Below are 114874 nucleotides of genomic sequence, written 5' to 3'. Positions count from 1 at the left end.
GAGAGTATGATGAAACTAGATGCTATGGCGGCCAGCGATCTTGGAGGATGAGAGAGGGTGGAGAGTATGATGAAACTAGATGCTATGGCGGCCAGCGATCTTGGAGGATGAGAGGGGTGGAGAGTATGATGAAACTAGATGCTATGGCGGCCAGCGATCTTGGAGGATGAGAGGGTGGAGAGTATGAAACTAGATGCTATGGCGGCCAGCGATCTTGGAGGATGAGAGGGGTGGAGAGTATTATGAAACTAGATGCTATGGCGGCCAGCGATCTTGGAGGATGAGAGGGGTGGAGAGTATGATGAAACTAGATGCTATGGCGGCCAGCGATCTTGGAGGATGAGAGGGTGGAGAGTATTATGAAACTAGATGCTATGGCGGCCAGCGATCTTGGAGGATGAGAGGGTGGAGAGTATGATGAAAATGGCTAGATGCTATGGCGGCCAGCGATCTTGGAGGATGAGAGGGGTGGAGAGTATGATGAAACTAGATGCTATGGCGGCCAGCGATCTTGGAGGATGAGAGGGGTGGAGAGTATGATGAAACTAGATGCTATGGCGGCCAGCGATCTTGGAGGATGAGAGGGGTGGAGAGTATTATGAAACTAGATGCTATGGCGGCCAGCGATCTTGGAGGGCTGTAAGAATAAGATGGGAACATTCGCTTTGGACCAGTAGTGTGTCATACTGTCACAATTTGTCAAACATTCATTCATTCACTCGAAGAAGCACACTGCGTCTGATTCTCCCGGTGGCAATTTGAGTGAGACGGTCCTCCTCCACTCCTCCAGCAGCGCCAAGCCAAGTTACCCAACGTGGTTGGTGACTTATGACGGTGACGCACATGTCATCCATCATATCCCAGGCGTCTTCAGTAAAAGTCTACACTTGCTGGTGCACGGTGAGCAAGAGCATCGACAAAACGTCGACCGACACGCAAACAAACTGGACAACAAAGGGTGTCGTTATATTGTCCCGATAGCACTGTCAAGTGCGCTTGAAGCCTGGCATAACACATGGCCGTCGAACATGGACATGGCCTCCGAGTAGTTTCTAATATTCCGACCCGTAATTCATACTCCAGTAGCTTGGTGTTTGCAGCAATTAATTTCGCAGTTTTAGCTCGTTTCGTGGAGCCACGTTTCGGATCTGAAGATCCTGTCATTTTATCGATACCCTGGGACGCCCTGAACGAGATGGATGGTCAATATTATGGGTTAGCTAATAACAGACTGTTAAAACATGAAAGGTACGTCGTCATTTGACGATCCTGGCATCTCACACACAACAAGGAATACAATGAAGTAAACCACAACTTTGTGATAGGCAGAATCAGCATAACTGGCAGGCAGCAATAATGGTCCACATGGTTGAACGACCTTCCTTGGAAGTCTTAAAACCATTAATGAAACCTTACAGACGTGCATGATGTTTCTGTGTGCGGCACCTGCAAACTACAAGATGTCTTTGGGTGTTACGGTTCGCTGACATAAACCGTCGTGGGTATGATGTTTTTCTTTGTTCTAATACGAGCATAAGTCGTATGCTTCTCTCGAGGGTAATACAGCCTGGTGTACGCACATTTTACACCCGTTTTCAATGGTCATTTAATAAACTGTCAGGACAAAGCGACGGCTTGGCTCGTCACTACATGTCAGAAGTTCCCACATTACTCATTAACTGTGAACCAGAAGGAGCTGTTCAAACAAGAAAGGTGTCATTGACAAGGTCTGGTTTGGCCTTTTAGGACAAATTGTCTACAATGTATAAGCAAATATAATACTTGCTGACCGTGACCCAACTAAATATGCAACAACACCCTACGTGACAACGTTTCCTCTATCCAGTTCACCCTGACTCACCTAACTTGGTGAGAGCCATCATGGTCCGGATCTCCGTCATGTTGGTGAAGGTGACCAGGCTGCCTCCATATCGCCTACAGGTTGCCTGGCTGTCCTGTAGACCCTGGCCGTTGTCGTTATCCTTGGTCCAGATGCACCGGGCCCCATACACCACTCCATACGGTGGACACGTGGCTGACATAAACATTGGCTGTGTTATTTAATTATATATGGAAGGTGTGAGATGTTCACGATACACACATACTTGGGACCTATACATTGACTGTGTACTTCTGTAAGGTGTGAGATGTACACGATACACACATACTTGGGACCTATACATTGACTGTGTACTTCTGTAAGGTGTGAGATGTACAAGATACACACATACTTGGGACCTATACATTGACTGTGTACTTCTGTAAGGTGTGAGATGTACACGATACACACATACTTGGGACCTATACATTGACTGTGTACTTCTGTAAGGTGTGAGATGTACACGATACACACATACTTGGGACCTATACATTGACTGTGCTTCTGTAAAGGTGTGAGATGTTCACGATACACACATACTTGGGACCTATACATTGACTGTGTACTTCTGTAAGGTGTGAGATGTACACGATACACACATACTTGGGACCTATACATTGACTGTGTACTTCTGTAAGGTGTGAGATGTACACGATACACACATACTCTTGGGACCTATACATTGACTGTGTACTTCTGTAAAGGTGTGAGATGTACACGATACACACACATACTTGGGACCTATACATTGACTGTGTACTTCTGTAAGGTGTGAGATGTTCACGATACACACATACTTGGGACCTATACATTGACTGTGTACTTCTGTAAGGTGTGAGATGTTCACGATACACACATACTTGGGACCTATACATTGACTGTGTACTTCTGTAAGGTGTGAGATGTTCACGATACACACATACTTGGGACCTATACATTGACTGTGTACTTCTGTAAGGTGTGAGATGTTCACGATACACACATACTTGGGACCTATACATTGACTGTGTACTTCTGTAAGGTGTGAGATGTACAAGATACACACATACTTGGGACCTATACATTGACTGTGTACTTCTGTAAGGTGTGAGATGTACACGATACACACATACTTGGGACCTATACATTGACTGTGTACTTCTGTAAGGTGTGAGATGTACACGATACACACATACTTGGGACCTATACATTGACTGTGTACTTCTGTAAGGTGTGAGATGTACACGATACACACATACTTGGGACCTATACATTGACTGTGTACTTCTGTAAGGTGTGAGATGTTCACGATACACACATACTTGGGACCTATACATTGACTGTGTACTTCTGTAAGGTGTGAGATGTTCACGATACACACATACTTGGGACCTATACATTGACTGTGTACTTCTGTAAGGTGTGAGATGTACACGATACACACATACTTGGGACCTATACATTGACTGTGTACTTCTGTAAGGTGTGAGATGTACACGATACACACATACTTGGGACCTATACATTGACTGTGTACTTCTGTAAGGTGTGAGATGTACACGATACACACATACTTGGGACCTATACATTGACTGTGTACTTCTGTAAGGTGTGAGATGTTCACGATACACACATACTTGGGACCTATACATTGACTGTGTACTTCTGTAAGGTGTGAGATGTTCACGATACACACATACTTGGGACCTATACATTGACTGTGTACTTCTGTAAGGTGTGAGATGTACACGATACACACATACTTGGGACCTATACATTGACTGTGTACTTCTGTAAGGTGTGAGATGTTCACGATACACACATACTTGGGACCTATACATTGACTGTGTACTTCTGTAAGGTGTGAGATGTACACGATACACACATACTTGGGACCTATACATTTGACTGTGTGTACTTCTGTAAGGTGTGAGATGTACACGACACGACACACATACTTGGGACCTATACATTGACTGTGTACTTCTGTAAGGTGTGAGATGTACACGATACACACATACTTGGGACCTATACATTGACTGTGTACTTCTGTAAGGTGTGAGATGTTCACGATACACACATACTTGGGACCTATACATTGACTGTGTACTTCTGTAAGGTGTGAGATGTACACGATACACACATACTTGGGACCTATACATTGACTGTGTACTTCTGTAAGGTGTGAGATGTTCACGATACACACATACTTGGGACCTATACATTGACTGTGTACTTCTGTAAGGTGTGAGATGTTCACGATACACACATACTTGGGACCTATACATTGACTGTGTACTTCTGTAAGGTGTGAGATGTTCACGATACACACATACTTGGGACCTATACATTGACTGTGTACTTCTGTAAGGTGTGAGATGTTCAAGATACACACATACTTGGGACCTATACATTGACTGTGTACTTCTGTAAGGTGTGAGATGTACAAGATACACACATACTTGGGACCTATACATTGACTGTGTACTTCTGTAAGGTGTGAGATGTTCACGATACACACATACTTGGGACCTATACATTGACTGTGTACTTCTGTAAGGTGTGAGATGTTCACGATACACACATACTTGGGACCTATACATTGACTGTGTACTTCTGTAAGGTGTGAGATGTTCACGATACACACATACTTGGGACCTATACATTGACTGTGTACTTCTGTAAGGTGTGAGATGTACACGATACACACATACTTGGGACCTATACATTGACTGTGTACTTCTGTAAGGTGTGAGATGTACACGATACACACATACTTGGGACCCATACATTGACTGACTGTGTACTTCTGTAAGGTGTGAGATGTACAAGATACACACATACTTGGGACCTATACATTGACTGTGTACTTCTGTAAGGTGTGAGATGTACACGATACACACATACTTGGGACCTATACATTGACTGTGTACTTCTGTAAGGTGATGTACAGATGTACTGGGACCCACATTGACTGTGTACTCTGTAAGGTGAGATGTACACGATACACACATACTTGGGACCTATACATTGACTGTGTGCTTCTGTAAGTGTGAGATGTTCACGATACACACATACTTGGGACCCATACATTGACTGTGTACTTCTGTAAGGTGTGAGATGTACACGATACACACATACTTGGGACCTATACATTGACTGTGTACTTCTGTAAGGTGTGAGATGTACACGATACACACATACTTGGGACCCATACATTGACTGTGTACTTCTGTAAGGTGTGAGATGTTCACGATACACACATACTTGGGACCTATACATTGACTGTGTACTTCTGTAAGGTGTGAGATGTTCACGATACACACATACTTGGGACCTATACATTGACTGTGTACTTCTGTAAACATACTTGTGAGATGTTCACGATACACACATACTTGGGACCCATACATTGACTGTGTACTTCTGTAAGGTGTGAGATGTACACGATACACACATACTTGGGACCTATACATTGACTGTGTACTTCTGTAAGGTGTGAGATGTTCACGATACACACATACTTGGGACCTATACATTGACTGTGTACTTCTGTAAGTGTGAGATGTTCACGATACACACATACTTGGGACCCATACATTGACTGTGTGCTTCTGTAAGGTGTGAGATGTTCACGATACACACATACTTGGGACCTATACATTGACTGTGTACTTCTGTAAGGTGTGAGATGTACACGATACACACATACTTGGGACCTATACATTGACTGTGTACTTCTGTAAGGTGTGAGATGTTCACGATACACACATACTTGGGACCCATACATTGACTGTGTACTTCTGTAAGGTGTGAGATGTACACGATACACACATACTTGGGACCTATACATTGACTGTGTACTTCTGTAAGGTGTGAGATGTACACGATACACACATACTTGGGACCTATACATTGACTGTGTACTTCTGTAAGGTGTGAGATGTTCACGATACACACATACTTGGGACCTATACATTGACTGTGTACTTCTGTAAGGTGTGAGATGTACACGATACACACATACTTGGGACCTATACATTGACTGTGTACTTCTGTAAGGTGTGAGATGTTCACGATACACACATACTTGGGACCTATACATTGACTGTGTACTTCTGTAAGGTGTGAGATGTACACGATACACACATACTTGGGACCTATACATTGACTGTGTACTTCTGTAAGGTGTGAGATGTACACGATACACACATACTTGGGACCTATACATTGACTGTGTACTTCTGTAAGGTGAGATGTTCACGATACACACATACTTGGGACCTATACATTGACTGTGTACTTCTGTAAGGTGTGAGATGTACACGATACACACATACTTGGGACCTATACATTGACTGTGTACTTCTGTAAGGTGTGAGATGTTCACGACACACACATACTTGGGACCTATACATTGACTGTGTACTTCTGTAAGGTGTGAGATGTACACGATACACACATACTTGGGACCCATACATTGACTGTGTACTTCTGTAAGGTGTGAGATGTTCACGATACACACATACTTGGGACCTATACATTGACTGTGTACTTCTGTAAGGTGTGAGATGTACACGATACACACATACTTGGGACCTATACATTGACTGTGTACTTCTGTAAAGTGTGAGATGTACACGATATAACACATACTTGGGACCCTATACATTGACTGTGTACTTCTGTAAGGTGTGAGATGTACATGATACACACATACTTGGGACCTATACATTGACTGTGTACTTCTGTAAGGTGTGAGATGTACACGATACACACATACTTGGGACCTATACATTGACTGTGTACTTCTGTAAGGTGTGAGATGTACAAGATACACACATACTTGGGACCCATACATTGACTGTGTACTTCTGTAAGGTGTGAGATGTACACGATAATAACATACTTGGGACCTATACATTGACTGTGTACTTCTGTAAGGTGTGAGATGTACACGATATAACACATACTTGGGACCTATACATTGACTGTGTACTTCTGTAAGGTGTGAGATGTACACGATACACACATACTTGGGACCTATACATTGACTGTGTACTTCTGTAAGGTGTGAGATGTACACGATACACACATACTTGGGACCTATACATTGACTGTGTACTTCTGTAAGGTGTGAGATGTACACGATACACACATACTTGGGACCTATACATTGACTGTGTACTTCTGTAAGGTGTGAGATGTACACGATACACACATACTTGGGACCTATACATTGACTGTGTACTTCTGTAAGGTGTGAGATGTACACGATACACACATACTTGGGACCTATACATTGACTGTGTACTTCTGTAAGGTGTGAGATGTACACGATACACACATACTTGGGACCTATACATTGACTGTGTACTTCTGTAAGGTGTGAGATGTACAAGATAGACCAAACGTGGGCGGCACATACTGGTTGTTGACAACGGACCGACCGAACAGACCACATGCAATCTCTCTTAATGCTAGATACGCTATGTCTTTAGTACCATAATTAACCATAAAGTACCATTCTGTGTGTAGACATAACACTTTCCAGTGTTAGGAAACGCCTATTCACGTAATGGAGTCGGGTGTAGTCACTGAATATATTTTGTTTTAACCAATGTTCCATTCAATGTTCACGGAGGGATAAACGTACATCGTACACATCGTACATCGTACACATCGTACACATCGTACCCATCGTACATCGTACATCGTACACATTGTACTCATCGTACACATCGTAGACATTGTACTCATCGTACACATCGTACACATTGTACTCATCGTACACATTGTACTCATCGTACACATCGTACATCGTACACATCGTACACATTGTACTCATCGTACACATCGTACACATCGTACACATCGTACATCGTACACATTGTACTCATCGTACACATCGTACACATTGTACTCATCGTACACATCGTACACATTGTACTCATCGTACACATCGTACATCGTACATCGTACGCATTGTACTCATCGTACATCGTACACATCGTACACATCGTACACATCGTAGACATCGTACACATCGTACACATTGTACTCATCGTACACATCGTACACATTGTACTCATCGTACACATCGTACACATCGTACATCGTACACATCGTACATCGTACACATTGTACTCATCGTACACATCGTACACATTGTACTCATCGTACACATCGTACACATTGTACTCATCGTACACATCGTACACATTGTACTCATCGTACACATTGTACTCATCGTACACATCGTACACATCGTACATCGTACATCGTACACATCGTACATCGTACACATTGTACTCATCGTACACATCGTACATCGTACACATCGTACACATCGTAGACATCGTACACATCGTACACATTGTACTCATCGTACACATCGTACACATTGTACTCATCGTACCCATCGTACACATCGTACACATTGTACTCATCGTACACATCGTAGACATCGTACACATTGTACTCATCGTACACATCGTAGACATCGTACACATCGTAGACATCGTACACATCGTACCCATCGTACACATCGTAGACATCGTACACATCGTACACATCATAGCCATCGTACACATCGTAGACATCGTACACATTGTACTCATCGTACACATCGTAGACATCGTACACATCGTACCCATGTGGGGAATCGGTGTGACGAGCGAATGCTTAAACGGGGTGTTCTCTTTTTACCTGCACGTATTGTTTAGGGATTCAAATTACTGGACAGTACTAATTATAATCCTTACAACAATGGGGATTAAAGCTATAGTCTGTAGTAGAAATGCAAGTATGCCAGCACAAGTTTATCACATTTTGTTTATTGCATATAGCACCCGCAAATATACGAATATGAGTCATTTGAAAATATTATGACATTTATAATTTTTCTAATATTGCATGTAACATAATATGCATGCACAACATTGCATATAAACAAATGAATTATCTGATAAATATGATGGAATTTCAAATCAGCAAATACACAACATAAGCATTAAATGTCACACCAGGCAAAAAGTATTCAAATTATAAGTCTACGTTTAAGTAAAGTTGTGATGTTTTGTCATCCTTAGCAAAGTGTGAGTAGTATACACAAATACATACAATTGTATAATTTGTTTCACATGACATAATATTATTGTCCTTCGTCGACAGGTTTTTGTAATTTAATTCCATTTATTATCAGTTTGTAACTTTTTAAGTCACGATATTGCTGAAATATTGCCGATGTGACTATAAATCTTAACTCACTCACATGACATAGTAATCACATTGAGAATCCCTCCAGATGAGACCAGTTAAGAGTCTCAAAGTCAATTCTTTCTTCAAGGTGCCGGTAGTGAACTCCACTTGAACAGACTATAATTGTGCAGGCACTGGACTGTTAAACCTAATCCGCTTATAGCCAAGTAAAGTGCAGGCAAAAAGAGAATGCACCGCTTAAACCACGAGGCTACACCACCGCCCCTATAGCACACAATTCTGGATGCCATAAAAGGGCTGTACAGATTGTACTCAGACTGGACAGTGAAATGCATCTCAGCTGTGAACAGATAGCCGATCTCCGTCTGTCGATGTAATCATGAGGTCATGGTATATAAACGCAATTTACATTCTACTGATAATTCCGATAAATAATTTGTTCATTGTTGTCAAATGACAGAAGGATTCATGTGAAAATTACATGAACATGTATTCCTCCCGGAAGTGCAGTATGTTAGACAGTTGTTTGATATTTGCATATTTGTTTCGATTAAATATTTAATAATAACAATATATTACCTCACATTTTTAAACCATATTTTTATACAGTCATGATAAAGTACCACAGAGAGGTTTGGGGCCTCATAGCGACAAACGTTTTGTTTACGAGTTTCACATTCTCGTAAGTATGTCTCATGCCTGAGATTAATGTATATCTTCCAATATTCCGCAGCTCCCGGTCTGCTCTGAACATATATACCTACATATGACAGTGATATCATGTCGATAATTGTCTTAGATATCACCAATACCTGCTGAACACTTACAACAAGAACACTGTTTCTCGGGACGGTAGAGACCCGTGAAGGTCCGGGTTAGAATGAAACCTTCAGTAACCCATGCTTGCCGTAAGAGGCGACTAAAGGGATCGGGTGGTCGGGCTCGCTGACTTGGTGGACACATGTTATCGGTTCCCAACTGAGCAGGCCGATGCTCATGCTGTTGATCACTGGATTGTCTGGTCCAGACTCGAATATTTACTGACCGCCGCCATAAAGCTGGAATATTGCTGTGTGCGGCGTAAAACTAAACTCACTCACTCGGGACGGTAGGAAAAAAACGTCATATAGATTGATCTTAAACTACTGGAAGCAGTTAAAAGGGTCACCAAGTATGTATTTCGGTATCTGTATTTCAGAATGAGTACGCACTTGTATATGATCAGGAAATGTATATACAGTGGTATGATATACATAATAGGAGCTACATTAGTTATTCCAAGTGTACATGAGGAGTGAGTGAGTGAGTATGGTTTTGCGCCGTTTTACCAATATTCCAGCAATATAGCGGCTGGGGACACCAGAAATGGGCTTCACATATTGTGCTCATGTAGGGAATCGAACTCGGGTCTTCGGCGTGACGAGCGAACGCTTTTACCACTACGCTACCCCATCGCCTTGTACATAACGTCATATTCAAAGAATTCGGGGCTGGTTAATTTTATAAACTCACCTGCCTGTCCAAGAGTGCCAAACGTACTCCCCACTACGAGATGTACACACAGGCCCAACAGCTTGTCCATGCCGAGGTCTCGCCACAAACAATTCTTACACGTGTTGCAAAGTCAGAACAAATTACTGCTATCTCTGCAGCAAATACGGAAATCACGACACCTTTCAAACACCGACACCTTAACATCGACCAGATCTCTACAAATCATATTAATAGGACTAGGGTAAGATTAAGGAATCGGAACAACCACTAAATCATCTTGGTGGATGACAGGGTTTAATATGGGGAGCGCACGGAGTGGCTCGGAGTTCATCTCCTGTGAGAGTCGGCCATCTGAGGGCCTGAGGTATTGCAGGAACACTGTCAAACATAGCCATACGTCACGTCGCCGCTCCCGGGCCGTGCAGAAGGGAAGATGACTGGGACAGAATCTGGCAGTAGCAAAATAAGATAATCTTTAACACAGTACCCAACACGGCTTGCAATACCGATTCCATTAGAATTCCGGATCGATCAAGAATTAATCATCAAGCTTTTAGTCTTTTCGGTGTCGTGCTACAGTACCTGTCAATGCTATACATACCAAAAAACTCTGCTTTCTCGGATTCATCCTAAAGTCATCAATATAAACTCGCTGCAATCTTATTTAAATCAGATATTTGTAAATACATTAGGAAACAGGGATTGTGAACGTTATGAATGTTATTCCATTGACAGTTCGATAGCCGCCTTCCCGTGTATACGAGGCTTCACTTTTATACGAGGCGTCCCAAAAGTAGTCGGCATCACCTAGAAAATTATACAAACGCAGCTGTATTTATGTTTTATTTTTCTACATATTATTGGTCAACCTCAAGCAAATTGCTTTTGCCATGTTCCAGCCTCACGATCCTCATTTGTTTGACTCTTTATTTTGGTACCCCCAAAAACGCAAAATCTGCAATAAATGCATCACAAACGTCAGGAAACAAAATATGCAAGAAACATTTAGTGTGTTTGAGATAGGTAGAAGTCATCTAGAATCAAACGTAGATACTATAAAGTGCATAAAAAAGCAATTTGAAACTACAATCGCTTTTTAAGGTGATTCCCCAGCCCCCCCACCTCCAATGACGTTTACTGAAAGAGCTTGTTTTAGTCACACTACCTAACCCCTTTCAGATGACGTTATCATAAGGACATAACTTATTCTAATGTTTTTAAAGGGTTCAGTCTAAATACTGAATGGTCACACAAGCGTCAGCACTCATATATTGTAAACAGTGACAGCTTGAATATATGGACACACTGTTTTTGAAAGATTATAAAGGGTTGTCCTTTAAAAACAGCGCCGTCTAAATATACATGAGTGAGTGAGTGAGTTTAGTTTTACGCCACACTCAGAAATATTCCAGCTGTATGACGGCGGTCTGAAAATAATCGAGTCTGGACCAGACAATCCAGTAATCTAATTACACATCAAGCAATCCAAATCTTTAAATGTTGATTATGACGGGAAGTCATCCGATACTATACCGAACATTATATATGATGTTATCTAAGGACATACCTGGTTATCCATAAGGTACAAAATGACAGATCGTTTTTCACTTTCTGCACATTTTTTACAGAAATATTTTACCCCAATGTGTTGTGATGACTGATATCTCATTAACCACATTACTCACATGTATAAAATTTTGGATATGACTTTGCTAATGACTCCTTCAAAATAAAATGGAAGCTGTTTCTAGAAATTGGACACTGAGAGTATAGTTGAACACTACTTTGGGGACGCCGCTCGTAATTCAGTTGGAGACGACAAATGAGGAAAGATATTGTATCAGTTTATTAAAACCTAAACCCAGAAGGTAAGTGATTGCCTGAGTTCTGTTTTACATGGAGTTGAACAGGGCACCAGTTCTGTGAGGAAAGTCAGGACGGGTGCATGTCTCACACAATGAGGAAAGACAGGTGCATGTCTCAGACAATTAGCACTTTTGTCGACATCCATGGATACATGTATGATACCGACTAGGGGCTGTGCAATGTTATCGGTACAGTATCTCGCGATACGATTATCGCGATATGGTTCAGATTCTGCAATATATTGGGTCATTCAGAGTTAGCTCGATTTGAATTATCTGCCCTTGATTTCTATAGCAACAAATGTGCTCTAAAAGTGTCAAACATACTTTTACTTCTGTTGGTTTCATGTAACATTTTACAAGTGGAAGTGTCATTATAAGTGGCTCCAACATTGGCAAATAGTCTACCAAATACTTTACGTTTTGTGGGTTTGAATGGTTTCATTTGGAGGAATCAAGTGGCCTCAAATGGACCAATTTGTATTTGGACTTATTAGTAGAGCCTCTGGCTGTGAGTGACCATTTCACAGTTCACAGTATTTGGTTATTTTTTGTTTGTTTCATAATGGGGCATATGATATCAATTTACACTACAGGCCTTATTCTTAGAAAAGTGTAGGACTGAATAATGACATTCCAGTCAAGGATCTTAGCTGTTGGAGGTCACATGCGATTTTAATCTCAAGTAGTTCTGTTTAAGCAAACAACACTGACTATGAAAATCATGTTATACTATTACCTTTATCATTATGTTCGCAAAACGTTGGTGCAATATATTCCACATTAAAACTCTATATCATTTTACTTATCTGTAAACCATTGGCATACAGCCATACCCAATGGGGACGGGGAGCCTGAAAGTATGGTGTAACAGCAACTGAGAAGATACAGTCGCACACACAGAGCTATTATGAATTTATGATGTACGCACTTGGGCAGAAACCTTCCAGTCAATATATCACAATATGTATTGCAATATCTCTTAAGTTATTGCAATATATCGCAATATGAAAATAAGGGCAATATCCAGCCCTAATACCGACAAACCTAGAAATATAATTTGGGCGTAAGTGAGGATTCGACACCACGATCATGGTCTTATATTGCACAGCGAATTGAGGCGCCTTACACAGCTAGGCCATCTGAGACCCTTCAAACATAAATGTCAGGGTTGATTTAGCTGTCATTAATCGTTTCACAGTAACAACTTTTACTGAAATACAGAATCTGACATTCATTATCTCAAGTGTAAATGAAGGCGGGTTTAACGTTGAACTGTATTCGAGTTCTGTCACGGGGTATCAACCTTGTGGAAGGAACGTCCGAGTGATGAATGTCTTAGACGTTTAAAACAAACTTGGTGAAACCCTCGATAATGTAACATAGACACCAAATTAGGTCGAACTGGGGTTCGAATCCAGAATCATAGGTTTCTTTTGTGCCCCACTACGCTTCAATTAAAGTTTTCACTGGAATGAGAATCATAAATCACGAACATCAGGAACTAACTAATAAGAGTTTACTTCATATTTAGAGCTTCGCTAACAAATTTGAAGATAAACAAGCTAAGAACCATGAAAGATACAACAGCGATCAACCCCATCTGTGAACTCTGTAATTATAACCTTAATGAAGACGAGAAGCACGTATCTTTTGTTTGTGACAAGTATAATCCAGCCACAACTCTATCTACAGAAGCTACAATCAGTCTAACAGAGGCCCACTAACCATTCAGGTAATTTTCATGTCACAAAACACAGCCTCTAACAGATATCTATCTCAATCAAATATTTATAATAAGATCTATATGAAACTCAAATGTTTATGATCACGTGTAATTTATACTGCATTTGTCAACTGTATCATAGGCCTTATGGCACAAATACTACTAATAAACTTCTGCTCTGTTCTGTGCTCTTCAGGTCTGCCCATGTGCCCAGTGACACAAAGGCTGGGCCTCCCGAACCCCTCGTGATCTAAACTGGGTGTAGTATAGTTTGAGGCCGGTATAGCAATATTCAATAGGTGTGAGGGTTGGGGACACCAGACGGACTTCACGCATTGTAGCCATGTCGTGAATTGAGGGGCGTTGGGATAGCCTTATGGTTAATGCGTCTGATAGCCACGCCGAAGATCCGGGTTCGATTCCCTACATGGGTAGTAGGTACAATGTGTGAAGCCCATTTCCGGCTGTCTCTCGCCGTGATATTGCTGTAATATTACTAAAACCATACTCACTCACTCGTGAACTGAACCTCGGGTCTTCCGCTTGACGAGCAACGCTTTAACTTCAAGGTTCCTTGTGTCCATCATAATCTAAACATCATGATGGCACGTATAGTTGTTCTGAGGCACCGCCGTTTGATCCCCTTTGAACGTTGTAATTCATCTGCTTTGCAGCAGATGCTGGGACAGGAGAAACATTCCTGTGAATAGCGCTCCTACCAACGTTTTCGCGGTTGTGTAATACTTGTACCTGGTTCCCACTTTTATATGGAAGTCCAGCAGGGCCAGGATTCATGCCAGCAAAGAAGGATTGCTGCTTGGCTTACCAACAAAGTTCTTGGCCAAGTATGGTCGCTTTCTCTTGGAGTAACCTCATTTCGGTGTGCATTAACGAACGCCAATCCTTAATTCGTTGCCTCCATTCCTAATTGAGATCATGACAAAAGAGTAGTAAGCCACGGGGCTATGGTCACTGGTTGCTGTAGTCCAAAATGTGCCAGATCTATGAGATGTATCAGGTACAGCAGGGGTAGTTATACGGGTGTATAACGATTTACACCATGTCAAATTAGAGATCTGCTCTTTCATCTTCCCCTTATGTTAATATTCTGGACACTGATGGAATACTTCTAACGGGGACATTAAGCGCCAAGAATCCGCCACTAAATTGGCCACGTATTATCACGTTGCAAACAACACAATAATTTGGGGGTTTTGCCAAAGCATAGAATATCCGACATATTAATGTCATTTGGACAGCCCGTTTTCACCAATAAACGTAAAGTATATTTGCTTTCTGTTGAGCGATGTCACTGGAACAGTGACTATCAGTGGAGTACATTGTCATCAGAGGATGGAGCACAGGGTGAGCAGTCTAGCATGTACACCCATGTTGCTTCTTTCTCAGACCTTCACACCATCAGAGGATGGAGCTCTGTGTGAGCAGTCTAGCATGTACACCCATGTTGCTTCTTTCTCAGACCTTCACACCATCAGAGGATGAAGCTCTATGTGAGCAGTCTAGCATGTACACCCATGTTGCTTCTTTCTCAGACCTTCACACCATCAGAGGATGGAGCTCTGTGTGAGCAGTCTAGCATGTACACCCATGTTGCTTCTTTCTCAGACCTCCACACCATCAGAGGATGGAGCTCTATGTGAGCAGTCTAGCATGTACACCCATGTTGCTTCTTTCTCAGACCTTCACACCATCAGAGGATGGAGCTCTATGTGAGCAGTCTAGCATGTACACCCATGTTGCTTCTTTCTCAGACCTTCACACCATCAGAGGATGGAGCTCTATGTGAGCAGTCTAGCATGTACACCCATGTTGCTTCTTTCTCAGACCTTCACACCATCAGAGGATGGAGCACAGGGTGAGCAGTCTAGCATGTACACCCATGTTGCTTCTTTCTCAGACCTTCACACCATCAGAGGATGGAGCACAGGGTGAGCAGTCTAGCATGTACACCCATGTTGCTTCTTTCTCAGACCTCCACACCATCAGAGGATGGAGCTCTATGTGAGCAGTCTACATGTACACCCATGTTGCTTCTTTCTCAGACCTTCACACCATCAGAGGATGGAGCTCTATGTGAGCAGTCTAGCATGTACACCCATGTTGCTTCTTTCTCAGACCTTCACACCATCAGAGGATGGAGCTCTGTGTGAGCAGTCTAGCATGTACACCCATGTTGCTTCTTTCACAGACCTCCACACCATCAGGGGATGGAGCACAGGGTGAGCAGTCTAGCATGTACACCCATGTTGCTTCTTTCTCAGACCTTCACACCATCAGAGGATGGAGCACAAGGTGAGCAGTCTAGCATATACACCCATGTTGCTTCTTTCTCAGACCTCCACACCATCAGAGGATGGAGCTCTATGTGAGAAGTCTAAGATGTACAGGTGTGTTACTTCTTTCTCAGACCTTCACACCATCAGAGGATGGAGCACAGGGTGAGCAGTCTAGCATATACACCCATGTTGCTTCTTTCTCAGACCTTCACACCATCAGAGGATGGAGCTCTATGTGAGAAGTCTAAGATGTACAGGTATGTTACTTCTTTCTCAGACCTCCACACCATCAGAGGATGGAGCTCTATGTGAGCAGTCTAGCATGTACACCCATGTTGCTTCTTTCTCAGACCTTCACACCATCAGAGGATGGAGCTCTGTGTGAGCAGTCTAGCATGTACACCCATGTTGCTTCTTTCACAGACTTCACCCATCAGAGGATGGAGCCTTCACACCATCAGAGGATGGAGTGAGCAGTCTAGCATGTACACCCATGTTGCTTCTTTCTCAGACCTTCACACCATCAGAGGATGGAGCTCTATGTGAGCAGTCTAGCATGTACACCCATGTTGCTTCTTTCTCAGACCTTCACACCATCAGAGGATGGAGCTCTGTGTGAGCAGTCTAGCATGTACACCCATGTTGCTTCTTTCTCAGACCTTCACACCATCAGAGGATTGAGCTCTGTGTGAGCAGTCTAGCATGTACACCCATGTTGCTTCTTTCACAGACCTTCACACCATCAGCAGGGATGGAGCATCAGGGTGAGTCAGCATCTAGCATGTACACCCATGTTGCTTCTTTCTCAGACCTTCACACCATCAGAGGATGGAGCACAGGGTGAGCAGTCTAGCATGTACACCCATGTTGCTTCTTTCTCAGACCTTCACACCATCAGAGGATGGAGCTCTATGTGAGCAGTCTAGCATGTACACCCATGTTGCTTCTTTCTCAGACCTTCACACCATCAGAGGATGGAGCACAGGGTGAGCAGTCTAGCATGTACACCCATGTTACTTCTTTCTCAGACCTCCACACCATCAGAGGATGGAGTACTATGTGAGCAGTAGATGTACACCCATTTTGCTGTGGTGGAAATGCAGTAGACTAATTTCAAATACTCAGAATTTGCAAGGAATGTCAATCGGGGCCAAAAACGGTCCTATTATTGTTAAGTCAATCCTTCCTTCTGCTCAAGTTGTTTAACACACAATACATAATTATCTCTTTGAAAACATTTATTCACAATTGAAGTCAGTCATACATACATTCATTCGCTATCATTCCAACATTAGCTAACAGTCTGTGGTCGTTGCTCACTGAGTGGAAGTGACACCAGAACTAGTCTGAGATCCACCATCTACTACTATAATTATACAAATCAATATTATTGTCACATCAGTTACATTAAATATAGTATGACCAGAAATTATTGAGAATTTTAGGAATATGTTTAATTGGATTTCTAGTATAAACAACCTTGACCAGCTATCAAGTGCTTGGTTTCATTCAAGAGAGACAACTCCTTTAATCCTTTTTCATTAGCTTGTGAAGAGTTATCCCCCTTTGTTTACTTGCTAGCAGACGACATTTTCAGTGATCCTCAGTATGGATGATTTAGAGAAGAGGAAGTTGATTTAAGAGTATTATAACAAGGACATCAGATCAGCTAAAGTGATTTCAAGTAGAACAGGCATCCCTTTGTCCACTGTTTATCGTGTTTTGAAAAATATTGTAGATGGATATGGCACTGAGCACCAGGGAGGCGCAGGTAGGCCCAGAAAATTGACTGTCGGTGACAGGAGTCGGCTTGGTATTCTTTTTTCTAAAAAAACTTAAGGCTGGATATGATTGATAGAGGAACTGTGGCTGTCTGTAATGAGACAATTAGAACTGAGCTGCATGCAATGGGTGGGCAGAAAAGTCGAGGAATTCCATCACCGATCATGAAACCTGAACAAAAGGAGCGAAGGTTGAACTGGTGCTTACAGCATAGAAGTTTGAACTGGGACAATGTGATTTTCTCAGATGAAAGTTCTGTGTGGCTGTTTTCTAATACACTGAAATTCTGGACCAAACAAACTGAAAAACCTTTGTATCAGCGCCCAAAGTACAGCCAAAATTTAACGTGTGGGGTGGCATATCTGTGTTAGGGGCAACGGCCCTCTGTGTATTTGAAGGGAATATGAACAGTGAGCGGTACACAGATATTCTTGAGGGATATTTACTTCCATCTGCTCACGTGTTCTATGGAAATGTTTGGATTTTCCAGCAGGACAACGACCCAAAACATCGTTCAAAGCATTCACAGGTCGGTTTCAGACCCAAAATATGACATTATTATATAGCCCTGACCTAAATCCAATAGAAAATGTTTGGGCACTTATGAAGGAAAGTGTCAATAAGAAAAATCTGACAAATATTGCTGAAATGAAAGAAGAGGTGGTCCGATATTGGGACAGCATGGACCACGACTTTCTAACTTCTTTCATCAGTAGTATGCCCCGCCACATTGAAGCCTGCATTGCTGCCCATGGTGACTTGACAAAATACTAACTGTTCACCTGTCTTTGAATCCGGAGTTATGTTCTGCTAATATTCACATTTAATACGTGAGTAATGAGTGAAACAAATATACAAAATTACAATCTTTAAATTCTCAATAATTTCTGGTTGTACTGTACCACAGACTATGTCACATAGAACACTGATGTTTTTTCTCAGATATATGCCAATATTTATTTCCTTCATATGTATTCTTCAAGTAGTATTATCGGCCTGGATGAAATTGCTAACCTCTGCTGCAACATGACCCTCATTGGGTCAGCATAACTAGATGCTTGTATCTGGACCAGCATCCCCACCATCCAAAGCTGGATCTCAAACATTCTCATGGATTCAGCTGCCTGAGGTGATGAAGTCACATGTCAACCCATAAAATCAAATGTCAACCCATGTGGTCACATGTCAACCTATGAAGTCACATGTCAACCCATGAAATCGCATGTCATCCCATGTGGTCACATGTTAACCTTTGTAATCACATGTCAACCCATGTGGTCACACGTCAACCCATGAAATCGCATGTCAACCCATGAAGTGACATGTAAATCCATGATGTTGCATGTCACCAGAGGAGCTCACATCAAGGGCATCACATGTAACAATGAACTCACACAAAACATGCCACTGTCGACCTCAAAACTACTTTTCCTATTATGCAAAATTACAAAGTCACCAATTGTCAACAGCGTACACGATGTACTGCTACTGTGTATTGATACACAATGTATCAAGCAGTGATGAAGTACACAAGAATGTCAACTTCAAGATGGCAAGACCCACCTTAGAAATGAAACATTTAAATAGAATACTTCTCTAATCTTGTTTTCTAGTACATACAAATACCTTTCCTATCACACGATTCCCTCATAACACTCCTAGCATGCTGAAACGTACAAAAGTCTAATAATCTTGATACTTGGTCCATCTTCATGATGGACAGTCATATCACTTGTGTAGATCATCCAGGCATCACAACACTGTCAACAGCCTTGTAATGTTTGCTTCATTTCAAACAAGGGTGACACGAGAATTGTGATCAGAGAATGATGGTACAGGTTTTGAATGAATCCATGTGAATCACTGGTGCACTGATGAAAATCCATATACAAAAGATCATGACTATATATGAACTCAGAAACAGTGTTTTGGAAGTCCTGACTACTACACATTGTCACATATGATGTCACAAATTCTGAATAACCAATTAACAGTAGGCGGATTCTTCATGCCATTTTTTCACTCCACATACTCTTCCATGAGTATAACAGTAGATCACACACACAGTAACACATGCATATAGTTACATGTAGTCACACACTCACTCACACACAGTAATACGCAGTCACACATATAGTTGCACGTAGTCACACATATAGTTGCAAGTAGTCAGACACTCACACACTAATATGCACAATCACAGTAACCACAGTCACACGCAGTAACACACACAGTCACAGTAGTCACATGCACGCACGCACGCACTCACTCACTCACTCACTAGGTTCGGACCATGACGAACTAGTCATGTTCATGACACAGCAAATTAATTCTTTTCTGGGCAGGTTCAAGCCTACAGAGTTACTCTGTAAGGCTGACCCACACCTGAGCATGCTACAAGAGTGTTGAAAGTTATTGGTCCAATCAAATTTCTATGATTCACAGTAAACATCCACTCCCTCCAATGGCGTGCAGCAAAACAAGTGAGCGGTGTTGATGATCGGAAGGGCAACTCCCATCCCAGTAAGTACTGTCCACATAATGACATATGGCAGTTTAATAAGACAAAGCTTGGCATCGTTAATCCTGTGTTATGTCTCCTGCAGCAGAACATTGGTTGCCATGGAAATGTCATTGTTGGTAACTTGAAGAGCATGCCGGACCCTGTCCTGGCTAAATCCCATCTCGACAAGTCGCTGGACCTACAAGGAAGAAAACAGATACAACAAGTCAGGAATTGTACAATGTTGCAATTTCTTGCCAGTCACCAGCATTCCAAGTCTATCAATGGTGTCTGTGGGTCAGTCACCAGCATTCCAAGTCTATCGATGGTGTGTGTGGGTCAGTCACCAGCATTCCAAGTCTATCGATGGTGTGTGTGGGTCAGTCACCAGCATTCCAAGTCTATCGATGGTGTGTGTGTCAGTCACCAGCATTCCAAGTCTATCGATGGTGTGTGTGTGTCAGTCACCAGCATTCCAAGTCTATCGATGGTGTGTGTGGGTCAGTCACCAGCATTCCAAGTCTATCGATGGTGTGTGTGGGTCAGTCACCAGCATTCCAAGTCTATCGATGGTGTCAGTCACAAGCATTCCAAGTCCATCGATGTGTGTGTCCAGTCACCAGCATCCCAAGCTCTATCGATGGGTCAGTCACCAGCATTCCAAGTCTATCGATGGTGTGTGTGGGTCAGTCACCAGCATTCCAAGTCTATCGATGTGTGTGTGGGTCAGTCACCAGCATTCCAAGTCTATCGATGGTGTGTGTGGGTCAGTCACCAGCATTCCAAGTCTATCGATGGTGTGTGTGGGTCAGTCACCAGCATTCCAAGTCTATCGATGGTGTCTGTGGGTCAGTCACCAGCATTCCAAGTCTATCGATGGTGTGTGTGTCAGTCACCAGCATTCCAAGTCTATCGATGCGATGTGTGTGGGTCAGTCACCAGCATTCCCAAGTCTATCGATGGTGTGTGTGGGTCAGTCACCAGCATTCCAAGTCTATCGATGGTGTGTGTGGGTCAGTCACCAGCATTCCAAGTCTATCGATGGTGTGTGTGGGTCAGTCACCAGCATTCCAAGTCTATCGATGTGGGTCAGTCACCAGCATTCCAAGTCTATCGATGTGTGTGTGGGTCAGTCACCAGCATTCCAAGTCTATCGATGCTGTGTGTGGGTCAGTCACCAGCATTCCAAGTCTATCGATGGTGTGTCTGGGTCAGTCACAAGCATTCCAAGTCTATCGATGGTGTGTGTGTGGGTCAGTCACAAGCATTCCAAGTCTATCGATGGTGTGTGGGTCAGTCACCAGCATTCCAAGTCTTTTAATGGTGTGTGTGGGTCAGTCACCAGCATTCCAAGTCTATCGATGGTGTGTGTGGGTCAGTCACAAGCATTCCAAGTCTATCGATGGTGTGTGTGGGTCAGTCACAAGCATTCCAAGTCTATCGATGGTGTGTGTGGGTCAGTCACCAGCATTCCAAGTCTATTGTTGGTGTGTGTGGGTCAGTCACCAGCATTCCAAGTCTATCGATGGTGTGTGTGGGTCAGTCACCAGCATTCCAAGTCTATCGATGGTGTGTGTGGGTCAGTCACCAGCATTCCAAGTCTATCGATGGTGTGTGTGGGTCAGTCACCAGCATTCCAAGTCTATCGATGGTGTGTGTGGGTCAGTCACCAGCATTCCAAGTCTATCGATGCTGTGTGTGGGTCAGTCACCAGCATTCCAAGTCTATCGATGCTGTGTGTGGGTCAGTCACCAGCATTCCAAGTCTATCGATGGTGTGTGTGGGTCAGTCACCAGCATTCCAAGTCTATCGATGGTGTGTGGGTCAGTCACCAGCATTCCAAGTCTATCGATGGTGTGTGTGGGTCAGTCACCAGCATTCCAAGTCTATCGATGGTGTGTGTGGGTCAGTCACCAGCATTCCAAGTCTATCGATGGTGTGTGTGGGTCAGTCACCAGCATTCCAAGTCTATCGATGCTGTGTGTGTGGGTCAGTCACCAGCATTCCAAGTCTATCGATGCTGTGTGTGGGTCAGTCACCAGCATTCCAAGTCTATCGATGGTGTGTGTGGGTCAGTCACCAGCATTCCAAGTCTATCGATGGTGTGTGTGGGTCAGTCACCAGCATTCCAAGTCTATCGATGCTGTGTGTGGGTCAGTCACCAGCATTCCAAGTCTATCGATGGCTGTGTGTGGGTCAGGACTAGTGGTTGACAGCATAAGCAACAATACATGACATCATACATTACAATAACTCCATTTCTATTTTACACTCTTTTCTGATCCTTGATCCCCTTACAACTATCTTATTTGAAACTTGGGACTGCCCTAAATTGTCAATAGGTTTTGACATTAGGGCTGTGACAAACATGACTTTCCTTCCAAGTCCCATGAATCTAGAAAACCTAAACACTGGAATGTTTAACTTCTGCTCAATCAAATCATTTGCAAATAAACAAGATCCAATGCCATATAACTCCAAAACAGACAGGTCAATACCCCTAACTACCTAAATACAGAGTTACTTGCACTACCAGTTAAATGACCTCGACTTTGATATCTCAGCCATAGACTGCCAAGATATCAAGCATATTAAACATTAATTAAATATGTTCAAGACATTATGTATACACAAGTTTTGGGGATGTTGTCTTTTGACCTTACCTTGACCCTCAGTAACATCAAGGAGACATATAGGAGAAAAGTTCTTGCTGCAGACTATGGCTGTCTCACCGAGAAGACGCCTCTATACCAAACTAACAATACATCATGAAAAATGTCTTCAAAGTTCAGTTCAAACTCAGTGACCTAATCCTGCATTGTCATCCAGTTACTCATGGGCAGGGCAATAGGAGACAGAGCAGTATCAGAAGCCTCTAGCATCTGTCGTGAGGTTGAGACACCACCTGGAGAGGCAGGGGCAAAGATAACTGGGAGCAAACACTAACAAGCCCTCATGTACACTCAGCTGCTTTGAGATCAGACACACAGACATCACGTGAGAAACACATGTCTGAAAGACAGAAACAGAGAGAAAAAATGATGATCCTGCTGGATGGAAGCCATAACGAGAGCCTTGAGAGACTTGACCACCCCTTCCATGAGAGACATGATTAGAGAAACATGATAACATGCTGGATGAGATATGACAACTTGCTGGATGAGATATGATGACATGCTGGATGAGATATGATGACATGCTGGATGAGATATGATGACATGCTGGATGAGACATGATGACATGCTGGATGAGACATGATGACATGCTGGATGAGATATGATGAAGCTTGATGAGATATGATGACATGCTGGATGAGACATGATGAGACATGATGAAGCTGGATGAGATATGATGACATGTTGAGACATGATGACATGATGACATGCTGGATGAGACATGCTGGATCTGGAGCCATATGATGACATGCTGGATGAGATGATGAGATATGACATATGCTGGATGAGACATGATGAAGATGACTGGATGAGATATGATGACATGTTGAGATGAGACATGATGACATGCTGGATGAGATATGATGACATGTTGGATGAGACATGATGACATGCTGGATGAGACATGATGACATGCTGGATGAGATATGATGACATGCTGGATGAGACATGATGAAGCTGGATGAGATATGATGACATTTGGATGAGACATGATCATGGATGAGATATGATGACATGCTGGATGAGACATTAAACCACCTGAGTTTGATATGGAGATTTATCATGTGTCTGAGTTAAATACCAAATTGCGAATGACGGGACAGGGCACGATGGATCATCGGGATTTTCAGGCATGATTGCGGATGCAAGTTCCTTGTCGTTTTCACGGTGATTTTGGTGAGTTCATCCACACATTTTTTCACACAATTTCTTCCATTAGAATCCTTTGTTATTTCGAATGTATCCTTGTTCATCATGTACATATTTTCAGCACCTCTTCGAAAAAAGTACAGTCTAATGTCAAATTGACCTTTGTTTAGAAGGCTGACTGGTGTGTTTGGGTTCATGTAGGTTGATGAATATAGTTTCTGTAGGTCGATGTCACTGATCGAGGGATGGTGATTAGTTACTTTCCATTTCTCTTCAATTCGGCCACTGCGGACCGAAATGAGTCATTCGCTTTCACAAACTCCTTAACTTTTACAATATCAAACTCCTTATTACAAGGGGGAGATTTCAAATAATGGTTGAGTCCATGCCTAATACTCTCTAGAGAGTTCACTGTGTATTGCGATCCGTCAGTCTGTCTGACATCTAGGTTAAAATTGACAAGAACACCATTCAAAGTGGCTTGATCAAAATCTTCGAAATGTTCATTCTCACCCTTTTCTTTTAGATATTCCTTTAAAAGTCGTGAACTCTGATCATTTGCCTTGACAGTGCTTTGGGAATGTAACTTCTTTCCGTTTTTCATCAATTTCCTCGACACTATGAGATGCTAAACGCTTCATTGTCAAAATCCCTTGATCAAGCGTTACAAACAATGCAAACAAGGGAGATAACTCTTGGCAGTATGTTGTTGCTAGGGATGCGCCTGGTCCAGTTCAACATAGAAAAATATACCTATGGCACGTGACCGGTTTTGACTAAAGGGTAGCCGACATTGCTGTGCAAGTCGAGATAAGATGACATGCTGGATGAGATATGATGACATGCTGGATGAGATATGATGACATGCTGGATGAAATATGATGTCATGCTGAATGAGACAGGATGACATGCTGGATGACATGTGATGACCTTCACATGATAAGTGTACTGACCTGTTCCTCCAGCTGTGGACCTGAGAGGTCAGAGGCCGAGTTGTGGTTGTCCGTGGGGACAGCATCTGCTGAATGACAACAAGACGTTTGAAGTTCCACATTGCTCGAAGGGTGGGTTAACAATACTCTGGTGACTCAATTATTACTTTCTCTGAGTCTATCTTGGTCATCCGAGCACACATTTCTCGGCTAGGATCAAGAGTTCTAGCAAAAGTCCCATGGGCAACAACAGACACATTTTACTTGTGTCTCACCAGCTCTGAAGACTGGGACAACCAATCAAGGTCACGTAGATTGCATATACTGGCATATTATTACTACACTCTACAACCAGATTTCCTTCAGAAGTCAGTCCATTAGAGATCATTGCAATTTGTACACACTACTGCTTTTCAAAGTCTCATCAGAAGACAAATCTTTTCTCACCGCACTATGGTCAGCCATGAAATTAATCATAAACAAATCACCCTCAGTAACATGAGACAAATCTCCACTATCCCCTGGATGCATCTACAGCTTGAGCCGATGATTTTATTACCTCCCTTGGTTGGCATATTTTTATCTACGCTTTGGAAACTAAACTTGGCTGTCAATTCATATATATAGGTGTATCTGAGGAACTGAGAATCTCGCTGCTGCAACTGCCTTTGCAAAGTGGAGCTCCGGTTGTAATATCTGAATCACCTGCGGAGCCAGCAAGGGAGGTAATAAAATCACCTGCTCGAGACGTAGATGCATCCAGGGTATAGAGAAGATTTATCGGAACGTATACCCTGGAGATTATCGAGGATGATTTACCATCAGCATCAAACAAACGCACAATATGTTAGTCCTTGGCATACACTTATGTACCTACCCATATTATTCCGTTGACGCAAGCCAGGTGGTAACAGAAAGTCTGGGTTTCCAAATATACCAGGCCCATTTGCTACGTTCTGTAAGGACAAGAAAGTAGGAGTTACTGGCATGACTATAAAGGAACCTTAACAGGGTAGCTGTATTGCCAACCCACCAGGGGATCCATTCACCAAACACCTGTACTAAGGTTAACCTTAACTCCCATTCTATAACATTACATTAAGGTTACCTTGGTGACTTACGATCACCTTTGTGCCTTGTAAAAGGAGGCCCCAAGCACTAAGGTGAGGATCTTAAGTCACTAAGGTAACCTTAGTGCAATGTTATAGAATGGCAGTTAAGGTTAACCTTAGTAAAAGTACTTCGTGAAAGTAGGCCCCGGCTATAACTATGCTTCTCATCTTCACACTCTGGCTGTAACCCAAGTTTAGGTTGTTGTCAATTGGTTTGCTAGTTAACGCGGCATACAGCAATATTCCAGCTATATGGCGGCGGTCTGTATAAATTGTGTCAATTTATAGTCGGAATATTGCTGATGTTGGCATGACGCACTCACCTTTTGCTTCAGAATGATATAGTTGTTGACAGCATGTAAATACAGGCGGGCATGTGATATAGTTGTTGACAGCATGTAAATACAGGCATGTGATATAGTTGTTGACAGCATGTAAATACAGGCATGTGATATAGTTGTTGACAGCATGTAAATACAGGCATGTGATATAGTTGTTGACAGCATGTAAATACAGGCATGTGATATAGTTGTTGACAGCATGTAAATACGGGCATGTGATATAGTTGTTGACAGCATGTAAATACAGGCATGTGATATAGTTGTTGACAGCATGTAAATACAGGCATGTGATATAGTTGATTGACCAGCATGTAAGTGATATAGTTGTTGACAGCATGTAAATACGGGCATGTGATATAGTTGTTGACAGCATGTAAATACGGGCATGTGATATAGTTGTTGACAGCATGTAAATACGGGCATGTGATATAGTTGTTGACAGCATGTAAATACGGGCATGTGATATAGTTGTTGACAGCATGTAAATACGGGCATGTGATATAGTTGTTGACAGCATGTAAATACGGGCATGTGATATAGTTGTTGACAGCATGTAAATACGGGCATGTGATATAGTTGTTGACAGCATGTAAATACGGGCATGTGATATAGTTGTTGACAGCATGTAAATACGGGCATGTGATGAGGGAAATGATCATGATGATGCTGAGCTGGGATGTTACTACTCGGTGAAGACCAAGAAGCATGAAGCTGACCAACCAAGAAGTGAGTGAGTGAGTTTGTTTAACACCGCTTTTAGCAATATTTAAGCAATATCACAGCAGGACACACCAGAAATGGGTTTTGCACATAGTACCAATGTAGGGAATCGAACCTGGTTCTTCGGCGTGACAAGCAAATGCTTTAACCACTCGGCTACCCATCACCCCGACCAACCAAGAGACATAAATAGGGTGAATCTGGGATTTCAAACCATGTTCATTGTTTTCTTACATGCCCAGGTAGCATTGTAGCAGCTCATATGGCTTGGTAGAACTTGATCTGGTATTAATAGCAAGAAAACGCACCAATGGCTGTGGCCTGGGAATATCGATGTTAGGGCGGTGGGCTGGCTGTGAGTTCTGAAAGGCCATGACCATCTGCTGTTCCAGTCGATCTAACTGCTCTTGTCTCTGCAGCTCCAGGGTGGCACCCATTGGCAGCTCTGGCGTCTTCGGGGGTGGCGACTGTAGTACCCGTCCTAGCGTGGCATCCAGCATGGAGGCCACACACCGCGGGATCACCACTAGGGACTTCACTTTCAGGAAGTTCAGTCTCCACAACAAGCCACCAATCTAGGTCAGATAAAACATGGATTATCCACAAAGAATACTCCTCACAATAAGTTAAGCAACACAAATTTGTAGTCTCATTGCATTTTCATTTGTTGAAATTGCAAATCATGTAATGATGCAATAGAAAGGTGAAACATGTACATACAATTAACAAAATGAAATGAAATGGTAATGAGTAATGATAGACTTACAAATCATCAAAAGCATGTACCTGTGAAACAGTCGTGCAAAATGTGCTGCATTGATGGAGCAAAATGTTAACATTAAGGTTCAAGTCAGTTTTGCACAGTGAAGCAGTGTTCAGTAATGCTTATGACGACCATGATCACAAATGCAAGCTTCTACACATCTTTGCATTGACCAAATGAGCCTTTAAAGTTGCTGTTGTGGACTGTTCTGCCATTCTCTCTGTAACGCCTGCTCAAGGTCATTCAGAGTCTGGAGGTGAACATGGAGACTGTAAACACGACTTCCAATAATGTCCCAAGCATGTTCAATGGGATAAAGATCAAGTGACCTTGCAGGCCAGTCCATATGTGTGATTTTGTTGATCTAAGCAAAATCGTTAACAACTCTTTCTCAGGCATTATCATCCATGTACAGGCATTATCATCCATAACCATGAAGTTAGGACCCGCTTGTTGTACCAGAGGAATGATGACAGGTAGGTTTTAACCAATCAGAGTGCATGTGTGAAGAGTAGAGCACATTCATGCCACACATGTTGCATGTTGTTTCTGAGGGTGGTTGTGTTCGGGTGATGTTGCCAATGTTATCAGATAAATCAATTTGACAGTCACTAAAGGGTATGTATTCTTTGAATATTTACCTTTCAGTAACATGTCGGCATAAATCTCTATCAAAATTGATAAAGATATTACACTGAAAATATTTGTTGCTTATTTTTTTTTGAGTGGAGTATATTTATATTTTGTAACCAATTTTTAATATCATTGTAGGATATATCTACAAAGAAGCCCGTCCTTACCAGAAGCAGGAGGGCCTACAGTAACACTTGACCTGTCTCCTTGGCATGTCTTTCTGTGTATGTCAGCAAATTGAATGTCTCCAAAAACAACAACATATTCCAGGAAACATTGCATGCCCTGTGTTTACACATAAAAACAATGCATACTCTTCAAAGAAAGAAACTTGACATAGGAACAATTTGAATTTTTAGGAAAATATTTGACACAAACCAATCCATACTGAATTCCAACATGGAATGGTTGCCGACAACAAAACATTTAAAAAAAGAATCGCTGAACAAAAAACCTAACGTTAAACTCACATTTGTAGTGAATCGCTAAAATCGCACCCAATATGAAATGCATGTGCCTCATGAAATTGTGTATCACCCCGAACTGAAGTCTCTGACTGTCTACACATGTATTGCTTTAAGACACTACTGGCGACAAAAGAATGCCAAGACTGACAGAAGCTCAACGACACAATGCCAGCGGCTGCTTACAAGGACGGACATCGCAGCATGAGGTGGCAAGGCACTTTGGCGTGTCCAGACAGACCATCTCAAACCTATGGAACCAATACAACAATATTGGGAATGTTAATGACGGACCCAGGTCAGGTCCACCTAGAGTTACCACCGCCGCCCTGGATCGCTACATCCGGTTGAGACATCTTCGTTCATGCACCACGACCGCAACATTCACAACAACCCAGATCCATTGACTGCAATGAATCTCTGACCAGACAGTGAGCAATCAGCTTCGAGAAGCCTGACATTTTTCCAGAAGACCAGTTCGATGTAACGTCTTGACACAAAGTCACAGAGTTGAATGTCTACAGAAGTGCAGACAAGGAGTGAGATGGCTGCTGGCAAGTTGGTAGACAATTTTGTTCTCAGATAAGTCTCAGTTTCTTCTCAGACATGATGATGGACATTCATGTGCATTAAGACGTCGGAACGAATGTTACGCTGATAACTGTGTACAGCAGGTCGACAGATTTGGTTGTGGAACAAGTGGCAGGTGCATTGAATGGGGTTTTGCAATGTCACACTGTTCCCTTTATCAATGTCAACAGTGGATCTTTCCAGTATGACAATGCTCGACTTCATGTGTTTGCCAGGACTTCCTCCAGCAAAACAACGTTCAGGTGTTACCATGGCCTTCTCGGTCACCCGATTTGTCCCCCCATTAAACATCTATGGGATACTCTTGATCGACGCTTGCGCCAGTGTAATTTCCCCAAGACACAGTTCGGCATCTCCATTGTTCTATGGGCTGCAGCTGACAAGCTGTTATCGATGCTCATGGTGGTCACACCAGATACTGACATTTTAACTCTGACCAAGTGGCTTCAATAGCCCTCTGTGGTTTTACCACACACTTTCTGGATAATCACGTTTGTGAACGTAATTGAGCAATGATGTCATGTTTGAATCAGTTATATGCAGTCAGTAAAAACACTCCAAAACAGCATGTCATGTTTCTTGTATCTTGAAGAGTATATATATAACGAATGTCTTAAAATCAAAACAATGTTACTTTCTCGTGAATTGATGTAGCTTACGTTAGACTTACAATTCCACAGACTGCGACAAGTCTTGTCTCAAATGTTGGACTTGCTACCTGATGACAGAATCATTATGTGCTCAGAAATCAAACAAAGCAAGTGGCATTAGGAATAAACAGGTCATGAATCTGCATAATTACTTTACAATTATGTAAGAGCAACACCTTGTCTGCAATTCATCTCAAGCCTTAGTCTTGACTTTATAATTTCTAATTGCCTAAAACCATCTGATAACTCATTATCAGGGATTTACAGGAGGCGAATTCTTGTGTCCTATACGCATAAAAATTGACAATGGACGCAGCAAAATTTAATAGCGCATCCACGGGGACACAGAAAAAGTCCACTTTTTGTAAAATTTCAATGAAGTAACAATAGGTTATCACTGAGTTTGCTACTAGAATTGAATTCCTGTAACAATGTGATGATCCTGATACACAGTAACTGAATTACAACAATATTACAACACAGTATTAATAATGTAATTTTTGGAGTAAAATTGATATTTTATACTTATCCTGACTCATGCTCTTTTGCTTGTCTTCTTCTTCTTGCGAACATAGTGGAACACTTGTATCTCCTTAATTGAAGCTCCCTTCAATGTAAAATCACTAATTGGTACTCACCAAGAGTTGCCTCCCTTTGCCCTTTGCCCTTTGCCCAACACTTGAATTTACAGGGAAATCCAAAGTGTTATGTGGGGAGGATGGGATGGCTTACCTCATGAGTCAGGATAAGTATAAAATATCAATTTTACTCTAAAAATTACATATTTTTCCTTATCCTGACTCATGCTCTTTTGCTTGTAGAATCCTACGGAAACGGAGGTGGGAAGAACAGAATACTTTGGATTTATAATTAGTGATTTATATAGCTATAACTGTAATAACCCCCTTATGGGAACTTCATAAAGGCATTGACTTAAGATATTTCCTCTATATAATAAGCCATAGATTATATATGTCATAACTGGGGTATTACAATACTAATATACTAAGATATTATAAATGGATATAAAAGCGACTCTGATAGAGAAGCTGTACAACTGAACATAATCATCAGTATAAGCTTAAGGCTGAGTAAACCTAAGCTAAGTATATACATAGCCCTAGAACTCCGTAGAGATATAAGCTAGATAATGTATGTATAACTATACATAATAATCTCGTGGGAGTAAAATTTAACGCCTACGAGGGACTGTCAGCTGCTGTGCGAGGACCAAGGGACCGAAATGGTGAATGCGAGAGACGTCCTCGGTGGTGATATCTCTCAGATAGTGATTAGCAAACACCATGTTAGATTTCCAAAAGCATCCTTCCATAATTGTATTCAATGAACAGTTACCGTGTAGGGCAAGAGTGGAAGCCAATGCCCTGATCTCATGGGGATTTGATGCTGTTGGAGGGTCCAAGCCTGCTGCCTTGTAGGCGCTAAGTATGACAGTCCTTATCCATATAGATATGGTGGTACGAGAGACTTCTGTCTGAGTTGTTGCCGATAAGGGGATGAATAATCGTTTGAGAAATCTTCCCCTTGTTTTGGAACGTCGTAAATAGATTTTGAGAGCTCTGACTGGACATAGTGATAAGTCCAGTGTATCTTGAGATCCGAGAATCGAAGATAGTGCAGGGACGTGAAATAACCTGTCTGGTTGACCTGGTAGTTGATTTTTGGCGATGAAATCCCATCTTAATCCCAGGTGTGCTGTGTTTTGATTGTCATCAAACTGTATCCTCTCATAATCTAGAGCGTGAATTTCTGACATTCTGGCTGCCGTGGCTAGAGATAACAGGAACAGTGTTTTCTGTGAGAGAAATTCAAAGGTTGTCGATTCCAACGGTTCATAAGCCTCACTTGTGTGAGGTGTTGTAGCACTACATTCAGATCCCAAGCTGGGGCGTGGAACTTCCGCTTTTGGTCCTCCAATCGGAAAGCACGTAGTAAGGCCAGTAACTCTGGGGTCTTAGTCAATTTGACACCCGTTCTCATAGTAATCACAGAACTAAGCGCGGCAAGATATGTTGACAATGTTGAGCCTTTTAAATGTTTGTTTTGTCGTAGGTAACACAAATAATCTGCCACTTGTGGATGAGTAGCATCTCTCGCTGTAAATCCCTTTATTTGCTGCGTAATTTTCAAACTGTGCCACTTTGTCGCCGTATTGCAAGTTACGGTAGAATAGCGTGAAGGCAAGCGTGACCGCTTTGCCACTCTGGTTGAATACCCTCTCTTGTTTAAACACATTTTAATACAGTCCATGCATTGAAGTTGGAATACTTCTGGGCTTCCGTGCACCTGTTTGGTGTGTGGATGTATTAATAGATTTGAGCTTTGGGTAGCTCTAGTGTTGGTTGACCGATTTCTTGAATTAGAATGGGAATCCACTTTCTGGCCGCCAGTAGCTGTACCAAAGTGAGTTGTAGGCTCTGTGTTTGTCTGATTTTCTGTAACACTTGAGGTATTATTGCTGGCGCGAAACGCCGCACGCATTGAGGCCTTCCCAGGATATGCTTAGAAGTCCGTTGCCCATGCTTGTGGGTCTGGGACTGGTGACACGAATAATGTCGGTAGCTGATTGTTGAATCGCGGTGGCTAATAGATCTACTAGCGGCGCTCCTATTTGCTTGATTATCTGTGCAAAGATTTCTGTATTGAGCATCCATTCTGTTGGTGATGGTTGATGTGGTCGAGAGAGTGCGTCTGCTAGTACATTCCTGGCTCCGGGAATGTGACATGCTCTGACATGTAGATTTAGATCGTGGATTAGATCGAACAGTTGAAAGCTTAAAGTCAAAAGGTTCAGTGATCTCGTTGAGCCTTGTCTGTTCACATAGAACGCCACTGTCGAGTTGTCGGTATGAATCATTAGGTGCGCATTTTGTAGAATGGTGCTCCAATGCAGTATGGCGTTGATTACAGCTTTCATCTCTAACATGTTTATATGGAGCTTGCTTTCTTGCTGATTCCATAACCCTGATGCCGTCCGGTTGGCGAGATGAGCTCCCCAACCTTGGAGCGACGCGTCTACATATAGATGGGTTTTGAATTCCTGCTCTGCTAAACAAATCCCTTCTCAGACATTCGATTTCTTGGTCCACCATAGTAGATGAGGTCTGAGATGTTTCGGTAGACTGAATGGTTGTAGGTCGTCGAGATGTGCATTGATGAAGACCTGTAAGGGACGTAACTGTAATCTGCCTCTGACTGTCATGTCTTGAGCTGATGTGAGGAGACCTAACAGGCTCTGCCACTGTCGAAGTGGTAATGGAGAGAGTAGAGCTGGTGGAATGGTCTGTTGGATCTTGAGCCAACGGTCTTCTGGTACGACGATACGGTTGAGATTCGTGATAAATCGAATGCCTAGGAACTGCAGATCTTGCGATGGTACTAGGTCCGACTTGAGTAAGTTTACTAACCATCCCAGCTGTGTTAGTAGCTTTATGATGTAGTTTAACTGTAGTTCGAGACGCTGTGGATCTTGATCTACTTGTATCCCGTCGTCGAGGTAAAACGCACTGCGTAGCCCTTGACGATGTAGATAGGTGATAATCGGTTTCGTTATCCTCGTGAATAGCCAGGGGGCTGATGATATTCCGAATGGGAGTACTTTCCACTGGTAATGTAGCCCGTCTAGTGTAAACCGTAGGTATTTCCTGAATTCGGGATGTATCGGGATGTGTAGATATGCGTCCTGTAGATCTATACTGCCCATGTAATCCATGGGGCGAATCAACTGCCGTAACTGAGGTAGATGTATCATGCGAAACTTTGGTGGTTTGCGTAGATAATTCCTGTTGAAAAAGCTCATGTTGTAAATGAGTCTGTATTTCTCCTTGGAGTTTTTCTTGGGTACTAGGAAAACTGGGGAGTAGAAACCTGGTTCGATGTTTAGTTGATCTAGTACTTCTATGGCCTGCTTGGTTAGGAGTGATGTAACAGCCTCTCTTAACTTTGGTAGTTGTTGAGCCTGTAAGTCGAACTTGTGAGGGTTGACTGTCAGCGGAGGCTTGGCCTGTAGTGGGATACGAAATCCGTGTTGAAGAATGTTGGAGACATAAGGGTCTTGTAACATTCCCCAGTTTTCCCAGTGTAGTTGGAGGCATCCACCCACTTGTGACGGTTGTACTGGAACGGCTGGGGGTGGAAGACTCCAGTCGTTCCGAACCTGTCTTTCAGCGTTTATAGTTGCGGGAACCTCTGGGTGTCCTGCCTCTTCCTGACCCTCCTCTATAGTTGCCATATGGGCAACGAAAAGAATCTTTTCCCCTGGAGCTGGCTATCTTCCTATCCCGTGCTCTCTGTAGACCAGTGAATTTAGATCTCCCTGAGTATCTTTGTGAAGTCTGTCTGATGACGCTGGCTAGCGTGTCCATCGATTTAATCATAAGGACTTCTCTGGAATCCTTAGTGACTTCCTTGGAGACGTTGTCTATTCCTCCATCAAAGATGGATGGGGAAGACCACGGGGCTGTATAGAGTGGAGCTGTAAAGTTCTCACCCCAGTTGCAGGAAGCGAGGAGGCCTTGACGACGAGCTAGGGTCAGTGCTGCTGAGACAGATGTGAGATGATCCGTTAGGAACTGCTGGTCCTTCTTTTGCATCAGTAGGGCCGAGTATATCATCCTATCATCTTCAGAGGTCGTATTACGAAATCTGGTGATAAGTGTCTCATTGATCGTTCTAGATCTATTTAGACCAAAGAACATGCGTCTCGTCATGGTTTCTATCTGAACCAATTTGCGATCGTCAATCTTGTAGTTCTTATTCTTGACATCGCTGATCAGTTTGTAGTTTTCATTGATGTCTTGAGCCTTGAAGAAGGGGTCCATGTTGTGCGTGGAGAACTTCTTGGCGTGAAAGTTTGGTAGATGTGGTGTCTGAACTTTCGTGGCTTTATGGAATGCTGTGTCAAGATTCTGTGGTACCGCAGCAATCGGGTCGATCGGAGGTAGGGTGATGGCATCTGCATCGTCTTCCTTCATCAGGTATGTCTGCGCCGAATTGCCACTCTTGGAAGGTGATGAGAGATCTAGGTTGTTTACCATCCAATATCGTATTTCTGCATCTGAAAAAATGATTCCTCTATCATCTTCTATTCCAGCATCACTGATGAGAGGTTGGTGCTCTTCTGATGGTGGACTGTGAGATTCTATCTCTATGTCGGGTGATACTTGTGGAGACCTGGCTGTAGACTTGTGTGCAGACCTGTGTGGTGACCTGTAAGGTGATCGACGTGGTGATGTACGCGGAGATCGGCGTGGTGAACGGCGAGGAGATCGTCTTGGTGATCTACGTCTATGGGTTGACCTTCTCGGAGACCTGTGGGGAGAATGTTGATAGCTTCGCGAAGCTCTTGTGTAGTCCCTCGATGTCCTTATGGACGATGACGATCTGGGTTCAGGCGTCCTTCGCGAAGCTTCCTCTGCGTCCGGTCCTGGGGAACGGCGATATGACCTTCGCGAAGGCTTCCGTGAGGTCTGGTGGTCTGAGTCCGCATCTAAGGATGAAGCCGAGGAAGGTGATGATCTATCCCGCCTTCGCGAAGGCCTTCGCAAAGGCTGTACATCTGGGTCCTTCGACGAGGTGGTCTGTGACTTCCTTCGCGAAGGTGGCATCGTTGTGGCTGGTACGTTGACGGGGGGTGCCTCTGGTGTGTCGTCTACCTGGGTTGGCTGCTTCTCCAGTCTGTAGTGGCCCTCCATCATGACCATGATTTGCCGCATTAGTTCATCTGGGATGGTCTGCGACGATGTAGTCGGTGCCTTCTCTGCGATGTTAACGGTCGGGCCCTCAGGGATTTCGTCTGACATCAGTGTAGAGGCATCAGGCTGCATGGTGATCTCTGCTGAAGTCACTGTAGCTGTCACCGGTCGCTTCTTGTGGCGTATGTCGGGGATGATGATCGGCTGATCATCGTGGAGGCCCAGTTCTGCGGCTGGAATGATCTCGGCTGAGAAAGTTCTTGACGACTTCGTAGACTTCCCTTTGGAGGTAGACGCTGCCCTGGGGGTACGAAGTCTGCGTTGAGAAGACGTCGAGGCCCTCTTGGACTTTAGCTGCGATGACGGGATGTCTGGGGAGGCCGGACGCTTCTTAGAGGTGACGGACTGCATCCCACGCCCCTCTTCCGATGGGGTCTCTAGCAGAACACCAGACGGGAGGGGGTCGATCGACAGCAGCTGACTGGATGGGGAATCCGATGTATCGGCCATGTCTAACCCTTGTTTGCGTGACCTATCTGCAGCACGTCTCAAGACGCAAAGATGGTATTTATTAAAAGCAGAATTAGTTAAATTAATGCAGTAACTGCACGTGAATCAGCGCGACAAGGTAGAACAACTAGGGCATAATACATGCGGATCAGCAGCAGAAAACGTAATCTACAAATAATACAGATTTTCATCAACGTAATACTAGCTGAACAATCACGAACTCACTTGAATAAACAGTAGAAATACGATTAATTATCAATACAAATTAATGAAGGATACTAGCTATACCTCTATAGTAACCTATAAGAGGTAATTAACTAAGAAAACCAAAGGATATAGTGTGTAAGGAGACACAGGCGCTCTCACATCCTGCTCACTGGGCGAAGAAGGAGAGAGTGAAGCATGAGGCCAGAGGGTGGCGACACCTGTTCCCGCGCAAAGGGCAAAGGGAGGCAACTCTTGGTGAGTACCAAATAGTGATTTTACATTGAAGGGAGCTTCAATTAAGGAGATACAAGTGTTCCACTATGTTCGCAAGAAGAAGAAGACAAGCAAAAGAGCATGAGTCAGGATAAGGAAAAATATAACTAATTTATGTGTCTGGAACCCCACTGTATAGTGCAGGACCCCTGAAAATTAAGAGTATGAGTCCCAGGGAACCTCAAATACAGGACTCAAGGAAAATTCCTGCTCTTTATGGTGCCTAAGACCATCTGATAACTCTCTATGGTTCCTAAGACCAACTGATAACTCTTTATGGTGCCTAACACCAACTGATAACTCTCTATGGTTCCTAAGACCAACTGATAACTCTCTATGGTGCCTAACACCAACTGATAACTCTCTATGGTGCCAAACACCAACTGATAACTCTCTATGGTGCCTAACACCAACTGATAACTCTCTATGGTTCCTAACACCAACTGATAACTCTCTATGGTTCCTAAGACCAACTGATAACTCTCTATGGTGCCTAACACCAACTGATAACTCTCTATGGTGCCTAACACCAACTGATAACTCTCTATGGTGCCTAACTTCATCTGATAACTCTCTATGGTGCCTAACACCAACTGTTACAGCTCTCTGGTGCCTAACACCATCTGATAACTCTCTATGGTGCCTAACACCATCTGATAACACTCTATGGTGCCTAACACCATCTAATATATATCTCTATGGTGCCTAACACCAACTGATAACTCTCTATTGTGCCTAAGACATCTGATAACTCTCTATGGTGCCTAACACCATCTAATATATATCTCTATGGTGCCTAACACCAACTGATAACTCTCTATTGTGCCTAAGACATCTGATAACTCTCTATGGTGCCTAACACCATCTGATAACTCTCTATTGTGCCTAACACCATCTGATAACGCTCTATTGTGCCTAACACCATCTGATAACTCTCTATTGTGCCTAACACCATCTGATAACTCTCTATGGTGCCTAACACCACCTGAAAACTCTCTATGGTGTCTAACACCATCTGATAACTCTCTATGGTGCCTAACACCATCTGATAACACTCTATGGTGCCTAACACCACCTGAAAACTCTCTATGGTGCCTAACACCATCTGATAACTCTCTATGGTGCCTAAGACATCTGATAACTCTCTATTGTGCCTAACACCATCTGATAACTCTCTATTGTGCCTAACACCATCTGATAACTCTCTATTGTGCCTAACACCATCTGATAACACTCTATGGTGCCTAACACCACCTGAAAACTCTCTATGGTGCCTAACACCAATGATAACTCTCTATGGTGCCTAACACCATCTGATAACACTCTATGGTGCCTAACACCCCCTGAAAACTCTCTATGGTGCCTAACACCAACTGATAACTCTCTATGGTGCCTACGACATCTGATAACTCTCTATGGTGCCTAACACCACCTGATAACACTCTATGGTGCCTTAGACTTCTGATAACTCTCTATGGAGCCTACTCACCTCAAATAAAGGACTCAAGGAAAACTCCTGCTCTTTATGGTGCCTAAGACCATCTGATAACTCTCTATGGTGCCTAAGACCAACTGATAACTCTCTATGGTGCCTAACACCAACTGATAACTCTCTGTGGTGCCTAAGACCATCTGATAACTCTCTATGGTGCCTAACACCATCTGATAACTCTCTATGGTGCCTAACACCAACTGATAACTCTCTATGGTGCCTAACACCATCTAATATATGTCTCTATGGTGCCTAACATCAACTGATAACTCTCTATGGTGCCTAACACCATCTGATAACTCTCTATGGTGCCTAACACCATCTAATATATCTCTCTATGGTGCCTAACACCAACTGAGAACTCTCTATGGTGCCTAACACCATCTGATAACACTCTATGGTGCCTAAGACATCTGATAACTCTCTATGGTGCCTAACACCAACTGATAACTCTCTATGGTGCCTAAGACATCTGATAACTCTCTATGGTGCCTAACACCATCTGATAACTCTCTATGGTGTCTAACACCACCCGAAAACTCTCTATGGTGCCTAAGACATCTGATAAGTCTCTATGGTGCCTAACACCATCTGATAACACTCTATGGTGCCTAACACCACCTGATAACTCTCTATGGTGCTTAACACCATCTGATAACGCTCTATGGTGCCTAACACCACCTGAAAACTCTCTATGGTGCCTAAGACATCTGATAACTCTCTATGGGGCCTAACACCACTTGATAACTCTCTATGGTGCCTAACACCACCTGATAACACTCTATGATGCCTAAGACATCTGATAACACTCTATGGAGCCTAACACCACCTGATAATACTCTATGGTGCCTAAGACATCTGATAACTCTCTATGGAGCCTACTCACCTGTAGACCAAGGATGTACGTCAGCGTCTTCCCAGTGACAGGCACACCCAGAATGTGAGTCATGGCAACGCGTGGAATATCAAAGTAATACGGCACGAACAGCGGAAACACAAAGCAGATCCTAGATGAAAGATTAACAGTGGCAAATTCACAGTATACTATACAGTCAGCTATTCAAGCAACACCTCTTCATTTCAAAAGGATGATGAAAGTTGTTGTCACACTTACAACATGGTCTTTGAACTAACAGAATAGTGGGTGCTCCTTGTCACACTTACAACATGGTCTTGGAACTAACAGAATAGTGGGTGTTCCTTGTCACACTTACAACATTGTCTTGGAACGTACAGAATAGTGTGTGTTCCTTGTCACACTTACAACATGGTCTTGGAACGTACAGAATAGTTGGTGTTCCTTGTCACACTTACAACATTGTCTTGGAACGTACAGAACAGTGTGTGTTCCTTGTCACACTTACAACATGGTCTTCGGGCGTACAAACTAGTGGGTGTTCCTTGTCACACTTACAACATTGTCTTGGGACATACAAACTAGTGGGTGTTCCTTGTCACACTTACAACATGGTCTTGGGACATACAAACTAGTGGGTGTTCCTTGTCACACTTACAACATGGTCTTGGGACATACAAACTAGTGGGTGTTCCTTGTCACACTTACAACATGGTCTTGGAACTAACAGAATAGTGGATGTTCCTTGTCACACTTACAACATTGTCTTGGGACGTACAGAATAGTGGGTGTTCCTTGTCACACTTACAACATGGTCTTGGAACTAACAGAATAGTAGGTGTTCCTTGTCACACTTACAACATTGTCTTGGGACGTACAGAATAGTGGGTGTTCCTTGTCACACTTACAACATGGTCTTCGGGCGTACAAACTAGTGTGTGTTCCTTGTAACACTTACAACATGGTCTTTGGGATGTACAAACTAGTGAGTGTTCCTTGGTAACACATATTTACTCTGTCACATTTGGGCGGACTGACTGAGAAGTGAGCAGTGTTCCTTACGGTCCTGTGGGGAGATTCTCCACAGATATCTCCAGATGCTGACATGCCCACAATGACCCGACCTCCACCCCACAGGCCAGTGCCCCAGAGGCAATCAGGTAGGACTGAAACATACAATCAGGGGAATTTAAACCACAGTCAAACGTTTCTGGGCAATACAAAGCCATGATCATAGGATTCTGGGCAATCAAAATACACAATCAAGGGGACATAACTCCACACAACAGCTTGTGGTATCTCAGGCCAGCAGGCCATCTGTGCCCACAGATATTTATGGTGCGCTAGTGGAAAGGTGAAAACAAAACTAGGAAAGAGTTGGGAGGACACAACAGGAATATTGCTGATCTCATCCTGTCATGTTTATCTCAGAGAGTACACAGGAAATCTACGAGAGACCAAACATGCCAGAAGTATTAGTGGTCTCCAAATAACACAAGTCACCAGTGTGAAGTCAGAGTCCAGTTTCTTCTGGACAAGTAAGACTGATTAATAGGGCTGCAAAGATTCAGTTAGATTCCTCGAACATCGAATCTGACACCTTAGATTCATTTTTGATAACCATTATCACTATTTCGATTCAATACTTGAATAATTTCACTTATTTCCACACAGCCAGAACGTAATTTTGACACCAACTCGAGCAGTTTTGAGCGCTTAAATAAGGCGAAACGTGATTGGTGGACGCCTGGCTAATTATTCAACGAGAATTGTTGTAAGTAGCCAGCACCAAGTTGATGATGGATTTCATGCTAAAAAAGCCGACTCTGGCAGTAAAATGAAATCTGATGTTTTTACTTGTATGAAGAATCGAATCGAAAATGATCGAATTGAGGGCCAATATAAAAAATCAAATCGAATCGAAGTTTGGATGAATCGATGCAGCTCTACTGATTATTGCAAGTAAACATACTGAGGCGAAAATTCAAAATGCATAGTCATACTTAGACTTAGAGACTCCAAAGTGTTTCATACAGACTGCAACAACAGACTTAGACTTAGAGACTCCAAAGTGTTTCATACAGACTGCAACAACAGACTTAGACTTAGAGACTCCAAAGTGTTTCATACAGACTGCAACAACAGACTTAGACTTAGAGACTCCAAAGTGTTTCATACAGACTGCAACAACAGACTTAGACTTAGAGACTCCAAAGTGTTTCATACAGACTGCAACAACAGACTTAGACTTAGAGACTACAGACTGCAACAACCAAAGTGTTTCATACAGAGTGCAACAACAGACTTAGACTTAGAGACTCCAAAGTGTTTCATACAGACTGCAACAACAGACTTAGACTTAGAGACTCCAAAGTGTTTCATACAGACTGCAACAACAGACTTAGACTTAGAGACTCCAAAGTGTTTCATACAGACTGCAACAACAGACTTAGACTTAGAGACTCCAAAGTGTTTCATACAGACTGCAACAACAGACTTAGACTTAGAGACTCCAAAGTGTTTCATACAGACTGCAACAACAGACTTAGACTTAGAGACTCCAAAGTGTTTCATACAGACTGCAACAACAGACTTAGACTTAGAGACTCCAAAGTGTTTCATACAGACTGCAACAACAGACTTAGACTTAGAGACTCCAAAGTGTTTCATACAGACTGCAACAACAGACTTTGAAAGATTAACCTGCTGATGCATATACTATGCATGTCAATTGGTAAAGACTTTTCTAAGAATAACAAGGAGCTTGTGATAACACACAACAAACCAGCTGATACATGACGGGACAATTTGTCAGAACTGTAGTGGGAATAACAAGGATGTTAAACATGCTGCAGATCACATACCACAAACTTTCTGGATCCAAATCTGCGCTCAAAGATCCTGAAGTAATAGACCAGCATGCAGCACACAAACAGATCCTTGAGATCTAGGAAGGCCACACGAGAAGAGAGGAGCCGCCATATCTGCAACATAACACTCAGCACTGGAAAATTTGGCATTTGTTTTACAGGTACAATGTGGTGTTGCATCTTACCTGGTGTTTCTCCAGCATCACCTGTGGGTTGTACAGGTACACTGTGGTGTTGCGTCTTACCTGGTGTTTCTCCAGCAGTACCTGTGGGTTTTACAGGTACACTGTGATGGTGTGTCTTACCTGGTGTTTCTCCAGCATCACCTGTGGGTTGTACAGGTACACTGTGGTGTTGCGTCTTACCTGGTGTTTCTCCAGCATCACCTGTGGGTCAGAATTTTACCTTTCCAGCATCACCTACAGGTACACTGTGGTGCTCGCGGCGTACCTTACCTGGTGTTTTACTCCAGCATCACTTACCTGAATTGTTTTACAGGTACACTGTGATGTGCGTCTTACCTGGTGTTTCTCCAGCATCACCTGTGGGTTGTACCTGGTGTTTCTCCAGCATCACCTGTGGGTTGTACAGGTACACTGTGGTGTTGCGTCTTACCTGGTGTTTCTCCAGCATCACCTGTGGGTTTTACAGGTACACTGTGGTGCTGCGTCTTACCTGGTGTTTCTCCAGCATCACCTGTAGGTTGTACAGGTACACTGTGGTGTCTGCGTCTTACCTGGTGTTTACCCAGCATCACCTGTGGGTTTTCTCCAGCATCTTACCTGGTGTTTCTCCAGCACCTGTGGGTTGTACAGGTACACTGTGGTGTGCTCGCGTCTTACCTGGTGTTTCTCCAGCATCACCTGTGGGTTTTACAGGTACACTGTGATGGTGTGTCTTACCTGGTGTTTCTCCAGCATCACCAGGAGTAGCTGTGGGTTGGGTCTTACCTGGTGTTTACAGGTACACTGTGGTGGTGTGTCTTTCCTGGTGTTTCTCCAGCATCACCTGTGGGTTGTACAGGTACACTGTGGTGTTGCGTCTTACCTGGTGTTTCTCCAGCATCACCTGTGGGTTGTACAGGTACACTGTGGTGTTGCGTCTTACCTGGTGTTTCTCCAGCATCACCTGTGGGTGCGCCTTACCAGTTTCTCCACACTGTGGTGTTGTGATGGTGTGTCTTACCTGGTGTTTCTCCAGGAGTAGCTGTGGGTTGTACAGGTACACTGTGATGGTGTGGTGTGTCTTACCTGGTGTTTCTCCAGGAGTAGCTGTGGGTTGTACAGGTGTTGCGTCTTACCTGGTGTTTCTCCAGGAGTAGCTGTGGGTTGTACAGGTACACTGTGATGGTGTGTCTTACCTGGTGTTTCTCCAGGAGTAGCTGTGGGTTGTACAGGTACACTGTGATGGTGTGTCTTACCTGGTGTTTCTCCAGCATCACCTGTGGGTTTTACAGGTACACTGTGGTGTTGCGTCTTACCTGGTGTTTCTCCAGGAGTAGCTGTGGGTTGTACAGGAGGTAGCTCTTGTAATGCTGTAGTGGGAAGGAGAAGGCAAAGGAAGTAGCCAAGGACAGCCACACAATGCCCTTACTCACTGGAGCTTTGTCTGGAAACACAGATTTGTACTCAATAAGCACATGACCACTGGTGTGCCATGAATAACATTTATCCTGTTTATGCCCGCCGCCTGTGATGTATGTGTTTAATTGTGTGTCTTGGATACACAGTAGTGTTGGGAATTGGTTCAAATCCCATAATTGATGATTGGTTCATTACAACTGATCAATCATCAAAAATAATTGGTTAGCGTCATTTATCAAAGTTTCCTGGTTATGTTTGTTAATGCACAAAAAATAAAGACAAAACATTTAGTTCTTTCGGATTTTTGCAAATTTCACATCTTTAAAGCATGACCAGTATGATAGGAACATAAATTTTCTGGAGTCTTTAAGATAAATTCAATCATGACTTGGAACTAGCTTGTAGTGCTTATGAAATGTAACGGACAAAACCAACCTTGTGATAAGTATTATTAATGCAAACTAATGTTCCAAAATTGCTTGTGTTCAATTATGAGAAAACATGATCGATTGCTTGGTCATGTTGTCATTGCGACTAATCTCGACTAATCTTCGATTATTTCAATTAATCATGGATCACCACTAATACACAGCAGTGGTTTCACTCAATTTCTCATGTCATGGAAATTATTCAATCCATGAATAGCTTCAAATTCCCCAGCGATGTTATATCTCACAGCCTTGTAATGATCTATACAATTAGCATAACCCTAGTGAGCATGGTCACAAATTTAAAGGGTCCGCCCCCGTGGTGTAGTTTCACTTCACCTCACCTCACAATTGTCAAGGGTCCGTAGAGATAATATGCATGTAAAGTAATAGTATCATGGCAGCATGGTGCACTGGAAGATTAAAAAAATACTTCCACAACAGCAACTTTATTTTTCTTCAATTTGGAACACTGCATGTCCCTCGAGACTACAATATATACTGAAGGAAAAAAATGAGTGATCGCATGAAAGCACAAGTGTTCCTATATTTTTTTCCCAGGTTTCTTCCCAAGCTCTGTTTCTCACAACTTTTGAAGAAACTTGGAAACAATAAAGGAACACTTGTGCTTTCATGCGATCCCTTATCTTTTGCCCTCAGTATATATATTTCATCTGTGTCCCTTCTATTCATTATCCATACTTTACACACATAAAACTATACACGCACTCGGAGGTCAAGCTATCAAGGAATGATCAGATGAGTTGCAAAAACCAGGGACCATAGGATTAAATATGCATATGATACCCACATATGTTATCATTGTCAACCAACTAAAGTTTGTTTGTTTTTAACAAACATGGAAATCATGATAGATAAATCAAACCTACAGCTGTTTATTGGTCCTCTTGCTTAGACAGCATTTATGTATATGCATACTGACCGCTATCATCCAATGAGTGCCTACCATCATACTTCATTAGTGTTAATTATGATATTTGTATTTGCTGTTGCACTGAAAGAATCACGCCAGTTTCTTATCTTATGCTACTTTGGGGGATTTTTTCTTCTATATGAGACAGGCAATAATAAGGCACTGTTTTCACAAGCCATTCTGTTGGTATGTGCGTAAACACACATGAGAAACAATGCTCAGGTACAATCATCAGTCACTCAGTAAGTGAGTGGGTATGGTTTTACACTGCCTTTTGCAATATTCAATATCACGCACGGAATACCAGAAATGCATTTCACACATTGTGAGCAATCAAACCTTGACAAGTACGAATCAGGGTGGGGAAATGGTAAGGAAAGAATAGGCTCATTTGGCCATTTATGATTTAATATTTAGACTCAGTATAGCAAACAACATGTAATGAATTTCTTTTAATCTTACTATTTTCTAAAATAGGATTAGAACTACTGCAACAACATGTAATGAATTTCTTTTAATCTTACTATTTTCTAAAAGTTTGGCCCTTTTTGACTTAAAGGGGCACTGATGCGAAGTGATTTTTGCTCCGAGCTAACGTGTTAATTGTCGTGTTCGGCTGCCGCGCGGGCAGTGCTTGCTCTCTAGACCGTGACAAACACCGGGACTGGGCAGCTGACCACCTTGGCAGACTTGTCATTCGAGCCGTCGCGACGGGGAAATCCCCTTTCTGTTTTCTGAACGCTGATTGGTTCGTTGCACCCTTATCTACCCAGACCACAAACATGGACGACAATCAACATGGCTAGTTCACAGGATATCGTATGCAGATGCAAAAACACTTGTACTCGTGTATCGAAGAGAGGAACATGTCCGTGTCGCGCCGCCGGGAAACTGTGTTCAAGTTTGTGCTCATGCGGATGGATGGTACCATGCGTCAACAAACCCGATTGCCAGCCCCCCGAAGTTGAAGTCGATCGACGTGGACTTCAGGGATTTCACCGATCGTGATGTCATCAGCACGGCACGAGACGTACGTTATATGTTGTTTCTTGTATATATATATATATTCACATGATGCAAGGTTATGCACACACAGGTATTCGTATTAGTTCACCTAAACGTCGAAAAGCATTATTTATGTCACTTATCTTCATGCCAATTGAAAATTAGAAATTCGATGACACTAATAATTTCATAATGATATTCATCATATATATTCTCTTTTCTGTTTATACTGTGAAATATAGTTGTTTAACCAAACATAAATATTTGTTTTGCCAAAAGGTTCTTGCAAAATGTGATTGCTACAACATTCCACTTGCTGATAATCACTAGATTACCTGTTTGACGATACACACTTTCTGGTGGAAGGAAGCGTGTTATTATTTTAACTATCTAACAAATGTAATTGCAGGATATGGATGGTGACATCAACCACACCCCTCCTCAACACAACCCCACCAAGAAGAGAAAGAGGAAGACTGCAGATGGTAGCCGGGTGCTTAAGAAGGCTCAATGTCGACCAGGTTCCAGTGGAGGTAATATTTATTTAGATGAATGTTCATGCTCGCATATATGCCACTTAAATATTAATTAGTAATATCTATGTGTATTTATAAAATCATAATCCTTTGTACTGCAATATCTGGATAACTAAGAAATGGTATTTTTCAGTATTTTCACAGGCTGACAGCACAGATGACCTGGAAGCTGCATCGACAACATGCATCAATGACCTGGAAGCTGCATCGACAACAAACACAAGCTCATCATCCTGTCCACCAAAAGTCCCATCAGCACACCATAAGGCAGTCAAGGTACCTTTTTTTCAACAATGAATATGAAGTATTGTTCGTTCATCTAAATGGATTCTGGATTGTTATTTCCAATTAGTATTTTGTACATATTCCAGATAAAATGTCAAATCTTTCCAAGTAGAAGTACAATTATTTTATATGTGTTTGCACTTCACAGAAAATTTAGATGTCACATTGCTATAGCACACGATTTATAACATTTACACATACTTCTCTTCTTCATTTTCTATTTCATATTCGTGATGATATGCAATGGCATCTAAAAGGCAAATATATTTTGTGGCCTTTAATTTAATATTCCTTAATATTTTTCCTGAAAATATTGAAAGTATGGCTTTATATTGTTTAAAATCAATTCATATGATGTATATTTCAAAATAAGAAAAACACATTGGTGGATTATTGCAATTGGTTTTGCCTTACCAAAAGAAAAATATTTTCATGAGAGAGGTTGATATTGCCTTCGGATATAATGTTCAGCCAACAAGACACCTCCCTGTTCACAGTATATGGACATTCACATATTTACATGTATTACTGTATCAAGTGTTGGTTCATGAAAATTTTGAGTGATCATAAAATCCAACCATCTTAACTGAATGCTCAAAATCAGTTGTTTGGTATAATTTTGCTTGTCTCTAATTCTATATCTCTATTCCAGGATTTTGCGGCTTCATTAGATGTGACAGAGCTCAGGAGTATAGTGACTGAACTTTTATTTCGGGACCAGGGGCTTTTGACGACTTCCGCCTGGGATACAGGCCCTGTGATGATCCACCAAGGCAGCCCCAACCAGACAACACACCAAGCTGGTGCAGATGTGGCAATTGTAGAAGCATGCCAACAGCAAGAAGAGAAGTGCTGCTGGCAGACTGGCTCCTCACGAGTGTGTTGTGGATGGACCAAACTTTATACGGTGATCTCCCCAGCGTGCTAGACATTGCAATGGCACATTATAACGACTTCTTTGTACATGACCAAGAGCTAAGTAATGCAGCATACAGACACCAGGCGCACAGACAGTTTATCCTACAACGGTATGGTCGACTGGGTCATGGCAATAGACGTGTTGTGCCATCATGCGTTGTACTAGCAATCCGGAGGAGATTTCCAGATCCCACAGGCAGCTACACCGGCTACAAGGAAGCCTAACAAGCCAGTACATTATGTTTTGTATATATTTTGTATATATTTGTACATATTTTGTAAATATATTGTAAATATGTTGTACATATCTGTATATATTTGCCACATGAATTGATTCTTAAATATAATATTTGTTGAAAGTTGCTGATACTTTCTTTGTTGAAACCAGCTCATGATATCTTACCAAACCATAAATACAAATAACTGGAGCTGTTGTCTTGACTGCCACATACCTCATGAGTAATTACAGAGAAAAAGGATGTAAACTCATAAATCACACTTGAGCGCACCTTTGTAAATTCATTAGGTATGTTACATAAACCATGTCACTTTTATGGGTGTACTGTCAAAACAAACATGTAACGACTGATACACATACCACCACTTGAAATCTCAAATCTTCACACATGTGTATTCATTAGGTACGACACTTTTATGGGTGTACTGCCAAAACATGTACATGACAACAGTAAATAAACAAACAAGAGTACACTTATTGGTCTCAGTAGCGATTCAAACTTTATTACATAGAAACACTTAGACAAGGGGATGAAAATGTGGTCATCCTGTTTCCTTCTGTACACACCTCTACACCCATGACTACAGAAAACAGTACAATACTACAGAACAAATGTTTTACCAGTTTTTCTGCGTTTGACACATTCTTTGTACACAATTATTACATCTCCTTCCCTTGTGCTTGTATATACATATTTAGATATGTGGTTTCCTGTACACCAGTATAAATATACTGTACTGACGAAGGGGCAAGAAGCAGCCCAGAACATTTACTTGTTATCCATTTGTCTTACTATGACACATACTATGTGATTTGGAGAGAAATATTAGGTAGACAACTTGAATGTATGGATAATGCCCAATTGATGTAGACAAAATGTAAATTTGAATACTTCCAATATCTGATTTGTCAGAATAACTTAACAACCAATGCTTATTTACATACGAAAAGAATCACTATTATGTACATTTTTCAAACAAACATTAGAGTCTGTATGCCACCTACCGTTTGAATGCAGTCGAAGATCTAAAAAAATAAGAACCTTCTTGTCTCATTGTAAAGAGGAAAATTTCAAAAGTGAGATAAAAAGATACTACAAATTACGTAAATACATGGTGACAAAGCTAATTGTTGTACATTTTGGTCATCTCTGTGTGCTCTCCAAACTCAATAATATGTAGTATGAAGATTGGGTTACCTAGACCCTTTGTGGTCCCACGAGGAAAAACTAAATGATGGTGTACTATTGTTACTTGTAGCATCTGTTAAAATATGTACCTTTTGGAAATTAAAACATCATACAAAACAAATATATAACAAAAACACTCTGGACAACCGTTTATAACACAAGGTGGATGGACCAATGACAATTGTTAATGACTGTAAATATGACTGTCTGGGTGTGGAACTGGATGCAGTTCAGCTCCTCACTTCTTGAATCGTGTGACACACTGACTCACAAGCTCTGCGATTGGGGGACAGGGTCTCTTTGCAATTGTTGACGATATACGCCTCGGATCATCATCGGTCATTGGTGTTTTTCTTTTCAGACCTCCAGTCTCCTCGTTTTGTCGCTTCTGGAAAGCCAACATTTGTAGGTCCCATCTGTAGGAATAGTTCTTCTCTACTTTGGCAGTCTTTGGTCTCCAGCGCTGGGTCCTCTTACTGTACACACCTGTGTATCTGCAATGAAATAATAACAAAAGTAAGGCAATATGTTGGCCCAGTTGGTCAATGTGTAACATATTTCATAACAAAAACTAGGTGCCCTCTGCACACCTGATAGGGAGAAAGACTGCCCTGTCTTATATGAACATATAAATCAGTTAGTCTGCTACGTAGTCTTATTATCATGCTTACATTGTTTCTCCGTCACTCGTTCTCTGATCCGGTCGATGCAGATGGTGGTTGTGATCAATTGCTGCCAATTGGTTCCTTGCACGGTAGCCCGTAAACCTGAAAGATAGTTTAGATAGTGAGATACATGTATAACAAGTGTAGAAGTGATCACAGCTTACATACTACAGCTTCCCAAAGGAGAAAGAATTATATAATGTGGACAAATGTAAAACAATGAGAAACTTTTCTTCTAAAAATATCAAACGCTAATGTCACATTTGGACATGTCAATACAAAATAGCAACAACAATGTAATTGTAGCCATTAGATAGGAACACAGATTAGGAAGAATCACATATGCTTTTCAAAACAGTGCCAGTATTTCCTTTCAAGTCAGATCAATACAATTTTGGGATCACGAAAATGCAATAATTATATATAAAAACACTAGAAAGCTAGTCAATTTGGACAGGCTTACTGACAATACAACAATTAGATTTCTAAACAAACAGCCACATTGACCCTTTCACCTGGTAATGGGGAAGCTGGAGACGTATAAACACAGTCGTACTTATGTAAACATGTCAGTTTTGTTATTGTAACTCTTGTGCAACATAAGATGAAAATAACAAACAATTTCATGAGGCACTTTCTATGCTATCACTTAACCAAGAAATAATTTTTCAATATACACACCGATTGTACCACATATAACATTATAAAGACAAACATTTACGTACCAACTCGAAATGTTCCGGGAGTGTCAACTTGATCACAAACTGGAGTACTGAAATCAGGTCCAGGCGTGATAGGAAGCGGCGGTGTTCCCGATGTTGATATCGACCAAGTCAGTTCATGATGATCAGTATCCCTTGTTTGAACGCTGAATAAATGTCATAGTACGAATAAGAAAACAAAAAAAGAATAAAATCAGGACAATGCGATCAGGTATAGAGAAGGCGTCTACTTCGTTCACAATTTCACACACGGTAAATCCAACCGTGATCAAGTTAGCGCATAAAGTAAATAACAAATCTACACAACATTTATCAACTCTTACGTGATCAAAAGTAGAAAAAACTTACTTGCTGCAGTCGCAGAATTGGTCGTGAACATCGAGCAGATGTTTGATGACATCGCTCTTGCTTGACTCCGTGTTTTCCCTCAAGCTGTTGAATCTGTCAAAGTGCACTCCTAAACAGATTCGAGACTGGTTCCTCCTCTTTCTTTCTTCCTGTATTCTTCGTTTCTTTGCCGATTCTGCCGTACGTCCTCGACCCATAGCCAGAGCAAAAGTAAAACCATTTCGCCGGGTGACAGGCTTTCTTTTATAAATAAGCCGGGAGTGATCACGCCAAGTAGCGCTGCTAGTTACCCCCGCTAGGTGGCGCTGCTCTATTTACGAAATAAGTGCGTTCACGAGTGGCGCAGCAGAGGTCACAATCCAGTCAAGAATTCTGGGATATCATCCGGGCACTCGCGGGAGGAAAACAATAACAAAGGGAACAACCCGTCCACGCAAAGTGCTACGCATCAGTGCCCCTTTAAGTCTATGGCCCTTTTGTCTTTCTGTTGGCCCTTTTGACTTCAACCCTTAAAGAAGCATGTGTCAAGGCTCTGTCAGTTACGTGACACAAATATCCTATGACATTGACCTTGTTTCGAACCTCGGAATTCCTCTAGTTACCAAATAAAACCGTTCATTCGTTTTTCACTTACAGAATCCCGAAGACCCGTAAACTGATAGCATTTGGAGACAGTTGTTCTTTTCTACGATCAGATTTCTCTGTATCCCAAATCTAAACACGGAAGCGGAAACAACTTGCCCCGGTGCTCGCGCAATAGCAAAACATTTCGGTGATGTCATTTAAATCGCTTACGGCATTGATTTGCATAATCTCTAAATATGAAACAGACACTGGCCAGAGGATCAATAACTGAAAGGTTTGGGTTGTCTTAAGTGATTGTTAGTTCTGTTCAAACGGTATATCGCCTTTGAACGATTATCATCATTATTCTTTGCTTGAGCGATACGTAATGTAAGGGAGATAACTATGTCTAAATGATATTTGCAATACAACATATTACACAATGTAACAAGTCTCCGCTGATAGTTTGGACGTTTCAGTATTTCAGTTGTGCCAGGATAAGTAAATTAATTAGCAGTAGTTCAACTAAGTTAGTTATGAATATACCCCCAAAAGAATATTATTTGGAAGTTATAGAAGAGATTCATAAAATATTGGACACACACACACAAAAATATTGCAATTTGCGCCTCCTCTTTTAAGCTAGAAGAACCCTTCGTTGAAATCTGTCGCCATCAGCAGTAGAAACGTTATACTAGTCTGCACACAATTCACTATTTGCAAACATTCATTGTGCAACTACAGAATGTTTAAACTGACAAATGACGCAAATGAAGGTAACATCATAGAAACGGGTCAATCTGTGCTCAAAGAGGTTCGGACCCAAACGTCTTGGGCGGATAATACGAGCAGTGACTTGATGACGTCATCAGCTACTTACATATGTTGTGAATCATCCTCGAAGTCTGACAAGGAGTGAGATGGTTTTGGTGAAACACATCGTTGAATTTGTTTTTAATTCATGAATCAGAATAAGTTCAACCACGAATCCGTTGTCCAAATATTATACAAATTAATTAAAATATCCCCAGTTCATTCTCTTGAAATGTAAACAGACAGATTAATGATAAAAGAACCGCCTTGTCTAAACGAAAAAACTGGGGGTGGCTGTTTTGTTTTTCTTAATTGCTACATACAGAATCTGGATTTGAAGTAGGTTGTTCTTCTCAGAATCTCTCATGCATTTTAACTGTGAGGAGTTCATATTTATCTCCATGTCCATTATTTAAAACAGTGCTCTCAAATATAGTGGTTCGTATTTCTCAAATGGGTAAATGACGATTGGGAAAACATCATCACAAAATACAAAATTTCACACTCGTTTCGTATAAGTCGTATGAAACATTTGCTCGTGTAATAATCTCTGTACATCAATCAAAGTTCGGTGTTATCGATAGGTACACACAACAAAAACACCAATAATAATATGTGTTAAAATTATACAACCAGCCGCTTCATTTTGTTAAACGATATAGCATAAATAGCAGTGATTTAAATAACAATAATATTATTTGTAATGAGATATCCTGTAGTAGTCATAACTTTAAATGCCGTTAGTTATTTAACATTCCTTTTACAGTTTCTCGCTGCCAATGAGTATGTGAATTAGTCGTAACGTATATACGACAAATTTATTTGAGTTACTCCCCCCTTGATGATTTGTCAACATATGCCAAACTAAAAACATTTTCTGGTTTTGTTATCAAATGGAAACATTTGACAGGATATAATCTGCGAAGTGAGTGTGACACCAATGAAGATATGCGCGATATGAATAGAATGAATTCGATCGGTGCGGATGAGGATGCTGACGTGTTTGAAATTACTGACTTTACAACTGCGTCAGATTGGGAGAGGTTCATCGCTCGCTTTGAAGAAATCATCCACGAATGGAAGTTAGCCAATCGACCGCCTCTACCCCCAGCGCCAAAAGACGAGTATTCAAATGGAGCCTGGGATGAACGATCTGAAGAATTACAGTTTGCTGATTTTAATTTCAAGATTACTCATAAATTTCTGAAATCCTGCGTTGTGACGACTGAAGGTAGAACTTCTGAGGAGAAGGACGGAGGTCAGGAGACGGACGACATTGAAGATTTTGATGAGAAAACACCAACAGTGTATTCAGATTTAATGAACCTTGACAATGATTTTCCTTCTCGTGCCCACCCACTGTGTAGATGGTATGGACTCCAGGAATTCCTGACTTTATCTCCTGCAGCTAACAATGAGATTATTGACTCTGAAAGTAGAAGCAAGCTCCTTCTCAGCTCTGCCTCCATTGCAATGAGCAACACAGCCTGCAGTGTGCCAGTGTTTGTACAGCAGTCACACAACTGGAGGAAACTGTACTGTGGAACATGTGTCGTTCCTGGAGCAAATGTTGAGTTTGAAATGGTTCATCTGAAAAAGATTCCCTCCCAATACGACCATCTAGCTGGTCTTATAGATGTGTTCAAATCTAAATTAGGGTGTGTGTACATCTCTATGCCTCCAGTCTCAGTATCTGTGAGGTTCACATACATCTTAACTGATTGGTCATGTACAGCCTGGCCACAGGCGCCTCCAGACTTGTCATCATTGATGGAAGATGAAGTTGGCTGCAGTGATTTTGGTAACCTTCCATTTGGAGCATGTGAGGATCCAGTGAGTGACCTACATTTGTCCTGCACCTGGCCAAGTCTCTCAGAGGATATGATTGTGGAGAACCATGTTTATTCAGATCTTGACCCCCTTCAAGCGCCTCAGTGGTCTGTTCGAATCAACATGGTCGATGATCCACTGTGTCTTCTTGGGGATTATATCAGAGAATTCCTTACCCTCACTGAGAGAAAAGAAACAACTGATGAACTCCTTGGAAACCTAGTACCTGAGGAGGGGGACAATGCAGACCTAAGCCAGGCACTGCAACGTTTGACTGAACCCAACATGCCATATGCCATGCCTTCCATTGGATCTGTTGTATCGACTGCTACAACAAGACTGAAAATAAAACCAGAAGAAGCACCAATTGCTTCAGACATGCTAAACCAAATATTATTATTTCTGTTTCCTGATGCCAAGGGGCCGAAATGTGAAGGGGAGGATGAAAATGGAGATGAAGAAGTTAAAGAAAAAACAGCAAGGTATACAGATGTTTTGGCAGAGCTAAAGAAACAGATGAAAACCGCACCTCTTGATAGTTTAACCCATCGCTTGGCTGTGTGTTTTGCTATTGTTAACCACAATTATGGTGGTTTAAGAGCTGTTGCACACTTGTGGCAAGAGTTTGTCTTAGAGATGAGATTTCGTTGGGAGAATAATCACTTTGTATCAGGAGTGGAAAAGTGTCAACCCAATCTTGGAGCTTGCCTTCTGCACCAGAAGCTTCAGATGCTGAACTGCTGCATAGAGAGGAAGATGAAGAGAGAGTCACTGGGCTACGGATATGGTTCAGAATACGACAATTCTGATAGAGTTTCCCCTGATAGTCCTGGTGATCCTTTCAGCCGAATGTCAGACAAACAAGACTCCTCCCAAGCTGAAGGACAAGTTGATCAGGTAAACAGCGAACGTATTGGCAGTATAGGAAGTGTAAGTGATGATGAATTCTACGACTGTGATGAGGATGATGAAGAGGATGCAGATGGCGCTTCAGTTCCAAAGGAGAAGACAAAGGTTGACCGAAAGAATAGCAGGAACAGGGACAGCTCAGAAGACAGAGCCAAGCTGGAGGAAAGTATTGAGTCGGCATCTGTTGCCAGTGAATCATCCTTTAAAGACAGCTTTTCTCATAAACCTGACGGTAGACTTGCACCTTTTAAGAACATGAAACTGCTGGGATCTAGTGAGCAGATGTTTGTCCCCATCACGCAAGAACCATCACCTATGACAGAAGACATGCTTGAAGAACATGCTGATGTCCTCTCAAAGCTTGGATCATCTCAAGAAAGCACGCAGCTGCGTGCAAGAATGCAGAGTGCATGTCTTCTCTCTGATATGGAGTCTTTCAAAGCTGCTAATCCTGGTTGCACACTAGAAGATTTTGTTCGATGGTACTCCCCACGTGATTACATTGAGGATGAAGTCGAAACTGAAGATGGTAAGAAGGAAATAAAAGGCTGCCTTAGTCAAAGAATGCAAATTCCTGGAAACATGTGGGTGGAAGTATGGCAGAGTGCAAGACCCGTTCCTGCCAGACGACAAAGACGGTTATTTGACGATACTAGAGAAGCTGAAAAGGTCCTCCATTGGCTTAGCTCCATGAAGCCTGCAACTGTTGTGTTTAACTTAATGCCAATGTTAACACATGCTGCTATAGTAAAGGTCCTTGATAATGAAGATGCCGATGTGCCTGCTGTGAAGACTCTAGTTGACCAGATAGTGTCCAAGGGGGCCAAACTGACTCGAAACCCTATGGCTGATGTCAGGAAGTATGAACATTTGGTCAGACTCATTGAAATGGCAGAAACCCTGATTGCAAGAACAGTGTCCCTGAGATCCAAATTTTCTGAAGACCTCCTAGAACAACGAGGTGCTGAGAGTGAACTCCATCACTTTGTGTCCTGTCTTCATCAACATCCTGAGGTTACAGTTCGAGGTGGTCCTTGTGGTCCTGTAGGAGCCATCATCCACAAACTGTTTGTCCAGTCACAGAAGGCTTCCTACATGTTGCTAGATGAGGATGAGGAGCCGACCGAAGAAGTGGAGAGAGATGCACATAAACCTGCCAGCACTGTCCCAGATTTCCCACGAGCAACAGCCCGGGAATACATACTGAGAGCTATGGTACCAAGGCCTGCTCCTTATTCAAGGGTGCTACCACAAAAGATGTTCTGTGTTCTGGTAGAAAATGACCACTTTAGGTTAGCAGGAGCATTTTCTTCTGATACAACTTTCCAGTGATATTTTTGCTGTTCACTCAATAACAAACTTAAATGAGAAGAAATGTGTCATCAGGTTTTAATTCGGATCAGAATAGTGAACATGGATACCAGGTCCTTCGCTGATACCAAGGTTGTTGGGTGTTATTTATTTGAATGGGTGTGCCAGTTGCTTTAACATTTTTGTCTTATCCAATGACATATGATCTGCATGTAATCTATGCTTTACCAGTGTAGACGTTCTAGATGCAGTTGTTTGTATTTATTTATGTTCTGGAGATATTTGAATAGAGCTATCACAAACGTTCATAAAATAATGCAAGGCATAGTTTGTCATGATTCTATTCATCTTTGAAATTTTAATGGAAGTCATTCATTCTTTGCCATCGTTAGCCATATTGGGAACAGTTTCTATGGGTTAGGTCATCCATACTTTTGTATGTGTTTCTTATCTCCAGCGTCAGTGGCATGAGCTCAGTCAGCCAGAAAAAAATATGTTTTAATGTCTAATTGTGTAAGTTTTTTTATGACATTTCATAGCTGGAGCACTTGGTATCAGTCCCTAAGTTGACTTATAACTTAACAAGTACTTTTTAATAACTTTAACAGAAAAAAAGATATAGATGTCCTGCTTTTTTGTATGAAAGTGCAATGGTGTGAGTTTTTTTATCACATTGGGGCATAAATTTCCACATAACTTTCTAATTGAGAATTTCAAATTAAATCAGAATTTTATCATCATCAGAAGGCAAATCTGTTCATGTAAAATGAGGCATGTTTTTAACATATCTGTCGTCATTGAGGAAGAATCTGGTTTCTTCTGGCAACTAATTTCACATTGTTATGATGCTTTTCACTATTTGCACTGTCCATACTCTGCCTGTCATTACAATACTATGCGTACGGGCCGGATTGAGATATTATGTTTTATTGCATTGGAATGAAAATTCCAGGCTAGCAGGAGATTGGAAATACAGAGATAAAATAGGGACAGCCTCAGATACACAAAAAACTTAATTAAGCATCCCTGTATTTTTGCTATGGTAGGTTTTCAACACGTACATAAAATTTCTCGTGGTGACCAGATGGAAAAACATGAGTTTTTTCTGACGCTTATCCATGTTGATTTTATTATGAAAATTGTTCATTTTAATATACACTGATTTTCATACAAAACCATGTCTGTACAAATATTGCCCTAGAATGTTTAATGTTGAATTTATTGGTGAATGTGCACATTCAAAATGTCATTTGCATGTCTTACACGATTCAAGGTCAATGCCGAGTGTTACCTCCATGTGACTGTATGACAGCCAGTCTCCTCCTCATACCCCCTGTCAGCCTCCTGATCCTCTGAAGGGGCAGTCTACGCTATTCCTATAGTTTGGCATGAAATGCATGTGGACCCGTTTTTTTTGTAAATATCTCTTCATCTAATGACCCAATCGATCTCAAACTGTGCAAGTGGATGTTTTGTCAGACAACCTAATCACATTGTAAATCACCGATTTTATGCATTTGTATTAAAGAATCTGTCTATGTAACGTCAACAAAATAAACAGCAGAACGCAGACGACTTGCAGAGGGAGGGACCCAATGACCTGTAACAGCGGCAGTGTTGGGTCATAAAGGTCAACGTTCGTCAATGTAGGTCAGCTATGCACGTGACAGGTATGAAGAGGTGTTCATTTCTAGCAACTAGTCGGCAAACGCCATCTCTGATGACCCTGATTTCAAAAGAATCTTAACTTTGGATACCTACCTTTTGTACAAGGTTTTGTTTATTGGTTGTTGGTTTATTTTTCACAATTTTTTTAGCACGATGTTCTTTTTCATGCCAAGAGCAAAAGTTGCACGCTTCATGTAATCCGACACCTTACAAATCGGTTTGCTCACGTTTGCTCTCTTTTTAAAAAAAATTCAACACATTTCTAATTAAACATGTAGCATCATCTGAATAAGCTTCCATGATGACAGCTAGAAGTAGTCAATGTGAATGATCCAAACGGTCTATCACTGTGCAGTGCACAGGTAACTATCATGAACTGCATGTGCATTTACCTTTATGACCGTACACTGCGCTGTTACAGGTCATTGGCTCCCTCCCTCTGCAAGCATTCTGCGCTCTGCTGTTTATTTTGTTGACAGTTACATAGACAGATTCTTTAATACAAATGCATAAAATTGGTGATTTACAATGTGATTAGGTTGTCTGACAAAACACATACTTGCACAGTTTGAGATCGATTGGGTCATTGGATGAAGAGATATTTACAAAAAGCGGGTCCACATGCATTTCATTAGTGTAAAGCAGCTTCCAACTGGGAGAGGTTCTGTACGGGAGGATCCTTTGTTGCACAATCATGTCCCAGATATGCTCCAAAGGGTTAAGATTGGGGTTCATTCAATCCTGAGATGTCAGAGGGTGCCTAACTAAGTTCTTCGTGTATATTTAGGATGTGTAAATGAACAGACAACTACAGATTAATTTACAGTTTCATATTGTATATGATGACTTGCATAATAAAAACCTAAACCTGCTAAAGGCTTATCTGGTTATTGTGGCAGAAACCATGTTCTGTGGAATGCCTAATTGCAGCCTTACCTTGTAAAGAAGAATATGTGGTATTGTTTTGTCATAATGCAGTCCCTGTGTAAATCACTAAATGAGCATGGTTTACAGGCATGTCAAAACCATGCAGCCCTTTGGGCACCTCAGGACTATCCAGACAAACATATGTTTTATATCAAGTATGTCTACTATGTCAAGTATATATTCCATGTCAAGTATATATTTTATACCAACTAGGGGCGATGGGGTAGCCTAGTGGTTAAAGTGTCCTGCTCGTCTCGTGGAAGACCCGGGTTCGATTCCCCACATGGGTTCAATATGTGAAGCCCATTTTATGGTGTCCCCTCTCGTGATATTGCTGGAATGTTTCTAAAAGCGTAATATCTAAAATCATTCACTCAATATATCAAGTATATCTTTTTTATAAAGTGTATCTTCTAGTTGACCCACACAGAGTGTATGGAGGCATGTCAAGGATAAAGGTCCCTGAAAAGAGTGTGTTTATCTACTTTAGAATCATTTACTCTTGGTCAGTGGAACTTGATACATGTTAGGTGGAGCCCTGACTGAAAGCATATTGAAGGTTATTGTAAAGTTTGCAAACTTTTCACTAAAATACGTTTTCCTGCAAATGTGCATTATAAGGCAAAACCCATTTCTGGTGTCCCCAGGCGTGATGTTGCAGGAATATTGCTGAAAGCTGCATAAAACTAAACTCACTCACTATAAGGCAAAACAATATGCTTGTTTTCGGTTATCTGACAAATATGATATACAACTGATTGGTTGACTCTGTTGAACCTGGTCTATAACAAATAGCATGTATTTATCAATGTACAATTGGTGGTGTATAAAGAAAGTTTTCCAGAGCCAGTCATTTGTGAAAGTGGAGAAACTAATACTAGACAGTATTCATAATCTTGTGTGCTGAGATCATCTGTAGACTTCTTTCTTTGACAAAAACTGTTTGTTTTTCTGACGGAGATCTCTCTTAAGATTATGTAAATGAAAATGACACGCCATTCATGATTGGAAGATGGACAGTATCAGCTGTTATTATACATTTAATCAACCTAAAAAGGTTGAAAAAACCCACCTACCCTATTTTCAAATTGAGTGTAAAAGAAAACACATATTTCCCATGGGTCCTCATGCAAACTATGATTTCTTCTTGCACTGGATATTCAGTATGATTATATGGATATTTGTGAACCTGTAGAAGGCTGTTAAAGGGAGTTCTGCATCTTAGATCCACTTCACTTCTTCAAGATGGCATCAGAAGTAGTGTTGTTGTTATTGTGATTTATTTGTGGCTCAATAGTGATATTATGCTTGTATGTTGAGATTGTTAGCAAGAGTTATAATAACTTTGATTTTGGTTCAATGTGGAGATTGTTATTCTAAGGCCCTTGGATTTAGCCAGTTGGTTGGTTCAGTTCAGGCCCTTGGATTTGTGATCTGGTTGGTTTTCAATCAGGCCCTTGGATTTATGAGTCAGTTGGTTGATTTTCAGGCCCTTGGATTTATGATTGGTTGGCTGGTTCAAGGCCCAGGCCCTTGGATTTGTGATTCAGGCCCTTGGATTTATGATTGGTTGGGTTCAATTCAGGCCCTTGGATTTATGATCCAGTTGGTTGGTTCAATTCAGGCCCTTGGATTTGTGATCCAGTTGGTTGGTTCAATCCAGGCCCTTGGATTTATGAGCCAGTTGGTTGGTTCAATTCAGGCCCTTGGATTTATGATCTGGTTGGTTGGTTCAATCCAGGCCCTTGGATTTATGAGCCAGTTGGTTGGTTCAATCAGGCCCTTGGTTCAATTCAGGCCCTTGGATTTGTAGATCTGGTTGGTTGGTTCAATCCAGGCCCTTGGATTTATGAGCCAGTTGGTTGGTTCAATCCAGGCCCTTGGATTTGTGATCTGGTTGGTTGGTTGGAGTTGGTTGGTTTTCATGGATTTGTGATCTCAGTTGGTTGGTTCAATCCAGGCCCTTGGATTTATGATCCAGTTGGTTGGTTGGTTCAATCCAGGCCCTTGGATTTATGAGCCAGTTGGTTGGTTCAATTCAGGCCCAGGCCCGTGTATATGTGATGATGTTTTGGATTGAGTTGGTTGGTTCAATCCAGGCCCTTGGATTTATGAGCCAGTTGGTTGGTTCAATTCAGGCCCTTGGATTTATGATCTGGTTGGTTGGTTCAATCCAGGCCCTTGGATTTATGAGCCAGTTGGTTGGTTCAATTCAGGCCCTTGGATTTGTGATCCGGTTCCCCTGGGTCAACATTAAAACTAACCTTCATGTACGTGTATATGTGATGATGTTTTCAATATTGATTAGCCAGTTGGTTGGTTCAATCCAGGCCCTTGGATTTATGAGCCAGTTGGTTGGTTCAATCCAGGCCCTTGGATTTATGAGCCAGTTGGTTGGTTCAATTCCAGGCCCTTGGATTTATGAGCCAGTTGGTTGGTTCAATTCAGGCCCTTGGATTTGTGATCTGGTTGGTTGGTTCAATCCAGGCCCTTGGATTTATGAGCCAGTTGGTTGGTTCAATTCAGGTTTTTTAATATTGATTAGCCAGTTGGTTGGTTCAATTTCCAGGTGGATGGTTCAATTCAGGCCCTTGGATTTATGATCTGGTTGGTTGGTTTCAGGCCCCCCAGTTGGGTCAACTTGGATTTTAAATCCAGGCCCTTGGATTTAACCTTCATGTGACGTGTATATGTGATGATGTTTTCAATATTGATTAGCCAGTTGGTTGGTTCAATCCAGGCCCTTGGATTTATGAGCCAGTTGGTTGGTTCAATCCAGGCCCTTGGATTTATGAGCCAGTTGGTTGGTTCAATTCAGGCCCTTGGATTTGTGATCTGGTTGGTTGGTTCAATCCAGGCCCTTGGATTTGTGAGCCAGTTGGTTGGTTCAATCCAGGCCCTTGGATTTATGAGCCAGTTGGTTGGTTCAATTCAGGCCCTAGGATTTGTGATCCGGTTCCCCTGGGTCAACATTTAAACTAACCTTCATGTACGTGTATATGTGATGATGGTTTCAATAGTTGATTGATTGTTGGGATTAAGGTTTGTTTACATTGGTATCAAAGACACCTAAATTCTAGTCATAGCTTACAGGCATTAAGATTAATCTTTGTGCATGGCATTGAAAATAGACATTGTTTCCGTTCAGGTAATTATTGAATATTTTGTTTAATTTGATTAAGTATTTATGGTTTATTATCTGTATGATTTAGAACATTAAACCGTGGTATTTATTTTACAACTTTATATGTTAGTGTCAGGCAGTAAGCAGTATTTCAGAACTTGTATTCATTTTAATGCCCATGACAATATAATAGAAATGAATGAATAAACTGACTGGGTTGTATGGTTTACTAGATTAGCTGAATGGATGGATTGGCTAATTCGGTGGTCAGTCTTGGTAGGTTGATTGATTGGATGTTCAGGCTTGTTAGGCTGCTTCCTGGATTGACTGACTGGGAGGTCAGGCTTGCTGTGTTGATTGACATGGTGGTCAAGCTTGCTGTGTTGATTGACTGGGTGGTCAGGCTTGCTGTGGTGATTGACTGGGTGGTCAGGCTTGATGTTTCAATTGACTGGGTGGTCAGGCTTGCTGTGTCAGTTGACTGAGTGTTCAAGCTTGCTGTGTCAATTGACTGGGTGGTCAAGCTTGCTGTGTTGATTGTCTGGGTGGTCAGACTTGCTGTGTCAATTGACTGGGTGGTCAAGCTTGCTGTGTCAATTGACTGGGTGGTCAAGCTTGCTGTGTTGATTGACTGGGTGGTGACATGGTGGGCTTGCTGTGTTGATGAATTGGGCTTGCTGTCAAATGTCTGGGTGGTCAGGCTTGCTGTGTTGGCTTGGGTTTGGTGGTCAGGCTTGCTGTGTTGATTGACTGGGTGGTCAGGCTTGCTGTGTCAATTGACTGGGTGGTCAGGCTTGCTGTGTCAATTGACTGGGTGGTCAGGCTTGCTGTGTTGATTGATTGGTCTGGCTTGCTGTGTCAAGCTTGCTGCGGTCAAGCTTGCAGATTGACTGGGTAGTCAGACTTGATTTGTCAATTGACTGGGTGGTCAGGCTTGTTTTCATTGCCAAGCTTACATATCAACTGGAAGTTTGAAGAAGTGGATAAAAGAAGTCAAAAACGACTTTCCAGACAACTGACAAGGATTTAGAAAACAAGGTTCTGTAGACCACCTGACTAGTTAAAAAACCATTTGATAACAGTTCTACTTTCTATTGGAATAAAGATCAACATTATATTTCATTGTTCTTGTGTGCCTTGCCCCCCACCCCCACCACACACACGATCACACATAGATATATACATACACACGTTATGGTTATGCTGCGAAGTCGCGTTTGCCTTCTTACATTCACTTCACTCAAGTAATGTTTCAAATGTTCCAGTATCTATTTCGCGAGGCACATAGCCACCTGTGGAGATGTACTTCCTCGTCCTTCTTTGATACACTGTTGGGTTCTAGAGGCCTGTTGTCATGGTGCCTGTAAATAACAAGTGCACAGCATTCACCCATTTACTACGAAACTATATTTGAACAGGCTGTTTTCATGGCGTCGTTGTCTAACGTGAATGTCATGATGCTATCAGTGTTTGTTTCGACAGCACCTAACTTTTTGTAGAAATTGATTCCCATTGTGTTCCTTCGTTTGGCCATCCACTGCATATATCCACATCCCCAGGACAGGGCTAACTGCAAAAGAAAAAGAAAGAACCTGTTAGAACAATGACCGTGAGAATGAAACATGAACATCTCCAAGCAAGTATGGCTACATTACTGCATATATACTCAGAGGCGAACGTTCCTGTCACATGGATCTTTTTCAGTGTAATCTTGAGAATGAATATTTGGATTTGACCCACAGAAAGAATGAGTTAAAATTGTCGAAGAAATGTAACAAAACTCAAAGGTGAACGTTATTACGTGGAATGATGTGAGGTACAGAGGTTGCAACAGATTTTGGAAATGTCCATTTTTCGTTTTTGCAACAGAACAGCCCAGGATTGACGTTTCAACACAATGGCGCCAGACCACACGTTGCTCCAGTTGTTCATCCGTATCTTAATTAGAACAATGTTAATGTGTTAACTTAACGAAATCATCCGAATCCTACAACAACTTAGCAACAATTCTGCCAAATCCATCCTCGGATGTGTAATGACTTCCATCGACGTTTAGTGGCCTCAATGAGACCAGGGTGCCAGGTTTTGCATCGATGCACAAGGTGGGCACACTCGAAACTGGCCGTGTGAACTTGTTTATGAACCTATAGAGCTTTGTTGCACAGGCCCCCATTGCGGGTCAGAAAATCGATAGGCTAGGCTACTAGTTTTAGTATCAACGCCCCCTACTATGTAATACAGGTCCGGTTTATATATACCCCTACATACAGTAGTAGGGGGTGTTGATACTAAACCGGGGCCTAGTTTATCGATTTTCTGACCCGCAGTGGGGGCCTGTGTCTTGTTCCAAGACTGTACTGAATTTTAAGTCAATGGATAAATATAGTACCGTCGGAAATAGAAAAAAACCTGGGTTTATGTAGTTAATAAGTGAAAGTGTGAAATATCTGTTAAACTAAGTTGGGCCTAACTATAGTCTGGGTGGTAGGGAGATAGGAAACGTAAAAAAAGGACTTTACGGAGGGGAGATTAGTGCAGCAATGTGCCAAAGTCCAAGTCGACTTATTTGGAACAGACCTTGGCTTTATGCAAATTAGTGTGCGATGATATTTTATTACAAAGGACACTTTTTAAATGCCTATTTTGAAATTAGACTTCATTAGAAACCATAGCTGACGTACAAAATAATATTTTTACTTGTCAAACTCTTAAGGATGTAGCTACCATGGAGTCTCACAACCACTATAAAAACAAACAGACATGGGGGGTCGTCTCAAAAGTAAAACCAGGTCGGGTGTCGCAGACGATGGTTGGGGTCGGGCTTGGGGATAGAGATATCGGCTAAGATAAGATAAGCCTTTAGGGGAATTAAACTGGGGAAATAACAATTTATAAATAATATCCAGTCCTGTCGATCTTCGGGTGGCCATGCTACCTATATATTTTGAGACATTTAATACGATGGCTGATTTAAGTCTTTCTATGGGAATCATGCTGTTTTACATATCTCAACATAAACTTTCTGAAAAAATAAGACTCGTTAGATGTTAATCAATATTTGAGACATATTCAACACACACGAAAACGCATAGAATATCTTTGAGATGACCCCTTGTGCCTGTAAGCAGCACGTGCATTCCATGCTTGGTGTGTCGACGGTCCTTCATCGTACCTGGCTGAGCGTCATATATAGCCTGAACTATTATTTAAGCAGCTATTCGTTTTTTCTAAGTTTTGTCCGATTTTACGAGTAAACAGGCTTTTCTGGATATCCTATTAGGCATCCCACCGAACGCCCAGTTAGGCCGATGTGGGTTATTTCGACATTTCGCTATTTGCAATTGTGTAAATTTTAGGAATACAGAGTAACAGCCAAAAAACAGGGTTTTTTCTATTTCCGACAGTACTTTAGTAATTCTATTCTTTACCAGAAGCAAGTCTAGATAAGCGGACGGTCAAAGGACGTCAGTCTGTTAGAGGGATACGTTTAGACTATCAGATATTTTTAGACTATTTACACTATTAATCATTACATTAGAACCCACCCCTGTGTTGTGACTCCTTTACATGTCAGATGCCCTGTTTTATAGACTGTTTCCAGTGAATAACATTTCATTCCTGACAGTACAAGTTTAATGCTGATTTTGCCTATTTGTGTGTCACAATAACATTTGCCTTTGAGTGTGCATCAAAGTTCACAGGTCACCACTTTCGACTATGACACGACAGCCTTGACCTACTTACATGGCTGTTATCGCTGAATCGACTCGCCCAGCGAGCTGCAATGTACCACGGTACTAGTACCACTAAAACAATTCATTATCTACGTAGATGATTCTTCCATTTACGTAGAAGATACTTTCATGCATACTTTAGATGATACATGTACGCATGTGATATTGATAATTACTATATCTATAAATACGTACAGTCTACTCAGGAAGTGTGTCTATAGCTATGTTTCTGTTGTTATATCGTATTCATGGTTTCTCGAGGAATCGCTACGCGCGGAATCAATTTCATCGTCATCCATGTAGATGTAAGTATCATCCATGTAGATAGGAGTATCATCAGTGCACTGCTTAGATGTAAGTATCATCCATGTAGATGTAAGTATCATCCATGTAGATGTAAGTATCATCCATGTAGATCCAATCCATGTATAGATGTAAGTATCATCCATGTAGATGTAAGTATCATCAATGTAGATGTAAGTATCATCCATGTAGATGTAAGTATCATGTAGTATGTAAGTATCATGTAGATGTAAGTATCATCTCATGTAGATGTAGATGTAAGTATCATCACATGTAGTATCATCCATGTAAGTATCATCCATGTAGATGTAAGTATCATCCATGTAGATGTAAGTATCATCTATGTAGATGTAAGTATATGTTAGTATCATCCATGTAGATGTAAGTATCATCCATGTAGATGTAAGTATCATCCATGTAGATGTAAGTATCATCCATGTAGATGTAAGTATCATCCATGTAGATGTAGATGTAAGTATCATCCATGTAGATGTAAGTATGTAAGTATCATCCATGTAGATGTAAGTATCATCCATGTAGATGTAAGTATCATCCATGTAGATGTAAGTATCATGTAGATGTCATCATGTAGATGTAGATGTAAGTATCATCCATGTAGATGTAAGTATCATCCATGTAGATGTAAGTATCATCCATGTAGATGTAAGTATCATCCATGTAGATGTAAGTATCATCCATGTAGATGTAAGTATCATCCATGTAGATGTAAGTATCATCCATGTAGATGTAAGTATCATCCATGTAGATGTAAGTATCATGTAGATGTAGATGTAAGTATCATCCATGTAGATGTAAGTATCATCCATGTAGATGTAAGTATCATCCATGTAGATGTAAGTATCATCCATGTAGATGTAAGTATCATCCATGTAGATGTAAGTATCATCATGTATGTAGATGTAAGTATCATCCATGTAGATGTAAGTATCATCCATGTAGATGTAAGTATCATCCATGTAGATGTAAGTATCATCATCATGTAGATAGTATCATCCATGTAGATGTAAGTATCATCCATGTAGATGTAAGTATATAAGTATCATCCATGTAGATGTGTATGTAGTATCATCCATGTATGTAGTATAAAGTATCATCCATGTAGATGTAAGTATCATCCATGTAGATGTAAGTATCATCCATGTAGATGTAAGTATCATCCATGTAGATGTAAGTATCATCTATGTAGATGTAAGTATATGTTAGTATCATCCATGTAGATGTAAGTATCATCCATGTAGATGTAAGTATCATCCATGTAGATGTAAGTATCATCCATAAGTATCATCCATGTAGATGTAAGTATCATCCATGTAGATGTAAGTATCATCCATGTAGATGTAAGTATCATCCATGTAGATGTAAGTATCATCCATGTGAAAGATGTAGATGTAAGTATCATCCATGTAGATGTAAGTATCATCCATGTAGATGTAAGTATCATCCATGTAGATGTAAGTATCATCCATGTAGATGTAAGTATCATCCATGTAGATGTAAGTATCATCCATGTAGATGTAAATCATCCATGTAGATGTAAGTATCATCCATGTAGATGTAAGTATCATCCATGTAGATGTAAGTATCATCTATGTAGATGTAAGTATATGTTAGTATCATCCATGTAGATGTAAGTATCATCCATGTAGATGTAAGTATCATCCATGTAGATGTAAGTATCATCCATGTAGATGTAAGTATCATCATGTAGATGTAAGTATCATCCATGTAGATGTAAGTATCATCTATGTAGATGTAAGGATATGTTAGTATCATCCATGTAGATGTAAGTATCATCCATGTAGATGTAAGTATCATCCATGTAGATGTAAGTATCATCCATGTAGATGTAAGTATCATCCATGTAGATGTATGTATATCCATGTAGTATCATCATCATGTAGATCATGTAAGTATCATCCATGTAGATGTAAGTATCATCCATGTAGATGTAAGTATCATCATCCATGTAGATGTAAGTATCATCCATGTAGATGTAAGTATCATCCATGTAGATGTAAGTATCATCCATGTAGATGTAAGTATCATCCATGTAGATGTAAGTATCATCCATGTAGATGTAAGTATCATCCATGTAGATGTAAGTATCATCCATGTAGATGTAAGTATCATCCATGTAGATGTAAGTATCATCCATGTAGATGTAAGTATCATCCATGTAGATGTAAGTATCATCCATGTAGATGTAGTATCATCCATGTAGATGTAAGTATCATCATGTAGATGTAAGTATCATCCATGTAGATGTAAGTATCATCCATGTAGATGTAAGTATCATCCATGTAGATGTAAGTATCATCCATGTAGATGTAAGTATCATCCATGTAGATGTAAGTATCATCCATGTAGATGTAAGTATCATCCATGTAGATGTAAGTATCATCATCCATGTTAGTATCATCCATGTAGATGTAAGTATCATCCATGTAGATGTAAGTATCATCCATGTAGATGTAAGTATCATCAATGTAGATGTAAGTATATGTTATATCATCCATGTAGATGTAAGTATCATCATGTAGATGTAAGTATCATCCATGTAGATGTAAGTATCATCCATGTAGATGTAAGTATCATCCATGTAGATGTAAGTATCATCCATGTAGATGTAAGTATCATCCATGTAGATGTATGTATCATCCATGTAGATGTAAGTATCATCCATGTAGATGTAAGTATCATCCATGTAGATGTAAGTATCATCCATGTAGATGTAAGTATCATCTATGTAGATGTAAGTATCATCCATGTAGATGTAAGTATCATCCATGTAGATGTAAGTATCATCCATGTAGATGTAAGTATCATCCATGTAGATGTAAGTATCATCCATGTAGATGTAAGTATCATCCATGTATGTAAGTATCATCCATGTAGATGTAAGTATCATCCATGTAGATGTAAGTATCATCCATGTAGATGTAAGTATCATGTAGATGTAAGTATCATCATGTAGATGTAGTATCATCCATGTAGATGTAAGTATCATCCATGTAGATGTAAGTATCATCCATGTAGATGTAAGTATCATCATGTAGATGTAAGTATCATCCATGTAGATGTAAGTATCATCCATGTAAATATAAGTAGATGTAAGTATCATCCATGTAGATGTAAGTATCATCAATGTAGATGTAGATGTAAGTATCATCCATGTAGATGTAAGTATCATCCATGTAGATGTAGATGTAAGTATCATCCATGTAGATGTAAGTAGATGTAGATGTAGTATCCATGTAGATGTAAGTATCATCCATGTAGATGTAAGTATCATCCATGTAGATGTAAGTATCATCCATGTAGATGTAAGTATCATCCATGTAGATGTAAGTATCATCATAAGTATCATCAATATGTAGATGTAAGTATCATCCATGTAGATGTAAGTATCATCCATGTAGATGTAAGATGTAGATGTAAGTATCATCCATGTAGATGTAAGTATCATCATGTAGATGTGTATCATCCATGTAGATGTAAGTATCATCCATGTAGATGTAAGTATGTAGATGTAAGTATCATCCATGTAGATGTAAGTATCATCCATGTAGATGTAAGTATCATCCATGTAGATGTAAGTATCATCCATGTAGATGTAAGTATCATCCATGTAGATGTAAGTATCATCCATGTAGATGTAAGTATAAGTATCATGTAGATGTAGATGTAAGTATCATCCATGTAGATGTAAGTATCATCCATGTAGATGTATGTAGTATCATCCATGTAGATGTAGATGTAAGTATCATCCATGTAGATGTAAGTATCATCATCATGTAGATGTAAGTATCATCCATGTAGATGTAAGTATCATCCATGTAGATGTAAGTATCATCCATGTAGATGTAAGTATCATCCATGTAGATGTAAGTATCATCCATGTAGATGTAAGTATCATCCATGTAGATGTAAGTATCATCCATGTAGATGTAAGTATCATCTATGTAGATGTAAGTATATGTAAGTATCATCCATGTAGATGTAAGTATCATCCATGTAGATGTAAGTATCATCCATGTAGATGTAAGTATCATCCATGTAGATGTAAGTATCATCCATGTAGATGTATGTAGTATCATCCATGTAGATGATGTATCATCCACGTAGATGTAAGTATCATCCATGTAGATGTAAGTATCATCCATGTAGATGTAAGTATCATCCATGTAGATGTAAGTATCATCCATGTAGATGTAAGTATCATCCATGTAGATGTAAGTATCATCATGTAGATGTAAGTATCATCAATGTAGATGTAAGTATATGTTAGTATCATCCATGTAGATGTAAGTATCATCCATGTAGATGTAAGTATCATCCATGTAGATGTAAGTATCATCCATGTAGATGTAAGTATCATGTAGATGTAAGTATCATCAAGTAGATGTAAGTATCATCCATGTAGATGTAAGTATCATCCATGTAGATGTAAGTATCATCCATGTAGATGTAAGTATCATCAATGTAGATGTAAGTATCATCCATGTAGATGTAAGTATCATCCATGTATGTAGATGTAAGTATCATCCATGTAGATGTAAGTATCATCCATGTAGATGTAAGTATCATCCATGTAGATGTAAGTATCATCCATGTAGATGTAAGTATCATCCATGTAGATGTAAGTATCATCAATGTAGATGTAGATGTAAGTATCATCCATGTAGATGTAAGTATCATCCATGTAGATGTAAGTATCATCCATGTAGATGTAAGTATCATCCATGTAGATGTAAGTATCATCCATGTAGATGTAAGTATCATCCATGTAGATGTAAGTATCATCATCCATGTAGATGTAAGTATCATCCATGTAGATGTAAGTATATGTATGTATCATCCATGTAGATGTAAGTATCATCCATGTAGATGTAAGTATCATCAATGTAGATGTAAGTATATGTTAGTATCATCCATGTAGATGTAAGTATCATCCATGTAGATGTAAGTATCATCCATGTAGATGTAAGTATCATCCATGTAGATGTAAGTATCATCTATGTAGATGTAAGTATCATCCATGTAGATGTAAGTATCATCCATGTAGATGTAAGTATCATCCATGTAGATGTAAGTATCATCCATGTAGATGTAAGTATCATCCATGTAGATGTAAGTATCATCTATGTAGATGTAAGTATCATCCATGTAGATGTAAGTATCATCCATGTAGATGTAAGTATCATCCATGTAGATGTAAGTATCATCCATGTAGATGTAAGTATCATCCATGTAGATGTATAAGTATCATCCATGTAGATGTAAGTATCATCCATGTAGATGTAAGTATCATCCATGTAGATGTAAGTATCATCTATGTAGATGTAAGTATCATCCATGTAGATGTAAGTATCATCCATGTAGATGTAAGTATCATCATGTAGATGTAAGTATCATCCATGTAGATGTAAGTATAAGTATCATCCATCATAGATGTAGAAGTATCATCCATGTAGATGTAAGTATCATCCATGTAGATGTAAGTATCATCCATGTAGATGTAAGTATCATCCATGTAGATGTAAGTATCATCCATGTAGATGTAAGTATCATCTATGTAGATGTAAGTATATGTTAGTATCATCCATGTAGATGTAAGTATCATCCATGTAGATGTAAGTATCATCCATGTAGATGTAAGTATCATCCATGTAGATGTAGTATCATCCATGTAGATGTAAGTATCATCCATGTAGATGTAAGTATCATCCATGTAGATGTAAGTATCATCCATGTAGATGTAAGTATCATCCATGTAGATGTAAGTATCATCCATGTAGATGTAAGTATCATCCATGTAGATGTAAGTATCATCCATGTAGATCATAAGTATCATCCATGTAGTAGATGTAAGTAGATGTAAGTATCCATGTAGATGTAAGTATCATCCATGTAGATGTAAGTATATCATCCATGTAGATGTAAGTATCATCCATGTAGATGTAAGTATCATCCATGTAGATGTAAGTATCATCATAGATGTAAGTATCAGATGTAAGTATCATCATGTAGATGTAGATGTAAGTATCATCCATGTAGATGTAAGTATCATCCATGTAGATGTAAGTATCATCCATGTAGATGTAAGTATCATCCATGTAGATGTAAGTATCATCCATGTAGATGTAAGTATCATCCATGTAGATGTAAGTATCATCCATGTAGATGTAAATATCATCCATGTAGATGTAAGTATCATCCATGTAGATGTAAGTATCATCCATGTAGATGTAAGTATCATCCATGTAGATGTAAGTATGTAAGTATCATCATCCATGTAGATGTAAGTATCATCAACATGTAGATGTATCCATCGTCACACCATCGGCATTGAGAACAGCAGTGCATCGACGACGCATAGAGCCTATCAAACGTGCAAGGAAGGCTTGTGGGATGTCACGCCCGATTCTCTCAAGTTCTGTTGCAAGGTCAAGGACGTTATCTGGCGGATGAGGAAGACGGCGTAGACGTCGATCCATCTCGTCCCAAACATGTTCTATCGGGGAGAGATCCGGTGAATTTGCAGTCCAAGGCAGTAAGTCAACGTTGTGGTGTTGCAAGAAATCCATAGCAACCCTTGCCGTATGAGGGCGGGCATTGTCCTGTTGGAATGTTAACCCAGGGCCATGACGTTGCAGAAAAGGAATCGCCACAGGTCGAAGAATCTGATCCCTGTAGCCCACACCAGTTAAGTTGCCCTGAACAATCACCAAAGGATTTCTTTGGGCGTGCTGTTATTCCACCCCAAATCATCACGGAACCACCACCAAAGCGATTCCTCTCCAAGACACAGGCCTGTGCATAACGTTCTCCCACGCGTCTATAGGCACGTTGACGTCCATCACTATGGGAAATGTTAAACCTGGACTCATCTGTGAAAACAACATTTCTCCACCAAAACAAGGGTCTGCGGACATGATTTCGGCACCACATTCGGCGAGCTTGTCGATGACGTTGTGTCAGGATAGGCCGTATGGCGGGACGTCGTGGTCTGATCCAGTGATGACGTAAACGTTGTCGAACTGTGTTGGGGTGGATACGGTGAAGTCCTGGGATGGTCCGGGCAGTCATCACTGCAGTCTGAAACCTGTGGCGAAGATGGGTCACCCTTATCCATCTGTCCTTTCGTGGCGTTGTTACACGTGGACGTCCAGAACGTGGCCGATCGATGACGTCATTTGTGTTCTGGTAGCGTCTCACCAGTGCAGAAATGGTGTTCCGGTGGCAGTGGAAATGTGCAGCCACTTGTCGTTGAGACATTCCCCCCACGGACCATCCCAATGGCCTCATGATGTTGTGCAGACGTGAGCCTTGGCATGCTATGCGTTTCAATAGCCGTTTAATATTTTGAACGATCGCAAGGGCAGGGGTTGAGCTTTCCAAAGTGACAGTATTGTGTGGCATTCATTTGCTCTGTTGCTCTTTCCCGGACTGCACGTGCAACAACGTATTGCACGTCTCAAGGACGAAACCACTGGCATCACGGAACGTGGCACGTGCATGCATGTTGGATACATATCACTAATCTCTGAGTTTAAATCCTTATGTGTCTACACAGGTTTGATAAATTTAGATTTTAAATTTTTGTATGCACAGTTTCTTTATGTGCCTAGTATTAATCAGAGATCTTTTCCATCGGGTATAAATACAATCAGCCAAAGTAGCCGATATTATGAACTTGCCTCCATTGTCAACCATGTGGCGATGGAGACCTAAAGTACTGTCGGAATAGAAAAAAAATGTTTTAGGCTGTTACTCTGTATCCCTAAAATCTACACAACTGCAAATAGCATATGTCGAAATAACCCACTGGGCGTTCGGTGGGATGCGTAATAGGATATCCAGAAAAACATGTTTATTCGTAAAATCGGGCGAAACTTAGAAAAATACGAATAGCTGCAGAAAAAAATAGATCAGACAATATTTGGCAATTAGGTCGCTCAGCCAGGTATGACGACGGACCGTCGACTCACCTGGCATGAAATGCATGTGCTGCCTATACTACAGGCACAAAGGGTCATCTCAAAGATATTTTATGCTTTTTCATGTGTGTTGAATATGTCTCATGATTGTCTTTCTGTTAAAAGGAGATGTGGAGATATGTAAAAGAGTATGATACCCATAGAAAATCTTAAACCAGCCATCGTATTAAATGTCTCAAAATATATAGGTGGCAAGACCACACGAAGATCGACAGGGCTGGATATTATTTGTAAATGTGTTTGACATGCTGTTTACCTCCCCAGTTTAATTCCCCGAAAGTATTATCTTATCTTAGATATCTTAGATCTCTATCCCCCAGCCCGACCTCAATCACTGTCCTTGACCAAAGTCCTAGTTTTGCTTTTGGGACGACCCCTCCTACCTGTTTCTTTTTATAGCGATAGTGAGACTCCATGATAGGTACACCCTTAATAATTTCAGTATTAAAGTTATTATTTTTACGTCAGCTATCGTTTATAATGACGCTAAATCTAATTTCAAAAAGGGCATTCAAAAAGTGTCCTTTTGTAATACAATAGCATCGTACACTAATTTGCCTAAAGCCATGGTCTTTTGTAAAAAAGTCGCTTTGTTCAATTCTGCACTAATCTCCCCTGAATAAAGTCCTGTTTTCACGTTTCCCATCTCTTACGACTCCCCTCCTCCCTCTCCGAGACCGCAGGGGCCATTTCACGCTCTTACACATTAGCTACATAAAATGTAGGTATAACTGTGAAAAAAAATGTTTTTTTTCTATTTCCTGCAGTACTTTAGTGTGACCTGGAATCCCCACAACATAAAGCATAGTTGAATCCTGCGCACTGGAACCGTTGTCGTTTTGAAACACAGTTAAATCTTCCTACCGCTATATACCATTTAACCATGTTAAAGTTGGATGCACTTGGAGCCAAGCCCACCATGCTATGCATTGCATTGGGTCAAGTTACCTTCATTGCTGAGGCCCATAATAAGGACCCCACTCCTTTCCTTCTGAAGTTTTTCTCCACAAAGAGGTCTTCAACGAACAGGAAGCGCCCAGACATGGTTGTGAAGGACCACATGTACAAGAGGTAACCAACGAGCCGAGGTCTGCCTGGAAGAGGTGAAGTCAGTCTTCATGGGCATACATTAATTGACTTGAGGAATACATGTGTGTATATATGTCGCTCTCAGAAACCTTTGCAGTTGCAAACAATACATTAAACCGGAGATTAGAGAACTAAATGCGAACCAGTGAGTCACCCAAGTTCCTGCCATTTACTCAATAGTTCTATCACAAGTCCCGTATCATGGAGCACCGTCAAAAGGGGAGTTGTGCTTGACAGGACTCACCTGTCGTTTGGGTTTCCTCTGCCACGAAACAGTCGAACACCTTCTTTTCTCCAAAGCCATCTCTTTTCAAAGCTGGAATGAGTTCATCCACTGTGTTTCAACAATCGCCTACATAGTAGATATGGAGTTAGCTGGAGAACTGCTCAAATACCCCTTATTAGATTCACCGATTACGTCGTCATCATGATATATATTACCCTGTACAACTACTTCAGCTAAAGGTCGGGGAGAAGTGGCATAACACACACATGCCACATTAACACCCACAGTGAAAGCTTCCCATACGGAGAGGTCCAGCGTGTCCGCGAGGTCACTGCTATAGTTATTCTATAGGCACGATAACTTCATCAACAAATAATGTCCATTACGTCTACGACTGCTGTTACTTAGGCGACGACTATCTATACCTCCTTATGGTGGGATTTGACTGCTTCTGCTACAACAACTACTATCACTGCCACTACTAATACTGCTGCTGCTGCTACTACTACTGACCCTCGAAGATCCTGGTAAAAATTCGTCAGCAACCCTTACTTTGCAGTAAGAACCAACTAACGGGATCGGGTGGTCAGGCTTGCTGACTTAGTTGATGCGTGTCATCGTATCCCAACTGCGTAGATCGATGTTCACGATGTCAATCACTAGATTTTCTGACCCAGACTGGATTATAGCTGGAATGTTGCTGATGGCTAGTAACGACTACTACTACTACTACTACTACTACTACTACTACTACTACTACTACTACCGCTCCGGTGATTTCAACAGTCCTACTACTGGTGCCTCCGCACAAACTGATGTCAGTCTCTCGATGTTAGAGCAGACATTCCCCGCCCTTGATCTTCATTTACCATTCATTTGGTTTCAATGGCTACTCAGTCTATCGGACCAATCACAACGCGAGTTACAAACCAGCCTCTATTCCAGACCTATTTATTAATTGAGTTAAAGATAATACAACATTCACCTGAAAGGAAGGCCTCAAAATTCGTTTTTAAGGAAAGGGTGTCTTCATAGCCATACACGGTAGCAAAACCTCTCTTTTCCTTTTCCATTTTCCCTACCTCGGCCTTAAATTGGTTGGTAAAATGTTGATTAACTTTGAGTTTGCGAGAAAGTGGAAACAGATGTATGGGTCAGTGTAGGTTTCTGAAAGGCGAGGCTTTGTGATATTGAGGATGAATGGGGGCAGGGAACAATGTTTACAGGGAACAGTGGCGATACATAGCGCACTTACTCTGGACACTGGTCTTCAAGAGATGCAAATTGCCTTCGTGTGTGGCAAATTCCTGTAACCAAATAGGAAGGGTCAATCGTTAACATGGACTACAACCCGCAACAAGCAGGGGAAAACCGAGGAGTCAAGTTTTTAGACCTTATTTGACAAGTGAAAAAGATTGAACATTCGTTTATGACTGAAGCGTTGGCAAATATGCAGCTTGTCGCATCTTCCGTGTTAGCTTCATACCACAAAGAAGAGTTGCTGGGGATCTGTGCTAACACAGAATTCTGGGTGCTGGGTTTTTGAACAACTACATATCAACTTGGATCCTTGTCAGTTTGCAATAACAAACACAACCTGAACTGGTGGCCAAAGTAGCTGTGCACTATTCCAGCTACCACAGCGACATCACTGCCCGTGGATGTCTGCATGTCTACCCTTGTATGCATGTGTCAACCTGTGGTCACTGTTCTAAATAGCCACTGGCCCGCTAGCCCGTCGCTAGTAAAAATCCGATTGGGCCAGAAAATCTCCACAGTCACTGGCCCGACTGGCTAGAAACTTTTCATGGGGTCATTTTGTAAATATATCACTCTCTCCGACTTGTTAAGTTATAACACACTTTTAAATCATTTAAGATTATGGCCTAATAAAAATGTTCATCATATCAGCAGCTTAATGATGAAACCCGTGTCTACATTCTAATTTCGGGCTTGTGAATTATTTTGCGGGATAGTAACTTTCAGGCATAGCTAGCCTGAACGGCTAGCAAAATTTGGAAACTATTTCGCACACTGCCTGTGGTTCAGCCTGGTTTGCTCACCTGCATCAACCGTATGATCTCGTCACAGTCGTCCTCGCTAGCTTCTCTTACTGAGACGTCGGCCATACTTGAAGTCGTATTATCACATTGAGATCGCTCGTTTCCGTGACCTGTAGGAATGACAGGGTAACTACGTCAGAGTTCAGTATCAGCAGAATGGGGTCACTACCTAAGTCTCACTCGAGTTAAGCCATTGCTTCAGTTTCAGAAGTGATTTATATTTTGATGGAATGGAGGAATTTCTCCAGTATCAGACGAGTGTCAGTCAACAGGGTAGAATAGAATGAGTGCACAACTATCAGCGTTAAGTATTTGCCCGGTTTAGTAAAACCATTGTCAGAAGACTTGGTAGGTCGTGCGTACAGATAAGAGTATTTATATGTGTACATATCAGTGTGTAGATAGAGAATAATACACTCGTTCTCATTACATACGAATTATACGAGAACGAGTGTCCTTCCTATGGTATGGTCCAGCCACATTATTTACAGACATAGAACTGTTAGATCAGTTAGAGACACGTCAGGGCGGGTCACTCATAGAGAGGGTCCAGCCACATTATTTACAGACATAGAACTGTTAGATCAGTTAGAGACACGTCAGGGCGGGTCACTCATAGAGAGGGTCCAGCCACATTATTTACAGACACTACTTTGTAGGTGTTGAACATGCAGAGGTAGAGTGGTGGGAAAACCAAGTCATGTTATAACATGTTACATAAGCTGGCCACAGTGGGTGCTGATATGAGACGAGATGTGCAGTGCTAAAGCCCTAAATAAATGGCTGTCGCTTTTCAACGAAATGGGCTTGTTTGTGACCACGAATGTATAGGGCTTTTACATGTCTGTGCTGTGGGCGGGCTACAGTGCTGTGTATCCGGGCGTCATAGCCGGAGTATTGTACAGTCGGGTCGGTTAAGTCACCAGCTTGGTGTCACGTGTCTCCTGACTGTAATGCACGCCCCTTGATTCTAGCTTCACACGCACAGTCTCGTCGTGTTGGAGATGGAGCGATGAAATCTATCCCACATTTAACATTTATTTTAACAGTTAAGACCTTTGCATTGTATTGTAAGTAAAACCATTGACTTGCCACTGTGTTTCTTTATTCAGCAATTCCCTGTGTACATATATGTTCATAAGGAATCAGCATTGATAAAACAGTCATGTCAACTCATATCTGAGTCACGGTAAAACGATTAGTTGTATTTTTATGTCTGTTCAGATGGCTTAGGATACATTGTTGCCTGTGTTATCAAAATTAGTTCAAGTTTACTTATCATAGAATTATTTGAAAGAGGAATCATCTTTATAAATCATTTTATGGACGACGACAGACTCTATAATTTTGATGAATTTCAAGAAAAATACGATATGACAATAGATTTCTTAAAATATCAGGGCTTGCGCTTATCAATTAATAATTTCATTAAAAAACACAACCCGAAAAGAATGCAATGTCCTTTTCTTCCTTACAACTGTCTGAAACTTGGAAATGAACAAGGCAGTAAATATTTCTATCAATCTTTATTAAACACAAGCTTTACCAAATCTTCTGGACAAGGTAAATGGGAAAAAGAATTTGATGAAGAATATACGGAATCTGAACAAGAAGGAATCTATTTGATGACACACATGAAACGATGAACACAGAGTGCTAATTTGAACTGGTTTCAGTTCAAACTTGTACATAACATTCTGTTTACAAACACAAATTTACGTAAGATTGGATATGTTGACTCTCCACTGTGTACATTCTGTGAAGCGGAACCTGAAACAGTGATTCATCTGTTATGTGAAAGTGAAGATTCAAAACGATTAGGGAGTCACTTGTCAGCTTGGTTAAATACTGTAGCTGTAGGAAGAATTTGTTTCACAAATGAAAATCTTATTCTTGGTTTTGAAGGGAAACATAACACTCCATTGAATGTGATCAGTATTATTACCAAACAAAATATCTATAAATGTAGTTAAAAGAAAATCAAACCATGTTTTAAACATGTTAAGAGGGAGATACTAAACTATTATGAGGCAACAAAGATAAATTATTTTCGGAACTGTCAATCCTCCAATTTCTTCAGTTTCTGGTCATCATTTCATACTCTGTTTGCAGAGACATGACAAATCTTCCCTAGGGGTAAATTATCCCCAAAATCTCTTCACTTGGTGAAAATGGCAAATACTCTACACAGCTATTGGTATTTTCTGTATATCACATTACTGTATATCTACCTTTGTTATACATGAATGAAAAAGACTTAAATTAACAAAAAGAAGTTTACTTAACATTCGTTAAACAAGTCTCTATATCTGGCATTAGCCTCATCTGACCTTTGACCTCAATGCCGGATCAGGATATGAGGATATTCTTGACTCGAGCACATCACCCCTAACTCGGGGGTGGGAGGGTGGGGGGGGGTGGGGGCATATTAGCCTGTCTAACATTTAGTTTCGGAAGACAACTCAATTCAATGTCTCCTTAGTAACAATCATAAACATATAGATGATCCCTTTGGTTGCTATAGTTACTGTAAGACCTCATGTAAGCAATTGTGTATTTTACAAGTTTATAGGATTTTGTATGTACATTATTCTATGTATTGTTGAAGACTACAAGGACGAGGAACCTACATCAATACATTATACATGTAACTAATGGGTAGAACTGCAATCCGCACTAAGATTTTTACAGGACAGAATTTCACTTCGGTCTAACGCTTCATATACTCCCAGTTTCCGTTTTACCGTGACAATAGTTTTAGTTCCCTTGAATCTTCCAGGAATGTGATCTCAATCTCAAAGACACAGCTGCCCGCCTAACATCAGAAGATGGAGGCTAAACACGTTATCGTCATTCAGAGGAACCACAAGTTCCTGAAGGAGCTCCTTATCGTGGAGCCTGTGCTGGACGCCTTGTTGCAGGACGGCGTCTTCACACAGGAAGACTATGACAACTGTAGACAGGCCGGGCCAGGGAAGTGTGAGATGCTGTTAGAAATATTGAAGAAGAAAGGCGTGGAGGGATACAGGACACTGTGTGGGGTCCTTGATTCCACGCAACCGTTCATTAAAGAAAGACTTGATGCAACATCCTTGGAAGGAGGTAAGTACTAGCTGGCAGATCTGGCGTACAATATACAGCTGCAGTTTGGTCTTGTATCTCTGTATAAATCCTAAACTCAAACCACAGAAATTTACATGTCCCAAATATTGTATACGGTGACGTTAAAACATGTTGAGGCATGTTCGTCAAATAGGCCTGATCTTACAACTGATTCTACATCTGGCAGAGATTGCATATGGACATGGGAAGGGTTTTGTCTTTGCCTATTTACACCTGGCCATGTCAGCCAGAGTGGAGCGGTTCGTTTGTAACTTTGCGCGTTTGAAAATTGATAGCATGGACTTGGATGTTTCAGATTGTTCTTTAGAGAACAAGACGATATATTATGGAATGTTGAATTAAGCGGATATATTACACCCAGAAATGTCGAACCGACGTTGCCTCATTCCTTTCCACTCATTTCGACTCAGCAATGATACACAAATAATACAACACGTTTCATATTGATATATCAGGAAACGTCTTTACGTACTGACATCAACGCAAAAATGATATGTCATGTCTCCAAAGATGAATGCTCGAAATATGTTATTGTGGAAGACTGTGGAATACACTGAAATAAAGGGAAATGTATGTCATAAGCATGAAGCTATTTCCTGATATTCGAGACTCATGCAGCACTTGGGGGAAAAGTCTATGGAAGTCAATTTATATCATGACAACCCGAAAAGGGAAAATTGATGGCCATTTTCAAAATGGCCACCATATAGACACAACAGTGAAATAAGTATGAGATCATCCCATGATCTAACATTTTTATTTTTTTTCTTTGAAAATTCAAAACGAAGCCTAGCAGATTTTGGCCATTTTTCATTTTGGGGAAAATAGGGAGAAAAATGAATTTTCGAAAAATGTTATCTCAACTAAATTTTAAATCCTAATAAATTATGTATCAAGAATATTGCGAGAACAGATGAAAGTTTATTTGAAGGGATATTTCAGAAGATTTACATTTATCATCCAAAACTGTGTTCCACAGGAGATGGCCGCCTCCGTGGTGTAGTGGTTAGAGCGTCCGCCCGAAGAGCGGAAGGTCGCGGAGTTCGATCCCCGACCGCGTCATACCAAAAGGCATTAAAATATGGTACTTGTTGGTCCCTCGGAGTCAGTATAATGTGTCTGAGTGGGGTATTCATGCTTCACTGCGGCATGGTATCTCAGTGGGCTAGCACTATATAAAACCAGCTTAAGTCTGGGCTAGTACAAGCAGATACACATACACACACATGCACGTCGTCATAGGAGCGAAACATTCTCAAGCACAACGTTAAACCCAATTTCACCTCACCTCACCTCCACAGGAGATATCGTTTGTGTGAGATCATATGACATCTCCTAGGAGATATCGTTTTGACAGTACAATGCTCTGATTTTGTACAATGCTCTGACAATGCTATGACGTCATGAACTGATGACGTCACAATCCTATGACATCGCTGCACTGCAAGTCTATCGGTAGTACAGTGTTGAGCGATTTACAGTTCTGCAAGTCTATCGGTAGTACAGTGTTGAGCGATTTACAGTTTTCACTGAAAAGTTATGAAGGATGATTTTTATGATAAATAGAATCTCACCTTCGTGTCTACTGACATCAACTATATCAACATTCGTTGATAAAGGTAAAAATAAAATTTGTACCTTTATCAAATCGTGTTGATATGATTGATATCAGTAGACACTTAGATAGTGATTCTCTATGCATAATGTGGCTCGTCACGTCGAAGACCCAGGTTCGAATCCCCACATGGGTAAAATGTGTGAAGCCCGTTTCTGGTGTCCCCTGCCGTGATGTTGCTGGAATATTGCTAAAGCGGCGTAAAACCAAACTCAGTCAGTCAGTCAGTATATGTATAATGTATGAGTTTGGTTGCCTATAGATCACCTATAAAAACATATCAAATTCAACGCAAACATGTTTGATTTCAACATCAATGTCAACGTAGCTATATTCAACAATCTGTGGCAGGTTACTCAATTATGTCTTGAGTGGAATTGTATCTAGCTTGACTGAATTAGAAAATCAATTAGTCTCTTCCACATTTGCACAATGTAGTGCACTTTAGAGCTGCTCTTACATACTTGGGCCGGTTTGAACATTTTTTACACATTATTTATTATTATTAGCATATTATAGGATATTTGTATAGCCAAAAGTTCTTTCTTGTTGGCATCACACCTCATAAAACTTGTCAGTTCTGGGAACACACGAATTGGCTTCCACTCGTCGTCCTTTGCACTTCCTCTTTTTGTTCTTGCACTGGATTTTACGTTGCGTGTTGATATTTGTCCCAAACAACATACATTCTCTGATTGGAGTTCAGAGGTGTATGCAAGTATTTTCAAGAACACTTTATAAAATATCCATATTATTTGAGATGCAGGTTTTAGCATGTTTATTACTGCGACGCCATCAAGGGTTGATACGTCAACATCTGGTTTTGAAGAGTCAGTTTGTGGTGAAATATCTTCAGAGCAATTGAGAAGGGGAGCTGATTTTGTGCATGGACGTAGAGAACCTTGATGAGATATAGATGGTACGCAAAAGAGTGATATTCGTGTCTGAAAAGTCATTCAGGTTTCCATCCCTTGACTCGTCTGTATATATCTTGTCTTTATGGAAGAAATTTTACACATTCATACTGTTGACACAAATGTGGTTGTGTTGGCCATAGCTGCAACAGGCGCTTCTCGGACCCTACCAATGTTTCACAGCTTCACAGGAAGTGACAGTGTGTCATCCATTGGTAGAATTGGAAAGCAGACCTCATGGAATGGATGGAACGCGTTTACTGAAATTTCAGGCACCTTTATTTCCCTCGCTCGTCAAATCACTAATGCACAGATTCATCAGCTTGAGAGAGATTTGTTATGCTGCTGACAGAGCAAGCAACCACATGGAAGTGAATGAAGCAAGGAAGCATTTGTTCCCCACGATGGGGAGAACATTGAACAATATACCCCAAACAGAATCAGCTTTGATCCAACATATAGCTGTATATCCGGGGGCTTATGTTTGGGGGCAATCCCCTGATGAAATCACAGGAGTTACCAAGCCCTCTGGATAGGGGCTGGCAATAACTTTCTCAGGGAGAGCTTGTACCTCTATTTTCAAGTCTTCTGAAGGCATCAAAGAGCTGCCAGGAATTGCTGAAATGCATTGTGGGCGAGCGGGGAGCATGGTGGGCGAGCTGTCTTAGGCACCAGGCTAGTGATCCAGCAAGCTTGCCGGGATCGAGCCCACCTGTAACCAGCTGTAAAACCTAGGAGTCAACTTTCTGTGCAGACTCTTTAAGGGTGTTGTCACAAACCCCTAGTGTACAGTACACAACCCGGTGAACTTAAAACCTGTACAAGGTGCTGTGACTATGTGTCCCAGTCCACCAAGCTGTGAATGGGTCCCTCGTAAGGATGGGAAAGCCGCAATAACTTGGTGCGCCGAGTGGCTGCAAGAGTTGAGATTGGTAATACAATGTGCCGTTGAGATTGACATCCAATGATCAAGGGGGAAAAAACCAAGCGCCTTGAGCATGTATCAGTTTCTTGATATGTACGTTCTATAAATATCCTATAATATAATAATAATAATGATAAATACTGTGTAAAAAAATGTTCAAACCGGTCCAAAGCAACTCTAAAGTGCACTGCACTGTGCAAATGTGGAGGAGACGATTTTCTAATTCAGTCAAGCTAGATAATTCCACTCAAGACATAGATGAGTAACCTGCCACAGAACGTTGAAATAGCTACTTTGGCATTGATGTTGAAATCGAACATGTTTGGTGTTGATTTTGATATGTTTTTATAAGTGATCTATAGGCAACCAACCCTCATACATTATATATGTAAGTAAATCTTCTGATATACTCATGCCAATAATGGTTGTCACCCCTTCAATTGTTTTAATGGAGAGGGTGTGGGCTGGGGTGTGAGGTGTGTGTGGGGTTGGAGTGGGGAGGGGTGACAACCATTATTGGCATGAGTATATATTCCTTCAAAACTTTCATCTGTTCTCGCAATATTCTTAATACATAATTTATTAGGATTTGGAAATCTATGACTTACTTAAGGTAAAATATGTTGAAAAATTACACACACACCCCACACACCCTCCTTTCCCCAAAAAAAATGTAAAATGGCCAAAATCAGATCGATGTTCATGCTGTTGTTCACTGGATTGTCTGGTCCAGTCTCGATTATTTACAGACCGCCGCCATATAGCTGGAATATTGCAGAGTGCGGCGTAAAACTAAACTCACTCACTCATGCAGCACGTTGATGTCTACAAGCTACTATTTTGCTTTTTCAGGTAGTTCAGATCTGGTCTATGTGAACAAGTTCAAGCTGGAGGCTCGGTACTCAAAGGAACGTGCTGAAATGAAGGAACAGATGTCTGAACTGCATTCTGTGAGTCGCCTTGATACAATACACAATTGTCCATTCATGTGTTAAGAATCCTCCTAGCAATACACATGTATTACACGGTATAACAATCATGGCACAGCTATAGTGATTCACAAAGGTACGTTTACTGCAACCCAAACACCAAGATTTTGCTACATTTTCCGAGATACATGAAACAAATAAATACACACCATAAACTGCTATGCGTAGGTACACGAAGATCGGTGTTTAAGATATTTCAATGTGTCGTTCGTGTCTGTTTTTAGGTAATGGAAAAACAAAAGGAACAACTCAAACAAAAGGACTTGGAGCACGCTGAACGGGAGGAAGTACTTAAACAGGAAAGAGATGAACACGAATCACAGACGGAAAAGCTGAGGGAAGAAGTTAAAGCTCGTGAGCTGACATTTGCTCTTGTGAAAATCTAAGTTGTGTTTGCAACCATACATTTACCAATGCTACCTGTGTCAACGGTCACACATGCATCTTCTTTCTAATTATGTGGGCGTGTATGATATCATTAAGCGTAAACTCATTGTACCCCTGAGACCCATTCCATAAAAGTGTCTACTATCGTTTTACTTGTAGAAAACTTATTCTTTCAATGTTCAGCTATATTTCTAAATCATCAACACCTGAATGGATGGTGTAATTCCAGGTAGGGTCCATACAGGTAGCAAAAGAACTGGAAGTCCCAACAGTCTCTGGTATGGTAATCTGATCTGATCTGCAGCCCGTTTTTATATTGTATTGTTTTCTATAGTGATGCACTTTATGATAACATGCTTGTTTTAAACCTAAGCTGCGATACTCTTGTAGTTTAACTGTCCTTTAACGACAGGTTTATATGGTCTACATTCATTTATGTTTAGTGTATAAATTGTTATCGTCACGATGCGGGTGAACTATTGCCGTCGGAATTTGAAACATGCCAAGTGATTTGAATTTTTGCAGAAGAAGGAATTGTATTGCTCTGATGCGATCCTTACACCCTTTCCATTTCAGTGAAGGTGGAACTGTCCAAATCAAACGATGACTTGCAGCACAGTCAAGCAGAATGTAACACATTGAAGAAGGTAGGAATATTGTTAGGTCCGATGCAAAGATTTCATGACATCAAAGATCCAAAACCTAGCGCATAACGTGTAATATAACATGAACAAAATAAAGCAATAATGATTGTTATTGCAGAGACTGCAAGAAGAAGAGGAAGCATATGAAGCTTTGTCAGGGAGTCCTCGGGAACAGACTCAGGTCAACGAAGACATTACAGTGCAAACCCCAAAAACAGGTAAATAAAGGAAAAGGACAACCAATATTTAAAACGAAAACATTCATAAACATTTTATATATTTTTTTAAGTATTTTTATTTCCCAAAGTACATTTGGTGTTGTCATAATACATTGTACAAAACATCATACAAAACATCCTCGTTATCAATTTGTTGTCATAGTACATTGTACAAAACATCGTACACAACATCCTCGTCATCAATTTGTTGTTGTCATAATACATTGTACAAAACATCGTACACAACATCCTCGTCATCAATTTGTTGTTGTCATAATACATTGTACAAAACATCGTACACAACATCCTCGTCATCAATTTGTTGTTGTCATAATACATTGTACAAAACATCATTGTACAAAACATCGTACACAACATCCTCGTCATCAATTTGTTGTTGTCATAATACATTGTACAAAACATCGTACAAAACATCCTCGTCATCAATCTGTTGTTGTCATAATACATTGTACAAAACGTCGTACACAACATCCTCGTCATCAATTTGTTGTTGTCATAATACATTGTACAAAAATCCTCGTCATCAATTTGTTGCCATACAAAACATCCTCATCATCAACATTGTGCAAGCATCATCATCACCATCAATACAAACAATCATCATCATATGTTCAGGGTGGATTTACTATAATGGATATGTTATCCTTGCCCAAGGCTAATATGTATACAGGTATTCAGATGTACTTGTCAAATTGTATTATACTTATATAACATCTAGGTTGGTATAGTTAAACATAATCACGATCATATGAATAAGTCGCTTTTTGCCCCCAGGTCCTAGTGACAGAACATGCCAGTTTTCAATTCAGTCTTGCTGCGAGGACACTCACCTTTGTCTTCTTCCATGTCTTCACTCTGCCTGCAAGCCATGCATTGACCACCATGCTGTCCAAACAAGCCAGAAGTGCCTCAGATGTCCCTGTGGTCGTGAGTTCAACGTGGAACAGCTTCAAGTAGACCCTGTTGGTCGCAATGAAGCTGCCTATGCTGCCATCGTTGAGGGGGAGAAGAAATGTAACTACATGGAAGACCATGACGCAAAGGCTGAAGTATACTGCCATGAATGTGATTGTCTGCTCTGTACCGACTGTCAAAAACATCATGACCTACCGAAACGAAATCGAGGTCACAGCATGGATGAGGTCAGTCAAGGAGATGCTATCCCCATGAAGCAGTGGCTGAAAGAACCTAACTGCAAGGATCACCCCAGCAATGAACTACAACTGTATGACCACACATGTAAGAAGGCCATCTGTATTGTGTGTCTCCATGGGGACCATGGACATCACAAGAATCAAGATTTAAATCGTTCCCACGAGAACGCAAAGCTTCAGCTGGAGGAACAGCTGCAGAAGCAACGACTGAAACTAAAAGATGTCAAAGACACAATTGGAACTGTGAACAGTCACCAAGAGGAACTGGACAATAAACAGAGAAAACTGGAAGAAGAGGTTACTGCCGTTTCCAAACGTGTTGCTGTGAAGTTCCTTCACCGACAGAGGAAACTCAGGGAGGAGATCCAGATGGCTCTGGACAATACAAATAAGGTCGTTCAGGAGAAGCTGGATAGTTTACACGATCTTCAGTCTTCCATCATATCAACGATAGACTACACCCAGAGAACGCTTGAATCCACAAGACGAGATGAGCTCATTACTATCACTGGTGCAATACAGGAGAAGTGTGACGAAAATCTCAAGAGGGATCTTCCAGAAGATGACACAAGAGATACGAATATCCTCCTTTCCTTTCAGGGGCAGACAGCTCTAGAGGAACTCATCGACACATTTGGTGGTCTTGCCTCCAGTCTTGAGTTGGATCATATTCCAGATTCACAGCCTACTTTACAAGGTAGATATATTACACATATGCATGGTTAGATAATACTCAGAGATATATTCAACAGTTGACTATAGAAAGTGAGCCGATGCTTAAATGCCTCAAACGCCTTTATTATTGATACCTACTCCAGTGCCAAACCGTTCAATCCAAGATATTGGTGAAGGGACATATTCTACATTAAACTGACTTGATGTACACTGCTCTGTGAATATTCATTGCCAGGAAAGTTTTCAATTGATCTGTGTTATATTTTCTTATTCAGGGCTGCTTCAACAGATAAACCTGCTGACAGAAGAAAACGTGGTAATATGTTGTTTATAACGAAATTAGATTATTCAAGTAAGGAATTATTTTTTGCACAGTTTTGAACGGGTTTGAACGTTTCTACTGCTTCTGAAATATTTAATAACGCCATGTTATAGTCAGATGTTTTGATTCCTACATGTCTATAGTGTGATCGCCACCGGAGATCTTTGATGCCAGTGTTGTTTGTTTCAGCTGCATGAAGGACGATGGCGTCAGCTTCTCCACATTATACATCACATCGCGGGTAGGTATGATACCAGGATGGAGGACGGAGAGAACAGACCAAATACCTTTAATAACTCATTTACGATCTTTCAGACTTTAATATGAATTTAAAGCGCTTGAAATAAAATCTTGATAACGTACATGTGTAAACAATTAGTCAGATTCTGGGTTATTTCTTGTATGTTTATCTTCCAACAGGAAACAAGATGTCCGACGCTGGTGAAGCTGAATCAGAGAGGCTCCCACCTTCACAGATGACATCACAAGACGTTTATGAAGCTGTCACCAAGGTACGTCCATTACTCCCATGGATCTCAGGATCAGAATAGGTCCCCTGCAGCCAATGCTGAATAAATGGATTGGGCGTTGCACATGCTATACATCCATCATCTCTGTTTGATAATCTTTAACCGGGTGCTGTTATATAGATGGATATTGCGGAGTGTAGCGTTAAACAACAAACACATACTTATCATTTATCTCTAAATCATTTAATGTCTAGTGAAAATATGAACATAAGCTCGATTTGTTCATTCTACATACTGATGTAGGTATACAAATGCAGCTTACTCTATATCACAATCATTTCACTTATTTGTTTCAGCTCACAACTGGAGCATGCATCTTCGCAGACACAATTCCACGTGTGATCTTCTTGAAAGGTAAGACAAAACGTTACATACTTATCAAATGTAGTGTAAAATAAAATTATATCTCGAATCTTTTTTTTACTGTAAGTGAATAAGGCGCCACCAGCGTGTACTGTTCCAGCTAACGGGATAGAGTATCGGTTATGTATGGTAAGATGGTCATTTGCTCTGATTATGTCAAACTGACACAATATCTCATGTACCATAAATAGATTAAGTGGGGGTTAATAGTTCTTTTTGTTGTCCTGTCAGGGCATATTATTTGGTTCACTTTTATTACGACAAGTAGTGCCTCAACAATGATGTAACATTTATGAGCAAGACAACACATGATCTTCCAGCCTAGAGGCTCACACTTCTACTGGTAATCAAATTCTTTACCTTTCTATTCCTTAATGGAATCTCATATATTAAGTACATTTAAATAAAACTAATTGGCAGTTCAACACTTTGTAATAGTCATCCTCTTTATTTGTGCCTCATAGAAGACAGAGTTTGGGTACGACATTTCGTGTAGGTCTGGCCCATCTACCCTTCTCTATCATAGACCGCTGAATCTAAAACATGTCAATGAGATTCTATGTCTTCCTAATATCATTGAAATTGATATTCTTCATATCTCAGATTTTCATGCCGCATGCTAATTTTACGCAGCATCTTTAACTCCATATTCCAGATTTACATGTTAACATCTACAAATCGCTGCCAGACGTCATGTAAATCATGTACTTATTCTCTACATGCTGAGACAGCCAGACATCATCAAATCCAAGTAGATGCATATCTCCTTAGCGTCTCTCCATGCATGTCCAAGCACGTTAAGTTTCTACACCATTCACCGGAGGGCATCTGTAATAAGACTCATTCTAGCTCAATATCTCTGTTTTCTTTGTTCTCAGACAAACAGACAGACAGCTGTTGTCGGCCACCGCTCCGCATGATTTGATAAACGGACAGTGAAAACATCAGACGTGCACGTAATTGTTCAGTCACAGGGGACATAACTCCAAAATATGAAGAAGCTGTAAAATATCCAAATCGAACAGATTAGAGCATTTCAAATGAAACTTTTACTGACTGACTGACTGACTGAGTTTAGTTTTACTCTGCTTTTAGCAATATTCCAGCAATATCACGGCGGGGGACACCAGAAATGGGCTTCACACATTGTGCCCATGTGGGGAATCGAACCCGGGTCTTCGGCGTGACGAGCCAACGCTTTAACCACTAGGCTACCCCACCGCCCCATGAAACTTTTAAGATGCTAGACACCTTTTAGAAAAAGAGCACAACTTCGTTTGCACAATTTCATTTTTGCTAGCAATGATGCAAGCCATGTTCTGTTTTTGTCCATTTTTTACATCAACTGATAAATATACTTATTTCTTAGTTCATCAGACAAGTAACATTTAAATGTTACAGGCATTTGGGTTCCAATTAAATCTTTACCATGATTCGACACGCAAGACAAAATTAGTCCATCATTTTCAAGTAGCGATTTAAGATGTACTGGTACAGACGTGGGGGTGAGTTTTCTTCATGTTATAATGACCTATATGCTGGTAGTTATAGAATGAGAAGAGAAAATAATGAGGCTGGTAATGAAGGAATAACATTTTTCTTTTAGAGAAAAGTCTCAGTTTAAAGATATTGTTGAAACACTTGCCGTCACCAACATCTTGAGCAAGCCATATGTATCCAAAGCTTAAGTGAAAAAGAATAGTTTTAATGTAAGTAGTCCCTGTTGTATGTCCAGCATCATCAAATGATTTTAACATGAGATAGCCCTGGTGAGGGGTGTCTGTATTATTCTAAACGGGTCAGGCTACGGAGGTAGTTAATTGCTCCAGACATATTCCAGTACTGAAAGGGCAATCTCTTACATTACCTGAACAACACCTAGTTACTTACATCTGTTTACACTTTAAGTACCACTTACAGTTGGACAGTATCACTTGTTTCCATGGCAAAGTATAGCCTGAGTAAGCATCAGTTATTTTGAAGAAGTCTGATATAAGTATAATGTTATACAACCTTAATGGCCTATGAGATCAAACATTGCTGGGCTCTGGTCCACAGACGCCGAGGGGCAAGCATAACGCTTAAATACCTAGAACATCTTCCAACCTTATACCTTCGAAATACCAGTGTGAATAGTTATCAATATTTTTTAAAATCAAATAGTTATCTTTTTAAGATTAACCATCATTCAGAGTACGCACAGCTACTACTTCTAAGCATCAATTCTCTTTCGTAATTCACGGGTTGTTTGTCCTCAACACCTGACACATCATCTGCAAACGTCATGGCCAACAAAGTGTCTATATTGAGACTGATCTGAACACCTTTGACACCAGTTTCATTCAGAGTTGTAATAAACCTATTTATTGAAATTATGAATAGCTGCGAACTGAAGACACAGCCCTGTCGGGTATTAATGTTACATTTGAGTGCTAATATTACGCCTGCTTTTGTTCGGATAAATGATACAAATGGAGTTTGGTTCGTTTGGGGTTGTTTTGGTTTTGGTTTTGTTTAACGCAAGTCAGCAATATTCCAGCGAAATAATGGCGGTCTGTAAATATTCGACAACCATTCTGAGTTTCCTGTATCGAGACAGACGGACCTGCCTTGAAAATGTCATTGTTCACCATCGACTTGTTATCCCCGCAAAACGCGTTGCGGGGGGTATTAAAATTAACTCCGTGCGTGCGTCCGTGCGTCCGTGCACATTTGTCTTTTCCGGAGCAGAACTTTAAAACCGTTCACTATTTCTTCACCAAACTTGGCACATGGATTGATCTGGTGGTGTACTGGTGCCTTTCGGTAGTTTTAGATTTCTGAAGAAAATATTTTTGGCGCTTCCATGGCAAGTTGGACTTAGACTGAAACTGGCGGTAGTGCTCCTTTCTGGAGCAGAACTTTTAAAACCTTTCAATACTCTCCTTCCACCTTTCTATATACACACCAACACATTTGACATAAACATAACTCGTGGACATATTCATGAAGAGTATTTTGCCTCATATTGATGACTTTGTCTTCTTGTTAAGTCTTGTGTTGTTTTCGCACTCTCCGTGCTGCGTGCATCAATGTGAGAGTACCCGTGGGTATTTGAGAGTACCCGGGAAAATTTGAAACCAATATCCGACGATTTGCAGAAACCCGGGGATAAACACAGGGGAATGTTATAAGCAAATTCTAAACTGATGTTAGTCCAAGCTTCAAGCATTCTCTTCAACAAACGTCAGTGTACAACAACACAAAGTGAAATTATGCATTTAAAAGGTTCATAGGAGTACATATAAACTCTGGTGGTTTAGAAGCTTGTTCCGCCTATGTTCTCTACGCCTAAGAAACTGTATACCAGATGTTGAAAATACCAATCTTAAATATGAAAATGAGTCATTACCTCCAGTTACAGACCATTATAAAACAACTGTCTGACCAAGTCAGCCTACCGTCTGAAAGCAATTACTTTGTGGTTGATTTTATCGCCATTTGCCTTCAGAGCCCATACAGTAACATACACAAGAGACGCTCCTGCAAACCGTCACCAGTTTTCCTCACAAGAACCTTAGTGTCCGAATTATTAACCATAAAGTATTATCACGTATTGGCACCCCGTCGAACACAACAGAATGCAAAAGTCATCTAAACGTTTTCGAAAGTCAGTGAAAGTAGCTGCTTGGTCTTAGTTAGTCATCCATCCCCCCGACTGATACCACTCCCTGTGTTAGTCATCCACCCCACCGACTGATACCACCCCCTGAGTTAGTCATCCACCCCACCGACTGATACCGCCCCCTGAGTTAGTCATCCACCCTACCGACTGATACCACCCCCTGAGTTAGTCATCCACCCCACCGACTGATACCGCCCCTGAGTTAGTCATCCACCCCACCGACTGATACCACTCCCTGAGTTAGTCATCCACCCAACCGACTGATACCTGATACCACCCCCTGAGTTAGTCATCCACCCCACCCACTGACACCGACCCCTGAGTTAGTCATCCAACCCACCTATTGATACCACTCCCTGAGTGAGTCATCCACCCCACCGACTGATACCTGATACCACCCCCTGAGTTAGTCATCCACTCCACCCACTGATACCACCCCCTGAGTTAGTCATCCACCCCACCGACTGATACCACCCCCCTGAGTTAGTCATCCACCCCACCGACTGATACCACCCCTGAGTTAGTCATCCACCCCACCGATTCATACCACCCCTGAGTTAGTCATCCACCCCACCGACTGATACCACTCCCTGAGTTAGTCATCCACCCCACCGACTGATACCACCCCTGAGTTATTAGTCATCCACCCCACCGATTCATACCACCACCCCTGAGTTAGTCATCCACCCCACCGACTGATACCACCCCTTGAGTTAGTCATCCACCCCACCTACTGATGCACTCCCTGAGTTAGTCATCCACCCCACCGACTGATACCAACCCCTGAGATACTCATTCACCCCACCGACTGATACCACCCTCTGAGTTAGTCATCCACCCCACCGACTGATACCATCCCCTCAGTTAGTCATCCACCCCACCGACTGATACCACCCCCTGAGTTAGTCATCCACCATTCCGACTGATACCACCCTCTGAGTTAGTCATCCACCCAACCGACTGATACCATCCCCTCAGTTAGTCATCCACCCCACCGACTGATACCACCCCCTGAGTTAGTCATCCACCATTCCGACTGATACCACCCTCTGAGTTAGTCATCCACCCAACCGACTGATACCACCCCTTAAGTTAGTCATCCACCCCACCGACTGATACAACCCCCTGAGTTAGTCATCCACCCCACCTACTGATACCACCCCCTGAGTTAGTCATCCACCCCACCGACTGATACCACCCCCTGAGTTAGTCATCCACCCCACCTACTGATACCACCCCCTGAGTTAGTCATCCACCCCACCGACTGATACCACCCCCTGAGTTAGTCATCCACCCCACCTACTGATGCCACCCCCTAAATGAGTCAATAAACTATAGCCTTTCTAATGGCATGTGTCCCTCGGCTTTTTTCCATATTGTATGTTCCAATACACGCACGCACGCACCCACCAACTGACACCATCCCCTTAGTTAATGAGGGGATGTAATTAGAGTTGAACTGAAACTGTTAAAGCATATCTGGAATATGTATTATGTATTATTCCCTGTCCTCTAAAGTTCAACGATCTGCTGTTAAGACTTCACATCCACAGCAGATCACGGTATAACTGAAACACTAACTATAATGTGTTTTACCATGTATACTATACTTTTGCAGGGGATTCTACCCCAGTGCACGCCATCAGCGAGGACAACGATGTGCAATACAGCACCTGTAAGTACGATAATCTACATCATCTTCCTACCAATACACAAAACGCGACAACCTGTGTCCCGCCAAGCGAGTGTGCTCAGACTGTGGTCAGTGATTGAAGCGGACGTAGAAGTTACCAGTTGACACTGTGTCTGTTGAACACTCAGATGTAAAAATATCGTCAAACAACTACTTTGTCGGTCTTATTGTTTAGTAAATCGTATAAGAAGAGTTTAGAATTCCTATGACGATAGTTTTGTCTTGACATGATATGGAAACAGTTCTATATTTAGGCAGTTGTCGTCTATTTCTGATTGCAGACACTCAAACTCGCTCAACAACAACTTTGTAAAAAGTGTTTAAAATACTATTTATTTGTTTATCAATGCATATAAAAATGTATGGAAAACATTTAGAATACCCATACAAATATTTTCACAGAGTTATAATTTCTATTAAAGCACAATTATGACACAATTCACACACAGACGAAAATGGCAGCCGATATTCAGTGCGCTGTTTGTAAACATTGAAACGAGGTTGACAATAAAATGTCTAATTTGTTGTCTGAAGTCGGGAAATTTGTTAAACTGTAAACAAAATGTATATTTCCAGGTCCTAAACTACAACTGTCCGCTGATCGAGCCAACACAGACAGGTGCCACGTAACTACAGGCGGTGAGCTGGTGAACTCGCCGCCCGCCACACAACACAGACACAGCGGCAGGTTACGGAAATATCGGGGTACATGTGCCTCCACCCCCATCCCCCTTCCTCCATCCCCCTCTACTGTCACCCCTGTCCCACACACACCACGATACTGGGAGACCCACTCTAGGGTGGGTGTGGTGGGTGGAGGTGGTGGGGGTCTTGTCCTGGAGATGGGTGTGGGAGAGGAGAGCCAGGTAGACAGTGAGTGGTGTATGTTTGTCTACAGCGCCGCTCCTGGTGTGTCAGTGTATGGAGCTGTGACACACACCAGGGGAGTCTCTGTACCAGGTGTGGCAGCAGGGGAAGGTGGGGAAGTGTTACAGTAACACAATGTCTGACACACCCGGCACACAGGCCACCCTCCACTATGGCGTTGTGCTGGATGTGGGGAGGGGGAGACTCGCCTTCATAGACCTCGACAGAGAGGTTGTTTTAGCCAAGGTGGATGGTGAGTGGAGCGAGTCTCTTCTTCCCATGTTTGGTGTTGGGTGGTCAGATCTCTACACAGTCAACATGAAGGTGATAAGTGGGGCAGATATCACCATGACTGACACCAAGAAGTCACTTATTTATGACGCCTTGAATTAGACAATAAAATAAACATGACATTGTGTAAACTTGTAAGTGTGACTTATTTATTTAAACTGTCAAATGTAATTGTAGTGATTGAGGCGGACGTATAAGTTGTCTGTCTATGTGCTGTTTGTTGTGTACAAGAATGTAACGAGGTCAGCTAAATGTGATGTTTTTCTACTTGACTGGATTCAGGGGGATGTTACAAACATTTTACATCCACACATGACTATTGTTATGATTATTATTCTGCAGTAGTTGACCAGTTTGTCATACATTTCATACATGTCTGGGAAATGTCACAACAAATAACTGATTCCACAAATTCATCAAAAGTTGTTTCAAATCATGAATTTATTGCCATGTTTAGTTTCTACTCTGTAATGTAAATGTTTTAAATCCCCACATGAACAGTTGTGATGAAATTATTGTAGTTGTGAATCCACATACGTCACATTTGATGTCAGTGAAGAGATGTGGTGAAAGTGATTGAAGCGGACATAGAATGTCCCCGTGTACATGGCGTGGCCTGTGTTACTGTACACAGGACTGCACGGTATTACCGCTGTACTGGTATATCGCAATACACCTTTCAAACGATACGTATTGCAATATTATTCCTGAGAACCGGTATATTAGGTAAAGAATATTATATTATTTTTTTGTGATAATATTTATGGTTTAAATTATGATCTGCACGGATGTTTTTCTTCGTTATATATTCAGTGACAAAACGGCATATTGTATAATGCTATAAATTGTATTAAATCCATGACTGGGAAACCTACTTTTAAGATTGCTGTTATCAGAACCATAATGTTTAAGTACTTATAATGTAGAAATGGACTGACTTGCACAATCAGTGTCACTCACTGTCAAACACTTAAGTTCCCAAAATATCGCAATACGGGTACCTGAATCGCAGTGAAAAGGGTAATATTGCTTGTTGGGGCCATGGCATTATATCGAAATGTCCGAAATATCGAGACATCCATATCGAGTTAAAAAAGCTTGAATAATGATAAATTGTGAAGGATTTTAAGAAGTTATATCGAAACAACCGAGACTGTATATTGCAATACAATATATTTGCCAATACACATCCCTAGTGCACAGAAATGTAACGAAATTCACTGAACTGTTTCTATCTCAATTCTCCTGTGCTGTGTTCTATGTATAAATCTCTTAGAATATCCACAGCAATATTTTCATTAAATCATTTAATCTACTAATTTCAAATTGTCAACGATGACATTCCAACAACGCTGACAGACTCATTGAGACCGCAACACTGACCAACCGTACAATGTGGTTTACGGATTTACTGCGAAGCTGCCAAGTCACTTTTCGGACAGAAATTGTGTCCGTGTAATGTGGTGCTGATTCTCCTGATTGTGTCTGTGTAATGTGGTGCTGATTCTCCTGATTGTGTCCGTGTATGGTATGGTGCTGATGCTGGTTCTCTGATTGTGTCTGTGTAATTGTTGCTTCGTGTAATGTGGTGCTGATTCTCCTGATTGTGTCCGTGTAATGTGGTGCTGATTCACCTGATTAATGTCTCCTGATGTGTGTCTGTGTAATGTGGTGCTGATTCTCCTGATTGATTGTCCGTGTAATGTGGGTGCTGATTCTCCTGATTGTGTCCGTGTAATGTAATGGTGCTGATTGATTCTCCTGATTGTCGTGTAATGTGGTGTGTGATTCTCCTGATTGTGTCTGTGTAATGTGGTGCTGATTCTCCTGATTGTGTCCGTGTAATGTGGTGCTGATTCTCCTGATTGTGTCCGTGTAATGTGTGATTCTCCTGATTGTGTCCGTGTAATGTGGTGCTGATTGTGTAAATGGTGCTGATTCTCCTGATTGTGCGTGATGTGGTGCTGATTCTCCTGATTGTGTCCGTGTAATGTGGTGCTGATTCTCCTGATTGTGTCCGTGTAATGTGGTGCTGATTCTCCTGATTGTGTGTGTAATGTGGTGCTGATTGATGATTGTGTCCTGATGTGGTGTCTGATTGTGTCCGTGTAATGTGGTGCTGATTCACCTGATTGTGTCCGTGTAATGTGGTGCTGATTCTCCTGATTGTGTCCGTGTAATGTGGTGCTGATTCTCCTGATTGGTGCCGTGTAATGTGGTGCTGATTCTCCTGATTGTGTCTGTGTAATGTGGTGCTGATTCACCTGATTGTGTCCGTGTAATGTGGTGCTGATTCTCCTGATTGTGTCCGTGTAATGTGGTGCTGATTCTCCTGATTGTGTCCGTGTAATGTGGTGCTGATTCACCTGATTGTGTCCGTGTAATGTGGTGCTGATTCTCCTGATTGTGTCCGTGTAAAATGGGCCCTGCTTGTTACGCTTTCACGTAAACCTTCACAAAGTAGAAACAGATTTCACTAACGACATCACTTGCGACTTCTTTTCCGTTGACGCGTTGAGAATCAACGTTATTTATTTAGTGCAATTTCTGTCACCTGTATGCTGTCCGAGGAAGGCAGATGTATGCCGTGGCTGTCGTGAGGGATGTAGCGTCAGTCAACAATAGGTACGTTTAACATTGACATTGGAACTATTTCGATTTACCAAGTACCCATACTTTACTCATCTTGTTGAAGACAAACTTATTACTGTGATTTTCATAACTACAACGATCAATATACGATGTTGGATTCTACAAAACAATAATGAAAACACCACGACGCCATATTGAAATTGACATTAATTACCAGTACAACGACTGATGCAGTATCTTCTGTTCTAAGAAACAATGAAACAACACAAACATTATTTACATCAGATCAAACAGTTGAGATTTTCTTTTGGGATATTAGTAAGACACAATCTCCTGAGACATTCCCATTGCGTTGCCTGTCTAGTGGCGAAAATGGTGACTCCACCACTCATGAATAGTTACTGATCCCTCCAACAGCGGGGTCTGCTTCAGAACTATGTAAACTCTCACAAAGGCGGTGAACCTTGAACATTTACCGAGGCATTTGGCATGCTCAGTACTTATGAGAGGTACAAATTGGGTTGGAGATGTTTATGACATTTCATGTGATTTCCTAATCATATCATGTATTTTACCTACAATTGTGGCGGCTGTTAAATATCTTCCTGATCTTGGATCATCGCCGAGGCTTTCACTTCCACACCTAAAAACTGCTGTCGGCCTCTTAACAATGACAAAAGGGTTTAGTTTAATCATTTTACAGTTTTATCCATTTCCGTTAATGATACCTGCATCACTTATCTCCATATTTTCTACCTAGCTTTCTTCCACACTTATACCTACCTAATAACACCCCCAGGTCTAATAACAACACGAAAACGACTCAGGCTTCCTTGCTAGTTGTCCCCATCTCCAAATCAACATCATCAACTCCTCACTCCGCCTTGGGACCCGGGGTAGAATGTCCCCAGCACCCTTGCTTGTTGGAAAAGGCAACAAACTGAGCAATCAGTTTGCAGATTGGCTTCCACTGTGACACAGTCCTTGTTGGGTTGCGATGGAGAAAGGGGAGCAGAGGTGCTGAACATCATCCCTAGTTCAGAGGCGTGGGGTAGCCTAGTTGTTATTTAAAGCGTTCGCTCGGCACGCCGAAGACCCGGGTTCGATTCCCCACATGGGTACAATGTATGAAGCCCATTTCTGATGTTCCCCGCCGTGATGTTGCTGGAATACTGCTAAAAGCGGCGTTAAACTAAACTCACTCACTCACTCAAAGACGTATAAACGTAGACATCTTTCTATATCATCTGAAGTCTCTTCAACAGCACCAGATTGTAGATTATCGAAACTAAGGACGCAAGTCCACCGAATACGAGCTTCCATAGTTGTCCGCGGAGAGGTGAAGAATTTCACTCGGCTTCATATGGGTACATATATATAAACTTCATATACAAACTGTCGGCATTACAGGGGCGGATACAGCTTTTTGAAAAGGGTGGGGGTTTGGGGTGGCTGGGTGTCACACACTCTTAAAATGGGGGGGACATTTTCACTGTCATGTAATAAACTTTGAGGACAAAAGAGGGGGTATTTCTGCACGCACGCGCGCACGCACACACACACACACACACACACACACACTGCATCGCCTATGAACGAGTTAAGTTGTAAAAGGGTTTTACAAGGAGACAAGACACAAATATCATCAAAACAAATGCATGCCCTTTTTTCGTTTCTCCCCTCACCGCTACTAAAATCCATTCAAGATGGTTACCTCAGCATCAGAGAGGAGGCATACATACATAATCCACTCCGGTATTTTAAATGTCAAAAATGTGGTCATGGTACCACATTATGGACTCATCATCATCGCCCATTTACAGAACAACGCCATCGAAACCATTGCCACCACGAGTCCTGATATGAATCCCTCGAACATTTTAGGACCATCTTTGATACCAAGTTCGAGTTATCCTCATATTCAAAATCTGCAGGAATTGACGTTGGCACTCCATGAGGAATGGCAGAGGATCTAGACGCTAAGAATTCGAATTGACTGTCAGTATGAGGAGGAGAGCGACAGAGGCTGTTCGTGTCAGGGGTGGCTACATCAGTGGTGGTTCACACAATCCCATCAGTCATTATCTGAGTGAGTGAGTTTAGTTTTACGCCGCACTCAGCAGTATTCCAGCTATATGGCGGTGGTCTGTAAATAATCGGGTCTGGACCAGACAATCCAGTGATCAACAGCATGAGCATTGATCTGCACAATTGGGAACCGATGACATGTGTCAACCAAGTCAGCGAGCCTGACCATCCGATCCCGGTAGTCGCCTCTTACGACAAGCATGGTTTACTGAAGATCAATATTCTAACCCGGATCTTCACGGGTAAGTCATTACTTGAGAACTGTGTAACAATTACATTGGTGACCAAACTTCCCGGCATTGTTTATTTTAACTGCAAGTACATTGCTACAAAATTATAATTTAAATGTTGTTATTTTAATCAGAGTAAAATATGTGACATATACCATTGTAATATACGGAATTTAGGTTTCAAAGCATGCTGTTGAACAATATATAGTGTTTTTGTACGCTTGAAAACCGGGTGATGCTTTTGTGTATATAAAAGTAACGTGTGTACGGGAGTGAACAAACAACATTTACAAAAATATAGCCGCGAGCAGCGATGTAGGGGTCCTTGGCTTTACTTCTTTGGAGCCTTTTGCATCTCTCACATATCTCATGAATGTAGTAATGGTATTAGTTAATATGAATCATATCACTGCTAGTCGAATGCTCTTCGACTGGAAGTACTGGGAGGTCATTAAGTTTCGATAAACTCATCACAAAACCTATTTTCGTACATTAAATAATATCACTTAGGTATCATGAATATCAAAACAGAAGAACCCTTTGTTCAAACAGTCAGAGAAACAGAAAATTTTATGGCCTCAACTATATAATTTGAAAGGTTCACTGTGACTGACATTATGTGAATCTCAATGTACGTCACATGTACCTGACAAGTCGTGATGACTCGATTATTTACAGACCGCGGACATACAGCTTGAGTATTGCTGAGTGTGGCGTAAAACTAAACTCACTCACACTCACGCTCACGCAAGTGAACTTGTGATTACACAGCAGTTAAGGTACTTCAGTAGTTTTGCATCAGTATCCATTACACTGTTACACTCGATCTGTTGCAACTGAATTCGTGAATCGAGAGCAGGTATATATACTGGAAATACACCTAAACTCGATACAGGTCACCTATGAAGTTTTAAAATCCATGCAAACAGCACCGAATTGTTAGCAAAAGCGTATTACTCTTCGGGCATTGCAAAGTCGGCGCCTGGTCGTTGTTGAACGATTTTACTAGCGCTTACTTCAGCTAGACCAGAGTTTTCCCCCTTAGACCACAGCTACAACTTTTACCCTGACCCGGCACGCTCAATCATTGACAATCTTTAAATACTGCCTAAAGACATAACCCTTACAAAAGATTGAATTACAATGAAGGGATAGCACCTGTACTGCAGTGTATTTTAATTTTGTGTAGCGCTAGCTCTCGTCATTGTCAATTGAAATTGACATCGTCTCCCATATCTGCACGTGGACCACGCTTTGCAGTGGTAGTCTCTTTATAGGAGATATCGTCCTTGCGCCTTCCTTCAGACTGTCGCATGTTTTGCACGGGTAATCTGCCGTGCCGTAAATGTCGATGAAACTTATGACACATTCGGCAATGTATCCCTGGGCCGTCGGTGATAAAAAGAAGTCCTTATTTTATTAAATCTGTCCAAACTTTGGGGTTTTGAATGTAAGCATTATTTATGATGACTGGTACGTTGTTGGAAGACTTTTGCGTGACGTTTCGCGTGTTCTGCCTGGAGTTGAGGGTCAGTTTGTTTGGCACTCTTTTTCTTTCATTTGGGGCACGTCTCAAACAGTTTTTTCCTTTTAGCTCCCATATGTTTTATCCACATGGATAATGTTGAACAGATGTTTTGATCAGTAAATTTTATGGCGCTCTTCAAAGTTTGAAAGCCGTAGCGCTTGCAGGGTCTTTGACATAGGACCAAGAACAGAAAATGTTCAACAACCAAAGGCAACTTCAGAACAAGCGTTTAAAGTGTTGTATGTGGTAAGTTTCGTTTGGCACAAAATAGCAAAGTAGCCCGTGAAAGTTTTTGAAGACAACTTTTGCCCAAAAGTAGCGTCCAATATGGCGGCCATCATATAAACATAGGCACATTTGACGATGCTACTGTGTAGAAACATGCATAGACACAAAGTATGCAACGTTTGAAAGCCGTAGCCCTTGTAGTTTTAGTGCAGCACATTTTGGGAGGTATGCAGTCAGGATTTTGCTGAAAACATCAACAAAACTTCAATCCCAAATAGAGTCCAAACGGTGTATTTTAGCGACTTGAGCCGTCCAGGCGAAATTGTAGGCATTTTGATTGCGCATCTGCTCAAGAACTTTGGCACACATTGGAGCATTAGTTTTGGAGATATTTGAATTTGAAATTGAAATTTTTGAATTAATTTTGAATTATCTGCCCTTTGCTATTGGGCCTACAGCCTAGAGATTTTAAAGCGCGATATCTACACCTCGGTGGGCATCTGGATGATTTTTGTCAAGGCATTCTGTCCAGCGGTGCTCTCTGTAGCTCTGTTACAAAATACGGCGGAAGAATAAATAATAATAATAATAATAATAAAACACGAACGATTACAATAGGTCTCCTGCCTAAAGGCAAAGGAGCCCTAATAAGTACACACCAGACAAACTCAAATTCCTCTTATAATTGAGTGTTCGCCAATTACGGGAAAACCCACCCCACGACACAATGTGAATGTGCACTCAGCTTCTCTGCCACCAGCCCCTTGACCTGATGATGGTCACAACGGGTCGGGCTGTCCGAGACCCTGCTTATAAATAAGTACAATGTACTTGAAGCACGTCAGCCTCATCTGGTTTGTCCTCTATACACTGCCTACTGGGTTCTAAAATAATGTTAAGATATTCATTTCAGTTTCTCATCATGGCAGCCATGATTGCCCTTAACACATATCTAGGTTCCACATCCTTTGTCGACTAATTTCAAACTGGAAATGAGCCATGGTGCTGCTGTATGAGTTTTTAAAGGCTTATGTCATGTTTGGGTTTGGTTATTGTTTAACTCCGCACTCAGCAATATTTCAGCTATATGGCGTGTCATGATTGTTTAACGCCGCACTCACCAATATTCCAGCTATATGGTGCGTCATGATTGTTGAACGCCGCTCTCAGCAATATTTCAGCTATATGGCGCGTCATGATTGGATAACGCCGCGCTCAGCAATATTTCAGCTATATGGCGTGTCATGATTGTTTAACGCCGCGCTCAGCAATATTCTAGCTATATGGCGTGTCATGATTGTTTTACGCCGTACTCAGCAATATTCCAGCTATATGGCGTGTCATGATTGTTTAACGCCGCGCTCAGCAATATTCCAGCTATATGGCACGTCCTGATTGTTTTACGCCGTACTCAGCAATATTCCAGCTATATGGCGTGTCATGATTGTTTAACGCCGTACTCAGCAATATTCCAGCTACATGGCGTGTCATGATTGTTTAACGCTGCACTCAGCAATATTCCAGCTATATGGCACGTCCTGATTGTTTAACGCCGCGCTCAGCAATATTCCAGCTATATGGCGTGTCATGATTGTTTAACGCCGCGCTCAGCAATATTCCATCTATATGGCGCGTCCTGATTGTTTTACGCCGTACTCAGCAATATTCCAGCTATATGGCGTGTCATGATTGTTTAACGCCGTACTCAGCAATATTCCAGCTATATGGCGTGTCATGATTGTTTAACGCTGCACTCAGCAATATTCCAGCTATATGGCACGTCATGATTGTTTAACGCCGCACTCAGCAATATTCCAGCTATATGGCGTGTCATGATTGTTTAACGCCGCACTCAGCAATATTCCAGCTATATGGCGCGTCATGATTGTTTTGCACTCAGCAATATTCCAGCTATATGGCGCGTCATGATTGTTTAACGCCGCACTCAGCAATATTCCAGCTATATGGCGCGTCATGATTGTTTAACGCCGCGTACTCAGCAATATTCCAGCTATATGGCGCGTCATGATTGTTTAACGCCGCACTCAGCAATATTCCAGCTATATGGCGTGTCATGATTGTTTAACGCCGCACTCAGCAATATTCCAGCTATATGGCGCGTCATGATTGTTTAACGCCGCACTCAGCAATATTCCAGCTATATTCCATGCTATATGGCGTCATGATTGTTTAACGCCGCACTCAGCAATATTCCAGCTATATGGCGTGTCATGATTGTTTAACGCCGTCACTCAGCAATATTCCAGCTATATTATGGCGTCATGATTGTTTAACGCCGTACTCAGCAATATTCCAGCTATATGGCGCGTCATGATTGCGCGATAACGCCGCACTCAGCAATATTCCAGCTATATGGCGCGTCATGATTGATAACGCCGCGACTCAGCAATATTCCAGCTATATGGCGCGTCGCGCGCTCAGCAATATTCCAGCCTTATGGCGCGTCATGATTGGATAACGCCGCACTCAGCAATATTCCAGCTATATTCCAGCTATATGGCGCGTCATGATTGATAACGCCGCGCTCAGCAATATTCCAGCCTTATGGCGCGTCATGATTGGATAACGCCGCACTCAGCAATATTCCAGCTATATGGCGCGTCATGTTTGGATAACGCTGTGTTCAGCAATATTCCAGCCTTATGGCGCGTCATGATTGGATAACGCCGCACTCAGCAATATTCCAGCTATATGGCGCGTCATGTTTGGATAACGCTGTGTTCAGCAATATTCCAGCTATATGGCGCGTCATGATTGGATAACGCCGCGCTCAGCAATATTCCAGCCTTATGGCACGTCATGATTGGATAACGCCGCACTCAGCAATATTCCAGCTATATGGCGCGTCATGTTTGGATAACGCTGTGTTCAGCAATATTCCAGCTATTTGGTTTAGAAAGTGAATTAACAAGCATTTTTACATCGTCTGTGAATGGCTGTACCAAACAATGTTTAACAAAGGGACACTCCAAACCTGAGCACTATGAGGGGACACTAGATTCAGGGATAAGTTTAATAACTTGTTGCATAGTTCCATTTAATCATATTGACCGTAGCGGATGACCTCGAGTAGATGAACACTCCAAAGTCAGCTTCCTTCCCAAATTTCAAAAAATAAAAAAAATTTAGTACAGGATCAGCGCGATCCTTAAGATAGATCATGTATATGTGACGGTCACTCAAGTGTATTGTACATTCGTGAAAAAAGGTACTGTCGTAAATAGAAAAAAAATTCTTTTTTTCACATTTACATCTACAATATGTGAAAGTGTGAAATATCTCTTTAACTTAGTTCGACCTCACTACAGTCTCAGTGGTAGCGAGATAGGAAACGTAAAAAAGGACTTTCCTGAGGGGATTTTAGTGCAGAAATGAGCAATGCGGTTTTTTCTACTAGTCCACAGCGACTTGTTTAGAACAGACCGTGGCTTTATGCAAATTAGTGTGAGATGATATTGTCTTACAAAGGACACTTTTTAAATGCCCATTTTGAAATTAGACGTAGCTTCATTATACACGATAGCTGACGTAAAAAATAAGAACTTTAATACTGAAACTATTAAGGATGTAGCTACCATGAAGTCTCGCTATCACTCTATTTCACACTGTGTTGTGTGCAGTCACAAGCATGGCTCTTGATAAGGAAACGCTGATTGCTTTTTGTACAGGGGAAGGACAGCGGGGAAACCGCTCTTTAGATATGACAGTGTATATCCCACGAATTGATAAATTTGAGGATTCGTGAGAATTCATGGAATTGTACAAAGTTTCTGGTTAAATTCGGGACGCTCAGTTACGATACAGGTATGAATATTCGTGGAATTCGGCTGGAATCGCACGAATAGTGTCAAGAAATCACTACGATTTACAAGAATATATTATGAATACTGCACGACGGTTCGGATTCAGTTACCAATCAGAAAATGAGAATGCCTTTGTCAACTACATTTGTATGTGGGAATGCTGCCCCACATGTTTGATGAGCTACTGTCGTAAAATATCGTAACTCTCAGTTACGATACAGGTATGAATATTCGTGGAGCTGTTATTCCAGGTGGATGCGGTCATCAATCCGACACACAGCTGTTTGGTGCTTCAGAACTGAAAGAGGTCATTGATGACAACACCCTAAACTTCCCTGACAGCGATCCCCTGCCCCATGATGACGGAAACACAACCTACTACATCCTGGGGGATGATGCTTTTCCCCTGACGACTTGCCTGGGTTGTGTGGTTTCCTAATGGCTATGATGGTTATGTGCTTGCCATCCAAAGCCCCCAGGGCATGAGGAACATTCCACCGGTCTTGGAACTGCTGGGCAATGGCCTTCCAGTTCTCTTGAGTCCTTGGCAGTGGCATGACTTCATCCTTCAGCTCCTGTATGATGGCCTGACAGCCTTCCTGCACAATCCATATCACTGTGCTGTAGCCACATCGGAAGTCACACGGAGGGGTGGGGTGTGGGGTGCCAGGGTGTGTGTGGGGGTGGGGTGGCGGATGGCGGTGGGTGGGGTGATACCAGTCTCCTGTAGCTAGGTGTCAGAGGGTCATGGCTAGCTTCATTCCGACATCTAGGGCTGGTCTCATGTGGCTGTCACTCCTCTGGATGACTGGGCTAATCCTGTTGAGTAGCTCATCAAACATGTGGGGCAGCATTCCCACATACAAATGTAGTTGACAAAGGCATTCTCATTTTCCCCCCTCAGCTCCTGCATCAGTCTGCTGTAGTGACCATCTTCTAGCCTTCTACCTGGTGTCACCACCTGATCGCTCTTCTCCTCCTCCTTCGAAGGAGTCTTCTTCCAGCAATCAGCAGCTGATGTTACTCCAGTTCCAGGGCCAATACTACAGCTGCTCTTCGTTGAACATCCATTTTGGAACAGGGTTGACGACCTTTACATACCTATCTCCCACGAATTGTCAATAATAGTCACGAATTCATTTATCCGTACCTGATTCGTACGTGCATTCGGCGTATTCTTAACTGATTCGTAACTGATTCCTAACCGTCGTGACAATATTCGTGCGATTCCAGCCGAATTCCACGAATATTCATACCTGTATCGTAACTGAGAGTCCAGAATTTAACCAGAAACTTTGTACAATTCCACGAATTCTCACGAATCCTCAAATTTATCAATTCGTGGGATTCGTGGTCTGTGTGGAATAGGGGCATTATTAAGGGGATAAAAGGAAAGCAGTATATATGTTGTATGACAGGAAGAGACCGCCAACCTTCCGAACCATCAGGGAAGAGATCAATGATACCATTAATGCATCTAGAACAACTCTTATCACAGCTTTCCATGAAATGGAGAAATGGCTTAGGTATAAAGCGAGGGGAGATGATCGTGGAGTGTTTCGTAAAAAGTATTCAAACTATCTCGAAAGCAACGGATTGAAGGTTCAGAGGAATTACAACATGACCACATGCTTTCTTTCACCCACTACGTCGTCAGAAGTTTTTTTTAGAATAAATATTACGAACATTCCAGCAATAACAACGACAGAAGATAAATAGTCTTCAACAGTTTCATGGTAAAATTAGGCAATATGATTTTTCTTTTTTATTTTCTGCTTATTCTTGTTCCTTCAACGGTTTACAGTGGTAATGGAGGCGAAGAACGAGTTGTATGGTCCCCAGGGAGTTGAGATTGAACATACGATGGGCCCGACTTCCAATGTATCGGCGCTATACAGTGGTATGTATGTAGGCGTATGTATGTATGTATGTATGTATGTATGTATGTATGTATGTATGTATGTATGTATGTATGTATGTATGTATGTATGTATGTATGTATGTATGTATGTATGTATGTATGTATGTATGTATGTATGTATGTATGTATGAATGTATGTATGTATGTATGTATGTATGTATATGTATGTATGTATGTATGTATGTATGTATGTATGTATGTATGTATGTATGTATGTATGTATGTATGTATGTATGTATGTATGTATGTATGTATGTATGTATGTATGTATGTATGTATGTATGTATGTATGTATGTATGTATGTATGTATGTATGTATGTATGTGTATGTATGTATGTATGTATGTATGTATGTATATGTATGTATGTATGTATGTATGTATGTATGTATGTATGTATGTATGTATGTATGTATGTATGTATGTATGTATGTATGTATGTATGTATGTATGTATGTATGTATGTATGTATGTATGTATGTATGTATGTATGTATGTATGTATGTATGTATGTATGTATGTATGTATGAAGAACGGTCAAGAGTGGTGCTTAAAATGTTGAGTGAAATATCGTTTACGTGAGTAATTATTAAATATGAGGTTGGAAATCTGAGAGCACAACCCTCTGAGGAAATGGGTGTCTATATTTGATGGTGGCGATGTTTCATTTTTCGAACCGAAGCCAACCATTGCACGCCTCGCTGTATGGGAAGACTATTTTCTCTTATTTGCGCTACAGTTTGCCTGTGCTCTGGCCGATTCCACGTCGGAGTCGGACTCCAGTGATTGAGAGGTTGATGACACCAGAACACTACCGGCCATGTAAGAACATAACTAAAGTACTGTCGGAAATAGAAAAAAAAACGTTTTTTCGCAATATATCTACAATTTATGAAGTTAATATGTGAAAGTGTGAAATATCTCTTTAACTAAGTTCGGCCTGACTACAGTCTCACTAGTAGGGAGATAGGAAACGTTGAGAAAGGACTTTACAGAGGAGAGATTAGTGCAGAAATCAGCAATGTGTTTTTTTCTACAAGTCCACAGCGACTTGTTTAGAACAGACTGTGGCTTTATGCAAATTAGTGTGCGATGATATTGTCTTACAAAGGACACTATTTAAATGCCCATTTTGAAATTAAACCTGGCTTCGTTATAAACGATAGCTGACGTAAAAAGTAAGACGTTTAATATTGAAACTATGAAGAATGTAGCTACCATGGAGTATCACTATCACCATAAAAAGAAACAGGTAGGAGGGGTCATCTCAAAGGCAAAACTAGGACGGGTGTCGCAGACGGTGGTTGAGATCGGGCTGGGTAGATATCTGGATAGAGATATCAGCTATAAGATAAGTTAAGGGAAGTAAACGGCATGTCGTAACAATTTACAAATAATATCCAGTCCTGTCGATCTTCGGGTGGTCATGCCACCTATATATGTTGAGACATTTAACACGATGGATGATTTAGACTTTTCTATGGGTATCATACTCTTTCACATAAACCTTGTGAAAGAAAGACACGCATATGTTAATCAATAGATGAGGCATATTTAACACCCATGAAAAAAACATAAAATATCTTTGAGATGACCCCTTGAGCCTGTATGCAGAACATGCATTTCATGCCAGGTGAGTCGACGGTCCGTCGTCATACCTGGCTAAGCGAGCTAACTGCGACCTAATTGCGACTTGATGTACTGTTTTCAGCAGCTATTCGTATTTTTCAAAGTTTTGCCCTATTTTACGAGTAAAGATGCTTTCCTTTATATCCTATTGAGCATCCCACTAAACGCCCAGTTAGGCCGATGTGAGTTATTTCGACATATGCTATTTGCAGTTGTGTAAATTTGAGGGATATAAATTAACAGCCTAAAATCTATTTCCGACAGTACTTTAGTTGCAGACATTGATCTGCTCACCAAAAGAAATCACGCAGTTCCACACTTTAGTACCCTTCTAGATCAATAAAGCCATTGTACATCATACTAAATACGTCAAGTATTACCTTGAGATAATAAACATTCAGCATTGTAATTACTGTCCTGCTTAGTAATTACTGTCATTCTTAGTAATTACTGCCCAGCTTAGTAATTACTGCCCAGCTTAGTAATTACTGTCCTGCTTAGTAATTACTGTCATTCTTAGTAATTACTGTCATTCTTAGTAATTACTGTCCTGCTTAGTAATTACTGTCATTCTTAGTAATTACTGTCCTGCTTAGTAATTACTGTCCTTCTTAGTAATTACTGTCCTTCTTAGTAATTACTGTCCTGCTTAGTAATTACTGTCCTGCTTAGTAATTACTGTCCTGCTTAGTAATTTACTGTTACATTCTTAGTAATTACTGTCCATTCTCAGTAATTACTATCATTCTTAGTAATTACTGTCCTGCTTAGTAATTACTGTCATTCTTAGTAATTACTGTCATGCTTAGTAATTACTGTCATTCTTAGTAATTACTGTCCTGCTTAGTAATTACTGTCCTGCTTAGTAATTACTGTCATTCTTAGTAATTACTGTCATTCTTAGTAATTACTGTCCTGCTTAGTAATTACTGTCATTCTTAGTAATTACTGTCCTGCTTAGTAATTACTGTCCTGCTTAGTAATTACTGTCCTGCTTAGTAATTACTGTCCTGCTTAGTAATTACTGTCATTCTTAGTAATTACTGTCCTGCTTAGTAATTACTGTCATTCTTAGTAATTACTGTCCTGTTTAGTAACTACTGTCCTGCTTAGTAATTACTGCCCTTCTCAGCAGGACAGTAATTACTGTCATTCTTAGTAATTACTGCCCTTCCTAGTAATTACTGTCATTCTTAGTAATTACTGCCCTGCTTAGTAACTACTGTCCTGCTTAGCAATTACTGTCCTGCTTAGTTATTACTGTCCTGCTTAGTAATCACTGTCATTCTTAGTAATACTGTCGTGCTTAGTAATTACTGCCTTGCTTAGTAATTACTACCCTGCTTAGTAATTACTGCCCAGCTTAGTAATTACTCTCATTTTTAGTAATAACTGTCCTGCTTAGTAATTACTGCCCTGCTTGGTAATTACTGTCATTCTAAGTAATTACTGTCCTGTTCAGTAATTACTGTCCTGCTTAGTAATTACTGTCATTCTTAGTAAATACTGTCCTGCTTAGTAATTGCTGCCCTGCTTAGTAATTACTTCCTAGCTTAGTAATTACTGTCCTGCTTAGTAATTAGTGTCATTCTTAGTAATTACTGTCCTGCTTAGTAATTACTGTCCTGCTTAGTAATTACTGTCCTGCTTAGTAATTACTGTCCTGCTTAGTAATTACTGTCATTCTTAGTAATTACTGTCCTGCTTAGTGCACGTGATTACTGTCATTCTTAGTAATTACTGTCCTGCTTGGTAATTACTGTCATTCTTAGTAAGTACTGTCCTGCTTAGTAAGTACTGTCCTGCTTAGTAATTACTGTCATTCTTAGTAATAACTCTCCTGCTTAGTAATTACTGCCCTGCTTAGTAATTACTGTCATTCTTATTCCTACTTTATTTCATAATTTATTCAGAATATTCATAAACTTACATTTCTCATAATTTGAATTATTTTAGAAGGAAAAAATAACTTACGTACTTCGTCTACGGAAGTAAAAATTACACTGACACTAAAGTTACTGTAATCATCGTAATTACTGTCCTGCTTAGTAATTACTGTCATTCTTAGTAATTACTGTCATTCTTAGTGATAACTGTCATTCTTAGTAATAACCGTCCTGCTTAGCAATTACTGCACAGCTTAGTAATTACTGTCATTCTTAGTAATTACTGTCCTGCTTAGTAATTACTGTCCTGCTTAGTAATTACTGTCCTTCTTAGTAATTACTGTCATTCTTAGTAATTACTGTCCTGCTTAGTAATTACTGTCCTGCTTAGTAATTACTGTCATTCTTAGTAATTACTGTCCTGCTTAGTAATTACTGTCATTCTTAGTAATTACTGTCAGGACAGTAATTACTGTCATTCTTAGTAATTACTGTCATTCTTAGTAATTACTGTCCTGCTTAGTAACTACTGTCCTGCTTAGTAATTACTGTCCTGCTTAGTTATTACTGTCCTGCTTAGTAATATCTGTCATTCTTAGTAATTACTGTCCTGCTTAGTAATTACTGTCATGCTTAGTAATTACTGTCCTGCTTAGTAATTACTGTCCTGCTTAGTAATTACTCTCATTCTTAGTAATTACTGTCCTGCTTAGTAATTACTGTCCTTCTTAGTAATTACTGTCATTCTAAGTAATTACTGTCCTGTTTAGTAATTACTGTCCTGCTTAGTAATTACTGTCATTCTTAGTAAATACTGTCCTGCTTAGTAATTACTGTCCTGCTTAGTAATTACTGCCTACTAGTAATTACTGTCCTGCTTAGTAATTACTGTCATTCTTAGTAATTACTGTCATTCTTAGTAATTACTGTCCTGCTTAGTAATTACTGTAGCTTAGTAATTACTGTCCTGCTTAGTAATTACTGTCCTTCTTAGTAATTACTGTCCTGCTTAGTAATTACTGTCATTCTTAGTAATTACTGTCCTTCTTAGTAATTACTGTCATTCTTAGTAATTACTGTCCTGCTTAGTAATTACTGTCATTCTTAGTAATTACTGTCATTCTTAGTAATTACTGTCCTGCTTAGTAATTACTGCCCTGCTTAGTAATTACTGTCATTCTTATTCCTACTTTATTTCATAATTTATTCAGAATATTCATAAACTTACATTTCTTATAATTTGAATTATTTTAGAAGGAAAAAATAACTTACGTCGTACTTCGTCTACGGAAGTAAAGATTACACTGACACTAAAGTTACTGTAATCATGGTAGTTACTGTCCTGCTTAGTAATTACTGTCCTGCTTAGTAATTACTGTCCTCCTTAGTAATTACTGTCATTCTTAGTAATTACTGTCCTGCTTAGTGATAACTGTCATTCTTAGTAATTACTGTCCTGCTTAGTAATTACTGTCCTGCTTAGTAATTACTGTCATTCTTAGTAATTACTGTCCTGCTTAGTAATTACTGCCCTGCTTAGCAATTACTGCCCTTCTTAGCAATTACTGTCATTCTCAGTAATTACTGTCCTGCTTAGTAATTATTGCCCTGCTTAGTATTTACTGTCATTCTTAGTAATTACTGTCCTGCTTAGTAATTACTGCCCTTCTCAGCAGGACAGTAATTACTGTCATTCTTAGTAATTACTGCCCTGCTTAGTAATTACTGTCCTGCTTAGTAATTACTGTCCTGCTTAGTAATTACTGTCATTCTTAGTAATTACTGTCCTGCTTAGTAATTACTGTCCTTGCTTAGTAATTACTGTCCTGCTTAGTAATTACTGTCCTGCTTAGTAATTACTGCCCTGCTTAGTAATTCTTAGTAATTACTCTCATTTTTCTTAGTAATTACTGTCCTGCTTAGTAATTACTGTCCTGCTTAGTAATTACTGTCATTCTTAGTAATTACTGTCCTTCTTAGTAATTACTGTCATTCTTAGTAATTACTGTCATTCTTAGTAATTACTGTCCTGCTTAGTAATTACTGCCCTGCTTAGTAATTACTGTCCTGCTTAGTAAGTACTTACTGTCCTGTAGTACTTACTAAGTAATTACTGTAATTTCTTAGTAAGTAATTCTTGTCATTCTTAGGAATTACTGTCCTGCTTAGTAATTACTGTCATTCTTAGTAATTACTGTCCTGCTTAGTAATTACTGTCATTCTTAGTAATTACTGTCCTGCTTAGTAATTACTGTCCTGCTTAGTAATTACTGTCCTGCTTAGTAATTACTGTCCTGCTTAGTAATTACTGTCCATTGCTTAGTAATTACTGTCCTGCTTAGTAATTACTGTCCCTGCTTAGTAATTACTGTCATTCTTAGTAATTACTGTCCTGTTTAGTAATTACTGTCCTTCTTAGTAAT

The 114874-nt window shown here is 41.0% G+C and overlaps 5 protein-coding genes and 2 long non-coding RNA genes across 12 annotated transcripts; 3 read left to right on the top strand and 4 right to left on the bottom strand.

The window, feature by feature from the left end:
• Positions 1-19181: 19181 nt before the first annotated feature.
• Positions 19182-52478, bottom strand: LOC124285642 (ubiquitin-associated domain-containing protein 2-like). 4 transcript variants are annotated; one of them, XM_046721902.1, is made up of 10 exons: positions 52184-52478; positions 44179-44306; positions 42693-42812; positions 40891-40994; positions 39859-39979; positions 30797-30844; positions 27984-28250; positions 26380-26458; positions 25524-25588; positions 19182-20945 (listed from the first exon to the last, which is right to left on the bottom strand). In XM_046721902.1, the coding sequence occupies exons 1-10, from the start codon at positions 52329-52331 to the stop codon at positions 20835-20837; spliced, it is 1191 nt and encodes a 396-aa protein (XP_046577858.1). In that variant the 5' UTR covers positions 52332-52478; the 3' UTR covers positions 19182-20834. The 4 variants fall into 4 exon arrangements, with proteins under 4 accessions (XP_046577858.1, XP_046577857.1, XP_046577859.1 ...); XM_046721901.1 differs by having other exon boundaries at positions 25524-25591; positions 52184-52477; XM_046721903.1 differs by lacking the exons at positions 44179-44306; positions 52184-52478 and adding an exon at positions 43884-43914 and having other exon boundaries at positions 25524-25591.
• On the bottom strand, positions 50217-52027 carry LOC124285643. The gene is made up of 4 exons (XM_046721905.1): positions 51550-52027; positions 51205-51347; positions 50486-50581; positions 50217-50308 (listed from the first exon to the last, which is right to left on the bottom strand). The coding sequence occupies exons 1-4, from the start codon at positions 51744-51746 to the stop codon at positions 50250-50252; spliced, it is 495 nt and encodes a 164-aa protein (XP_046577861.1). The 5' UTR covers positions 51747-52027; the 3' UTR covers positions 50217-50249.
• A 1275-nt stretch (positions 52479-53753) lies between the features above and the next one.
• LOC124285647 (rab3 GTPase-activating protein catalytic subunit-like) lies at positions 53754-58131 on the top strand. Its single transcript, XM_046721908.1, has one exon. It carries the CDS (start codon positions 53875-53877, stop codon positions 56995-56997), a length of 3123 nt encoding a protein of 1040 aa, XP_046577864.1. The 5' UTR covers positions 53754-53874; the 3' UTR covers positions 56998-58131.
• Positions 58132-58308: 177 nt separating this feature from the next.
• LOC124285648 lies at positions 58309-59516 on the top strand. Its single transcript, XR_006900861.1, has 2 exons — positions 58309-58357; positions 59280-59516. It is a non-coding gene; the product is annotated as an uncharacterized LOC124285648 (long non-coding RNA).
• Positions 59517-64074: 4558 nt separating this feature from the next.
• On the bottom strand, positions 64075-78379 carry LOC124285632 (thialysine N-epsilon-acetyltransferase-like). Of its 2 annotated transcripts, XM_046721895.1 has the most exons (5): positions 78132-78374; positions 77324-77375; positions 76087-76158; positions 75702-75847; positions 64075-64265 (listed from the first exon to the last, which is right to left on the bottom strand). In XM_046721895.1, exons 1-5 carry the CDS (start codon positions 78195-78197, stop codon positions 64092-64094), a joined length of 510 nt encoding a protein of 169 aa, XP_046577851.1. In that variant the 5' UTR covers positions 78198-78374; the 3' UTR covers positions 64075-64091. The 2 variants fall into 2 exon arrangements, with proteins under 2 accessions (XP_046577851.1, XP_046577852.1); XM_046721896.1 differs by lacking the exon at positions 76087-76158 and having other exon boundaries at positions 78132-78379.
• Positions 78380-80888: 2509 nt separating this feature from the next.
• Positions 80889-96657, top strand: LOC124285631. Of its 2 annotated transcripts, XM_046721893.1 has the most exons (12): positions 80890-81233; positions 85561-85658; positions 85922-86051; positions 86661-86731; positions 86847-86946; positions 87742-88818; positions 89072-89112; positions 89308-89359; positions 89539-89630; positions 89945-90002; positions 95294-95350; positions 95945-96657. In XM_046721893.1, the coding sequence occupies exons 1-12, from the start codon at positions 80960-80962 to the stop codon at positions 96364-96366; spliced, it is 2472 nt and encodes an 823-aa protein (XP_046577849.1). In that variant the 5' UTR covers positions 80890-80959; the 3' UTR covers positions 96367-96657. The 2 variants fall into 2 exon arrangements, with proteins under 2 accessions (XP_046577850.1, XP_046577849.1); XM_046721894.1 differs by lacking the exons at positions 95294-95350; positions 95945-96657 and adding an exon at positions 90890-91449 and having other exon boundaries at positions 80889-81233.
• Positions 93514-94864, bottom strand: LOC124285633. The gene is made up of 4 exons (XR_006900856.1): positions 94381-94864; positions 93943-94302; positions 93757-93897; positions 93514-93717 (listed from the first exon to the last, which is right to left on the bottom strand). It is a non-coding gene; the product is annotated as an uncharacterized LOC124285633 (long non-coding RNA).
• Positions 96658-114874: the final 18217 nt, after the last annotated feature.

Source organism: Haliotis rubra, unplaced genomic scaffold (genome assembly GCF_003918875.1).
Source record: "Haliotis rubra isolate DU_JTF1 unplaced genomic scaffold, ASM391887v1 Scf365, whole genome shotgun sequence".
Taxonomy (NCBI): Eukaryota; Metazoa; Mollusca; class Gastropoda; order Lepetellida; family Haliotidae; genus Haliotis; species Haliotis rubra.
The sequence above is the reverse complement of the archived record's forward strand: the minus strand, read 5'-3'. Positions and strand labels throughout refer to the sequence as shown.

What these genes read in the sequence shown, in the direction of transcription:
- LOC124285643 (XM_046721905.1), bottom strand. Translation starts at nt 51,746, where the DNA reads ATGGGTCGAGGACGTACGGCAGAATCGGCAAAGAAACGAAGAATACAG. An exon ending in CAATTCTGCGACTGCAGCAA is followed by an intron (nt 51,348 to 51,549) that starts GTAAGTTTTTTC and finishes ACATTTATTCAG; the next exon opens with CGTTCAAACAAGGGATACTG. An exon ending in ACGAGTGACGGAGAAACAAT is followed by an intron (nt 50,309 to 50,485) that starts GTAAGCATGATA and finishes ATTTCATTGCAG; the next exon opens with ATACACAGGTGTGTACAGTA.
- LOC124285642 (XM_046721901.1), bottom strand. Translation starts at nt 52,331, where the DNA reads ATGACATCACCGAAATGTTTTGCTATTGCGCGAGCACCGGGGCAAGTT. An exon ending in TTGGATCCAGAAAGTTTGTG is followed by an intron (nt 40,995 to 42,692) that starts GTATGTGATCTG and finishes TGTATGTTTCAG; the next exon opens with TCCTACCTGATTGCCTCTGG. An exon ending in GTCCACAGCTGGAGGAACAG is followed by an intron (nt 20,946 to 25,523) that starts GTCAGTACACTT and finishes TCTTCCTTGTAG; the next exon opens with GTCCAGCGACTTGTCGAGAT.
- LOC124285647 (XM_046721908.1), top strand. Translation starts at nt 53,875, where the DNA reads ATGCGCGATATGAATAGAATGAATTCGATCGGTGCGGATGAGGATGCT.
- LOC124285632 (XM_046721895.1), bottom strand. Translation starts at nt 78,197, where the DNA reads ATGGCCGACGTCTCAGTAAGAGAAGCTAGCGAGGACGACTGTGACGAG. An exon ending in AGAGGAAACCCAAACGACAG is followed by an intron (nt 75,848 to 76,086) that starts GTGAGTCCTGTC and finishes CACCTCTTCCAG; the next exon opens with GCAGACCTCGGCTCGTTGGT. An exon ending in TATGGGCCTCAGCAATGAAG is followed by an intron (nt 64,266 to 75,701) that starts GTAACTTGACCC and finishes TTTCTTTTGCAG; the next exon opens with TTAGCCCTGTCCTGGGGATG.
- LOC124285631 (XM_046721893.1), top strand. Translation starts at nt 80,960, where the DNA reads ATGGAGGCTAAACACGTTATCGTCATTCAGAGGAACCACAAGTTCCTG. An exon ending in GAGGGAAGAAGTTAAAGCTC is followed by an intron (nt 86,052 to 86,660) that starts GTGAGCTGACAT and finishes TTTCCATTTCAG; the next exon opens with TGAAGGTGGAACTGTCCAAA. An exon ending in AATGTAACACATTGAAGAAG is followed by an intron (nt 86,732 to 86,846) that starts GTAGGAATATTG and finishes TTGTTATTGCAG; the next exon opens with AGACTGCAAGAAGAAGAGGA.